The 144,179-nt window shown below is 42.4% G+C and overlaps 2 protein-coding genes across 7 annotated transcripts in view; both read left to right on the top strand.

Moving 5' to 3' along the window:
* Positions 1-53,970: 53,970 nt before the first annotated feature.
* Positions 53,971-117,806, top strand: nkd1 (NKD inhibitor of WNT signaling pathway 1). The gene is made up of 10 exons (XM_061701909.1): positions 53,971-54,126; positions 54,216-54,248; positions 54,392-54,498; positions 99,529-99,580; positions 104,320-104,426; positions 104,880-104,975; positions 108,024-108,168; positions 110,791-110,872; positions 111,073-111,206; positions 114,844-117,806. Exons 1-10 carry the CDS (start codon positions 54,102-54,104, stop codon positions 115,377-115,379), a joined length of 1,317 nt encoding a protein of 438 aa, XP_061557893.1. The 5' UTR covers positions 53,971-54,101; the 3' UTR covers positions 115,380-117,806.
* Positions 117,807-130,880: 13,074 nt separating this feature from the next.
* Positions 130,881-144,179, top strand: part of nod2 (nucleotide-binding oligomerization domain containing 2) — a 34,069-nt gene continuing 20,770 nt past the window's right edge. For 3 of the 6 annotated variants that reach the window (XM_061669009.1, XM_061668982.1, XM_061668991.1), the window contains exons 1-2: positions 140,686-141,541; positions 143,685-143,808. In XM_061669009.1, the coding sequence (XP_061524993.1) occupies positions 141,104-141,541; positions 143,685-143,808 (562 nt within the window). In that variant the 5' untranslated portion in view covers positions 140,686-141,103. Of the gene's footprint in view, positions 130,911-140,312; positions 140,464-140,685; positions 141,542-143,684; positions 143,809-144,179 lie in introns of those variants that run through there. The other 3 variants (XM_061668973.1, XM_061668965.1, XM_061669000.1) reach the window with 3 other exon arrangements.

Below are 144,179 nucleotides of genomic sequence, written 5' to 3'. Positions count from 1 at the left end.
TTGGGACATTGTGTAAAATGTAAATAAAAACTGAACACAATGATTTGCAAGTCTTTTTCATATTTAATTGAATACAACACCAAGACGAGATATTGAATGTTCAAATTGATGAATGTTGTAGTTTTTTTTTGCAAATATTGGCTCATTTTAAATTTGATGCTTGCAACGTGGTCTAAAAATGTTGGGACCGGGGCAACCAAAGACTAGGAAAGGTGAGGAATGCTAAAAAAATACCTGTTTGGAACATTCCACAAGTAAACAGGTTGCCATGATTTGGTACAAAATAAGCATCCCCGAAAGGCTCAGTTGTTCACAAGCAAGGATGGGGCGAGGTTCACCACTTGGTGAACAACTGCGTGAGAAAGTACTCCAATAGTTTAAGAACTTGTCTCAACATACAATTGCAAGGAATTGAGGGATTTCATCATCTACGGTCCATAATATCATCATAAGATTCAGAGAATCAAGAGAAATCTCTGTAAGGCCGAAAAACGACATTGAATGACCATGAGCTTTTATTCCTCAGGTGGCAAGACATTAAAAACCGACATTGTGAAAAGGGTATTGCCACGTGGGCTCAGGAACACTTAAGAAAACCATTGTCAGTTAACACAGTTCGTGGCTCCAGCTACAAAAACAAGTTAAAACTGTACCATGCAAAGCAAAATATATCAACAACACCCAGAAATGCCACCAGCTTCTCTGGGTCCGAACTCATCTCAGATGGACCGACGCAAAAAATGTGCTGTGGTTTGAGGAGTCCACATTTCAAATTGTTTTTGGAAATCATGGATGTTGTGTCCTCCGGGCCTAAAAGGAAAAAGACTATCCGGATTATTATCAGCGCATAATCAAAGTTCAAAATCCAGCACGTGCAATGATATGGGGGTGTGTTAGTGCCCATGGCATGGTTAATTTGCACATCTGTGATGGCACCATTAAAGGTACATACAGGTTTTGGTGCAACACACGCTGCCATCCAAACACTGTCTCTTTCAGGGATGTTCCTGGTTATTTCAATAAGACAATGCCAAGCCACATTCTCTACATGTTACAACAGCGTGGCTTTGTAGTAAAAGTGCAAGTGCTCGATTGGCCAGACCTGTCTCCCATTGAAAATGTGTGGCGCATTATGAAGTGCGAAAATACCACAACAGAGACCCCGGAATGTTTAGCAACTGAAGTTATAGATCAAGGAAGAATGGCAAATAACTACATCTCTACAAAGCTTCAACAATCAACGTCTTCACTTCCCAAACACTTTTTGAGTGTTGTTAAAAGAAAAGGTGATGTAACCCAATGATAAGCATGCACCTGTCCCAGCATTTTTGGAAAGTGTTGCAGGCATCAAATTCAAATTCTGTAAAATTCTGTCTAATGCCCAGATCAGCCTCGATACTGGCCCGAATTAGCTATCATATCCGATTTCCTAGAACATTTCTTGTAGTTTACTAATCCACAACCAACGATTTTTTGATATCTTCCGTGTAGTGTGACAAATCAAAGACAACTCTCCGACAGCACACCTCGACATCGACCAATTGGATTGTGCATTGTGACCGGCACGTTGCCTCCCGTGCTTGCTGTTGTCAACATAATGGGTTGCCGTTGTCAACATTTATTCACACGCATAAACCATTGTTTACCGTCGCTTTAGAGCATCATTCGACAGAATGCCAGCCTGTTCACGGACAACCGTTAGTGCTAGCACTAGCTTGCTAGGCTACGTAACGTTTTGTTGCCTGCTTGCGAGCCGTATCGTATTAAAAGTACGTGAACATACGTCAAGCAATCCTTGAATGAACTTCCCCTCCCGAGCACCGGTGACGACCACCACACATTTTTCCTCATTTTGTTCATTTACCACACACACACAATACATTGGCGCGGCGCATTGTTGTCATCGCCATGGTAATGAGTGTATCCGGTCGTGTTGATCAGTGAGACATTTTCTGGTTCCGCCTGTGTTTGATTTGACAAGATGATGGCGCCTACCAGTGTGGTCGCCTCGGTAACGCGTTCTCTAGTATTGTCATTGTTTTTGTGTTTTTCGTCCGTCTTTGGAGACCTTACACGACTCACTTACACAAGGGGAGACCTGCTAATCATCAAGGAGGCTACTCTGGACCTTCTGTCACCAACTTTTGAATATCCGCTCAGTTTCTTTCCCCGAGTTACTCACCGGAGCGGCGTCCGCGGTTTTCGGCACATGGTGACGGAAGCGGCGCCACAGAGGGAAACGAGCCGGCATTCAGGTGAAACTCCACAAGAGAGGACACAGATTGGTGTTCCCGTCGATCCACCTCGCGAATGTACGCTCCCTACCCAACAAAATGGACGAGCTTCATCTTCTGTTAAAGACCAGTAAAGACTTCGGACGTTCCGCGGCCATGTGCTTCACGGAGACCTGGCTTTGCGACGCTGTACCCGATGGCGCCGTCATGCTTCCTGGCTTCAACATTCATTGAGCGGACCGCGACATGGAATCATCGGGGAAAACAAAGGGCGGCGGGATATGCCTCCATATCAACGAAAAATGGTGTACGGACGTCACGGTGCTCAGCATACACTGCAGCCCGCATTTGGAGTCGCTGTTTTTGAACTGTAAACCATTCTACTCGCCACGTGAGTTTGCATCGTTCATACTGGTTGGAGTCTATATTACGCCTCAAGCTAACACGAACGCCGCATTGCTAGCGCTCGCCGAACAAGTCAACGAAATTGAAAAAAAACACCCGGACTCACCCCTCATTATTCTCGGGGACTTTAACAAAGCTAAACTCAACCACGAACTCCCTAAATACAAGCAGCACATTGACTGCCCTACCAGGGAAAATAATACTTTAGACCACTGCTACACTACGGTAAAAAACGCATACCGTGCTATACCTTGTGCAGCCCTGGGCTCGTCTGACCACTGCTGAATTCACTTAATACCGACGTACAGGCAAGAACTTAAATGTGCGAAGCCTACAGTGAAAACAGTCAAAAAGTGGACCAATGAAGCCAAGATGGAACTTCAACGCTGTTTAGACTGCACAGACTGGAGTGTCTTTGAAAATTCAGCTGGCAGCCTGGATGAATATACGGACACTGTCACATCCTATATCAGTTTCTGTGAAGAGGTTTGTGTACCAACAAAATCATTTTGCACATTCAACAACAACAAGCCGTGGTTCACTGCTAAACTTAAGCAGCTCCGCGAAGCTAAGGAGGACGCATATCAGAGCGGGGACAGGGCCCTGTATAATCGAGCTAGAAACCAGTTTACTAAAGAAATTAACATTGCAAAGAGGATCTATGCAGCAAAGTTGGAAAAACAGTTTAGCGGTAACGATTCTAAATCAGTCTGGCATGCATTCCAATCGCTGACTGATTACAAGCGACGATCCCCCCCAAGCTGAGAACAATAGCACACTAGCCAATGACTTGAATACCTTCTACTGCAGATTTGAAAAGGACAGTTTCACTCCACACACCCACCCGGCCGCACCCGCGACCACAACCACACCTCTGACTTCTGCGTTAACCATCCATGAACAGGATGTGAGACGCATCTTCAAACAACAGAAGATCAACAAAGCGGCAGGACCGGACCATGTGTCCCCATCCTGCCTCAAAGTCTGCGCGGACCAGCTCGCTCCAGTCTTCACTCAGATCTTTGGAAATGATCTTTGGAAATGTTCCATCCTGTTTCAAACGCACCACCATCATTCCAGTCCCCAAGAAACCTGCAATCTCTGGTCTGAATGACTACAGGCGTGTCGCTTTGACATCTGTGGTCATGAAGTCCTTTGAACGTCTCATGCTGGACCACCTCAAGAGTGTCACAGGTCCCCTGCTGGACCCCCTGCAGTTTGCCTACCAAGCGAACAGGTCTGCGGATGATGCAGTCAACATGGGACTGCACTTCATCCTAGAACACCTCGACAGTGCAGGGACCTACGCGAGGATCCTGTTCATGCACTTCAGCTCAGCGTTCAACACCATTATCCCTGAACTCCTTTCAACCAAGCTTCTCCAGCTCAGCGTCTCACCTGCCATCTGCCAGTGGATTTACAGCTTTCTGACGGGCAGGACACAGCAGGTCAGGCTGGGGGAGGCCACCTCATCCACACACAGCATCAGCACTGGGGCGCCCCAAGGTTGTGTCCTCTCTCCGCTGCTCTTCTCTCTCTACACGAACGACTGCACCTCAGCGAACCCGACTGTCGAACTCCTGAAGTTTGCAGATGACACCACTGTCATCGGCCTCATCAAGGACGGTGACCAGTCTGCATATCGACAGGAAGCGGAGCGGCTGGAGCTGTGGTGCGGCCGACACAACCTGGAGCTGAACACGCTCAAGACTGTAGAGATGATCGTGGACTTCAGGAGGCATCCTTCGCCACAGCTGCCCCTCACGTTGTCCAGCTGCCTTTTGTCAACCGTCGAGACCTTCAAGTTCCTGGGAATTACAATCTCTCAGGACCTAAAGTGGGCGACCAACATCAACTCCGTCCTCAAAAAGGCCCAGCAGTGGATGTACTTCCTGCGGCTTCTGAGAAAGCATGGCCTGCCACCGGAGCTGCTGAGACAGTTCTACACAGCGGTCATCGAATCAGTCCTGTGTTGTTCCATCACAGTCTGGTTTGGTGCTGCTACAAAAAAGGACAAACTCCGACTGCAACGGACAATCAAAACTGCTGAAAGGATTGTCGGTACCCCCCTACCCACCATTGAGGACTTGCACGCTGCCAGAACTAAGACAAGAGCGTGCAAAATCCTCTCGGACCCTCCACACCCCGGTCACCAGCTCTTCCAGCTCCTTCCCTCAGGTAGGCGCTACCGATCAATGCAAACTAGAACTAGTAGACATTCCAACAGCTTCTTCCCTCTTGCGATCAACTTCTTAAACACCTAACCTATAATTCCATTACAATAAGCTGGCAATTTTTTGACTTGAGTTCGTTGTCACATTTCTGTGGGGCCAATTATGTATTACTCGTGCACTCACTGTAGTTGTCTCGCCATGCTGCACTATTTGCATATACTGGCCACTCATGCCAGAGTAGCACCTGCTCCATTTGCACGCTGATTGAGGAGTATCTGCAACATTTGCACAACCAACATTGTCCCAGATGATCGCAGTACTTGTCACTTTACACCGCATACACTCCTTGAAGTCTCAGCGCCCTTTGCACAATGGTCATTGCACCGGACTATTGCAATATTAGTCATTCGAACTGCTCTAAGTGCTAGAGGACTCTGCATCTTTTTGCACAATTGTTTTTTGTCAATGTCTTTATGTCTCCAAAGTGTTCTGTAAATTGACTGTCTGTTGTACTAGAGCGGCTCCAACTACCGGAGACAAATTCCTTGTGTGTTTTGGACATACTTGGCAAATAAAGATGATTCTGATGATAAAGCCCAGGGATCGTAAAAAATGGGATCCGGTGGTATCGGAATACATGTGTAGTGTTGCCACCGTCTGCTAGAGATACATCAAGATTTTATGCCAATAGTCTGACATAGTGCAATCGAGAAAGACCAAATTTGTCTTGTAGTCTGATCCAGGCATTAGGATTGGTAGGAATGGGATCAATCTTCTGTGGGAGTGGGAGGAAGCTGGATTTTTTTTTTTTTTAAACACTCACTCGGGTTTGGGAAGGAATGGCATCAATCTCCGTTGGAGTGGGAGCGAGCGGGAGTCAAAATCCACTCCCGTGTCACCCTCTAATTCAAATCACAAACCGCAGAACAGTGTGTCAAATGTGCTAACCACTACTCTACTGTACTGCCCAGTCGCTAGACAACTTCCTGTAAACAGTACCTTGAAGTTCAAAGACGTCAAAAGGCTCCAAAATTTGGAGTGTGCCCCAAAGTTCAAACAACTTTCATTATAGGTCACGTCAGCATCAGCGTCACGTCAGCGCACTTCACTAGACCTCATTTCAGCCAGCATCAGAGGATTAACTATGTTGCTCTTTTGTTTGCCTTTTCAGTTACAGTTACAGGGGGTCTCCATTTACATCACAGTTCTGATCCTAACGATAACTAACATATGCTAACGCAGTTGTAAAGTCAAAATTTCAGTTAATATTTGTATGAAAAACACCCTAAATATAAAACAATTAAATGAAAAACAGTATTCACCGCTGCACAAATTAGTTTGTTTCACGAAACCTTGTATGTCGGGAACGTTGTAAACTGAGCACCCCTGTATTCTAAAAAATCAACACATGCTAAGAAAAATAATATACCACAGCAGTCAGAAGACTCATGCATTTGTTTCACAATTTAAACCACTTCCCAGGTGTCTTTATAACATATCTGTGACATGCCTTCGTCAAACTACCCCAAAGAAGAACTACAGTATAGCACACTTTTCAGTCCATCCATCCATCCATCCATCCCTCCTTACATTAGTGGTTCATTTCCTTTTGTCTGTGTAGATTTTCAGCCATTCAGGCCACGGTAATCTGCAAAAGCTGAATCAAGGCAACTGGACTGTTCTCGTTTGTTGAAGTCATTTCAATTTAAATCCAAAAGGCTTCTTCAGTTCTCAATTTTCGGTGTGGAATCTCGTTATCTATGGCCGTGGGGGGGCAGTAAAAGGGTGTTGTTGTTGTTGCCAGCCGTGGTTATAGTGAAACTTCTGTCCCACATACCAGTCAGTCGTTCACTTGTCTTGTGGCATCTATGGGGAGAGTGGCCCTAATGAGTTGTTTTGCCACAAGACGAGACAACGACTGATTGGTATCCAGGACGGTCATTTCACTAACGAGGGCAACAACGAAAACATCCTGTTTTTGACCACCCCTACTGGACACGCCCACCAAATAGGAGACTTCACACCTAAAATTTAGAACTGAAGAAGCCTTTAAACGTCTTTAAGAAACAAGAATAGTCCAGTTGTCTTGAGTCAACCTTTGCGGATTGATTTCATTTTTAACTAGTGTGATAATTTGGGCTCTGGAACAAATATAATTGATCTCAATGTGAAATTTTGTTAAGTTGAAAACATTTCAATTGAGAGGTAGAGCGCAGTAAATTTTCCTGATTTTGTTAGTTTTGTAAATATGTTTCTCTTTTAAAAGGGAATTATGGTTAAATGATGTGGTTGGGGCACTTGCACAAGTCATGTTATGCCAAGAGTTTGAAGGAAGAATGCAGACTCCGGATAAAGCTATGCGGTCGACCGCATAGTCACATGATTCCCTCCAAAATCCACAGACACACCTTTTATCTGCTACATAGTAAGCAATTTCTTTTTTTAAAATTCATTTTATTATTTGTAAAAATGTTGCCATGCTATAATCTTCTTAATGGACAATGTCCGCATAGCTGTATAATTCCCTCAAAAATAAAATCGCACACCTTTTGTCTAGGCCAAGGTAACTTCTAAATCTGTAAATAATGCTATGCTGTTTTTAGCTAGTGGATAAAGCCATGCGGTCATCCACATAGGTATTTGAATCCCTCAAAACCAACAATATTTCTATGCTACAAGCTAAACAGTGTACTTGTATTATCTGCAAAATAATCCTATGCTATTATAAGGACATTAATAAATAAAGCTATGTGATTGGCCACATAGTCATTTCATTCCCTTAAAAATCAAAACACAAATTTTTCTGCCCTAAGGTAAGCACTGTACTTGTGTTATATGTGAATAAATAAAGCTATGCTGTTGTCAATCTGTGGACCAAAATGCTAATGCTGTGCTTCTATGTGAGGCCTAGTTGCGATCAAACTCAGCCATCTACGCTAACAAGGCTACCTATGTGCTCCTGGTTGTTTGTCTAGGCCAGGGGTCTGCAACCCATGGCTCCTGTTGTGGCTCTCTGTAACTTTGGAAAATGAATGAGTATTTAATTTAAATTTAAATGAGTTCATATGTCTCCGGGTGCTACGGTTTCCTCCCACATTCTAAAAACATGCATCGTAGGCTAATTGGCAACTCTAAATTGCCTGCAGGTGTGAATATGAGTGCAAATGGTTGTCTGTTTGTATGTGCCCTGCAATTGGCTGGCGACCAGTTCAGGGTGTACCCCGCCTCTCGCCCAGAGTCAGCTGGGAGAGGCTCCAGCACGCCCGCAACCCTAATGAGGATAAGCGGTACAGAAAATGGAAGCATGGATGGATGGACAAAAATGTTTCTAGAAAAGAAAATACAGTTTGCTGCTTTGCACAATGTAAATCTAATGAATAAAAACTGTTATAGAAAAAAGGAAACAAATTAGTTGCGATAAAGTGAAATGTTTTATTTTCTCTTTTGCATTCACAATTGCTCTTGAATTAACAAAAATATAGTTTATCATAATACTCAATTATTCGATATTATTAGTAGGCTACTCAAATTCTACAAACCCCAATTCAAATGAAGCTTGGACGTAGTGTAAAATGCAGATACAACAGAATACAATGATTTTCAAATCCCTTTTAACCTATATTCAATTGAATACACTACAAATACAAGATATTTAATGTTCAAACTTATAAACTTTGATATTGACTCATTTTGAGTTTGATGCCTGCAAGATTTTCCCAAAAAGCTGGGACACCAACTGTTGAAGCTTTTTAGGTGTAATTCTTTCCCATTCTTGCTTGATCTACAACTTTAGTTGCTCAACAGTCTGGAGTTACTGTATTTTTCGCTTGTGCCACACATTTTCAACAGGTCTGGACTACTTGCATACTCGCACTATTTTACTACGAAGCCGCTCTGTTGTAACATGTGCAGAATGTGGCTTGGCACTCTTTTGTTGAAATAAGCAAGATAAAAAGATGTTGCTTGGATGCCAGCATATGTTGCTCCAAAAACCTGTATGTACCCTTTCACCCTTAATGGTGCCTTCACAGATGTGAAAGTTACACATGCCATGGGCACTAACAAACCCCCATACCATCACAGATGCTTGCTTTTGAACTTTGCTCTGATAGTAATCCAGAAGGTCCTTTTCCTCTTTGGCCCAGAGGACACAATGTCCAGTATTTCCAAAACCAATTTGAAATGTGGACTTGTCAGACCACAGGACACTTTTCCACTTTGGGTCAGTCCATCTCAGATAAGCTCTGATGCTGGTGGCATTTCTTGGTTTTATTGATATATGGCTTTCGCTTTGCATGGTAGAGTTTTAACTTGCATTTGCAGATGTAACAACCAACTGTTTTAACTGTTTTAAGTTATAATAGTTTTCTCAAGTGTTCCTGAGCCCACATGGCAATATACTTTACACAATGATACCAGTTTTTAATGCAGTGCCACCTGAGGGATGGTTCAAAGGTCATGAGCATTCAATGTTGGTTTTCGGCCTTGCAGAGATTGCTGCAGATGGAGATTGGTCCAGATTCTCTGAATGTTTTGATGATATTATGGACCGCAGATGATGAAATCCCTAAATTCCTCGCAATTATACATTGAGAAACATTGTTCTTAAACTGTTGGACTATTTGCTTGCGCAGTTGTTCACAAAGTGGTGAACCTCACTCCATCTTTCCTTGTGAACAACTGCTCCTTTTATACCCAGTCATGACACTCCGTTGTTTCCAATTAACCTGTTCACCCGTGGAATGTTCCATAAAGGTGTTATTTATTTATTTATGAAGCATTCCTCAACTTTCCTAGTCTTTTGTTACCCCTGTCCCACCTTTTTTGGAACGTGGCACAGGCATCAATTTCAAAATGACAATACAAGAAAAATTTTTTTTATGTTCATCAGTTTGAACATTAAATATCTTGTCTTTGTAATGTATTCAATTGAATTTAGGTTGAAAAGTATTTGCAAATCATTGTATTCTGTTTTCTTATTTACATTTCACACAATGTACCTACTGATAGGAATTGGGGTTTGTATCATATTCATGCATTCATTCATCTACCGTAAGTAAAGTATCCTCACTATTGTCATATATTAATAACACTCTTGCTTTAGGCCCCTGTGGGATTAACCTGCAAAAAAATGCTCCTCAAAATTAGAAAGCTGTTCTTCAAATCAAGTCATTGATTAGCAAAACTGCTCCTCAAACAACAAATGTTTTCCAGCAGTGTCTTAGACTATTAAAAGGTTCCCGACCCCTGGTCTAGGCCTATCCAAGAGATTTCAAAGAAGAATTTACACATAAAAGTGGACTCACTTCTCTACTATATAACTCCAGATCAAACCCAAACATCCAACAACAATGATGTCAAAAAAGGGATCTTTGATCGTGGTCTCAAAAGTGAATCAGTGACAAGTTAGTTTTTTTCAACGTGGCCAAACACATGAGAGAGTCCATGCTTAAGCGGTCAGTGCATTTGATCAGCGTGGTCAAGGCACCGCGCCCCTCAAGAGGATTTACATGAGCAGATGACATGAAAGCAGTGAATCCTCAAGAGGTTGAAGTTCTTCGTTTAAACTTAAGAAGATTTAGATCAAAAGGTTAGAAAGGGAGGGTAGAAAAAAAATACGCTCACAGGACGGGGGGAAAGAAAGAATAAAACACGTAGCCTTCACGGTGCTAAGCTGCACAAATTCACAGGCGCGTAGGACGCAGGACTCGCCGAGATGAAAGGGGGGAAGACTGTCCGTTCATTTGGATTCAAACAGACTGAACAAAGTCAAAAGAATGACTCCATTCTCGCACCTAGAAGTTCTTCCATTGACATTTTTTTTTCACATAGGAACTTAATAATAAATAAAATAAAATAAATGTGTTCCAAGCCAAATGACCTAAAATGGCCAACTTCTTGTGTCTTTTCAGGCGTAGCTTCTTGAGACTTTTTTTGTGCGTCTACTCATGATAGATAGACCTACTGGCTTTGGGGGCAGCAGGCCGCTAACATACTGTACAGTATGGACTGTCACACTTGGTCTAAGACACAGGAGGCTCTGCAGGAGTTTGTTTTTTTAGAAGTATATTTTAACGAGAACACCCTGAACTGGTTGCCAGCCAATCACAGGGCACATACAAACAAACAACCATTTGCACTCACAGTCACACCTACGGGCAATTTAGAGTCTCCAATTAATGCATGTTTTTGGGATGTGGGAGGAAACCGGAGTGCCCGGAGAAAACCCACGCAGGCACGGGCAGAACATGCAAACTCCACACAGGTGGGGCCGGGGATTGAACCCGGGTCCTAAGAACTGTGAGGCTGACGCTCTAACCAGTCGTCCACAGTGCCGCCTTGCACAGAAGCAGTTTTTTATAAGTGCTCTAGAAATAGATTTTAGTTGAGTAATTCTCTCCCCTCCACTTGCCCTTACCCTAACCCTCACCTCAGCATCAGTAGTGGTTTCTGATATGTCCAATTCAGGCAGCTGCCCAGGGTGGCATTCTGTGGCTGCCGCTATTGATCGGCCAGAGTTGCGCAAATGATGGTTGCCGCACATGGCACATACACTTCAAACTGCAGGTTTGAAAATGAAACAAAAAGGGAAATTAACCCCCACCCCCCCCTCGGTCGCACAGGGCGCATCGACTTGGACATTGTTTGGACATTGTTTGGTCTGGAGGAAAATCGCTGCCAGCCCTCTCCCACCCACATTCACATTGATGACGGTCGCACAGGGTGCCATTCGATCCAGGACCACCTTTGCTCTCCATCGTCTCAAACACAAACTTAAACTCACCCTCAAACTCACCCTAACCCTTTTCATGCTCTTTGTTGACATGGCAAAGACATTCCAGTCGGTCCTGGTGCCGCATTGGTGCTCAACATGCTTTTTTTTTTTTTTTTTCCTTCCATCTGGTGGCCGTACAAAGCTCAATCAGTGGCACTTTTGGATCGGCCGGAGAGAGGTTCTGGTGCCAAGCGGGCTGCGAGTCGTTGTTCTTTTCAACCCCTTAAGCCATTTGGCCCGAGGCAGCGGCAAGAACGACACAAAGAAGAAAAGGAGGCCAAGCAGGGACTCTCGACACTTCATCCTCACACCCTCTCTCTCTCTCTCTCTCGATGTTCACTGTGAATCCTTTGGAGCTTTTCATTTACATGTATGCCAACAGGCCTTTTAATGCATTTAAAACTTGGATGGCGTTCAAAGGGAGCTATAATTCCTCCAGAAACGAGCCTTTTGAAGACTTTATCTTGTTCTTTCTCTTCTGGCTAATCTCGTTGCTCCTCGCCGCGCCACGCCAATTTTCCTCACCGCCAATTAAGTTTGACATTAGCATAAAACAGTTTTTTTTCTTCCTTTTTGCAAGAGTGGCGTTGAATGGATAGTGTTCCCTGGCCAATCCTCAGTCTTTGTCTGTTTTCTTCCTGTTACCTAACAGGAATAACAAGGCAGAGGACTTCATTAATAACCCGTCAACACATTTTCTCTTGCAAACGAGCGCTCTCCCCTGGCGCGCCGTCACCGATTCCAGCTATTAATGCGCTGCGTGTCGGCGTCGGCTTTTGTTTTTTTCCCAGACAGAAGGAAGAAGAAGAAGAAATAGTGGCGTAATTGCCATGAGGAGCACTATAGGAATCAATTATCTGTAGGGCGCACGGCAAATTGTTTTTAATGAGCTACAAATGTGCAAATGTGACCCAGAGGAAAAATTGTCTTTTTTCATACAAAAATAAATTGAAAGTACAGTTTATTTACTCAACATTAGACTGGGGGAGGCATCCATTATTATTTGTACATTTTTGGAACAATATTAAACAATGTTAATCGTACATTATAATTGATTAGTGAATGTACAGTTTAAAACGAAATACAAATGAGTAACTTCATTATTTTTTTCTGATGTACGTATCCTCAGCTATTTGCTGAAAAACTCACGTATTGCGTTTTTTGTCCTATTTCTATAACACTAAACAAACTGAATTGTTGTCAAGGAAGTATGTTGAAGTTATACATCTTTGTACACTATGATACTGTATTTGTATGTCAGGACGAGTCTGGATTGTCAGCAGATATCACATCTTTGGTGCATGCGTATTGCTGAGTGGTTATTAATAAGCTAATTTTTCAAAAACAAACCATCTTAAGCCTTTTTCTTTTAATGGTAATGTTGCAAGATTAGTTTTAATCTGTGGTAGGGCTCGATCACTACCTTTATATTTAGTGTGTATCTTAAGTATAGCTTATTTACTCATTTGCAGATGGGGCGGAGGCATCTATTATTAATTGTACTTTTTTGGAACAGTATTAAACAATGTTACCTGTAGATTACAATTGATGCCAAGTAGTGAGTGCAAGTGGAGTTTAAAACTAAATAAAAAGAAGTAGGGCAGCACAGTAAGCTAGTGGTTAACACATTTGCATCGCAGACAAGAGGTTCGAAATTTGAATCACAGCTCAAGCCTCCCTGTATGGTCTCCCTGTTCTCCCTGCGCTTTTGTGGGGTTTCTTTATGTACAATATATGTTGATGTACCTTGGATAACAACATCAACTGGTGACCAGTTCGGCGTGTGCCCCGCCTCTCGGCCGGAGATGGCTGGGGTGGGCTCCAGCGGGCCTGCGACCCTTGTGAGGATAAGCGGTACAGAAAATGGATGGATGGATGGATGAATAATAATAATAAATTAAACGTATATAACTCAAAGACACTTTACACTAATCAGATGACAATAACAGTAAGGTGGTGAGTTGGAAGCCTGGGTGGTGGTGTCAATGACGCTGTCCACGGCGGTGGAATGCAGACAACTCTCGCCGGCTGGCGGGAGTCTGTGTAGAAGTAGAGGGGATGCGGAAGGATACGTCCGGTAGCTGATCTCGCTGCACAGATGTTCACGAGTCACGACCGAAGCCGGGTGTTCAAGTGCTTGCTGAGAGAGAGATGGATAGGTGATAATTTATCTTAAGTTTTTTTTTTGTTTTTTTTGTTTTAATATCCCCACCTTACCTAGTTTACAATACAACAACAAGACATAGTCTTTCTGTGAATGTGTTGAGTGACCGTGAACCTCAGGGTAGAATCATGAATTGAATGTACCAAACCTTTGAACAAAAACTGAGTCTAGTGTTTCAGTTCACTCAAAACAACTGCCGTGCTCATCACCACTCTTTTGGTCAGAATGCTAGTGAAGCCATCTGCCGAGATAAGCCTGACTCATGGTTCAAGATTAAAAAAAAAAAAAAAAAGTTAAGACATGAGGGTCATTGATGGTGCAGTGGTACACTTGCCTGATTTTGGTGCGGGCAGGTTCCAGCGCACCGTGACCCGAACCAGGAATAAGCGGTGTTGAGCATGGACGGATGGAAGTTAAGACATAATAAATGTTGCAGAAACAGATATAAGCTATATTAAAGTTCACATTATTACAAGCATTTATGGAATTAGTTGCTTAAGTTTCATAAAACATCATTTTAAAAACGTAACGTTGCTATTGCTTCTGGGTAAATCTCTGATAGCGAGCTGCCATGTTTTAAACGATGACATCATCGTCATGGCGACTTCCCCGCCAATTACAGTAGCATTGGTTTATAGTACTGTAAATGAAACTTTTTAACCACAAATTAAGATTGAGTACTTATGCTTGTTTGTGCCCTGTGATAGGCTGGGTACCAGTCCTGGGTGTCAGCTGGGATAGGCTTCTTTTAGTGATGAAATGGTGCTGGTCTCACCCCAGAGTCAGTCAGTCGGTGGCAAAGAGAGAGCAAAGAGGATCATTTGCAAACTTAATCACTTCCTTGTAAAGGAACAAAGAAGATTCCTGTCTGGAAGGAAAGTGACAGAACGCCACCCCCCCCCCCCCCCCAACCCTCCACTCCTGGAAGCAAAAGTGAGCGAGCACCCCATTAGCAGCAAGTCGCTCGCACTGATCGTCAGCATTAGAAGGCGCTTTCAACTCCTGCTAGCTGTCAGCAACTCTGGCATCTCTTAGCAGCTTTAGCTTCGACTCAGCGGCTTTGCAAGAGAGGCGGCAGTCAGGGGCTGGTGAAGGAGGGGGTGACCAAATCAGTTTCTTGTGCGGAGGATCTGTTAAAAGGGGGTTTGGGATCAAAGACGGCTTAAGTGGGTCAAAATTACCTTGACCATCTGAGAGCAGTCACGTTTTCAGAGGTGGGGGTGGTGGTGGGGGCGGAGTAATCTGCAATGTAGAGAGCAGATTAACATTTTACAAAGAAGATTCCTACACAAAGATTCCTACTTTTTTTTCCCTTACTTCGCTTGTTCATGCAGATATCGGTGATGGGAGGGCAGTACAAATACTTTGTTACTGTACTTAAATAGATTTTTCTGGTATCTGCACATCCCTTGAGTATTTATTTTTCTGATGATTTTTAACAATTTCCTGGATTTGAAAATGAAATCTGTGCTTTCTACTCCTTACTTTGTCAGAATAGGTCTGTTACTTCTTTCAACCTCTGAAGATGACGACATGGTGCCCAAAAAAAAGACATAAATATAGACAGGTAAAATCAATGCCAAGTGAGATCTTGATTGAAATTTTGTGGGCTAAAATACTGTCGGCAGCAAAATGGAGGACCGTGAACCAGGTCGTATTTTGAGGAGCACGATATTCCACATCCATGGTCTCATTTAAGAATTGTTTGATGTTGTTGGCTACAAGAATGATTCATGGTGAATGCATTGTGTCTTGTGCCAAAAATAAAAAATAAAAAAAACAGTTTCTAGTCTTGGATTTTTTTCAGTTGTTATCATTAGCTAATTTAGTTGCGTTTTTTTTTTGTTATGCAGTTCACAACGTGAGGAAAGTTTTGGGTATTTTATATAACTGACAGTAAAAAAATATTTTTTACTTTTGTACAACATTGCAGGCTGTTTTCTATTTAGCACAGCAGTTGAATCAGTACCTCTACTTTTACACAAGTGTGTTTTTACACAAGTATCTGTACTTCTACCTAGGTACAGAGGCAAAGCTGGCAAAACTGTATTGTACTCGCCGTACAGCACAGTTTTGCCAGCTCTGAGGAAGAAAAAAAATTAAAATATTCTAGTGTGATCACCGTGTCAGATGGACCTTTTGCACTGTTTTGTGGTGAAAGCAGTTATCAACGTAAGTAGCCTTTGTAGCGTGTGGTTGAACAGAGAATTGGGCACCAGCCTGGTCACACACTCCTCCAGAATGGCATTCCATTCCCCAACCAGGAAGTCAGGCAACTTGGTTGTGTTGGTCACTCGAGCACAGGGTTCACCAACCTTTTTGAAACAGAGCTACTGTACTTCTTGGGTTCTTATTATTGTGAAGGACTACAAATTTGATATGCACTTCTGAAGTAACCAAAAATATGCTATTATTAATAATTAATGATATTCATCTATATGAAGACACTGATCATGCTATTGATTTCGCACAATAATGATCAACAATGATTGAACAAGGTAGGAAACAGATAAACATTAATATGCAACACTTTTTGCCGATAAATAAAAGTGTTGACATTTTCTAGTGATCACTTCCACAACAATTCTAGGAAATCACTGTCTCACAGTCAATGTCCCATAAGTGGTGAGCTATGTCTAAAACATGCCCGTGGGCTACTCATGTGGCCCTTGAGAGCTACGTGGTGCTGGCAGGCATCATGTCGGTGACCCTTGCTCTAGCATGACCAAGCCGATTGGTAACGAGCCTGCTCACACACTGCTGTGGGATGTCATGGTAATTTTCATCCTGGAGTTGTCGCAAGTCAGTAAACATGATTATGTCGGTCACTCTCGTACAGGGGTGGGCAAAGTATGGCCTGAGAGTCAAACGGCTCGTGTTGCATTAACTTAGCCACCAGCTCTTCCCTCAGGTAGGCGCTACCGATCAATGCAAACTAGAGCTAGCAGACATTCCAACAGCTTCTTCCCTCTTGCCATCAACTTCTTAAACAGCTAACCAACAATTCCATTGCAACATGCTGCCAATTTGTTTTTGTCTTGAGTTTGTTGTCACATTTCTGTCAGGCGAATTATACATTACTCGTGCACTCACTGTAGTAGTCTTGCCACGCTGCACTATATCTGTTGTTAACCAATACTGGCCACTCATGGCAGAGTAGCATCTGCACCATTTGCACACTGACTGAGGAGTATCTGCAACATTTGCGCAATCAACATTGTCCCAGAGTATCGCGCTACTCGTCACTTTAAACTGCATACACTCCTTGAAGTCTCGGCGCCCTTTGCACAATGGTCATAGGATCGGACTATTGCTATATTAGTCATTCAAACTGATCTACGTGCTAGAGGACATCTTTTTGCACAATTGTCAATATAAATAAATCAATATTTTAAATAAATTTAAAAATTGTACCGGCATTACCAGATAACTAGCAACCCTTTATTGCTCAGTGACTGTTTTTCCTCAATGTCTTTATGTCTCAAAAGTATTCTCTGTCAATTGAGTGGCTCCAACTACCGAAGACAAATTCCTTCATTTTTTGGACATTCTTGGCAAAATAAAGATGATTCTGATTCTGATTCACTAAAATTGGTTAATTAAAATGCATTTATTTGTTTTCATTAAATAATTTAACTTAACAGGTCTTTAATTGTAAATAATAAAAGAACATTAGTAAAATGAACAATTACAAATATGACAAATACTGCAACATTTTAAATGCCCCCGCGACCCGACCCGGATAAGCGGTAGAAAATGGATTATTTTTGTTAGTATTATATATTAAATGAATATTGTTTAATAAATAAATAAACTGTGGCTGACTGGTTACCACATCTGCCTCACAGTTCTGAGGACCCGGGTTAAAATCTGGCCTCGCCTATGTGGAGTTTGCATGTTCAATTACATATTTTAGTATTGATTTTATTATTTGGTGTTGAAATAATAAAATTACAAAGTGAAAATTAATGGTTATTTTAATATACAAATGAACCTTTTTTTTTTTTTTCCTTTCCTCAAGCACGACCAACATGTCCAAGCTGATTGATCACCAGTCCGGTCACACACTGCTGCGAGATTGCATTCACAAGAAAGTTAACATGGCCGCGTCAGTCACTCAACAAGTTTTTAGCTGGACTCCTTGCTGGCCACGTCATTCTTTCTACAAAATTTGCATTGTTCGTTCGTCTTTCACAAACACCACTGTGAGGCAAGAATTGTCCAAAAGTAATCCAGCCTGTTTCAGGAGGGCAAAACAAAATGTCTGTCTGTCGGTGAGGCAGAAATAAACCTTGGCAGATACTAAATGGGAGCTCTTTGTGGGAGCAAGAAGAGTCTGAATGGATTACAGTAATAGGGACTGAGCCCTGTCGCAAATTGCGAAAAAACTCAACTGATGTCCCTCAAAAGGTTTATCTATTACAACCCCAATTCCAATGAAGTTGGGACGTTGTATTAAACATAAATATAACAGAATACAATGATTTGCAAATCATGTTCAAACTATATTTAATTCAATACACTATAAAGACAAGATATTTAATGTTTAAACTGATAACTTTATTCTTTTTAGCAAATAATCATTAATTTTGAATTTTATGGCTGCAACACGTTCCAAAAAAGCTGGGACAGGCTCATGTTTACCACTGTGTTACGTCACCTTTTCTTTTAACAACATTCAATAAACGTTTGGGAACTGAGGACACGACTTGTTGAAGACTAATTGTTGAAGCTTTGTACGTGGAATTCTTTCCCATTCTTGCTTGATGTACAGCTTCAGCTGTTCACCAGTCAGGGGTCTCCGTTGTCGTATTTTACGCTTTATAATGCGCCACACATTTTCAATTGGAGACAGGTCTGGACTGCAGGCAGGCCAGTATAGTACCTGCACTCTTTTACTACGAAGCCACGCTGTTGTAACACGTGCAGAATGTGGTTTGAAAGGCCGAAAACCATGGTTTTCGGCCTTGCCGCTTACATGCAGTGAGTTCTCCAGATTCTCAGAACCTTTTGATGATATTATGGACCGTAGATGATGAAATCCCTCAATTCCTTGCAATTGTACGTTGAGGAACATTGTCCTTCAACTGTTCGACTATTTTCTCACGCACTTGTTCACAAAGAGGTGAACCTCACCCCATCGTTGCTTGTGAATGACTGAGCAATTCAGGGAAGCTCCTTTTATACCCAATCATGGCAGCCACCTGTTCCCAATTAACCTGTTCACCTGTGGGATCTTCCAAACAGATGTTTCATGAGCATTCCTCAACTTTCTCAGTCTTTTTTGCCACCTGTCCCAGCTTTTTTGAACATGTTGCAGCCATAAAATTCTAAGTTAATGATTATTTGCTAAAAAGAATAAAGTTTATCAGTTTGAACATTAAACATCTTGTCTTTGTAGTGTATTCAATTAAATATAGGTTGAACATGATTTGCAAATCCTTGTGTTCTGTTTTTGTTTATGTTTAACACGTCTCAACTTCATTGGAATTGGGGTGTACTATATAATAGATTAAACCATAAACCGTGGCGGCTTGTCAACAGAGGGCGCGAGGGCACCGCCCTATTACGTATAGTCGTTACCATATTACTTTCCTTGAAGACAAAAAAAGAAAAATATTCATAGTAAAATAAAATGAATATCTAAATATAAGTAAACGTACATATTTTTAGATGAGCAGGATAAATAATATAGAGTTAATTATGAGTAAAGTTGTTTCAGTCATCTCTGCTGTCATTTCCGGTGTGGTCTGGTCCAGTTTTTACAAGGTACAAGGTACTTTCATTTTTTAATTCTACAATATGCGTAGCACATACAGAGGATTGAAATTATGGTCCTCAAGGGCCCACGATGCTACAAAAGATGGTATAAATAAGATAAATAAAAATATGCTACATACAGTATAATCCATCCATTTTCTGAGCCGCTTCTCCTCACTCGGGTCGCGGGGGTGCTGGAGCCTATCCCAGCTGTCATCGGGCAGGAGGCGGGGTACACCCTGAACTGGTTGCCAGCCAATCGCAGGGCACATAGGAACAAACAACCATTTGCACTCGCAGTCATGCCTACGGGCAATTTAGAGTCTCCAATTCATGCATGTTTTTGGGATGTGGGAGGAAACCTGAGTGCCCGGAGAAAACCCACGCAGGCACGGGAAGAACATGCAAACTCCACACAGGCGGGGCCGGGGATTGAACTCGGGTCCTCCGAACTGTGAGGCTGACGCTCTAACCAGTCGTCCACCGTGCCGCCATACAGTATAAAAACTATAAATTAAATGTGCAAATATCAAAGATAAGGAAATGTGCAACATAGTCAAAGTCTGAGTACCAAGGAACATAAAGACATTTACAAATTAGCACCGAGTGTGGGGAGGTGTGCACATGTCTGTGCATGCGCATGTGCGTGGGTGTTCAGAGTTCAGGTGGGCAAGAGAGGTAGAGTGTGCAGAGTTGTTGGCTGGTCCTGGCCCGCAGACTCTGCAGTCTCCTCCCTGATGGCAGCAGAGGCTGTGAGATGGATGGATGACATCCCCCACTATGGAGAGGGCTTTACGGGTGAGATGGCTTTACGGGTGAGATGGGTGCTGCAAATGTCCTGGAGGGACAATGATACTCTCAGCTGCCCTCACAATGCGATGGAGAGTCTTGCGGCAGGATGCGGTGCAGGCTCCGTACCACACAGTGATGCAGCTGGTCAGAATGCTCTCTATGGTCCCTCTGTAGAATGAGCACATGATGGGGGGGTCTTGGTAGAGAGTTTGCCCCAATTACCTGTTACCCAGGCCCAGAGGCCCAAATTAATAAACCTTTGTTCTTCTCCGAAAGGGTCACCAATAAAGAAAATTGTTGCAATTTGTTCCGTTTTTTTTTTTTTTTTTTAAATCCAAGAGAGTTCAGTAACGGCGGCACGTGGGCGACTGGTTAGAGCGTCAGCCTCACAGTTCTGAGGAACGGGGTTCAATCCCGCCTGTGTGGAGTTTGCATGTTCTCCCCGTGCCTGCGTGGGTTTTCTCCAGGCACTCCCGTTTCCTCCCACATCCCAAAAACATGCATGGTCGGTTACCAGTTCAGGGTGTAACCCGCCTCCCAGCATCATCGGGCAATGATAGCTGGGATAAGCTCCAGCACGCCCGCAACTCGAGTGAGGAGAAGCGGCTCAGAAAATGGATGGATGGAAGGATGGAGTTCAGTAAGAGTACAGAGTCACAGAATTCTGGGCTGTTTCTCTCACCCTGAAACCGACCTCACACCCGCTCTGCAGATGGAGATGAAAGAGTGCCTTTCCCTTGCAGCCCTCACAACTTATCGATAACAGTAAAGGTGCAGGAGGGGCGAGTCATCCTCGCGTGACTCAATCTCTTCCTTGTTCTGCGGCCTTCGCTCTATCTGGTTCCTGTTGATGGCGCCATCCTGTGATAAACAAGTTACACAAGCACACAGCTACCAGTGGCCAAGATTACTTTCAGGCCACATATAGTTTTAAGCAAGCTACTAAATAAAAAATATATGGACAGCATGAGACTCTTCTCTGCTTGCGCAGGAAGTAGAGACGCTGGTGAGCTTTCTCGGCCAGTGATTAAATGATGCTGGTCCAGGAGATGTCCTCAGTGACGTGTACTCCCAGGAACTTGGTGCCGCGCACCCTCTCCACTGCTGCACCACACTCCTGAAGTCCACAACAATCTCCTTGGTTTTCTCCACATTCAGGGAGAGATTGTTGTCTGTGCATCATCCGGCCAGGCGGCTCACCTCACTCCTGTAGTGTGTCTCATCCCTGTTGCTGATGAGACCCACCACAGTTGTGTAATCTGCAAACTTGATGAAGAGGTTGGAGCTATGTATCGGTGTGCAGTGATAGGGCAGCAGGGTGAAGAGGAGGGGGGTCAACACACAACCTTAAGGAGCCCCCGTGTTTAGGGTGATGGTGCTGGATGTGTTGCTGCCGACCTGTACTACCTGTGGTCTCCCTGTCAGAAATTCCAGCAGCCAGTTGCACATCGAAGTGTTGAGAAAACCCGACTGAACTGTATTAAATGTTGTGTTTTGCAACAATGCTTAGCTATTGTTATAATTTATAATGTACCTGTGGATGAAAAAAACGAAGCTTGTGGCCAAAATTTACGTGAGGGTACGTACCACGCTGGGTACGTTCAAATGAATGGGAGCCAGCGAGCCTCTTTTCAAATATTCATCCATCCATCCATCCATCCATCCATTTTCTGAGCCGCTTATCCTCACAAGGGTCGCGGGAGTACTGGAGCCTATCCCAGCTATCGTCGGGCAGGAGGCGGGGTCCACCCTGAACTTGTTGCCAGCCAATCGCAGGGGACATACAAACAAACAACCAGTTGCACTCACATTCACACCTACGGGCAATTTAGAGTCTTCAATCAACCTACCACGCATGTTTTTGGAATGTGGGAGGAAACCGGAGTGCCCGGAGAAAACCCACGCAGGCACAGGGAGAATATGCAAACTCCACACAGGCGGGGCCGGGGATTGAACCCCGGTCCTCAGAACTCCGAGGCAGACGCTCCAACCAGTCGGGCACCGTGCCGCCTCTTTTCAAATATCCATTATTTTATTCTCACCCATGTCCCAACCCAATAACGAATTCATAAATGTGATAAAAGTGCAATATACTGTATGTGCAGCTTCAAACGCCTATGCAGGCTCACTGTTAAGGGCGTCCATATCTCTTAAACACTCAATGTGTGTTAGAGCCAACATTTTTCAGGATTCTTTCTGTGTCACTTCCCTGAATGATCAGCACCGTCACAGAACGAGTGGAAAAATGTCAAAGTGGTAGTTTTCCGCCTTCAGAAGTAGTATGAAGCTCATTTTATACTGTCTTGAAAAGGTAGCATTTTTCCACCTTCATCCTACATCTCAGTTTTTTTTAAAACAGCACCAACATGGAATGGAGGGACAAAGTTGACAACAATTTTCTGCTTTTGGAAGTAGATCAGAAGCCCCTTTCACACAGACTGTAAAAGCTGTCATCTTTTCACATTCCTCAAAGCTCTTCTGTATAAACAGAGTCAAACTGCCAATTTTACGACTTTTGGAGGTACGATCAGCTGTGTGAATGCACTTGCATTCATATTCCGCTTCACTGGGTTCCGTGTTAACAGACAAAAACAGACATCTCCTGTACTGTGATGTCTTTTAAGATGATAATTTTACTGGATCTCTGTGTGAAAAAGGCTACACTTGACCACATTAGTTGAGGGGAGGTGTGGTTGGTGGGTGGGTGTTTGGGGGTAGTAAGTAGTGGTGTAACGATTCACTCATTATATCGATTTATATTCCTAGTATCAACTGGATCGATCTGAGCTCAGCAGGTTAGCCTTCCGGATGAAAATATATCGATTGAAATAATTTTGAAAAGGTACCATTCAATTGTTTCGATACTAGGAAATAATGCATTGGATTTACGCATGAACAAGTTATTTGGCGTGTACGTGTAGTATTTCCAAGAAACACGCTTGTAATTCCTTTTACTTTGCTTTACACCCAGCAGTTATCACAACACTACTTTCTTCTTCGTCTCTCTTTTTCCTCATATCCTAGTCTTCGCCCCACATCTCGTCACTCCTTTCTGTAGTGCCTCTAGTGGTTGGATGAGACACTACAGTATTTATGTGTGTTGTTTTTATACCCACTTATATCAACGTATAAGACGTTGGTCTGTCTGGTGGATGGCAAATGAGAAGGCGGCGATCGAGGAATTATCAATAAGGATGCATGTGTGTAGCTCGCGACACTCGCCGTGCACGTTGAAGCCTTTCAAGCTTGCTAGCTTAGCTTATCTCGCTAGCCGCTAACATGCCGAAGAGATCAACACATTGCTCAGCAGAGATCAAGTGTGAGTGAAGCGTGTTGTGAATATGATTCATCCATCCATCCATTTTCTGTACTGTTTATCCTCACTATCGTGTGAAAATGTGTAAAGTAGAAATGCTGAGAGTGTTGCTGAATGTGTGACCAAGTGCGGCCGTCGAAGAAATATTTGTAGCTTTAGAAAGAAAGATAGTACAGTATGAGGAGAGGGAACTTAATCGAACAAAAGAAGAGAACGAGTGACAACGTCAACAACTGGATGCTGTTTCTATTGCTCCCGTTTGTCCTACAAAGAGCAGGTTTGTTCATTTATTTAGCTCTCTGTGCATTAATACCATTCCTAAAAGATGTTACCCGGGAAACCACACAGTGCATGGTTTCTAGCCATTTGTATGTAACTGTTTAGACCAGGGCGGAACGGTGGTTAGAGCGTCAGCCTCACAGTTCTGAGGAGCGGGGTTCAATCCCCGGCCCCGCCTGTGTGAAGTTTGCATGTTCTCCCCGTGCCTGCGTGGGTTTTCTCCGGGCACTCCGGTTTCCTCCCACATCCCAAAAACATGCATGAATTGGAGACTCTAAATTGCCCGTAGGTGTGCATGTTAGTGCGAATGGTTGTTTGTTTGTATGTGCCCTGCGATTGGCTGGCAACCAGTTCAGGGTGTACCCCGCCTCCTGCCCGATGATAGCTGGGATAGGCTCCAGCACACCCGCGACCCTAGTGAGGAGAAGCGGCTCAGAAAATGGATGGATGGATGTTTAGACCAGGGATTCTCAAACTTTGGGTCTAGCTCGGGACTCCTTATAGAGGAGACATTTTCCCAAAGACCCCATCATAATTCTAAGAACAATTTAAACACCTCTTTTCAAGGGAAAAAACAAGCCGAACAAGTAATATCATAGCTGAAATAATATATATATATTTTTAATATAATTCTTTTTTATATTGAATGACCATAATTAATCTTAGCTAATTCCCTTACAAGAAACAGCAGGTATCGAAGAAATATATCCTGCACTATCCAGTAAGCTGGTATTAATGTCACAGTCACACTGGATGAATTTATGGCTAAAAAGTTGCTGTACTGATTTCCAGTCAACGAATCGTTTCTCATTGTATCATTCTAAATGAACCAATAACGCCATTGAATCAAATCGGGAACCACAACTTGTGATACGAATGGAATCTTGCTCAAAATAATCATTACACCCCTAGTAGTAGGGGTTTAATCGTTGTCATAACACTTTGTCATGGAGGTCTTCCGGTTGCTCCTCGCCATTTTCCCAGCAGTCCTTTCAGCTGAGCGGTGGGCTGATCTGTAATAAGGAGCAGATGAGGAGGCCCATACGTGCCTTCACACTGATGTCAGCCCGGCTGAGGAAAACACGTGGTGCGGCTGGAGGGGTAGGGAGATGGGCGACACTGAGCAAGGGACGAGCGCACGTGGCCACAACACAGTGTCCCAGAAAGGGGACCATGTTCTGTACTTCTTCAGTTCTTGAATTCTTGAAAAGGCTAGAATGGCACTCCACCACGGTGTGGCCCAGTGAAGTTTGATCTCTCAATCTCTCAAGTGAGCGTCAGCTCTGTGTTTCAGTAGGTGACGGTGGATCCTTACATGTATGCCCTTCAGATGTTTTCTCCAGGTAAGTTGCCATTCATAAAAAAAACAAAAAGCGTTTGTTAGTAAGTCAATTATTCCGCTATTTAGTTAGTTGGTTGGTCATCCAGTCAGTCAGTTTGTCTGCCAGTCAGTCAGTTTGTTAGTCTGTCAGTAAATTTGTTTGTTAGCCAGTCAATGTCAGTCCATCAGTTTGTTAGTCAGTTAATTTAGTTTTTTTAGTTAGTCATCGAGGTGGTTGGTCTGTCAGTACGGTTGTCAGTCATTTAGTTTTCAGTCAGTCAGTTTGTCAGCCAGTTTGTTAGTGAGTCAGTCAGTCAATTAGTTACACACATAGAGACAGTTGGGCTGTTTTTGTCCCGATTTAGCCTCTTCCCCACAAGGCCAGACTACCTTACGATTTATAAGATTATCCTACAAGATTATCCTTAGCTCTGATGTGTGTTAGAGTTTTTAGCAGTCGCTTTGGTGCATTTCTCAGATCAGAATTTAAATTCTCAAAAGTACTGTACCGCAGTGACCGACTGGTTAGCACATCTGCCTCACAGTTCTGAGGACCCGGGTTCAAATCCGGCTTCGCCTGTGTGGAGTTTGCATGTTCTCCCCCTGCCTGCGTGGGTTTTCCCAGGGTACTCTGGTTTCCTCCCACATCCCAAAAAACATGCATGGTAGGTTAATTGAAAACTCTAAATTGCCCGTAGGTGTGAATGTAAGTGCAAATGGTTGTTTGTTTGTATGTGCCCTGCGATTGGTTGGCGACCAGTCCAGAGTGTATCCCGCCTCTCGCCCAGAGATAGATAGGATAGGCTCCAACACGCTCGCGACCCTAGTCAGGATAAGCGGTATGGAAAATGGATGGACGCGGAAAAGTACTTGTTCAATCTTCACATCATTGTGTCAATAGTGCACATCAGAAAAGCAGTGTCTAATTTCTTTAAACAAGTTGCAAATGCTTTGGTACATCCATGCAAATGATTATTTACAAACCTCTGCTGTTTCCTACATTATCAATTGCTTATGTCATGTTGATCAAAATGTTTAATAGTGTTCTCTGTTGAATAGTCACCCCCCCCAACATTTAGGCCCTGGTTTATCGTATAAGTCTTTACATGCAAAATGGTTGAACAAGTTGTCATAATATGTCAAGCCTACTGTATTTCTTTAGATTTTCATTAGACTTTCCATCAGACTTTTTCCCCAGGTGACTCTTGACTATCAAAGGAAACTGTGGGAAGCATTAGCTCAACCACCGATCAACCAGTTTTCTGAAATAGCTCAATGGTGCGTCTCATGAACCATCATCTGGCGAGTACTGTAGCTGGAACAGGACACAATGTCTGACAATGGAAGGACAAGGAATTGGATGGAGTCAACAGCCAAAGAAAAGAAAAAAAGGAAGAGGAGTTATGCAAGGTGGTAAGGGAGTTGGGAGGCAAAATAGAGAAAGAAGCAGCAGAGGCCGATGACAAATGTTCCTGATGAGATACTGAGCCCCACTTCGAGACCACGTTCTCAATCATGGGGTTAGGTGTTTTTCCCTCTACTTTTTTCTATTTTGTTTTGTTTTTTCTTTGTGCTATGCAGTGCTGTCTTTTTCTTTCCGTATCGCAATGAGCAGAGGTCTGTCAACAAATAAGTACAAACATTAAAAATGTAATTGTGAATCTTGTCCAGTGTCTTGCAATCAATCCCACAGATACACTTAGGTGTAATTTATGATTTAAAATAATTGTCATCAAAACTGCAGCCAGAGTTTTCATCCGAACATCCCTCCAGAGTATATTATTACATTGACAATACTGAGCAATATGACAGTTTTAGCCATACGCAATGACACACAAACTTGTCATTCCAATGGCACTGACATGTCCATTGAAGCAGATATTGAAGGATTTTGAGCAAGAGACTGACATTTGCAGGTAATCCATGGTGTTTTGCTATTTGTACATATTGTTTTGAGAAATGCACTTATTGTTTAGCAAATTTCAAGATTGATTCAAGAAACGTACCCAAGCTACTGAGAAAAACTGGAAGAGTGTATTTGTCCCGATTATAGGATCCGAAACGAGTTGAGGCCGACAATCTTAAATATTTAATGCGTTATTTACTACAAAAACTCTTCATGTGTGTTGGGAAAGCCGACTTCTCCCCGAGTCATGACGGCGTGAATTGTGACGTGAAACGGAATGGAGCCAATCTGAGTAGCGCCCTGACTGATGAATATGGAAACGACCGTGAATGAAAACAAACATGTCTTACTTGATGTCGTTTTTTTCTATGAAAATAGGTTCCCCAGACATCAAGAAGTATTTTCCAAAGCAAGTCTTTTTATTTATCTACATCACTTCCACCTCCGGGTTCATTCCCCGGCCCCGCCTGTGTGGAGTTTGCATGTTCTCCCCGGGCCTGCGTGGGTTTTCTCCGGGCACTCCGGTTTCCTCCCACATCCCAAAAACATGCATTAATTGGAGACTCTAAATTGCCCGTAGGCATGACTGTGAGTGTGAATGGTTGTTTGTTTCTATGTGCCCTGCGATTGGCTGGCAACCAGTTCAGAGTGTACCCCGCCTCCTGCCCGTTGACAGCTGGGATAGGCTCCAGCACGCCCGCGACCCTAGTGAGGAGAAGCGGCTCAGAAAATGGATGGATGGATGGACTTCCACCTCCAGTCCCTTTGGCAACACTCAGCAAAGATCAGCGCATACGGAAGTGTCTGCTTGTCTTCGTTTTTCTGAGATCACGTGTGGTCACGCGCATTGGCGGTTTCTGATATGGGCGTTATGGGGAGCTGTTTCGTATCCGCTTTGTCCATATTTGGCTAAGACCCCCTTTCCCCTGATTAGTTGGCTCAGTGTAGAAGACCCACTTGTGAGGGCACAAGTGTTTATGTTGAACTTGATGTTGAGATCTTCGCTAGTGACGTAGATAAGGTTGAGAAAATCGAATTATTTGATTTCAGGCCTGTTGGCAGAAAAACATCTGGGACTCAGGAATGCATGGACGATTTGAATTCATATTTCACGTTTACTGAGGTACCATAGAGACAATATTACAACCCAAATACTAGAAAAAGTTGGCTTCGCAAAATACGGGACCTTTAAATGTCTGTTGTTGTCGGGTTTTTTTTATCTTTGTGTGGGGTCTGTCACAGATTTAAAAAAAAATATATTTTAAGATATGAAAAATCCTGATGTGTGTACTAGGCCTTAGTCGGCTAGTCAGTTAATTTGTCAATCGGTCATTTGGTCAATCATTCTGTCAATAAATCAGTTTTCAGGTTAATCAGTTAATCTGTTGATCGGTCAGTTCAGTCAGTCAGTTTGTTAGTCAATTAGTAACTTGGTTAGGTAGTCATTCTGTTGGTCTGTCAGTCAGTTTGTCACCAAGATGGTCAGTCAGTCAATAACATGTTAAACATGGTAGTTACTCATTCAGTTGGTTAGTTAGTTAGTCAGTCAGTCAGCCAGGTTGGTCAGTCACCCAGTTATGCTGCGCTCGAGACTAGTAGGAAATATACCTTATGAGAAACAAACAAAAGAATCATAGCTGACAATGACACACCAATTTTTATTCGGAACCAATAAACCATGTTAAATGTTTGTGCTACTGAATGTTATTTGAATTCATTCATTTTCCATACCGCTTATCCTCTCTGAGGTCGCAGGTGTGCTGGAGCCGATCCCAGATATCTTTTGGGCGAGAGGCGGGGTACACCCTGAACTGGTCGCCAGACAATCACAGGGCACATATAAACAAACAACCATTCGCACTCACATTCACACCTACAGGCAATTTAGAGTACTCAATCAACCTACCATGCATGTTTTTGGGATGTGGGAGGAAACCGGAGTACCCGGAGAAAACCCACACAGGCACTGGGAGAACATGCAAACTCCATACAGGCAAGGCTTGATTTGAACCCGGGTCCTCAGAACTGTGAGGCAGACGTGCTAACAGTCATCCACCGTGCCACCACTATTTGAATTATGTATTTTATACTGTATGAAGAGATCATTTCAGATTAATCATACTGTATCTTATTAGATCTGCCTATAACCCAATGTTGTGACCAATGTCTGTAAATGTGTAAACTGTGTGAAAAAAGTTAATATATTGCCGAATGGAATCCCACGTATTAATAGCGTGCCACATGTACTTCCTCCTGTGCCTGATGCAGGATGACATCACCATTGACCTTCCCCAGCCCAACCCCCACCCCGAACTGCCTCCCTTGTCTATGGGAACACGACTTCATTAACGTGGAGATGAATTGTCTTATTATGAAAAGCTCTGGCGGAGTTGGCGCTGGACATCGGGGGGAATCATGCGGTGACCCGGCTTCAGGGGTCAGTACACCCACTGTTTGGAAAACATCTCACGTAACGCATCGCTAGGCTGACTGACTGGCTGGCTGCCCCCTCCTCTGAGTCGAGGGCCCTCTTGCAGCCACGCCAACGCCATGAGCAACTGACTTGATGGGTGTATAACACGCTAATGCCAAACCTCATACTCGTTTAGGGCGGATTTTGATTGAATATATTGTCATTCAACGATCATTTGTCCTCAGATCTGTGTGACATGGAAGACATATATTAATCACACAAAAAAATAGATATTTGGCTTTCAGGGTTAACCTAAATGCACTATCAACTTTACAGATTAACCTCATTTTACTCACTCTAAACCTTTCAACGCTTTGGTGGAGGACTTTGTGCTTGAACGTCCCCGCAAACATCATATGTTGGGTTTCCAAAGCAGGTTCAAGTTCCCAATTCCAATGTAATGCCTATATCTGATTTTATTTTTAGTTTTTTGGTCTAATTCCGTTTATATTATGTGACTTAAGAGACACATCTCATATGGCCAGAGGTGGGTAGAGGAGACAAATATTGTACTCAAGTAAGAGTACTGTTACTTTAGAATAATATCCATCCATCCATCCATTTTCTGAGCCGCTTCTCCTCACCAGGGTCGCGTGCTGGAGCCCATCCCAGCTATCATCGGGCAGGAGGCGGGGTACACCCTGAACTGGTTGCCAGCCAATCGCAGGGCACATACAAACAAACAACCATTCGCACTAACATGCACACCTACGGGCAATTTAGAGTCTCCAATTCATGCATGTTTTTGGGATGTGGGATGAAACCGGAGTGCCCGGAGAAAACCCACGCAGGCACGGGGAGAACATGCAAACTTCACACAGGCGGGGCCGGGGATTGAACCCCGCTCCTCAGAACTGTGAGGCTGACGCTCTAACCAGTCGTCCACCGTGCCGCGTTAGAATAATATGACTCAAGTAAAAGTAAAAAGTAGTCATCCAAATATTTACAAGTAAAGAGTAACTTGTGAGTAACTTCAGATTATTATTTTTTTAATCAGAGCATGAACATCAAATAAAATAAAAAAATAATAATATATGGGAGTCGACACACACCTGCCACCATTTCAACTTTTAACTTCCACAAAACCATCAACACATACATTGAGCCCTACAGAAACATTATTTGCTTTATTCGCTTAAATGACTTCATGAAGAAGCTGTTTGCTGAACAGACTTCATTGTCTGTGCGTGTGCGACACCATGGGGATAGTGCTAATTTTGCCATATCTACTACCAAAACAACAATAGAAACATCTGCAACTTAACGCAAGGTGTTTTCTCAAGTTAGAAGTGGGCTGAAATATCCAAGTTTAGGCAGTCACAGTTTAAGATCTGCATGATAAAGCTGTTGTTTTTTGGTAAAATAAACACAGTTGAGCGGCTGTTCCCCCCCCCCAAAATGAGTCATTTTGATTGGCTCGCGAAGGCTACGTGCGCGGTCATGTGACTGCCTTGTGTCGTCTGATTGGTGAATTGACTCAAACGACATTTGCGATCATGTTAGGTTGGCGCAACGGGCACCCTATGCGGAAGTCGAAGATGGAGTCTAAAATTAGACGCGCACACGCAAGAATGAATAATCATTGTAATCATTGTAACGGAGTAAAAGTATCGATCCTTCTTCACATAAATACTCAAAAGTAAAAAGTACGGTGCATTTAAAGTATTCTGACAAGTACAGTTTATGGAAAATGTTACAAATAAAAAGTAATTATTTGTTTAAATTGCTCACTTAATTACAGCATAAGCCACAGTCACAAGAGGAGGAGGGGGGCGTACTACTTAGAGAATCCTTGACTAGTTTTAAATTTCGGCCGGACACATTTTTAGGTCTCAAAAAAGAGGACGTGTCCGGCTAAAAGAGTACGTCTGGTCACCCGTGTTGAGCTAGCGCTTACTTTATTTCAAGCTAGCTAGCTAAAACATGTTCTTTACACCAAACGATATTTAAAAAATATGTTGACATAACGTTACCTTTACATTTTGACTTCTTTTCCTCCTCCGCTTTTCATCTTTTTGCGGAACTGTGCGCCCAAGGTCTTAGCTGTCGTTTTCATAAACAAAATCACCTGTCCTGTTCTGACTGATCGCTCGTTCGCTGACTTGAGATGCGTGCCCATGTCATGTGACACGACTTGCCAAGTGACAAACATTAGTTTATTTTGTAATTTTATGTTATTTACAAGACAGAATCGTAAAGGGGGCGCCAGTGGGTGTCAAAAATTATTTTTTGATTTTATTTAAATATTTTCCCGAGGTGGAGGGCGCTGGCAGTGTGCCCCTCCAGCAGATGGCGCCCTAGGCGACTGCCTATGTCACCTATGCACTGATGTTTCTATAGGGCCCAATGCATGTGTTGTTTGTTTTTTGGCAGTTAAACATTTAAATGGTGACATGTGTGTCGACTCCCATATATTATTTTTTAAATTTGATGTTCATGCTCTGATTAAAAAAAAATAAAATCAGAAGTTCCTCACAAATTACTCTTTACTTGAGTAGTTTTTTCATTGAGTACTCTTACTCAAGTAAATATTTGGATGAAAAAAAATTGAAAGTATCGTTTCTCTGTGTTAGATAGATATGTGTTAGATATGTGCTTTTAAAAGAGGCAGGGCCAGTGGAGTAGCATGTAATGTCGTCGAGTCTGCATGTGAGAATTTGGGCATGAGCTGAAGCCGGCGGCAGCAGCTCCTGCTTGACTGCTCACTGTGTCTCTGTGTTGTTTTACTGCACTCCCAGTGTTCAATAAATGGCTTAAAAGTAGATAGGCGACTCTGGCTCTCCTTTCCCACATGCAAAAACGATCTCTTAGAAATCTGTAAAGGAGCAGGTACGTGAATGATGAGCCGCAAAGTAACAGGGGAATACTGTATATCAGATTGGTGCATTTAAGCTGCATTGATATTGGCAGATATCCTATACGTATCGGATTTTTATCCACATTTGCAAGAGGCTAAATTCCAATCTGAAGCTATTCGACTCCATGCATTTTCCATCCATCCATCCATCCATTTTCTGAGCCGCTTATCCTCACAAGGGTCGCGGGAGTGCTGGAGCCTATCTCAGCTATCTTCGGGCAGGAGGCGGGGTACACCCTGAACTGGTTGCCAGCCAATCGCAGGCCACACAACCATTCACACTCACATTCACACCTACGGGCAATTTTAGAGTCTTCAATCAACCGAGCATGCATGTTTTTGGGATGTGGAAGGAAACCGGAGTGCCCGGAGAAAACCCACGCAGGCACGGGGAGAACATGCAAACTCCACACAAGCGGTGCCGGGATTTGAACCCCAGTCCTCGGGACTGTGAGGCAGACGCTCTGACCAGTCGTCCACCGTGCCGCTCTCTTTGAACCATGGAGTGTAAATCCAGCCTTCGTGGGGCTGATGCCGCGGTAGAAAAAAAAGATTCCTTTTGATCTTTTTAGGTGACCCCAATTTTCCAGCAGCCCACTAGATTTCTGATGCTGCGGGATCGGTATGTATATGGGTGTAGTCTCACCGTTACATTCAATTTCAAATGATTTACTACTGTATGACGTGACTTGGACTAGTGTTTTCACATGTATTCAGAGGTACATGCAGATGCACCTGATTTTCAAAATCAAACTTCTTTCAGACTTTTATAATAATACAAATAATACAAAGAGAGACTAATAATTCAGTCTCTCTGTGTGGTCCAGTACCAAATGTTTACAGGCTTTAGTTATCAGGCATTGTATATCCAATCCAAACAAATACCAGTAGCACTGCATGGTTCACTACACCTGTCCTGCCCTCTTTCCTGTCCTGTTCTGCTTTGCTACTCATAGCATTCTCTTCCTCACAGGATGTAGCACTGCCTTCCCAGTCCACAGAGAGATAAAACTCCAACTCCTATGTAAAGTTATTGTCATATCCTGTTGTTTTTGCTCTGTTATCGCTTTTCTCTCTGTCTCAAACCTATGTTTAGACAGCATGTCTGATGAATTTCCACCTGAAGACAAATTGCAACAGGTCTATCAAATCTGTTGCACAACAAAACTGTTCAGGTGTGATATGACATATAAATACCACCGTACCGCATAATCGGGCCTTGTTTGAGCATTTTTCGTTTCTTCTGATCAAAGTCAGGCTTTCATACTGCAAATCAGTCTTGGTACTGTGACATACATCTGGTTTGTGGAGGAGACTGAGGATTGTCACATATGGTTATGTGTGTTCTGTTGGTCACCTGGAGTACACAATAAGTGCACGCTTGCTAATTTTTTCCTTGCCATGTGTGGGGTTGCTCCCATTTTATACATTGGTTAAAACTTACTTGTTTAAAACTCACTTTATATTTTCAATTTTTATATTTTATATTTAAGCCTCCCACATTGGCCTTGTGACCAGTAGTGGCAGTGTTGCGGCATGCAGATGTCACAGCTATGTTTCGGGTAAACATGGCCGTCATTCACACTACCCCCCCCCCCACCACCCCCAAAATCCAAAGGGCTGCCAGTCTCCACCAACACACCACTCGTCCAGACGACGGTTTATTTAGCTAAGCTGCAAGATCTGGGACTGCCGTGGAATTCATTACTGCGGGATGTTAACGGGCCACTGGTGTTTAGAATACTTTGAACAGCCTTTGATTTCACGTTCTCCGCAATCCAGTCACAGAGGCACCTCGGTCGGATTGCAGCCGGTGTTGGATCATGTATTTCCACAGCCAGCGTGTTGACGTGGTGTTACAGAAAATCTAATTATTGGCTTGACGTTCAGGTTACATGTAAACACATTAGTTCGACCAAAATGGGAACATATCACATTTCTCGTGAGCGTTGAACTGAGACACCTGGATAAGGCATTGGAAAGAGACTTCCAAGAAGTTGGTAGACTAACATAGTGACTTTGTACGAGACACTTACTAAAACAGATAGCATGCATTGTACACAGCTTTGATACATAGAGAACCCCTTCTATTCTGTGACCCCCCCCCCCCCCCTACAATTGTTTATATTTGCCTATATTGCATAGATTATTTTACATTTGAGACTATCTGAGTCCTGGCATGCACATTTCATGGAAACAGAGTCCCAACCCAGGAACAATGAGTCCCTGAAACTTATCATCACGGAATACAGACGTGTTATTCCGCTATATCACGGTTATTGCTTCGCGGTCCCACTATATTGCAGATTTTTATTATAGCTGTTACTCTTTTTTTATACTGGTTGTACAATATTTCTGTATTATCCACTGCTCTTGCTCTCTCTCAGTATATCATATGTGTTAAGGCCTGTCATGATAGCAAATTTTTTAGGCCAATATATTTCCCCCAAAACTGTTACGACAAACGATACTATCATTGATGTTTTTTTATGCCACTGATATAATTATAAGCATAATAATTCAAGTACATCCTTTTTAAGAACAATTCACTTTTAATTCTATTTCTAAGAATAATGAACATTGACATTGTAATGTAGACCCATAAAATATCTTTGATAAAAAATATAAATAAAACAGACTCAAGCTCTGTACACAAATATTGCACTTCAACAAATATCAAAATTCAGCACAGCGATATAAACAGTCATTAATGCCTTAAGAGGCATTATACTGCCAATCAAGTTTCCGGTTGTTAAAGAAAAAGTGCCAAGTAGCAACATTAATAACATCACAACAAGTAGATCAAAGCAACCTGTTTTGATTCAAGATTTGTACTACTTATTAAAAGTCTGCAGCCTTTCTTTAAATGCTGCTTTGTCAACATGTTCAATAGCTACAGCTCTTACAAAAGTAACGCTATACTGTATATAATGTGAGCGTACGTGTGCCATATTGACATTTGTAATGTCCCATTGTTGGGGGACAGGATGGTTGTCTTTAAAATTGATTTAGTCACCTTGAGGCGTGAGGCTTATGCCACTCAATTTTGTATAGCTGCAGCTACCGGCTCGCCATTAGAAAACTCAGCTTCGTGTACGCAAGCGCCTGCATTTCATTTGGGCACACATACGCACGCACATGCACACAACCAATCAGACGACGGCTCTTTACCATGGTGCTGTACAATGTTAATTAAGATGGCATAAGAGTCCATTTAAAGAGATGATGCGCTGCAGTTAGACACCTTCGGTCTCAGGACCTGGCCTGGTCGGTTGGAGGAGAATCCTCCAGGGCAGTGGTCCATGCTTGAATGTTTGTTTGTCTTTTTGTGCCCTGCAATTGGCTGGCGACCCGTACAACGTGTATATCGCCTCTTGTCCAAAGTCAGCTGAGATATGCTCCACCTAACCTGTGACCCAAATGAGGACAAATATTATAGAAAATGGATGGATGGAGAATGGCATATTGTGTCCTTTAAACTGTTATTTTAATTTTTATTTATATTTTATTACGTGCATGAAGTTTGCATATTGACACTCTGAATAGAACCCCTCAAAAAGCAGTCAGGGTCCTTTTTAAGTTTTAAGTTTTTAAGTGTTCCATTTAAGTGCAACGAGTTCCAGCGTGCAGACAGGAATGCCTCTAGCAACACTGTAAAGACTTAAAATAATTCCACCACAACAACAAAAAAACATTTGTGTGTTGGTTCATAGCCACCCCACAGAATTGTGCCTGTAGCAGCTTGGCAACAACAACAGCAAAAAAATATATATATTTCTGAATAAAGGCACTTCAGCTCTGTGAAGTGCCTCTTAGAAGGAACAAATAAATAATAGAGCACATGTTTCCTTTTACGGCACTCTTTCTGGCACAAGTGGAGAGTCGGCCTTGAAGAATAAGACATTAATAACACAACAAAGATGTTGGCAGCGTCACTTTTCTTCCTCCAGCTGGCTTCACTCGCTCAAAGCAACCCACTGGAGATGATTTTTTACATTGTTCTAGCTACACCAGAAGGAAAATACAGCTATGTATGAAGACTCAGTACATGCATGTGTATATGAACGTGACCGATTTTGTCCCCATAATTCCGGAGCCCCATTCATACTTCTTTTAGAAGCAGTGAAACATCGTTTTTCCTGTGTACATTTCATTTGGATATACAGTGGTACTTTGACTCTGTGTTTAAATCGTTCCTTGACCAAGCTCATAACTCAATTTACGCGTTAGCCAAATCAATTTTCCCCAATGAAACGAACTGAAATGTGTTCCAGCCCCCAAAGAACACATTTGTTTTGCTACATGTTTTTAATAAAGGAAAATAGCACTGTCTTGTAAAATATAAATGTTAAAACATATGGTAATAAAATGTAACAAAAGGGAATGTAAAAAAAATATTAATCAACTGGTCTTATAAAGTGTAATTAAGCCAAAAGTCACACACATTGTGGTACATTCAAGTGGTGCAATTTACCATGTGCCGTGTCATGTCTGCTCCATGCTCCTTATGAGTGTTTTCATTTTGTATTTGTGTGTTTGACTGTTTGTTATGTTCAAATAAAGTCCAAAAGTACATCTGTGGCTTCTTTTTTCACTTCATTCAAGCAGCAGTTTATCTGAATTTTGCTTGTAGTTCAAATGTTCGACCAAGTGATGGCTAGTAACTCAAAAACCTTCTAAGTTGGGGTGCTTGCAAGTCAAGGTCCACTGTATATTATAGGTACATCTCAATTAATTAGAATATGGTAGAGAAATGACTTTATTCTTGTACTCATACATTATATAGATCCGTTAAACCATCCATCCATTGGGATGCTACAGAGTTACAAATCATTTTCATTGTTTCTTGATTGTTTATGTAATATTCTAGTTCGTCGAGATGGTGAATTTTGGGGTTTCATTTGCTGTCAGCTAATATATAATATATATATATATATATATATTATATATATATCTTTAAAACTTGAAATATTTCACTGTGTATATGTAGTGCATCTCTAAAATATGAATTTAACTTTTTGAATTGAACTACCTAATTAAATTAAGATTTTGACACTATTCGGAATTATTGGGAGTGATTCCCAAACTGGGGAGCCAGCTTGGGGGAAAAAAAAAAAAAAAAAAAAAAAAAAAAAAATTTTTTAAATAATGTCCTATTATTTTAGTGCATACCTTCATACTCATGTAAAGTTGTCCAGGTGAGGCAAGACGACCTGGGCCTCAGCTTGGGAGCACATACCTCGGATCAAATGTTTCCAACGTGGATAAATCACTGCTTTTGCAACCTATAACCACGTCTTTGGTGTTCAGTGCAGTTGACTCAGTGATTGCCTTCCACTAGCCACCTTTCTTGTTACAAACAAAATAAGTTTGTCTGTTTCTTAGCAATAATTAAAGTCACTCGTCACTTTTTTATTTTTAAATAGCTGCTAGCAGGATAGAGAGGGTCGGTAAAGACGCAAAATATAGCCACCAAATGGCAAAGTTGGCAACACTGAATGTGCTTTTGTAAACCGGGCATATTGTTTGTGGAAACAGTGCACATCCTCTTGCAATTTTGGATAAATATTTAATTTAATTCAATTGATTTTGGTCGAGTTTGTTTCATTAAATAGTGAATGAATATTTAGGTTCAAATGTTCAAAAAATACGCACATGGTACTTATGGTTAATTGGTGTTAGAATTATTAGGGGCTCCTTGAAAAAAATTCTCCCCCAAAACGTGTCCCTGGACCCAAAAGGTTTGAGAACCCCTGATATAGAATATCAATATTTTCTATTTAATTTTCTAATAAATACAACTAAATGTGGGTACACCAAGAAATCAAAGGATCGTTTTTTTCTTTGGCTTTATGGAGTCTTTTTGTGTGTGATATTTGTCTGAAAGAAGCAGTAGCCTCAACAAGGGGTATTAAGAGAAGTAGACATTAGAAGAATATAGAAGCTATAGATTACATAAGACTCAACATTTGCCGTGTTATTTGTTATATAAGCTATTAACAGTGGTTAACTTCTTTTTACACTTGTGTCACAAGTGAAAATACATTTCGTTTCTGTCTTTAAGGGGTCTTGTATCTTCTCTTCAGACTCTTGGCTGCTTGGCAACAAGTAGCCACTCGGTTTCTCTCAATGCCCAAGCTCCGCCCCTGGTTGTCAAAAGCCAAACTGGGAAATGGCCCTGCTGAGGCGGAGTTGGGGGGAGCAGTGGCTCATCTGCATGAGACAGAATCGCCCCCTCAAAAAGGCTTCAGTGAGGCAATTACAGAGGGTGTCAAGTGTGCTGTAAATTTTTATCTTTGTCAGAGACATTTTATTATAACGCCTGGGAACTGTTCTGAATTGTTAAAAACAACAACAACAACAATCTGTCTACACTGCCACGCTGCATGCGTCAGGCCCCTCTTGGCTGCCCTCAGATACCCACCCACGGCTGGGTGTGAATTTTGCTATGAAGATAATCGTGAGGTTTTTTTTTTTTCTTCTTCTTTTTAACCCCTTGCTCCAGTGAGAGTCTCTTTGAACCTTCTCTGTCCTGGTGGCTGCTCTCATCTCAGGAAACCATTAGTTGATCTCCCTTTCTTTTCTTTCAATAGAGTCAGCTTTTATGGCCGGGCAACCTTTTTAGAGCGCTTCTCCTTGCCCTCACTAATTTCCCCCCCCCATTACCCCTTCGATATCCTCACCCCTGCAACACATGACAGGCCTGTGTAATTAATGAGCATCATAAACCCTCTCTTTTCTATTAGCTTGCCATTAGTAAACCTGGCAAGCCTGTCATTTTCGACAAAAACACACAGCTCCTTCATTTGATCCCCACATCAAAGGGGGAACCCCACTGTTTTGGGCTGAATACACTAATTGTGTCCTCGTCCTGGATGCCCCCCCACCCCACACCCACCCTCTGCTTCAAAAAGCCAGCCAGTGCTGACGGCAAATAGGAGCCAAGTATTGATTCTGTCAGCCTACATTTGCAGAGCTTGCAGTAGCGTTTGCCATCATTACCAAGCAGCAGTGGTGGAAAGTAACAATACTTTGTCACTGTACTTACAAAAAAAATATACTTTACTTTCCTTGCAATAGACTGGGCACCAGTTCAGGGTGTACCCCACCTCTCACCCAAATTCAGCTGGGATAGGCTCCAGCCCACCCATGACCGTAGCACACCCTTAGCGGTATGGAGAATGGATCGATGGATGGATATATACATACATATAGTTACATAGTGACAAGTATTGTAGCATGTGACCATCATGAACAAAATTTAAAGATGTGTGTGTGTATGTATATATATATATATATATATATATATATATATATTTATATATATATATATATATATATATATATACACAGACACACACAGTCCCTTCCAAAAGTATTGGAATGGCAAGGTCAATTACTTTGTTTCTGTTGTATACTGAAGACATTTGGGTTTCAGATCAAAAGATAAATATGAGACAAAAGTTCAGAATTCCAGCTATTATTTCATGGTATTTACATCTAGTTAGATGTTAGAAACAACTCAGGACAGAGCACCTATTGTTTGACGCCACCAACCTTTCAAGTGAGCAAAAGTATTGTAACAGACATTATTAAATTAACTTAAAGTGAATAACATTTCATATTTGGTGGAATAACCCTTGCTTGCAATAACTGCATCAAGCCTGCGACCCATTGACTTCACCAGACTGTTGCATTCTTCATTTGAAATGCTTTTTCAGGCCTTTACTGCACCCTCTTTCAGTTCTTGTTTGTTTCTGGGGGTTTCTCCCTTCAGTCTCCTCTTCAGGAGGTAAAATGCATGCTCTATTGGGTTAAGGTTCGGCAATTGACTTGGCCAGTCTAAGACCTTCCACTTTTCCCACCTGATGAAGTCCTTTGTTGTGTTGGCAATGTGTTCTGGGTCATTGTCTTGTTGCATGATGAAGCTTCTCCCGATTAGTTTGGAGGCATTTTTCTGTAAATTGCCAGACAAAATGGTTTTGTAGACTTCAGAATTCATTATGCTGCTACCATCATGAGTTACATCATTAATAAAGACTAGTGACCTCGTTCCAGAAGCAGCCATGCAAGCCCAAGCCATGACATTACCTCCATCATGCTTCACAGATGAGCTTGTGCGTTTTGGATCAAAAGCAGATAATTTCTTTCTCCATACTTTGGCCATTCCATCACTTTGGTAGAGGTTAATCTTGGGCTCATCAGTCCATAAAACCTTGTTCCAAAATCTTTGTGGCTCATCTCTGTACTTCTTTGCAAAATCCAATCTGGCCTTCCGATTCTTTTTGCTGATGAGTGGTTTGCATCTTGTGGAATGGCCTGTGTCTTTCTTTTCTCAGTCTTATTTGAACAGTGGATTGTAATACCTTCACCCCTGCTCTGTGGAGGTTGGCAAACCATACACACACACACACACACACACCACATATGTATATATATATATATATATATATATATATATATATATATGTATATATATTGTATATCCAATCCATCCATCCCTCCATTTTCTGTACCGCTTATCCTCACAATGGTCGCGGGCCTGCCGGAGCCTATCCCAGCTATCTTCGGGCGAGAGGTGGGGGACACCCTGAACTGGTCGCCAGCCAATCGCAGGGCACATATAAACAAACAACCATTCAGACTCACATTCACATCTACGGGCAATTTAGAGTCTTCAAATAACCTACAATGCATGTTTTTGGGATGTGGGAGTAAACCGGAGTACTCGGAGAAAACTCACGCAGACACGGGGAGAACATGCAAACTTCACACAGGCGGGACTGGGATTTGAACCCCAGTCGTCAGAACTGTGAGGTATATGTGCTAACCAGTCGTCCAAAATGCCACCATATATAATAGCCTGAATCCAAATATAATCATTTTATAATCTCTCTGCACAATGATACTTGCTTCATGAGGTGCCCTCTGCTCTCTGAGTCATAGCGTAGTGGTGGGTTGCCAGGTTTACGGCGTTCACCACTTCACCCAAAAATATACTTTCCTTTAAAAAACAAGTCACACTTGAAAATTGCTTACATTGCATTTGTTGTAATGTTAATTGAGAAGCGCTTTACAAATGAATCTACAGTTTGTCAGCGTTGCCATTTTAAGAGGTAATAGTTTAAAAAAAATTACAGTATATTTCTTTCCAATTGTGTGGTGCCCCCTGAAACAACGGCGCCCTCGTAATTCTGCCTATTGGGCAAGCCGGCCTTGATGAAAGTAGAGACAATGCTAGCAACCTCTTAAACAACAACATGCGTCATGTAACCTATTTTTTTCTTCTTCTTCGCAGTATGAGCCCTACGTAAATTAATAAAAGAGGGCAAAAACAATTTTGTGCATTTTTTTCCCCACAGAGCCAATTGATCAAAACAGGTATTGAATATAAAAAACTCTAAAAATTTTTTTGACTTTTGTACTTAAGTACATTTCAGAGTCTATACTTTACTTTTACAAACAGTAAATAAGTGTTGAATCAGTACTGATACTTTTACCCGTGTTTTTTAACATAATTATCTGTATTACTACTTAAGTACAGAGTATGAGTACCTTTTCCACTTCTGCCAACCAAAGTGTTTCATTTCACACATTGGCACCAACCGTGCCTGGTTGGGTGTTTTATTCCCTAGATTAAAACTAAATCCAGTGAGATGTAAAAATTAAGACCATTTCACGCCCAGCTTTACAAAGTGGCGATATTAACGCTACGATTCGGCTGCTAATCCCATCCATAAGGTTTTTTTTTTTGTCTACTTTTTGATGTTTGCATCAATTAAAAGCCTCTCACCACCTTCGCTGTCCTTTGCTGCGGCTTAATGATTTCTCTGCTAAACACGACAAAACAAATTAAGGCCAGAACGAGCTTTAAGAGGCTTACTGTAACTCTTTGAACTGCAAATGACGCTCCTGAATATTTGCTGGATGAATAGAATACATAAAAATACAGCCAAAGCCCTAATGTTAAACACAATGCTGTACATTGCAATTTGTCATTTTTCGTAAATTTCTTTCCCATTGGGAATAATATTTTTTGTGCACTCTAACAATGTTAAGTGTTTAAAGAGGCAGCACAGTGACCTAGTGGTTATCACATCCGCCTCAGTTTGAAGTCAGGGGTTTGAATGTCATCTCAGGCCTTCTTGTGTGAAGTTGGGATATTCCGTGACATAGAGCAGCCTCAACAGGAGAGTAAAAATATGAGAGGAGAACCTTGAAAAATGGCAGCATTGATTAGTGGTGTGCATGTCTGCCTCACAGTTAGGCTTCAGGTCACCAGTGACCCTAATTAGGATCACCCCTATAAAACTGGATGGATGGATGGATGGAAGTAATGGAAATAAAACAGAATTCCGGAGTCAAACGGTACATGTAATTTTTATTTACTTTAACAAATGAACATTAACAAGAATAACACAAAAAAAACCAATCTACTTTAATTTGATAACAATTAATGATATGTCAGTCAATCATTTTATTCAGTTTTTATTTGTTTGACACAATGTCCCAACTTGTTTGGAATTGGGGTTTGCCTCTGCTTAAAACATAACGATAGCCCATTTAAATAGGGGTTATGCGCAACCAACTTCCATATTCAGCAAAACAGGTCCTTGCGCTTTAAACTTTCAAGCTTCGTGCGACTTTAGAGTCCCATTTGTGTACTCTGCATTCGCCAAATGCAGGAATCCGCACATCATTAAGAAGAAGAAGAAGAAGAATCACCTTTTATTGTCAAGTGCTATTAAGACCCCAATGGCAACTGTTTTGAATTGTGAAAAAAACATGTAATATCAATCTATCTATAACAGGTCTTCTTTAATACAGTTTATCATCGTACCTACTTGCATTTGTCTCAATTTTGCAATGTTTATAACATCTAAAATAAAATGCTAAAAATATACTGACGTGGGAATAACCCTAAATCTGCGCTGTTGTCACCACTTCCTGGCATTCTGAATGGACCACGCACGACAGGCGGGCGTCTCCCGCCTGTGCGGACGCTCCCCCTTGACACGCCGCATGCTGAGTCGCCACAATGGGGCCCAGAGTCAGGAGCCGACACTGTACTCCAGTGCCGATTGTCTTGTGTCCTTTACAACATCTTTTGTTCCCGTGGATAAAAGCGTCACGTTGGAGCTTTTTAAGCGCCCGGCAGCTGCTCTTCACATCCTCCCCCCAGCCCCACTTCCTCCCCCATCTATCAGCCTTCTACGTTGTTATACAGACAAACCATTAGGCTGGTTTTATTCCACGGCTCCGATTTTGTACTTTTTTTTTTTTTTTTTTGACTTTCCATGAACTGATCCTTTCCTTCTCAGAGTTTTAGCCTTCCCATCACTTTGAAAGAGTCATTGTTGGTCAGTCCATAAAACTTTGTCCTAGAATTTTATATTATATAAATCTATAGAGGCGGCACGGTGGCCGACTGGTTAGAGCGTCAGCCTCACAGTTCTGAGGACCTGGGTTCAATCCCCGGCCCCGCCTGTGTGGAGTTTGCATGTTCTCCCCGTGCCTGCGTGGGTTTTCTCAGGGCACTCCTGTTTCCTCCCACATCCCCCAAAAAAACATGCATTAATTGGAGACTCTAAATTGCCCGTAGGTGTGACTGTGAGTGCGAATGGTTGTCTGTTTGTATGTGCCCTGCGATTGGCTGGCAACCAGTTCAGGGTGTACCCCGCCTCCTGCCCGATGACAGCTGGGATAGGCTCTAGCACGCCCGCGACCCGAGTGAGGAGAAGCGGCTCAGAAAATGGATGGATGGATGGATAAATCTATAGATATACGTAGCTAGACATACAGAAGATCATTTGTTGGTTTGAGCTCTAACTAGTAGATGTAGTCTTCTCGGGCAAAATCCAAATCTAAAACAGAACCCAGAGATTCAGTGTTATTTATTGTTTGAATAATATTCCATATTCTCTCAGCTTCACAAGTGCCTATTTTTCACCCATCCACAGCTCTGTTTTGTGGTTGGTTCCACCTGTAACTAGTATAAATCTCGTTTTCACATGCAAAACCCAAATCTGAAACTGAGCATAGACATGCAGCGCTATTTATTTTTTGAATAATTTCACACCTTTTCTCAGCTTCATAATTTCTTGTTTTTCACCTACATGCAACTCTATGTTCTTTATGTTGGTTACACCTCTAACTAGTATGAATGTAGTCTGCACAGGCAAAACCCCGATTCATGACGTGTCGACCCAAAAGCAAACAGTGTCCATCGATAATGGAGATTAATTGTAATGAGAGTCTTTGGGCTTCAAAGAAGAATATAGGGGGCTGCAAAGCCGCCCCTCCATTTCGCCCTTTCAAAGGACAGGAAATGCGTGACATGGACAAGCCTACTTTCCCACAATATTCGGCCCCGTTACTGGAATAACATCTCATCTGTATGTCTTGTTCAAAGCCTGGTTCTTCTTGGTACAAAATGTGATGATACAGTCAAGATGGGGGAAAATACAGAGTGGCACACCCCAGGGGTGCAACATGTGGCCTATAGTCATTTATCATCTAAATACTGTATACTGTATCTTCTATCTTTTAAACATCTTGAATGTAGTTGGTTGGTATCTCTGTGAGAAGACCAAACTGTTTGGGTACATTGGGTTTGGCATCATATGCGCTTGTTGTTGCTGTTGTTGTTGTCAAACAAAATGCTGCCCTTTGAGTGGTCGACACAGTCAGTCAGTACTGGTGTAGTGTTACGTAGCGGCAATATTAATAATTGATTTAACTTTGAAATTTTGGTGGCCCTAATATTTTTGGGTCCAATTTAGCTGTTTTTAAACCTAGTTACCCTTCTTAGAATTTGGGATGTCATGAGCTGTGCCTTGCACTCTGTTGTTGGAGCTTGGGTGACGCTTTGTGCTCCCCTCACGCTCTCTCTCGCTCTCTCTAAGCAGCTCGGGCCGCGCACCTGTCATCAATCAGCCCTCATCATCACCTGCATAAAAGCCTGCCAGATCCCAGAAACTCTTGCCAGAGTATTAGCGTCTCTCCTCCGGTACAACGGCTCTCCACTTGCACGTAAGATACGCCGGCTCCCGATTCTCTTCTGACCTCTGTGTTCTTCCTTCTCCTCAGTGATCCCTCTGTGCTGACCTCCTCCACCACGCCGCCAAGCCATCCACCTGCTGACGCCACCGCCTGCCGCACGTTCCCCGCCTCAACGACTTGCCAATACGCCCCAAGGATCCGTCCCAAATATCTGCTTCAATAAACCTGTCACCACAATCCTTTTCAGCCTCCGCTTGCTTCTGGGTCCCGTTAACATCATATCGTGACACGGGAATGGGCAACTGGCGGCCTCAATCAATTTTAGGAAATGTTTTTTTTTAATTATATATATATTTTTAAACGTGGCCAGCATGCACACTCAGAATGCCCCCCAGATAATTATATATATATATATATATATCCATCCATTTTCTGAGCCGCTTCTCCTCACAATGGTCGCGGGCGTGCTGGAGCCTATCCCAGTTGTCATCGAGCAGGAGGTGGGGTACACCCTGAACTGGTTGCCAGCCAATCGCAGGGCACATACAAACAAACAACCATTCGCACTCACAGTCACACCTACGGGCAATTTAGAGTCTCCAATTAATGCATGTTTTTGGGATGTGGGAGGAAACCGGAGTGCCCAGAGAAAACCCACGCAGGCGCGGGAAGAACATGCAAACTCCACACAGGTGGGACCGGGGATTGAACCCGGGTCCTCAGAACTGTGAGGCTGACGCTCTAACCATCCATCCATCCATTTTCTGAGCCGCTTCTTCTTACCAGGGTCGCGGGCATGCTGGAGCCTATCCCAGCTGTCATCGGGCAGGAGGCGGGGTACACCCTGAACTGGTCGCCAGCCAATCGCAGGGCACATAGAAACAAACAACCATTCGCACTCACAGTCATGCCTACGGGCAATTTAGAGTCTCCAATTAATGCATATTTTTGGGATGTGGGAGGAAACCGGAGTGCCCGGAGGAAACCCACGCAGGCACGGGGAGAACATGCAAACTCCACACAGGTGGGGCCGGGGATTGAACCCGGGTCCTCAGAACTGTGAGGCTGACGCTCTAACCAGTCGGCCACCGTGCCGCCACGCTCTAACCAGTTGGTTTAAAAAAAAAAAAAAAAACATATATATATATATAAAAATTTTTTTTTTTTTTCAGGTAGATAGCAGACATCATTTACTTTAGCGCCAGATCACCTTCAGAGAAGAAGAGTGGTGACGCCTTGATGAAAATCAGCAGGAAGAGAGAGTAATGACGTAATGGTGAAAAGCTGGATTGAGAGAAAACTCAACCAAGAAAATCGTTGTCCCACATGGCCCCCTAGTAGTGCTGAAAAACAATTGTGGCCCCTGCCATCATTTAAGTTGCCCATCCCTTTTATAACTGCAGATACAATATTTAAGCCTCAGATAACACTTAAAACATAAGGAAAGATGGTTTTATCCTGAACAATTCGTTTTACAAGTGGACATTTATTATGTTTTATACAGCTAGGCTTGGCTAGCTTGTTTAGAATGACCAAGCTACCACATTTCCTACTGAAAAGAGCCTTTTAGCCTCTGCTTAAAACATAACGATAGCTCATTTAAATAGGGGTTATGCGCAACCAACTTCCATATTCAGCAAAACAGGTCCAAGCACTTCCTTCCGGTTCAGGTAACTGGCAAAACATGATGACAGGAGACAGGAACAAAGCATCCATCCATCCATTTTCTGAGCCGCTTATCCTCACAAGGGTCACGGGAGTGCTGGAGCCTATCCCAGCTATCATCGGGCAGGAGTCGGGGTACACCCTGAACTGGTTGCCAGCCAATCGCAGGGCACATACAAACAAAAAACCATTCGCACTCACAGTCACACCTTCAGACAATTTAGAGTCGTCAATTAAACTACCATGCACGTTTTTGGGATGTGGGAGGAAACTGGAGTGCCCGGAGAAAAGCCACGCAGGCACGGGGAGAACATGCAAACTCCACACAGTCCTCAGAACTGTGAGGCAGACGCTCTAACCAGTCGTCCATATAATAAAGCACCTGTAGAAATATTAAAAGTCTACAATGTGTTTTGTTTTAGACAAGATGTCTACCAAAGTTACCAAAAAAGACCATATCCAATGGTTTGTTTACACATATCATTCATTCATTCATCTTCCGTACTGCTTATCCTCACTAAGGTCACGGGGGTGCTGGAGCCAATCCCAGCTGACTCTGGGCGAAAGGCGGGGTACACCCTGAACTGGTCGCCAGCCAATCGCAGGGCACATATAAAAAAACAACCATTCACACCTACGGGGAATTTAGAGATTTCAGTTAACCTACCATGTATGTTTTGGGGATGTGGGAGGAAACTGGAGTACCCAGAGAAAACTCACGTAGACACAGGGAGAACATCCAAACTCTACACAGGTGAGGCCAGATTTGAACCCGGGTCCTCAGAACTGCGAGGCAGATGTGCTAACCAGTCGCCCACCGTGCCGCCACATATATCATATATTTAAAAATAAATGATATACTATACACTCCCGAACAAGTTCAATGAACGAAAGTTCATTAACTAGTTCATATTTTGTGCGAAAGTGAACTGAACTTAGTTCATTTCTGCCTGATGAACGTAATTGAGACTGCGCTCATTCTGGCATCAAAGAACGTTTTTCGAACGAAAGTTCATTTTAATTCAAGAGTCCCAGTTAGGGACTTCGAAGACAAACCCCGTCTGAACACACTACATATCAGCCTTCATATGTCGGCAGATGAACGCGGTATTTGAAAATTGATTACTAGTATAATTATTATTTGTACTAGAATGCTTTAGTTAAAACTGTACGATTACACTGTCATGATATGGTATTTATTTTGTTTTGTAATACAGGAATAGATCAAATAAAATATTTATAGTCGGCCAGAGCTGCGAGGAATACAAAGTTATAAATGTCCTTTCACCATCATTCCCGTCATATTGTGTTGCATGTTTTTGTTTGCACATTCAGGACAAAAGTCTTGTTTTTGTTATAATTTAATTCAAGCAAGTAGTTTTTCCTGATGTTTTTGAGATTGTAAAAGCTACAGCTGGCAACTAGTGTGGACTGAATGGGTGGTAACTATGGAAAAATAAAATGCCAATATTTTTTGGGTAACAGCCCGTCAGCAACATTGAGAAAAAGCAAAACAAAAAACCTATGAACTAGTAATTCATTTTGGCAATGGTGAATTTAGTTCAAAATTTGGAATTATAAACTATGAACTGAGCTCGTTCATTTTTGGAACGGTGAACTGAACTTTGAAGTAGTTTGCATAGAAAATGAACTTTCCCAACACTGACTGTACATCTATTTAACATTTATCCAAAGATGGCAGCGATAAAGAAAACAAGATTTTAGGAAGTTCAAGTTCAAACCAGGCGGCACGGTGCCGACTGGTTAGAGCGTCAGCCTCACAGTTCTGAGGTGCGGGGTTCAATCCCTGTCCCCGCCTGTGTGGAGTTTGCATGTTCTCCCCGTGCCTGCGTGGGTTTTCTCCGGGCACTCCGGTTTCCTCCCACATCCCCAAAACATACACGAATTGGAGACTCTAAATTGCCCGTAGGCGTGACTGTGAGTGCGAATGGTTGTTTGTTTCTATGTGCCCTGCGATTGGCTGGCAACCAGTTCAGGGTGTACCCCGCCTCCTGCCCGATGACAGCTGGGATAGGCTCCAGCATGCCCGCGACCCCAGTGAGGAGAAGCGGCTCAGAAAATGGATGGATGGATGGAAGTTCAAACCATAATGTCATCAGCCCGTAGTTACCGTAGTTATTGCAGCACACACAGCTAACCTGTTTTCTGGGTTTGGTCATGTGATGTTCCACATAAACTGGATTAGATTTTGTTTTACCGGCGCACAATTATGACATAGGCTAGGCTAGCTGATTCAGCACAATCTAGCGAAGCCTCGTCTAACTGTAGAGACAATACATTAGCCTAAAAATTTACTCATTTACATTTGAAAAAGTATTTTTACAAGTGGACAATATGTTTTGTTAACTTCTTCTTTAGAACAATATATTAGGCCTAAATAAGACTTACTAAACATAAAGAAAGCCCATTCCAATTTCAAAGCTTAGTTCTACCAGTAGACAATTATGATGTCCAAGCGAAGGCTTGGTTATCTCATTTAAACTATAGAGATGATACTTGAGGCAATTTTAGGACTTAAGACTCTAGTTTAGTTATAAGATGTTGATTTTTGGAATGGAAAACACTTGTTTATCGACACTTATTCCTCTATAAATAAAGTTGAGTTGCGTTGAATCTTTCATTGACGTTTAACAGTTGATCTATTATTTCAAAGCGATACGAAACAAGCCCCCCAATTCATGTTTCATTTACGATCTAACTCGTGGGATCCATCAGGCATGACAGGAAACACTGCTTAAACGTCAAAAATGGATGAAGAAGAACATTATGTGACACAGCGAGCTAACTTGCTCTCTTTGTATTCAGTAAAATAAATAAGAGCACCTGCTTTTTGGAGGGCAATGTGACAGAAATGGAACACAAAGCATCAATGTCAGATTTTTTTGTCACGAGACGTCCATCCATCCATCCGTCATGTTGCGGCTCTGCCGCCTCCACGGCGTCTGTCTTTCATTATATATTTGACGACTTCAAAAGAACCTTGCGCCTCCTTTCATCTGGTGCCTCAGCCCCCTCGAAAAAAAAAAACACTGTAGACTTTCCCAAAAGAGCTTTTCATGTCTCCGAGCAGATGTACATTGACCACAGGGCCACCCGCGACACCCCTCTCATCCCCTGGGAGGCTGGCCTTTAATGCTGATATGCTTTATTAGTAACCACTCAAATTTATTTTTTTCCTTGTGGGGATTTTAAAATTGAAATTTAGATTACATTAAATAGCCATCCATCCATTTTCTACACTGCTTATCCAGTTCAGGCCCACAGAGAGCTGGAGCCTCTGACTGACTTGGGGCAAAACTACACCGTGGATTGGCCGCCAGTCATTCTAATGCACATTTCTCGACAGATGACCATTTACACTAACATTACACCATCACCATGTGGCAACTGAACCCATGGTGCCTGCATCAAAATCCGGTGGCTGTACCACTATCTCATCACTGACAATCAAATTAAATTAAAATTATCCATCCATTCTTTTTCGATAAAGATTGAGCTGGAGCCTATTGTAGCTGACCTTTGGCAAGAGGCGGCGCTGGCCAATCACAACCCTCACACTCACATCAGGTCAGCCCCAAGAACCTCATGAGTAGTCTGCGGGCCTGTTCTAGAAAAAAGCTCAGTTAGTCAGTGTTATTGGTTTGTAAAAATGTAACATTGTGATTTCTTCGAAATGCTATAATTTAAAAAAGTAAACACTTGCAGCGTTAAAGATGTTGCAAGAAGATATTTATCAGTTTCCTACCTTGTTAAATCCATCCATCCATTTTCTGAGCCGCTTCTCCTCACAAGGGTCGCGGGCGTGCTGGAGCCTATCCTAGCTGTCATCGGGCAGGAGGCGGGGTACACCCTGAACTGGTTGCCAGCCAATCGCAGGGCACATAGAAACAAACAACCATTCGCACTCACAGTCATGCCTACGGGCAATTTAGAGTCTCCAATTAATGCATGTTTTTGGGATGTGGGAGGAAACCGGAGTGCCCGGAGAAAACCCACGCAGTCACGGGGAGAACATGCAAACTCCACACAGGCGGGGACGGGGATTGAACCCGTGGGATTGGCCACCGTGCCGCTCCTTGTTAAATCATTATTGATAATTATTGTGACAAATCAATAACATGATCAGTGTCTTCACTTTGATGAATAATATTATTTATTCAAATTAACTTACAACTCAAGGTAATTTAGGCAAATGTGTTAATTAAAAAATTAGTATGAAACTGGCAGCCCTTTGCAAGCAATATACCCAAGAAGTAGCTCTCAGTTTCAAAAAGGTTACAGAGCCCTGATTTAGAGTCTTCAATGAAGATAATATGCATGGTTTTGGAATGTGGGAGGAAGCCTAAGTAACTGCAGAAAGAACATGCAACTACCAAGAGAACATGCAAACTCCAAACAGGAAGGCTGGAGCTAAGATTCAAACATGGGCGTGTTCGACATGTCGTCACCAAATAGTCACATGGTTTCTTGGTTGGCAGAAAGCCTGTTTAATTCAACGGCAGACCAAGAATTATCGAGTTATTCACACTTATTCTCGTTAATTAATAAATGGCAGTGTCATGTTGCGCTATAGGCTGTACATACAGATTTGATACGAATGATTCAACGACGTTTTGCAGCATCCCAAAGAAACCTAAAGCTTCTTTAAAGCCAGCCATTATGTGACACAAGTGGAACCAACACTTACCGACCATGTTTGCTTTTGGCACTTCATATAATGGTAAGATACTTTATATTAATTTGTTTTGCAATATACCTGTAGGCGGCATGGTGGATGACTAGTTAGCATGTCTGCCTCACAGTTCTGAGGACCGGGTTTCAAATCCAGGCCTCGCTTGAGTCGAGTTTACATGTTCTCCCCGTGCCTGCGTGGGTTTTCTCCGGGCACTGCGCTTTCCTCCCACATCCCAAAAACATGTAGGGTAGGTTGAATGAAGACTCTAAATTTCCCAAAGGTGTGAATGGTTGTTTGTTTATATGTCCCCTGCGATTGGCTGGCGACCAATTCAGGGAGTACCCCGCCTCTCGCCCGAAGATAGCTGGGATAGGCTCCAGCACGCCCACGACCCTAGTGAGGATAAGCGGTTCGGAAAATGAATGAATGAATGTACCTGTAATATTACGATAGGTATTACATTGTTCATATTTAATGATGTTTGGCATAAAAACAATGCCGAAAGATGTATCCCACATTGGCAAACTTCCATCTTACTTTTAAATACTTGATGCCCGTGTTACATTTTGTGATATTTACTTTTTAAGTAGGCCTGCTATCTTATAAAAAAAAAATATATGAATCAATATGATATGATATGGAGGGACAGTGGACGACTGGTTAGAGCGTCTGCCTCACAGTTCTGAGGACCCCGGTTCAATCCCCGGCCCCGCCTGTGTGGAGTTTGCATGTTCTCCCTTTTCTCTGGGCACTCCGGTTTCCTCCCACATCCAAAAAACATGCGTGGTAGGTTGATTGAAGACTCTGAATTTCCCGTAGGTGTGAATGTGAGAGCGAATGGTTGTTTGTTTATATGTGCCCTGTGATTGGCTGGCAACCAGTTCAGGGTGTACCCCGCCTCCTGCCCAATGATAGCAGGGATAGGCTCCAGCACTCCCGCGACCCTAGTGAGGAGAACCGGCTCAGAAAATGGATGGATGGTTGGATACGCTACCAGATACTGTATGCAAATACATGTTCTGTATGGATACGTTTCACCATCTGAACATTTTCCAATCAACAACTGCATGATCAACACTTACAGGTCAGTGTATGCGTCACGAGACTTACAGACTTTAATTAAATCTCATTAAATGTTTTGTCAAGGCTGAAATTAAATGTTGTCAATCAAATATGACCCCTCAGTCAACCCTGCTAGATAGATGTGGGACATATTTGTCCATATAACTCTGTATTTAAGGCAAATCCTGGATGCTGCTGTTGTACATAAGTTTTTCTGCTTTTTTTTGCTTGGCATCAACTGGCGCAAACTTGAATAATGCGATAAAAAGCCACAAAAATGACATTTCTCTGTCAATATTATATGGGAACGGCTGGCGCTCTTGCCACTCAACGTAATATGCATGCGCAAAAATTACGTCACGATGACGTTTCGCAAATGCTCCCATAGTTCCTCAGAACTGTGAGGCCGACGCGCTAACTACTATAGCACCGCACTGCCTAAATGAAATGAAATGAAATTTGTAGATCGAAAGAAAATAGGACTAGTTAATTCTCTTAATATAAGCCTAAACTACGGTATATTATGTACGTTGTATGATTGATTAGATTCCAAATTTACTTCAATTTCATTTAAGTTTGAATTACGGTATTATTACCATCATTCAAAAGTAAAAATGAATAGGCTTATACAGACGTTGGAGCATGTAGCTAGGCTTCTTAGCTTAGCTGGCTAAACTTACTAGCGCTAGGTATAGGAACTAAACCTCATGTAAGAAATTATTTGATGGATGATACAAGTACATTGCTTACCTTGCCTACCTATCCATCTACTGTATATGTCATTCCGTCCTTCTGTCCAACTATCTATCTATCTATCTATCTATCTATCTATCTATCTATCTATCTATCTATCTATCTATCTATCTATCTATCTATCTATCTATCTATCTATCTATCTATCTATCTATCCTCGCGCCTGCTAAAGCGGAAGTAGTTTTGTTATGAAAGCCGCTATCTCCCTTCGCTTTCTTCCGTGTATTTTATTGTGAAAGCGCTTAAGCGGACGTGGACTGCTGTGGTGCTGCTACTCCAAAAGAGTAGCGAGCTGTCTGATTCTTCAGATGCTTGTTTGCTCGCCTGAGCAGCGGACGTGTGTGAGTGTGCCACCGTCGTTCTCCCTGCTCCTCTCCGCGAATTCTTTTCGGATATCTCCCGCTCTCTTGGCGGTTCATTTTTTTGGACGATATTACTCGTCTGATGGTGTGCACCGATGCCGAGAGATGGGGAAACTACACTCGAAACATGGTGAGGCTTGTTTCGTTGCGACTATCACAGTTGTCGTACTTGAGGGTTCATTGTCTTCTTTCTTTCTTTCGGTCCCCATCCACTTCAAGCCGCAATTTGTAAAGCGAGGGAGAGCCCGGAAGGTAAGCCGCATTGTTTTAGGGAACATTTGGGGCACTTTGTGAGGAGAGTGGGGCTTGCTTCTGTGAACATGTGCACGGACAACCCCCCTCCCCACTTCCCCCTTATATAAAATACACAATAATAATGCTGCCTTTTGTTTCAGGCGACAGCTTTGTAGTCAATGCCTGTTTGGCTCGGAAAGGACTGGACGACTGGCTGGTGAAGAGGCAGGACTGTCATCTAAAGACCAAGTGCGCATTGACCACCCGGGTGAGTCAACCGAGGGTCGCTTAACCCCCACCCCCTTTTCATTCCCTGTCTGCCTTTTGTTGTGCATGAGCGCTTCTTTTCGGGTACTTCTTTTTTTCAACAAAAAGTTTTTTTTTGGACCCCTCTCTGAACATAACATGAGGGTTGCATATGGTCCACAAGCCATAGGTTGGTTACTGTTCTAAAGACAAGATCTGCATCCAAAATGTTGCCATTGGGTCCTAATTTGCAATATATATATATTTGTAAGTGAATAAATACACCCGTTTCCATGACACTTTGTGTACGTGCGAGGCACGGGGGAAAGGAAAAAAAATCCATCGATTTTAGACTGCCATTTGGTATAAAACTGCATTCATCAACGTTTTCTGTAATTTCTCACTGAATAAAGCCTGGATACTGATGACAGCATTGAGGCGTATGGGAATGTGTACGTGTCTATAAAGGGGGAATATTTAAAAATCTCACTGTATTGTTTATATCTGGAAAAGCAATTAAAACTTGATGTAAAAACTCAAAATTTGGAGATACACGGTTTTTAACCACACTGCATCGTACTGAGTCCCCCCCCCCCCCCTAAATATTTTAAACCTTTCATGTATTAAATAAGAGCATCAAAATACTAGAAACGGCTCTCAGTATCATGCGGCGCAAGTTCCAACCAGAAAAAATACTTATATAATAGTTAATAATACATTTTAAAACAGGCCAATAAGTGCATGAAAACACCATTTCATGAATTAAAAAATAATCTTGGGCTGCAACAAACAATTCTTTTAGTAATTGCTTAATCTGCAAATTTTTTTTTTGATGAATCAGATTAAAAACTTTTTAAAATGTCCATCCCTTTTATTAAAAAAGAGGACATTGTTTCAAATTGACAGTGCAGAAAATGCACAAACAGAAATTGATTATGATTCAGTTACTGGTTTAATCCGTAATATATCAGAAAATGAGCAAAAATGTTGATAATTGTAAAGATGTTTGCAAAGTATTATTTTGATGAAACATAAATAATGAGTCTGCTTTATTAATAATAAGTATAGCTATTTATATTTACTACCTTATGATAAATATTAATATTTACTGGTGAGAGGCTGAAATTCCGAGGAGTTTGACAATTTAAAGTTGAACAAGGTCTCTAAACGATTAATCGATTATCAAAAATGTTTATCAATTAATGTGATAATCGATTAGTTGTGGATAAAAGTAATAATGATAATAATAAATGAAGGCACAGTGATTGACATGTTAGCACATCTGCGTCACAGTTCTGAGGACCAGGGTTCAAATCCAGCCTCCCTGTGTGGAGTTTTCATGTTCTCCCCGTGCCTGCGTGGGTTTTCACTGTGTACTCCGGTTTCATCCCACATTCCAGCAACATGCATTGTAGGTTAATTGCGTGCCATAATCCCGTAATAAACACCCCTCTCTGACAGCATCAGTCGCAAAGTGACCAATGTTATCCCTGTCAAAAAATACAACATATTGGAAACAGCTCTTATGTTGGATTTTATTTGTGTTTGTTTGGCATTGACAATGTGAATTTCAACACTTGTTTGGTCTCTCCGGGAGAAACAAATGTTGGTTTTCAGGCCAGTTGATGTTTTTTCAAAAGGCGACAATAGATCAAGCCAGAGTTCAAAGCATTATGGGGTGACAGTCTGGTGACATGTGATGATGGTAAAAGCCAGGGAATGTTGGTCAGGCTTGACGTTTTTGTCTTTCTGCATTGTCATAGACACACAGAGTTGTTGTTGTCAAGTGAGGGGAAATCCTTTGGAACTGCTTCAGAGGAGCTTTAAGCCTCTTTGGTTGGCAGTGTTGTCCTCAAATGGTGAAAATTGGTGGTCGTCGTGAAGGAAAAGGAAAATAGAGTTCATCCACCACCCACACTTGTCTATCTCCTGAATGCAGCTTCCAAGAACAGCTTTATTTTGCCCATAAGGAGGAATCCAAACCTTCTGAGACATGTCACGGTGTGTAAAGGTCACAATAGTCGCCTTATAAAGCAAATGCTATAAAAAGTAGCCCTTGCGATAGGAGTGTATACTGAAAAGACAAACCATCCGGTGAGTCTAAAGTCTTCTGAAGTTTTTTGTCACAGTTGTCTTTAAACACTGGATCGTTACAGGGCTGTTGACACTGCAGTTAAGAACACTGGATTGTTTGTCCAGGAATTAAGAATTTAGATACACGTGGGCCCTCGGTTTATGATGGTACTGACATATTGGGTTTTAAGGTTAACGAATTACTGTAAGTTGATGGAAGGTCACAAGAAGGCGTGCTCAATTACCGCTGCGCTTCAGGAACCGAGGACCCCCTGTATATTGTCCAATAGTGAGAACCAGAAAGTTAAAGTTCCAAAATACTGCAAGTGAAATGTACTTATAATTAGATTTTACGCCGATTTTATCGGTGTGATCGGTATCGGCCGATAATTAGCATTTTATGCTGATCGAATAGGTGAGTATGTTGGACAGTATTATAGAATGAGTAAAAAAAAAAAAAAAATCTGTGTATAGGTAAATTTGCAAGTAGAAAACCGCAAATAGGGAGAGGAACACTATATAAGAAGGAACAACACATGAAATGATCATTATCATCATCATAGTGTTCTCTATTTTTTGTGACAACTTAATGTGACTCACTAGCAGCCATGTGGTAGCGGAGGAGAGCATGCTGTAACAACGCGAGAGATTGTGTGATTTCTGAAGATGAAAAACATGCCGGCGCCCCTTGCACAGTCTTTTTCAACGGCGGCTGGTCGCTTCGTTCTTTCCTTTTTTCCTTCGCTAGCTTTGCTAGCAGCAGTAACTTACAGAGAGCCAGTTGCTACCCGCGCAGCTACGTCAACACCAGCTCGTCTCGCCATGGAGAATCCGAGTCAATGCGAGTTGCCGTTGAAGAGGAAAAAAGCTGATTCTTCCACCTCACCTGAGGATTTGCTTGATTTGACAGAGATACAGACGAGCGTCCTCTTTTCAATCGACAAGAAATTGTCAATTGCACTTGACTTGCTTTGCCAGGAGATCACCGAACTCAGAAAGAGCTTGGAATTCACGCAACAAGTAAACGAGCGAAGATTATACTGCGCTTCGATCAAACATGATGTCAACGTCAGCATAACTACAAACTCTTAGACTGGAATATAAACTCATGAAAGAAACTACGTTGGACATTCAATCAAGAAGCATGCGTGACAACCTCATTTTCTCAGGCATTCCAGACAATGCTCCGGAAGACCCCGAGGTGCAGATTAAAAGGTTTATGATGTCCGCGCTCAAGATACAGCAAGATACAGTCGACAAGATTACTTTTCACCGTGCCCACCGTTTGGGAGGCCCTGGTCCAGGGCCTCCCAAATCGACCACGTCCCATCATTGCAAAGTTTGAACACTTTCAGCAAAAAGTGTTTGTAAAATCCAAAGGTCGGGCTCTTAAAGGGACTTAGTTTGGAATGAACGACCAGTTCCCCAAGGGGATTAATGAGAGGCGTAGAGTTTTGTACCCGTTGACAAAGGCAAACGAGCGTGGTTAGTTGTCGACAAGCTATATGTTGACGGCCAACTGTTTCGTGATGCCAACGTCACGCCCTGGCTCTTCTCGATAAGTACTACTTTTGATCTGTTGCCGTTATGAATTGTCAAAAATGTATTTCATTTGGTTTCATTCTTTCCTATCTCTCTGCTTTCTTGCTGTGCTTGCTTCCACACACACTAAATGCACAAGTCGCTCAAAACTCTTTTTGCGCACAACAAACCACCACTACACACCATATTATCCCCTTGTCACTGTTTATTTCCAATGCTCAGTGTTTGCTCGTTACCCTTCTCTGTACCCTGGCTTTGCAGTACTCAATTATAGCATCTCTATCACCCTCTCTAAATAACATACGTCAAGACAATACCAAAAAATCTCCCGAAAACTGTCAAAAAGACAACAACAAAGAATGCATAGTACCAAATCTATTTAAAATTATGATACACACACTCATTATATGTCACACTTAAATTAACATTTGTGTCTTGGAATGTCAATGGCATTTAATCACAGGCAAAGAGAATTAAGGTTATGGATTATACCACTAAATTTAAAACAGACCTTCTCCTATTACAAGAAACGCACCTTACTTAAGTCCGAAGAAAAATGCCTCATTGACTCTAATTTCACTCAGGTTATCTCAGCCTTTTATAACTGTTGACAAAGAGGAGTCTCAATACTAGTCCATAAAAGACTACTTTTTACAATAAATAGTACAGTAGTAGATCCAGAAGGCCGATATATAATTATACAGGCTACAATATTTAACAAGCTTTATACAATTGTCAATGTATAGGCTCCAAATAAAGATGATCCAGCCTTTTTTCCACATGCTCTTTTCTCACTTGTTAAACCACTTCTACAATTATTATGGGAGGTGATTTTAACCTTACGCTAAATCCCCTAATAGATCGCTCAAATCTAAAAAATGGTAATCAGCCACAATGCTCCAATATACGAGAGCAGTATATGGATGACATTGGTCTCATTGCCATATGGAGGCTGAAAAACCCTACAAAAAGAGAATACACAGTTCATCGCTCTTTCTCAAGAATAGATTTTTCTTTCAAACAATTCGGCAGCTCAAAGAATTACTCCCAAAATGCATCCAATCATCATCAGCGACCACGCACCGATTTCTCTCAAAACTAAAAAGTTAATCAAATTTGGGACCCCCGCCAACATGGCGCTTCAACACGTCCCTATTGAAGGACCCAGATTCTGCTTCTTCGTGAGGAAGGAATGGGATGAGTTTCTGAAATTCAACAACTCCCCAACCATATCCCCATCTCTGTTGTGGGAAACCTGTCAAGCTATTGTGAGAGGTCGCATCATATATTCTTCGTATAAAAAAAAAAAAAAGAACAAAAAATGGAATCGAGGAAAAAATTTAACACCTCACAGAAGAATATGCAATTAATCTGATAGACACGCTTAGAAACCAACTTCAAAAGGCAAAACATCAGTTAGATATTATCTTATCAAAAAGAACAGATTTTCTACAACAACAGTTAAGATACACTAACTTTGAGTACAATAATAAATCGGGAAAATTCCTTGCGAACCAACTTAAGCACAATAAAGAAAAATCATTAATTAGAGCCATTCAATATTCAAACGGCAACTGTACACAGTCACCGTTAGAAATGAAATTTTTATAGCAGTTTATACGCATCTTCGAACAACCAAGATCAAAAAGAAATGTAATCTTTTATTAAGGATCTAAACATCTCTCAATTAAATACACAAATTAAAGACAGCCTTGATTTTAAGCATCACAGAATTACAGAACTCATTAGAAAATATGCCTCCGAGACGGGCGCCTGGTCCGGACGGAATCCCTGTTGAATTCATTAAACATTTTTGGCCAATACTAGCGCCTCTATTTTTCAGAACAGTCAATGAGATAAAGGATAAAGGTAGAATTAGTAGCCATATGAACACAGCTTCAATTAAGTTATTACTAAAGCCAGGTAAAGACCCCACTCTCCCGGCGAATTATCGGCCCTTATCACTGATTAATGTAGATATCAAGATTATCTCAAAAGCCCTCACAGCGAGACTTGAAAAGGTACTTCCGTCGATAATCCACTATGACCAGACAGGCTTCATTAAAGGTAGAAGTTCCACAAATGTCAGACGTCTGTTGAATTTAATAAGCATGTCACAGTGTAAAAATCTAAACGCAATCATCATGTCACTTCACGCAGAGAAAGCTTTCGATAAAGTCAACTGGGCTTTCCTGTTTGCAGTACTTAGCAAATTTGGCTTTGGAGATTCATTTATACATTGGATAGCAACATTATACAATTCGCCGAAAGCGACAGTCACCACAAATAGGATCACTTCACAAAATTTTACAATACAAAGAGGAACCAGACAAGGATGTCCACTCTCACCAATGCTAGTTGCAATATTTATCGAACCTCTAGCTACGTCAGAACGCTAATATTAAAGGTATCTGCTCACTAGTGACAGAACACAAAATCAATCTATATGCTGATGATATTCTTTTTTTACTTACAGGAACCCAAGTATTCTCTTCAGGCAGTCTTAAATCTCATTGAAACATTTTCACAAATATCAGACTACTCTATTAACTGGACAAAATCAACAATACTCCCAATAACAGCAAGCTCATGGACTCCTGCAGATCAAATCCCAGAGTACCCTATGCCTATAGGAAACATTAAGTACTTTGGTTAGCTCTGTGAGTTTTGACAAAATATTGATACCTATCTAAATTACACACCACTTCTGGAAAAAATCTCATCTGATTTAAGACGCTGGATTAACTTGCCTATATCATTACTGGGAAGAATAGCTGCAATAAAAATGAAAACCTTACCTCAAATAAATTCTTTATTTTCAATGATTCCATTTAAGACAACATTTAAATGGTTTCAAACCTTAGATTCTGCTGTAAAACATTTTTATTCAAAAAATAAGAAAAATAGAATCAGTCTATCTACTCTTCAGAAAAGTAAACAGGAGGGAGGCCTAAATGCTCCCAATTTTAAACACTATTATTTAGCTAACCAATTACAATACCTCATCAAATGGTTGCACCACAGTGAGGAGTGTGATTCTTGGCTGGAATTGGAACAGATTGCAACAACATCAAATTACCAAAACATCATCGCGGGCCCTGCGGGTTGGGGGGGGTGGCGTCTGGCTCTCCTGGGGATGTAGGGGCGGGTGGCGGGGCGTGTGGGGTGGTGGGTGGGGTGGTGTGGTTGGCTGGGGGGTGGCATTGGGTCCCTGCGGCACCCGCTGGGTGGCCGTTTGTCGGGGTGCCTCGGTGGGGCCGGCGGACCACCCTGGGTCCCGGTGTGGGACGTATCCCGTCCGCCGGGCTGCTCTCGGGTGGCCCCCTGGGCCTGATCTCGCCTCTCGATTGATTAGGTTGGGTCCTCAACCGCCGCGATGCGGCCACAGCAATTACAGGACACTTCTGTCAGTCTGTGTGCATGTAAAACGGTTTCAATTCACTTGCATGTATCCGCAGTTACACACCCCTTACTGCAACAAATAAGTCATGAATATGCAAATCGCTTGTGTATCCCCTCACTTATACTCTCGTCCTGTACACTTTATAATTTATTTATAATTTTCATAATTAATGCCACCACACTTCAGTTGTACAGCCGGGTTCACGACCCTGGTCCTGGATGCTTCTTCTCCTGTCCTTGTCCTGTTCTATCTTCTCCTGTCCTTCCCTCACAGGGTGTAGCACTACAGCCCCATGCAACACTCATGTCTAATGTTTCATTTTTGTAGATAATGTAATGATTTACTTCACTCATCCTATTTACAATTAGTGCTTTGTCTTTTGTCTTTGTTTCTTTCTCCCTTCTAGAAACTTTGTTCTGTTCGACTGATCAAGTCTGATTCTCAATAAACCTCAATTATAATACCACAACGGAAGCTTAAAAACTCCACTGGGCCACAGTAAAACTGTTTCCGCATAAAAGGGATACAGATTTTCCATTTTGCTTGTCCTAGCAGCCGAACAGGACAAAAAAAAACAAAAAACAAAAAAAAGCCATGTGGTAGGTGGCGGTGGTGCGACAGTGATTGAGCGGTGTTGGCAGGTGGGTCTTGACATATGACATTGGGGTCATGTGGTATCCTGTGTGCACCCTGTTGTGCTGCACCCCTCCCTATAGATATCACATTCTGTGTTATGCGCATCCTCGGATAGACATTGAACATCGCACGACAGCACCCACTTTAAAATCTTTTGTGACATCTTGTGCCACTTTTCAAGCATTCATCGTTTATATTCCTGCAAAAAAAAAAAAGTAAAATACTGGCAAAGTCACCCTTCTCTTTAAAATCCTCCTTTAGACCCCCCCACCTGGTGCGCCCTTCTGTTCTCGCAGACTCCATCTGTTTGGTGCGTTTACCCAGTGGCCTTGTGTTGCCGGATGAAACAAGACGCCGTTTGAAATGGGGTCCTCACGGGGAGGTGTCCCCATTGACAGTCAAGGCTTCAGTTGTGTAGTACAAGTGTAGACTCCCGCCTCTCTTTTTTTGTTTTAAAGCTGTTTCCATCAATTGGTGCAATTTGGCATGGTTAACTTAAGAATGGTAAATGCTGAGTTCCATTCCTACGATGGCATCTTTTGAGGTACCGTATTTTCACGACCATAAGGTGCACCATATTAAAAGGCGGAGGCTCAGTTACGGGGTCCATTTCTGTATTTAACACATACATAAGGCGCACTGTATTATTGGGCACAGGCATGGTAAAACATAACGCTAGCTTGAAACATACGATAGCATGCATGCACGCTAAAACATACGCTAGCGTATGTTTTTAAAAAGGCAGCGGGAGCAAAACTGAGTTCGGTTGTACTTTATTGAAGTATTTAACAATGTACTCACGTTATTTTTTGATCAATCCTCATCCACAAATCCATAAAAGTCCTCATCTTCTGTATCCGAAATGAACAGCTGGGCAAGTTCTCCATTAAACATGCCGGGTTCCCTCTCATCATTGTTGGAGTCGGTCTTTTTGCCGGGGGACTGTTCAGCAATGATGCCGGCTTTCGCGAAAGCTCGGACAACAGTCAAAGCAGATACCTTAGCCCAGGCACCCACAATCCATTCACATATGGTGGCGTAACTCGCCCGGCGCCTCGTCTTCTTGACTTAGCGAAGCTCGTTTTCCTGTGCCATTTTCGGGGGTCCTTAGCCAAACCGATGTTGTTTTGCACAATGCAAATACCGGCGCTATATACCTACTGGTGGCATGCCTTTAGCGTCCTCTTTCACACGCACCGTTCCCCCTTTAACGTCCGCATGCTGTCCTCAGTCACGTCAGCCTTTCCTCTATATAAGCAGCGTGTCAGCAGGAAATGTCAGTCAAGCGGAGCGCTCATCAAAGTCACACAACATTTACAGATTTGGAGCACTCATCAAAGTCACACAACATTTACAGATTTTGGAATTCGGTGCACACATAAAGCGTGCCGGATTATAAGGCGCCTCGTCCATTTTGGAGAAAATGTAAGTCTTTTAAGTGCGCCTTATGGCCGTGAAAATATGGTACTTTCATAAGCGTGTCGTGAGCCATGATGTCCACTAGCCAGAGGCTGAGCTGCACTGTGTTTGTGTACGGCAAAGATGTGTAGCTAGAGTGCGAGGCAGTGACATGTCCTGACCCTTAATTGACACAGTATATTCCTTGTGGAAATCGGAGGTTCCGTACCAAAAAATACAAATACTGTACATGCACTGTTATGCCACAGATGCTGTATCATTTAAGTGGGCCCCTTGCTCTTCGCAGGGGTTAAGGATCAAGCCCTGATGCGAATAGCAACAATTTCCAAATAATAACCCCCTCCAAAAAATGTTTTTATCATCACCTATATTGAAACTTTGAACACTAAATGTAACCCAAACTATGGTCCCAAAACACTGGAATATCACTTCAATCTAATTTTACATTACCCTTAAAAATAAATGGCTCTGGGATATGAGTTTGAAAAAAAAAAATCCACAGGAAATACACACTGGCATGTTTATCACCACTTCGTAACCTGTAAAAATACACGTTACTACTTTTCTATAGGCCATTAGGCTTTTGACTTAGTGATACATAGAGCCCCTCCTTTTTAAACACATACAGCATATCAGAGACATCTCTTAATATTTAATTGGGAACTTACTCTACCTTACATTGAGCAACCAGCCATTACTCATCAGCTGTTAACCTACACCACTTCCAATAGGGATTTGGACCTTTCTCTGTATCATCTTGAGCAGTGGTTCTCAACTGTTGTCACCCTTGGACCCGCACTTTCCTGTTGTTGCACCCACTTTCATAGAAGTTAAGAACAATAAATATTTGTTTTGTTTAAAATGTTTTTTAAATGCCATTTCAAATGAGTTTGCTGTACTGCCAAAAGTATATTGCTAGCCATGACATCTGCCAGCCACAGGCTGAGCTGCACTGTATTTGTTCACAAAGTAAACTAGCAGGTAGACCACAAGGAAGTAACATTTCTTGTCACTTTCCTACCATGTTCCGTGTGGGAGCTTGGTACGCCTCTATACTGTACAAAAAAAAAATATGAATACAATTTCATGCAATTCTTTTACTAGCTGTCTGCGACCCACCCAAAATGAGTCCATGACCTAGTTTTGGGTCCTGACCCATGAATTGAGAATCACAGATCTTGAGAAGGGTGCCCGACTGGCTAGCACATCTGCCTCACAGTTCTGAGGCCCCGGGTTCAAATCTGGCCTCGCCTATGTGGAGTTTGGATGTTCTCCCCGTACCTACGTGGGTTTTCTCCGGGTAAACCAGTTTCCTCCCACATTCCAAAAAATGCATAAAATGCATCGTAGGTTAATTGACGATTATAAATTGCCCATAGTTGTGATGGTGAGTGTGAATGGTTGTTTGTTTATATGTGCTCTGCGATTGGCTGGCGACCAGTTCAGGATTTACCCCCCCTCTTGCCCAGAGTCGGCTGGGATAGGTTCCAGCGCACCCGCGACCCTAGTGACGGTAACCGGTATGGAAAATGGATGCATGGATGATCTTGAGAAGTTAACCCCACAAGGGGTTAACTTCTCAACCCCCCCCCCCCTTGCCTGTTTGTCAGTCCTCTACAAGAACCTGCCATCTCGCTGCTGTTCGCTGTCAAATGGGTCGCCAACATTGACTACTCCTCCGTAAACATGGGGCCTTGGAAGAAGGGTGCTTGAACGGCATTTTGAGACACTTGAGAAAGAGCCCAAAAATCTACAGATGGGCGAGTACTTGAGCTTTTCCGCCTGTAGGTGAGTTCGCAAGTGGTGATTTGTGAATCGGCGGAGGTTTACAGTTTACCCTACCTCAAAAAAATTAATCCAAACTATCAGTGCGTAGAACTCTTTTACATGAGCACATAATTTAAATTGTACCCTTCCGTTAACTGCCCTCTTTTGTTTATCAGGAACAGAACCAATTGATCCAGGAACAATTTGACCTGAGCCATTCTTAATGCCAATAAATGTTGAAAATCTAAAATCTCATTATTAAGACCAGCAGAAGATGTTTCACACTGAAAAAGTACTTTTATAAACTTTTTTTTAATGTTAGACAATTTGACTGGGAACAAAATACCATGTCTTACTTGAAATTTAAATAAAAAATTAGATTTAGGTGTTAAATCAGAAATGGGAATTTGGACCTGCAGTGTAAATTAAACTTTAAGTAGAAAGAGGGTATCAAAAGACTGTTTTGGATAAAATTTAAAAAAGATATGTGATGATGAAGACTACTGGCCTGGCATGCCTAGTAGAGGATTTTTACTTTAGAAGGCAGTATGAACAGGGATCGTTTTGACAGTGTTTTCAGCTGTACATGAAACGTAAAATAAATAAAAAAATTAAAAAACAACTATTGGGAATTTTCCCATGTTGGTTTTACATTTGCAGTTAGTCCTGTGTGCAATCTGATTGAAGGCATGAAAGAATTCTCCTCCAAAGCGAGTCACCGCAAAACTTGTCCCGCGTCACCGCCTGTTCATTCTCGTTATATTACTATTGAGGTAAAAGGATTTTAGGGAGCATGTGGGCCCTTTTCAGATGCATTCCCTCAGCCTCTAAGCGTGATAAAAGACAGGTTGTGCTCGGCTGTTGTCTTTTTGAACGTCACAAAGCGAGGGCCTTTGTCTTAATGCTGAAAGCACCTTTCACATGCAGACTCCTCTTCCGCTCCCTTTTTAGCACTTTTTAACCCCCCTTCCACCACCACCACCACCGGTAGGCCCTCTTGTGTGACGTATAGCCCACTCCCAGTATGCTCTACCTCCCTCTGCGATCCCATGGGACGAGGGTCTGTTGTTGGTCTTTGAAGTGGCTGCAAAGAGGGGAGGGCGGAGTTCGGAGGCACATTCTAAAGGGAAGAAAAGCTTCAAGCTTACAGGGAGAGGTTGTGGACGGGGGTAGCACCTGGCCGTAGAGGGGGCCATGTGATTTTTTTTTTTTTTTTTTTCCCTCCCTTTTTTATTTTTATTTTTATTTATTTTTTTAAGTGCTCCCGTGAGAGGATGGGGTAGAAGTGATGATGCCGGGGCGACATGCTGGTCGCTTTAATGCCACATTTGGCATTGCATGGTGTGGAAATAAATGTTTTACTGCAACTATGGATGAGAAAAGTCCCTGAAATTATTGATTTTGAAAGATAGCACGTCTGCCTCACAGCTCACTTCTGAGGTTCAGGATTCGAATCTCAGTTTCTCCCCTATGCTTGCATGGGTTTTCTCTGCGCATGTGAGGTTCGTTAAAGACTCTAGCTGTAGTCTAAATTGTCCATAGGTGTGAACGTGAGCGTGAATGCTTGTTTATCTATATGTGCCCTTCGATTGGCTGGCAACCAGTCCATATTGTTTCCTGCTTCACTCTCCAAATGTCAGCTGGAATGGATTCTAAACATGCATGTTAGGTTCATTGAAGATTCGAAACTGTCCATAGATGTAAATGTGAGTGTGTATTTGATCTTCTGTGCCCTGTGATTGGCTGGCTACCAGTGAAGGGTTGACCCTGCCTCTTGCCCAGTCAGCTGGGATAGGCTCCAGCTCACCCGTGCACCCTATTAAGGACAAGTGCTATAGAAAAGATGGAGTTGTGCATTCATGTCAGCAAACTCCCATAATTCCTAAAATAGTGGACCTCCCCTCAATAGAAGCCATGACCCAATTAATCGCCAGATGCGCCTGATCCACGCAAACAAATATAAGCCTCTTTTTTCATTAGGAAAAAAGTGAATATTAACTGTGATAATCTTTATCCAAGATATCATTCACACGCGAACATTAAGTAGTTAACCATTGAGCCCATTTGAACTCTGTTGCTAATGAAAACTGCAGTACCGAAAGTGCAAATGCCTCTTGGGTGAATTACCGGGCAGAGCCTTCTCCTCTCAGTATTAAAGATGATCTAATGGCAATTAGCGTTCCGGTAGACTCTGACGATGTTGCCGCTCCACAATGTTGTGTATGTCCATGTCTATTGATGAGGGAACTATGTAACTTATTTGGTCTTCACAGTCTGCCTCGTTTCTTACAATTTTGCTGCATATCGATCCATGAGACCAAGCCATGTTGCAAATAGCAGAAAAATACAATTGAGACCCCCCGTATATTTTTTTAAATAATTGCCTATATAAATATATATATATCCGTAAACTATAATTTCAAAACAGTTTTTACCTTCAAACTCATCTTACATTACCCTGCCTTAAATATAAATTGCTTACAGATTGATTTTCTAAAAAGAAAATTCGCCAGAACCCTACGTTAAATGCACATGCATGTGGCGAAGACTCTCTCTCAAAACCCATGCTCAACTTTTCCCAACATGCAAAGTTTTTCACTCAGTTGAGATGTATCACTTAAACATACTTCATTGATACCAATTCCTGCAGTGGGAGGAAAAAAGTATGTTAACCCTTTGTAATTTCTTAAATTTCTACATAAATTGGTCATAAAATGTAGTCTGACCTTTACGGCTGGAAAAAAAGTTGACTAATTTGGTTAAGTCGACCACAAAAATGTGTTTACCCCGAAATTGTTGCATTGAAACTTTGCCGGATTTCGAAAGGCTGGATTGCTACGTGAGGAGAACAGCACAACTTCAGCGGTAACAGTGTCTCGAGATGAAAATGACATTGAGAGCGACACCGACAGAGAGAATGAAATGGTGTGTGACGGAGATGTTCTGAGGCTCTTCAGCTCTGACACTGAAGAAGACGACTTCAGTGGTTTCAGTGAACAGGAGGAGGATGAATAAAAACACAGACTTTTCTGTTATGTTTGAGCTGTTTTACTTCCGTGTTACAGGCACTGTTTGGAAACAATTAAGGTATGTAAATAAACATTGACAAAACCTTTCTGTGTAAATATCTACTTTCACAACGTATATATCCGTGCCGTATAGTCTGGTGTGGCTGATATATGTAAAAAAAAAAAAAAAATATATATATATATATATATATATATATATATATATATATATATATATATATATATATATATATATATTTTTTTTTAACAAATTTAGTGGGCGGGGCTTGTATTGCGATGCGCTCTATACTCCGGAAAATACGGTAGTACATTACCTCTGATACATCACTTCAGAAAACGAAGCTATAATTTCAAAGTATATTAATATAATAAATCTTTATAAAATAACCTTTATTAGTCGCCATGGTAACGTATCCGGTCGCATTTGAGTTGACAAGATAAAGCCCAATGATCGTAAAAAAATGGGATGCGGTGGGGTCTGAATACAAGATTTTATTGTAGTTTGACATAGTGCAATCGTGAAGGAGCAAATTTGTCTTGTAGTCTGATCCGGGCATTACGTCTCGTCTGTCTCAGACGTGTTGTCTGTCCCACACCGCCAACATGTTTTTTTTTAAAAAAAAATTAAATATAAATAACTTCATTGGCCATCACATATTAACTACGTCAAAAGACATGTGACAAGGCTAAAAAATAAACTAGCTTTTGGATTAAAAAATACTGTGCACGATGGCTACGCGGAGTAAATGTATTTTGCGGAGCCGATCTAACGGCGATCAGCCCAATCAGATTGGTGTCTACAATAAATACTTTAAACAAATATTAAAACCAAAAATGTTTAATAATAGAAGAATAATTATGTTGTGAAATTGAACAGTATGCAGATTATTATTATTTTTTTCATCCTATTACATAGATCATTTTACACTTGAAACTATATGAGTCCCACAATGCATATTTCTGGAAACAAGAAGTCCCAGCCCTGGAACAATGAGTCCCTGCAACCTATTATCGCAGAATACAGATACAGTAATCGTCCACAATATCGCGGTTCTTGAGTTTTATTACAGTTCTTACTACACGGGGATAACTAAACGGATTGAGTGGAAGTGTTAAAGTGATGTGATGTGAAAGTGTTTAAAATTACTTTTTAAGAAAACAAAAGCATTCTGACCAAGCTTCTCCAGAGCGCGTATCCTTTACCTACAAAAATGTATCCTGTATTAATAATATTGTATAGCCTACAATATTAGGTTAATGCTGCAAATGCACAAATTATTGTATTTGAAAATGTTTACTTTGAAGTGAGTATAGTGATAGTAACTTAGTTAACTTTAGCAAACATAAGTGTTAATAAACAGTTATCAAATAAAAAAAATATTTTGCTATACTTATGAATGCAAAATCGAATTCCATCCGATTATTCAAGATCAAGATTCATCTGGTAATTCAAGATTCAGGATTATTTGTCATTGTACAAGACATAATGCAATCAAATTCAGTGCACTCAAGAACTGGATTTAAATCAAATAAAATCACTTCAACTCCAATTCCTCACACCACATTTATACCATACATTCAGTACCATCATATGCAGGAAAGTATAGAAGTCCATTCCTCATGAATGAGAATAAAATTCATTTAAGTAGGAAAAAAATATGTTGAGGGGGTGTGATTACTCGATGGAATCTTCAATATATATATATATATATATATATATATATATATATTCGATTCTAAAAAGATTTTATAGTGACATCCCTACTGATCGTCATTTAAATCACAAGAATAAACAAAGTGTGTTAAAACTAAAACCACACAAACAAGTATATGGTTTCATATTTCTATTGACAAAAACATGTAAACATCCACAGGACGGTGGAAAAAGTCAGTGAACCCTTGGATTACCGTAATTTCTCGTGTATAATTTGCATTCCCTCCCAACAAATGTAAAAAATCAATGGTGCGCATTATACATATGTATAGGAGAAAATTAAAAAACATTTCCCATTTTATAAATGTATGCCGCCATCTACACTTTCATTCCAATATGACAGGGGTACGTATGACTGCATAAGATGTACAGTTGTGCTCATAGGTTTACATACCCTGGCAGAATTTGTGAAAAATGAACAACAACCATCATTAATTTCTTTATGGTTATGTCTTGTTTGATGATAATGCTTTTCTGAAATGCTTGACAGTTTAATTTGAATCCCATTAAAATAAAACTAAATGTGTTTCGCCTGGCCCTTCATGTTTTCTTTAAAGAATTGTGCCCATCTTACAAATTCTTCCTGGGTAATCAAACATATGAGCACAACTGTGATTTCTCATTTACTCAAAAGTAGGGCTGTGAATTTCAAAATAAGAACAAGTAAATAAAAAGTATTACGTGTTCAAATAAAGTGCTTATTTTCAAAATAATTATTTGAAAAAACTAAAAAAAAAAATACAGATTATACTTTGTTTTGATCATACGGGTAGAAGCAAAATCATGCATTGTAAAAATGCCATGGGTAGAAGGGTTTTCCGAATTTTGAGGTCAACTTTGGGGGTGCGTATTGTACATGGGTGCGCATTCTACATGAGAAATTACGGTAAATAACTGGTTATCCCTTAACCAAATGTTTCCTCTAGTTGCAGATCAGACACAATCAACCATCAGAATTAATTGTGAAAAGAAAGAAAAGCACGCCCACATCGTGATGCTCCCTCCACTATGCTTCAAAGTTGGGATAAGGTTTTGATGTTGGTGTGTTGTGCCATTTTTTTTTCTCCACACATGACAGCAACGGCTTCCTCCTTGGGGTTCTCCCAGGAACTCCATTCTTGTTTAATGTTTGACGTATGGTAGATTTGTCAACAGAGATGTTAGCAGGTGCCAATGATTTTTGTAAGTCTTCAGGTGACACGCTAGGATTCCTTTTCTACCTCATTGAGCATTCTGCACTGTTCTCTTGCAGTCATCTTTACAGGATGGCCACTCCTTGGAAGAGAAGCAACAGTGCTAAACCTTTTCCATTTATAGACAGTTTGTCTAACCATGGACTGATGAACATCAAAACTTTTAGAGATACCTTTGTAACCTTCAACCCGATTGAGATGCTGTGGCATGACCTCAAGAGAGCTACTCACATTAGACGTCCCAGGAATCTAGCTGAACTGCAACAGTTTTATCAAGAGGAATAGTCCAAAATTCAACCTAATTGTTGTGCATGTCTGATCTGCAACTGCAGGATAAGTTATTGCTGCCAAAGGGGGGTCAACCAGTAAAAAAAAAAAAAATCCAAGGTTTCACTTACTTTTTCCTCCCTGTCCTGTGAAATTTTATCCATCCATCCATTTTCTGAGCCGCTTCTCCTCACGGGGGTGCTGGAGCCTATCCCAGCTGTCATCGGGCAGGAGGCGGGGTACACCCTGAACTGGTTGCCAGCCAATCGCAGGGCACATACAAACAAACACCCATTCACACTCACAGTCACACCTACGGGCAATTTTTAGATTCTCCAATTAATGCATGTTTTTGGGATGTGGGAGGAAACCGGAGTGCCCGGAGAAAACCCACGCAGGCACGGGGAGAACATGCAAACTGCACACAGGCGGGGCCGGGGATTGAACCCAGGTCCTCAGAACTGTGAGGCTGACGCTCTAACCAGTCGTCCACCATGCCGCCGTGAGATTTTCAACAAAAATATTAAAACATACAATAGTGTGTGTGTAGTATTAGTTTAAGCAGATTCTTTTTGTATACCCTTGTGATTTAGATGAAGATTATAGCACATTTTATGACAATTTTTTTTTTTTTTGCAGAAATTTAAAACATTTCCAAAGGGTTCATATACGTTTTCCTCCCACTGTATTTAGACAGGGTTTGTGGCATCTTAGGGCATTTCAGAAGTTTTTCAGTGAATAGCTGGAGATCTGTTTTATGTAAAAACGAAAAATGTGAATAGTAAACTGCGACTATGCAGGGCATTACTGCAGTAGTCTAAGGGTCAATTCCAATTCTACCCCTCAGCCCTTCCCCTTTGTCTTACCCCTTCCCCAGAGCCCTTCGTTTAAAGGGCCAAGGGGTAAATGGCCCTAGGAATTGGGACATCACATAGTCACCTCTCACCCCTGCTGGCTGTATCGTAGGCAGACGCGACAATTGTTTACATTTGCAAGATGCTGTCTTGTGTCAAATCAATGTTACTATTCTTATAAAAAAAAAAAAAAAAATTGTATTTAAATGTTTCTGTTTGTGCAGTTCCTAAAGGTGACTGGCATTTTAAAATTGTTTATAATGAATGTTTCCTACCACATGACAGGGTGCATACATTTCTGTTTTTCATCTTTAGCTAATCAAAAAATAAATTTTTATAGAAGGAACATTTTGACAAACTTTATGGTCTAACGTCGGCCAATAAGTAACACCAACAACAACATCACAAAACACACAACCAAGCATTTGTAAACACACACAAAAAAGAAAATATCTCAAACAGAATACAATAGAAAATAACTTTGTCACTGTCACAGGAATATCCGTTGTCATTCTTGCACTGGGCTTGTCGTTCTGGAGTGTTGTGTGCTGTTGTAGAAGACTGTTGCCTTGTCGCGTCCCTGTAGAGGTTATTTATTACGTTGACCTCTTTTTTGTTTCATAAACCTGTTGTCAGACAAGGATATGCACAGGGAATCCCAGCAAACGGCATCATGGTGATGAACTACTGCATTACATGAATGATGAGGCTACATCTTAATTATATGGAAAGCGAACATGACCTTATACAAACAAGCGACATTAGCGACGCTACATAGATTCTAAATGTCACCTGACTGTCTACCAATTCTTTCTGATCATTCATAAAATGCTGTACAAGTGTGTTTACTGTGAATTTGTCACCGTAGTCTGAAGGTAGACTAGCGATACGCGAGATAATCATAACAAGCTGTTTAACCAACAATCCAAAACATGAATGACATTTACGGTGATTAAAAGCATGACTGTCATTAGTATGACTATCAATAATTGCTCACATTTATGTACTTCCTTGTCCGTTCCGTCGTCTTGTAAGCAATCGCTTTGGAGTCCCATACACCTCGCTTTCCCTGACCACACTTGGTTTCAAGGGCTATACACTCATTCTCCTAGGAAATGGGATACACCTTCGGTCTCGTGTACGTGCAAAACCAAGGGCTAAGAGAAAGGGGAAGGGCTAAGGGGTAGAACTGGGATTGGCCCTAAATGTCATAATACAGGCAGAAAACCGAGTCTATAATATAACGTCATTCCTCTATGCGTATGCCATGTGTTAATAATACTGCAAGTGCATACGAGTGTGTGTCCGGTCTGGAGACGGATATCCGGATGCACACCAGAGATCAAAGTCGTCTTCGTGTAATGTGCACGGAATCTCCAGGGATTAGCAGCTAGGATTATGCTTTGTCCCCCGTCTCCCTTCCCCCAAATATGCACTTGGAAAAGTGGACAGCACTTTAACAAAGTTGTGTACTTTACGGTTACAGACTAGCCCCCCAACCAGTTGCGGGTGCATTGGTTTGGGTGGGGGGTTCGCAAACCGGAGCTGAGTGGCGTTCCTGCAGTGGTGTCGCTGCTGAGTTCCTCTGAGCCAAATGTGTGCATGCTCGGTGCGTGTTTTAATCACCCATTTAAAAGCTTGCACTCAAGTGGATGTTTAAGTGTTCAAACACTGAATAATTCTCCCTTGTTTGTTTATCGCGTTCACTTCCATAACCCCCCCTGCCTCCCCTTGTGTATTATGCTGTGGCCCGTAGTGTAAATGCTGAATAATTTCACTTGAGCACTGTAAAATGGCTCTCAAGTAGGACAAGATCAGTAACTGCATAACTCTCCAACACTTGAGCCATTTTCCTGTGTGCCTCGTTGCGTTCTACTGATTTTGTATTGTATCTAAAACAGCCATTTCCAACCTTCTTTAAGCGACGCAACCCCTTCAACACCAATACATAGCTGGTGCACTACCTCCTCCCCCAACACAGACTCAAAAAACTCAGCGACACACCCCACAGATAATAAAAATTTGCCATTCATTTCATGATTTTATTATTTTTTTAATGGTATATCGGCAGAGAATGACAGAAACACCTGCAAAAGGCTACTGAGAGAAGACACATCCATCCACAACCGTGTGGGTGAGATGTGCTTAAAAGTAGACTTTACACCGATCTGATCGGCGTTATCTGTATCGGCCAATAATTAGCATTTTATGCTGATCAGCTTTCATGTCATAAGTCGCCGATCCGATCAATGACGTCATCAATCGGCTCTGCACAAGACATTTAACTCCGGGTCTTCGGCGTGTATGAATCCAAAAGCTAGTTTATTTTTAGCCTTGTCACGTGTCTTGTTGCGCAGTACTGTAACCATCTGACGCCAATAAAGTTTTTTTCATTCTTGTCGGTGAAAAAACTCGTCGTCGGTGTGGGACTATTTTGCGGTGTCTCAGACAAACAACACGTACGTTATTTGCAGTCTGTGCACAACCGAAGTACGTCGTGGGGAACGTAATCTAAATGCTTCAACACAAATTTGATCGAGCACCCGAAGAGTGTATACAAGGAACACGCCTTGTTCAAGCAACGCAGCGTGGAGGGGGGGGGGGGTCAAACCGACTCAAACTCTGGACAACATCCGTCCATATAGCCGGGACAGTGAGAAAGTTAGAGTAAGCATGTCATTAACAGTATTTATTAAAGTAATTTAATTGCAATAAAGTCATTTAATTACAGTAAGTTAGCACCAATTATTTCTGTCAGTTGTAATGTTGATTTGACCTAAACTTATGTCAGTGGCCAATCCTTGAATGCCCCCTAGAGGTCATTGGTGTTTTAACTTGTCTAAAATGCTAGAGAATAATTTGAGCTGGGACGACAGGCTCCAGCAGGCTCGCAACCCTTGTGAGGATAAGCTGTACAGAAAATGGATGGATACAGTATAAGTAAATGAACAAGTCATGTAAACAAACACATTGCTCCATCTTGTGATCGGTTTTTAAAACCTGCTGATCGGTGATCGGCCCCAAAAATCCTGATCGTATAAAGCCTACTTAAAAAACATTTAAACAAAGTCAAGGGTTGGACTTTGTATTATTCAAAATTGTGATGCCAATATTTTCCCTTTTACTGCAGACGAATATCTGCTCCAAATATCAGTTATCAGTAGGGCTGCGCGACACTGGAGAAAAATGACATTGTGATTTTCTTTAACACTGCAATGTGTTCTATATAGAAAATATAGGATAACGTACATGTAATGTGAAAACCAGCACACATTTCTCTTTTTCCCACTATAGGGAAAACTATGCTCAGTAGAGCATAAAATTATACAAAGGCATTTGTATGAAGTCTACCTGTATTTAAATGCCCTGTAGTATTGAGCAATACTCCGGCCAGACATGAAGTTAAAATCATTTCTTTTCAGTTATACTGTACTGTCATTAGAAAATTCCTAACATTTGTTTTTAATCAATTGGTTTTTCTACACATTCATTAGTATTTCTATATTTTAGTGCATTTGTTTAAGTAAAACATTATACAAAAAAAAATAATTATACAAAGGCATTTGTATGAAGTCTACCTGTATTTAAATGTCCTGTAGTATTGAGCAATACTCCGGCCACACATGAAGTTAAAATCATTTCTTTTCAGTTATACTGTACTGTCATTAGAAAATTCCTAACATTTGTTTTTAATCAATCGGTTTTTCTACACATTCATTAGTATTTCTATATTTTAGTGCATTTGTTTAAGTAAAACATTATACAAAGGCATTTGTATGAAGTCTACCTGTATTTAAATGCCCTGTAGTATTGAGCAATACTCCGGCCACACATGAAGTTAAAATCATTTCTTTTCAGTTATACTGTACTGTCATTAGAAAATTCCTAACATTTGTTTTTAATCAATCGGTTTTTCTACACATTCATTAGTATTTCTATATTTTAGTGCATTTGTTTAAGTAAAACATTATACAAAGGCATTTGTATGAAGTCTACCTGTATTTAAATGCCCTGTAGTATTGAGCAATACTCCGGCCACACATGAAGTTAAAATCATTTCTTTTCAGTTATACTGTACTGTCATTAGAAAATTCCTAACATTTGTTTTTAATCAATCGGTTTTTCTACACATTCATTAGTATTTCTATATTTTAGTGCATTTGTTTAAGTAAAACACGTTGTTGTTTACACTTGAAGTTTGTCTCTTCAGTGATGCCGTGGCTCTCCCCCCTGGCCCACTGTATAATCTGTTGTGACATGCATTAATTCGCCACATTCTGAAGAGAGATACTGTACAGTAAATGCAGGCGTGTAATTGTTTTCAGTGTCCTCATTAATAGTTATACAATATATATATATATATATATATATAAAACACTCTGGGCTGCTCTGTGTATGTTGCTTGATGGGTTATAATTTACTGTAACATCGGTGCTAATCTTATTAGCATGGCAAACCAAATCCCTCTGCTGGTTACTTATTCATATTACATTATTCATATTACTTATTCACATTACATTATTATTAATTGACGGCATAATAATAAACAAACATTGCGCAGGACCATGCAATGTGACTATTGCAAAAACGTACATTGCAATGACGATGCTCAAACGATATATTGTGCAGCCCTAGTTATCGGCCTCCTTTTAAAATACTAATAATCAGTATCGTATCGGCTCTGAAAAAAAACAAAAAAATCAGTCTATCACTAGTCAACACGGATAACAAATTGGGATTTAAAGGGCGAGTCACGCACTGCCTTCAACATCCCGACACAGTTGCCGCACCCCAAAAAATATATTAAAGAAATAAAAAAATCAGACAAACTTTAATTGCCAATTCAACTGATTGAACCATGTACTGTACCCACTTCAACATTTTTACAGCGTTGGTACACCCCTGCTTCCCTGCACCCATGCACAAAACAGTCTTTGAATTTTGAATTCATGCACCTCCCTCAACACCCTGTCACCCGCACATAACTTCAAAATAATCTGAAAAGTGTTTTTTGTGAACGTTTTAAGTTACGTACCGCATGAGACATTCCAACAGGCTTCACCCCCCCCCCCCAAATAAAAATGGCAGAAAAGCTTTTATTGTAAATGTATTTTATTTTACTGCCACACACCTTCTTCAACATCCCGACAGAGTTTGTGCGCCCACCCTCCGCACACACCAGCACAGAAAAGTAGCACAGTTGATGAATCCCTACTCTTAAAGGGACGTGGGAGGCTCCGTGCATGCACTCTGAAGGTTCTGTAAACACAGCTTCAGTATTTATCCTCTTTGTGTGAGAGAGCACCGGTGATCAAGCGAAGGTAAACAGAGCATTGTGATGGCGCTTCCAGAGGGTCTCCTCGTCTCTTCCTGTGCCACCATGTTTGAATTGTGTGCTGTAGGGGAATGTTTTGGAGGTGAGAAAAGACAAACAGACCATCCTCTACTGGAGTGTTTATGCTCCACGGGTGCCCAGAGAGGACCGTGACCCTATGGGCGACTACAAAGACCTTTGAATTCATCCCCTCCTACTCAAGTTGTCTTTACCAGTGATGAAGGGTTGCATTCAAAGGATATTGACCCCATGTTCCTATAGTAGACGTCATGTTCTACTTTGTACAGCAAACTTGTCGAGAAGGAATCAACAACTCATACATTCCACACATTAAACTGATTTCCCAATGATCCTTAATCCCCAACATCTTGAGTATCAGGAACAATTGATGGATGCATCGTGGTTACCTTCAACTTGTTTTGAGGTGTTTTAGATAGCTCGTGGAATTGTTCAAATTCCTCATCCTCAGTCATTTAGTGTTTGTTGTCCCTCGAGTGGATCTGTGGTGGACTGTTTTCAGCCGGGTGAGCACATGGACGTACTGGGCCCAAAATTGAGCCCGGGAATTTAGATGGAGAGGCCCCCAGTGCACACAACCGAATACCGAGTTTTTGTTTTGTTTACCCTGCTTTGCAACAAAGCCCCGAATACCAACCAGTAAGCAGTGACTGTGATTTTAGGTCTCATCATTTTTGCTGTATACACTGTATGCATGATAGAATTGCCTACCCAGTACGGCTTCCTTTCTCACAGCATCTACTGGTCTGGTTATTGCTGCTTCCTGTTCTATTCTCCTCCTTCTTCCCCAATAAGACCACCACATCTTCCGCCTCCTCCTCCTCAAAGACCAGCACCACCTCCTCACTGCCACCATGGGGTCACCCAGTCCCTCAATAAGCCCTATGCTCGTGACCTTCATCCCTGCTGCTGCTGCTGCTGCTAATAATAATAATAACAACAGTTATGATCTCAATACACAAAGGCCGTTTAGGGTTTGTCTGCTGCTGAACAACAATAGTTGATCACACCGCGCACAGCACAACAGAAAGGGTCCGACCAAGTCAAGAATCATAAACACATGGTACAGGCTGCAGGCTATAATCTCTAGCGGTACTCCAGTCGGCGGCCGGGACAATCAGGTTGCCTTGTGTCAGCTTTGTTGACATAAGGCTAACCTATAAATCGTCTTACATTTGTTGAGTAGTAATCTGTAATTTATGTTTTGTTAAAAGATAGCTGTGTGTATTGGAAACTATATAGGAATTATCCTACTCAGAAGGTCTGCCTGGAATGGACCGGCCGTTCTGGAGTTTTCCCGAAATTTCCAATTGCCACCCCGCCCCCGTTTGTTCGGGTCGGCAGTAGCACCGTTTCTGATGCGGAGAATGTCGGTGCTGTTTGACTGTCGCCACTTGTTATTTTAGTGCCTTAATCGGCAGCACTCTTGCAACAGCTGCGTAAATGTCGGAGATGGTGGACTGCCTACAGTGGTGCTCTATGACTGGACGGTTGACGGGGGGACCTGAGCTGAGTGTCTGCAAAGTGGCCTGGAGGAGTTGAGGAGTGATGTGGAGCTAGATGGTACTGGATAATGGAGACATTCTGGATGTATCTGTATGTATTCGACAACAGACACTCAGGGTTTGAAATACTCAAAATTTTGTACAGCATTTATTGCTATACAAAATTATTTTCATGTAGCAATTGCTAAGATTTGTGGAGCAATAATTTTAATAAAAGTTTCACTAAGTACTAAATCACTGTCTAATTTGTTGCTTTTTTAACCTAAAATTTAAAACACTTTACTCCATATATAGAGGCAAATTTTGACCTTTTGAAAAAGCCTGTTGTAGCAACCCTGCATATTGTTCCTAAGTCTGTGGTTTCCGATTGTCAGGGGGGTCCGTGAAGGTAACAGGAGGCATGTGCGGGAAGCAAGGGAGATGGACGTTGGGGAAAGGACAGTTGGGTACCACGCTATTTAATGTTCTTTCCCCTTGTCCTCCCTTGGTGATAACACGATGCCATGGAGGCGATGATTAGTGACTTATAATGCGTTGTCACTGGACGCAAAGAGAGCTTTCACCTATGAGGCTTGGTAGCCAGGGGGTGTAATAAAATAGCATGCACCAAGCATTCACTGGCAGTAGTACCCGGAAACAGAGAGGTTGGACGACTGTTCTATGTGGACGTGCAGTTTTTTCAGTTTTGACATCGTGTTTATTTTATTGAATTCATCTAAGAAATTTGTACTCAGTGTTGCGGCCAGAATGACTCAGCATTCAAGTGATTCCCATAACAAAATACTGATTCTCCCTAATACCATCCAACATCCCTAATACCATCCAACATTGACTGTGGCCTGACTTTATTCATCCAAAAAGAAAGGCAACACGCTCCAACCAACATATTACACTTTACGATACTGTCTTAACACATGTCAGAATACGGCCGGCGTGTGTGAATCATGTATATCGTAAAAGCGTGGTTATTTATCTCTATGGTGTAAGTAACCAAACTTGCCGTTACATGAAAATGGTCAAAGATGGTAAAAGGTTTGGGGAACGCTCGGTGCCTTTATATAAAAAAATCATTTTATATTGTGCATTATTTATTTATGAACGTGTATTTATTTATTTCAATGATAGCCTGTTGGGATGCATCATCTAATTTACAAGAGGGTCCTTTCAACACTTACAGATAATCACTTATATCAAAAATAATATCCATCCATCCATTTTCTGAACCAAGGTAACACAAAATCATAACGCACACACAGACCTACACACACAATGCGGCCCTAACCTTAGCCTCCCACCAGCCAGCCAAATTTTATTTAATTTTAATGTTAAATTTGTACATCAACATGTACTTGAGCGGTGTAAATAAATGTTTTTCTGCGTGAAGAAAATTTGTTGATTTTGCCTTATTGTACTCTTCAGAGGCTTCCTGATTGGTTAATTTATGTTAAAATAAAAAACATTCTCTGCGGGGGCCCGGGGGATCACCTATGAGGCTTGGTAGCCAGCCATTGGTAGCCAATGTTTTTTTTTTTTTTTTTTGGCCACCTTTTTCATGCCTTTTGTGTTTGCATTTCTGTAGTATACATGTACTGGACAGCTTTTTTGTACATTATTTTGCGACATGATGGTGTTATTAAGAGGTGGATTTGGTCACTGAAGGCCCAGGTTCGAAACTCACTGCCCACCACTGATTTAATCTATGTTAATTTTACTCTTGAATCATGATTCTGTATCAAGTACAAACACATTCTGTATTTGAAATAAAGAAAATAACTCCTATTCATGTCAGGGTGGTCTTCCCAAGTCACATTTTTACACGGTAGTCTATAGTTATCTTTAAAGCTAGCATGTAATTGCCTCTGGTTTTACACAATATACTACAGACTTCCAACTCAACCCCCATAGGTTTAGATACTTTCTCTGTGAAGTCATCGTTAAGATTAATCTTAATATTATAAAATATATTTAATATTATCTTAATATATATAAAAGCAGCAATGAATGGGCCCTTGCACCCCATTTTTCATGGCATGGGTCCTTCAGAGTTTTTCATGTCCTGTAATGATAGAGATAACCACACATGGATTTCATGTCGATCTGTTAAAAATGGTGTCTGAGGCTGCATTTTTTTTTTTACTTTCCAGAGGCCGCTACTGAGCAACTTTAAAAGGTTTGTCTTCGGGACCCTGAAGAAATGTGCGTGTAATTTAATGACATGTTGCATCTTTCAGTCATATGCAGTGCTCCAAGTTCATTATAGACAAGCCATTAATTCCAGGCTGGCTCTGAATAGAAATGCGCCTCTCGCAAATGGGTGCATTCGCATAAAGTAGTTCCAGTGTCTATTTCTGACGCCAGCGTTTGCTTGCCTATCTTGGGCTCTCTTTGTAATTAGATATTTTAGGTGCGCCGTTAAAAGGTCAGATGTGAGGGATGTTTATAGAGGTGGCGGCTGGCAGGAAGTCTTACACTCAACATGAATGTGGACGCTGTGGGGGGGGGGGACTTTTGCCAAGTTGGCGCTGATTTGTTGAATATGAACACTTAAGAGGTTTACAAGGTGTGTGAAATGTGAGTTAAGATAAGACGAGCGAGTAGTAAATTGCGGTTATCATTTAACACATTTTATCGCATCAGATCACATGCTGCCTCAATGGATCCTATTACTGTTATGTATTTACAGTGGAACAGTCGAAAACAGTCCATTCTGACACACTATTAGCTATTTCCTCAGTTTAGGTTTTGAGGTTATGAACTTAAGTTTGTGCAGCAGCGTAATAGTGTTCCAATACTGCGGTACGTAATGTTTTTTGTTAGATTGTTTTACATTTATGGGCTACAAGTCTTTTTTACATAATTATTTACTGTAATTATGACTTGCGTTAGCATAGTTTAGTGATAGATGAAGCGTTCTGATGTACGAATTTGGGTTACCTTGCCGCCCTGTATGACCAGAACTCCGTTGGAAACGGAGGAGCACTTGTACAGTCAATGTTTAAGGGAACATGTTAACAGTCAATTGATAATTTGATTAACATCGGAAACGCGGACTGAACTTCAATGAATGACGGATACTAGTTGTTTCACATGAACTCTAAACGTAGCTGACTTTACGGTGTACATTTTGTTCTTTTGCAATTATTGTTGACATAGTCTTGTACTGAGCAGCAAGCACAGAGAAAATTGTGCAGTTTTTTGAGGTCGCAATAAATTCCCTTTCTGGTTCTGTGATCATCTTCACATTTTTTATCACTGAAAAACTCAAAAACACTGTGTTGATTTTATCCTGTCGATGTTTACAGGGCTGAAGTCTCTGAAGATGCTGTATGAGACGTATTTCTTTCGAAAATTCAGCCTGAATTAGAAACTGTACAACTTCTGGGGTTTCACTGATATGCACTGTATATATGTGCTGCTGTCACCACCTGGTGTTGACACTTGTGGAGTTATCGTTTACATTTGGGCATCTGCGCAATATCAGCTTCAGACAGTAAAAAAAAAAAAAAAAAAAAAAAAAATCGTATACAGCCATTATATTGGAATTGGGCACTTGGACGTACTGTATAAATACATCCTAAGATGACAAAATTTCCTTGATAAGTAATTAACAGGATGATGTTTGGTTTTTGATGCACACTGAACTCCATAAAGTAAACAGTATTACATCCATCCATCAGTTCTCAACACCACTTATCCTGTTCAGGGTCACGGGGTGCTGGAGCCTATCCCAGCTGCCTTCGGGCGAAAGGCGGACTACACCCTGAACCACAACCATTCGCACTCACACACTCACCCACGCACGCAAGCACACACACACCATCACTGAGTGGGAACTGAACCCACGCTGCCTGCACCGAAGTAAGGTACCACTACACCATCAGTGACTTAGTATTACATGAATAATACAAATATTAAATGTTACATAGCGTTTCGTTGGCCTTAGCTGATATTTGCTCCCCACACTGATTTAAATAAGGATAACCGCCACATTTTTACATTAGCTGCTGTCTGCAATTATTTTGCTTACTTACTGATGGACACATCTCTCATGTAGCATATTTAGACCATTTTTAACTGTTTATGATTTCGCTGTAGTTTAGTTTTACAATTTCTTTTGCTTTTGTTGTTTTGGCAACCATTTTGTGTATTTTGATGGCATCAAGCTGGCATTGACGGGTTATACTGTATCTGATCTGTGCGTTTACTTTGCAGTAGCATTGGGATATATCAGACACGTAGCAGACTTTTATTCACATATGGAAGAGGCCTGATTCAGATCTGAAGAGATTCAATACCAGGAGCGTAGGTCTTTATAGATGTAGGTCATGCCAAATGTGCACAATCAAGCAAAGTCTTAATGATCAGTTAATTATTATTCCCATTCGTTGTGCATAGTTAAACCGTGACACTCAAGTAAAAAAAATATGAGTTTTAAAGAGGAGCCGTCTTTCTTGTGATGAATAAGTAAGCGTTTAAAGAGAAAATCCTTTGACGTTGACACTGACAAGTCAACCAACTATTTCCTTTCATCTGTCTGGTGTGCTGAAAGGTTGAAGTACCTGTCACTTCCCCGGTGCCGTTAAGGCAAAACGTTCTCATTGTGGCACTCGACTCCGGCGTCAGACATCTGACTAATTGTGAGGACCCTCCAGACTCGTCTAAGCGAGCTCAGCGACACTTAACATCAGGGAGGCAGGCTGGCTGCCACAGAGTTGTCTGGGCTGTTATAATCCGTCCTGCTTTCCATTAGTGAGTGTGACACGTGTAAGTGTGGCGTCTCGCAACAGGATGGTTCCAGAGATGACTCACTTCCTTTCGAGGACACGTGACGAAATCCTAGCGCATCCAAAGAAGCTTGTGGAAATACGACGTGTCGTTTCGCCCTCCCAGTTTTTTTCTTTTCTTTTCATCATTCTTTTGGAAGTTGGTTTAATTGTGAATATTCAGAGGGCTGCGATTTTGTAATTTGTCACTTTTGGCAGGCGTGGGGGCACCTGTAGTTTAGGGCCAAGTGACAGTCTGTCGCTTTGCTCTTCCAAACTCCTGGCGTTCTGTGTCATGCAGAATCACAGTTTGCTGCATCAACGAGTTGTCTTTGAGGGGAAAAAAAACGTTTGCTGGAGAATATTTATTAAAAAAAAATATATTTTTTAAATCTACATTTTTCACTACCGGTAGTTGCATCACACACTAGTGTTTTCCTTGGAGAGGCTAATAGTTCTGGCCCATTTATATTTCTGCTCGAACAGGCTGGCTTGGAGAGAGAGAGTTGAGTTGAGTTGCAGTCAAGACAATTCGGAAGTCACCATCGATAGCAAAGTTTGATGCAGGATGATCAGTGTTTATGTTGGATAGTTTAATGCAATGGAGGTATATATCGGAATTTACCACTTGGCAGCTACCAGCAGAAGGCACTTATCATCATAGCCCATTAAGGTTTCTGCCTGAGCACATTGCTTTTGAGAGAAAGCAATATATGACGCGGGATGATCAACGTCATTATGTTATGGTTTGCTATGTCTTGATACAATCGAAGCATTTCAGAAAGAAGTCACCACTGGGTAGGAACTAGCAGAGGGGCTTTCTTTATTCTGGCCAATTAAATTTGCTGCCTGAACGGGCTGCCTTTGAAAGAAAACAAAGTTTCATGCAAAATGGTCAACAGGGTTATGTTGTGTAGTTTTCTACTCCTTCATGCCGTCAAGGCATATTGAAAGTTGATAGTAACCACCAGAGGGGGGCTTACAATTCAGATCCAATTAGTTTTCTGCCTAAAAGCGCTGCCTACAGTATGTCACATACAAACATAAAAAAAAAAAAAATCATATTTTTGAATAGGAAATCAGATGGCTCAAATAACTGTAAATGCCTTTCAATAAAGAGGTGGGAAATGCTCCCAGTCAGTCAAGCGGAGCGCTCATCACACAACAACATTTATAGATTTTGGAACTCGGTGCACACATAAGGCGCGCCGCATTATAAAGCGTCCCGTTCATTTTGGAGACAATTTAAGACTTTTAAGTGCGCCTTATGGTCGTGAAAATACGGTATTTAAATGTATTTAATAATTGACAAATAATTCAAATAATTTTAAAAATGCCGCTCCAGTAGTCACAGTAACATCAATATAGTGAATTCTGTTGAGTTCACCAATCTCTTTACTGTTTATGCAGATAATATTTTTAATGCCTATGAAAGATGCTTCTGTTACTCTGTCTTGTGCATGAAGGCAGGGTAGTGGTTCATCTAAATATGTTGCAGGCGGAATCATGCGGTTTGACTCATGATCTTGACTTATTGTATCACCCCCTGCTCCACCATCCTGCCGTTATAGCGCTTTGGTAATCTGATAAATGTTAATCTGATAAATGTTAATTGCAGCGCTTGTATGTTTTTCAAGCGTTAATGTGGCACCTACCTTGAGCCAACAGGTGGGGTTCATAAATAACTCCCAGGGGCTAACTGACTTGTAAAAGAACTAGAATACAAGTTTATCTTTGCAAGTGTAAAAGTTTTCTTAATGGTTCATTCAAGTGTTGGCCAACTTCACACACGAAACACAAAAAAGGGGGAGCGGGGAGGCGAGTGGGTGGGAGATTACTCCAGAACAGCATGTTTGCCAGGCGCTGAAATAAGCGCCATAAAGCTCCGCTAATAATTCACTCAGAGACCTCAAGTTAGTGAGCATCAAAGGACTGGTTGCTTTTTCTTTGGCTTTTTGTGGGCTTTTTGGCAACAGTTATTCCAAAAGATGGATCATTATCAAACACAACATCAGGTGATATGTTAGAATTCTTACAAGACTTATCAGAAAGAATCAAAGGATAAACTTGCCTTGTCATTGCCAGGTTTCATCCTGGCAATGAAAGCGAACTCTCGGCGATCAGGCGGCGGGTTGTCCGCCAATTCGGCGAGCACAGAGTTTCTCCAGCCTGCTCCTCCTCCTCCACGTGCAGTTCAGCAGAAAAATTATTTGAAGTTTTGGTTTTCAATGTGTTTTAATCCTCCTATTCCGAGCTTTGCGTAACGCTGCATTCATCCAGTAATAGCAGCTCGTGAATGTAAAAGATAACCAAACGATGTGACAATACAGACGTCTGTCAAACAATCAGCGTTTGTCAGCACAGCCGATCCACCCCCTTAAGAGTTCCTGGTTGTCAAGAGTTCCTGGTAGAAGACTGAGGCACAGGAGGGACTAAATAATCCTTGAGGTACCTTCTGTACCCTGGTAGTTTTTGTTTCAGTAGAAACACTGTGAACTCAAACTACCAGGTTAGATAGGGAAGTTCCTGTCAAGGTTTCTATGGCAAATATTGATTTGATATACGAGTAAATTAAGGTACAAGCTTGGTCACAGAAAAAATTTAACTTGTATAAACTGATCAATATTGTGTCGATATTTTCAGGGGTTTACTGTACATATATGAACGTGTCCACAACATAAACCTACGCAAACATGCTGAACCCCATGTCTGACTTCAAACGTCTCCTCTGTGTGTGGGTCTGCGTGGAGAATCTTGTCAACCGACCTGTGTCAATATGGTAACCCTTCTGGCATGTGCAGCCAGCCACAGTGCAGTTTCCTCCGAGCTGCCTGCCTGCCAACGGACGCCGACTCCGTGGCTATAATTTGCTTCCTGTGGGTGTGCCGTGACGGAGGGGATGTCAAGCGTGGGACCGCAAAATCTGCCTGAGAGAAGGTGTCTGTCTCGGATGGCCAAACGCCACTCGGCGATCTTCTTTGGGCTCACTTCGAGGATCATTAATGTATTGAGCATGCCGTGTTTAATTGATGTGGTGGTCTTCCTTGAGGAAAAGTGGACAATGCAAGGTGCCTGGTTGCCAGACAGGGGAGCATAGCTTTTGCGGGTTTTGATTACTGTTTGGTCTCAAAGTTAATGTTACTTTACCTACGATGTTTGAGCATTGTTCCCATTCATGTTATGGAAAGTTGACTTTTGAATTGTTTGTTTTACAAATAGTATCTGAAGTTCCTGCCCACCCATCAAATGTGAAATTAAACAACCCAGTGATTCTTTTGTCAGGTGCCTATTTCCAAAAATGTGCCTGAGAATGAAATGTTTTGAATTTTGCCGGATTGTGACATAACAGGCTGGCTAATTTTTATAATCCCGCTCCCACACTCAAGTCTCTAATGACTGGGCATCTGGGTTTTGTGAAGATCCCCCGATTTCTAACGAGGCCGGAATTTGGAAGCACTTCATGGCAAAGCCAAAAGCTAAGCAGCGCTGCAGTGTTAACACATGTTTGCGTTAGTTACCAATTTCAGCAACATTATCTTCTGATAAGCAGCACAAAAAAATTTTCAGTGAAGTTGTTGACGTGGAATGTGTCCTCCACTTTACTCTTTATGCATACACGCGTTTTTTCATACTCAGGACTAGCAGTAGTTCTTGTCTCCGCTCTGGCTCATTGTGGTAACGCAAGCCACATTTGGCAGTGGCCCCACAATAGAGGAAATTGGGAACTGTTGTAAACTGTGAAAGAAAATGCATTATAATAAATTAATAATTTTTTGATAACCAGATATCTCTCTGAGCTTCTGGTTTTTTAAACAAGGTTATCCATCCAGCCATCCACGCATCCATTTTCCATACCGCGAATCCTCACTAGGGTCGTGGGTATGCTGGCACCAATCTCAGCTGACTCTGGGTGAGAGGTGGGGTACACCTTGAACTGGTTGCTAGCCAATTGCAGGCAATATATAGACAAACAGTTATTCACATTCACACCTATGGACAATTTAGTCTTCAATTAACCTACCATGGTAGTTCAATTACATTTTATTTCCAGTATATAGTGCCAAATTACAATAGAAGTTGTCTCAGGGCACTTTACACATGGAGTAGGTATAGAACCACACTCATTGTGCAGTGTACCCCTGCTATACTGTAGTTCATCATGCATGCCCTCGCAATTGCGCAAACGAGTTCAGCTTCGAAACATCGTATCCACCTTACAGCAAGGACCTCCTGTATAAGGAATTGGGGAAAACCAAGGGTCTAATTGGCTTATTTGGGACAAAACAATTTGATTGTGAGCATTTTAATTAAGATGTCAGTCGAGACCCTTTGAATTTTTGGGTTGTCCTTGCACAGCAGTCATGCAGGATGTAGTGCTTTCTTTTGCCCTTCAACAAAGAATGACAGGCAGCAGCGGCAATAAAATAGGTGAGGTTTGTGTAAAACCGAAACATCCACCTGGCAAATCATGTTGTCATGAAAATTTACTCTACTTCAAAGACCTTCTTATCAAATGCATACAAAAAAAATTGTCTTCTTCTTGGCTCTGCCTTTCTACCTGTCTTTGCTTTTTATCAACTTTGACACGTACCTAGTATCCAGTTCAACGCACAGTAATAAGTGTCAATAAGAGATTTATCTTTCGGACTGTGGAGCAACATGGAGACATTTATTTGCCATAACGATCAGTCTTCCCTCCCTCCGTGCACAGCTTGTGTCAGCTTTGCTTTGCAATGTGTTTATCCGAGATCGTTATTTCATGTGTGGAAAATGGATCCCCTTTGATGGCCAAGTCGAACTGCTCTAGCTCATATCAACAACCCTCTATCTTGGCTTCATCTCAGGAGCACTCCGGGGGTGGGAAAGCAAAAGACCCTGCAGTGTTTAATGATGGTGGTTTGTTTTTGTTTTCACAATGTAAATTGGGATGATGGGTGCTGTTTCGTGTTCTTGGCCTTTTGAAAGCACCTCAACTTACACCCGAGGATGGCAGAAGGGGAGAGGTATTTCCTCTCTGGAAATTTCTTATTTGCCCCCCCCCCCCCCCGGTGTAATACTACACTTTGACACTATTTAGCAGTTTTTGTATTGCTATTTTACTTCAGTACTGCGGCTGGAGAAGAGCTTTGTCCACAATCACAATGGCACACTGGTGTTTTCTTCATTACAGATTCATATACAATGAACCCCTGCAGTTCAGTATTCATTAAATCAATTATTCAAGTTTTTTTTATGTGGAACCTGTCCTCGCTGAAAAACTCACCTATTTGCCTCCCGGCATATTTTTGTGCTCTTCCTGGAAAGCCCTAAGATGCCACAAGATGTCGCCAATGCCCTTGCTAATAGGTAAGTAGTAATTGGTGTCAAGGACATATGTTGAAGTGATACGATTGAGAGACTAAGATCTTTTTATGTCCAGGATGAGCTAAGTTTAGCCCGTCTTATTAGTGAAAGTTAGAGAGGATTTTGCACGCTCTTGTTTTAATTCTGGCAGCATACAAGTCTTCAAGGGTGGGTAGGGGGGACAATCTTTTCAGCAGGTTTTGATTGTCCGTTGGAGTTTGTCCTTTTTTGTAGCAGCACAAAACCAGACTGTGATGGAAGAACACAGGACCGATTCGATGACCGCTGTGTAGAACTGCCTCAGCAGCTCCTGTGGAAGGCCGTGCTTTCCCAGAAGTCGCAGGAAGTACATCCTCTGCTGGGCCTTTTTGAGGACTGAGTTGATGTTGATCGCCCACTTCAGGTCCTGAGAGACTGTAATTCCCAGGAACTTGAATGTCTCGACAGTTGACAAAAGGCAGCTGGACAGCATAAGGGGCAGCTATGGTGAAGGATGCCTCCTGAAGTCCACGATCATCTCTACAGTCTTGAGCGTGTTGAGCTCCAGGTTGTGTCGGCCGCACCACAGCTCCAGCCGTTCCACTTCCTGTCGGTATGCAGACTCATCGCCGTCTTTGATGAGGCTGATGACAGTGGTGTCATCTGCAAATGTCAGGTTTGACAGCCGGGTGCTTTGAGGCGCAGTCGTTCGTGTAGAGAGAAAAGAGCAGCGGAGAGAGGACACAACCTTGGGGTGCTAGGATGAAGTGGAGTCCCATGTTGACTGCATCATCCGCAGACTTGTTCGCTCGGTAGGCAAACTGCAGGGGGTCCAGCAGGGGACCTGTGACGCTCTTGAGGTGGTCCAGCCCGAGACGTTCAAAGGACTTCATGACCACAGATGTCAAGGCGACAGGCCTGTAGTCGTTTAGACCCGGGATTATAGGTTTCTAGGGAACTGGAATGATGGTGGAGCGTTTGAAACAGGATGGTACTTCACACAGTTCCAGAGATCTATTGAAGATCTTTATGAAGACTGGAGCGAACTTGTCCGCGCAGACTTTGAGGCAGGATGTGGACACATGGTCTGAGTCTGCCGCTTTGTTAATCTTTTATTGTTTGAAGATGCATCTCACATCCTGTTCGTGGATGGTTAATGCAGAAGTCAGAGGTGTGATTGTGGCTGGGTGGGTGTGGGGTGTGAAAGTCCATCCATCCATTTTCCAAGCCGCTTATCGTCACAAGGATCGCGGGCGTCCTGGAGCCTATCCCAGCTATCTTTGGGCAGGAGGCGGAGTACACCCTGAACTGGTTGCCAGCCAATCGCAGGGCATACATAAGCGAGTAGTGCGATAATCTGGGACAATGTTGATTGTGCAAATGTTGCAGATACTCCTCAGTCAGTGTGCAAATGGAGCAGATGCTACTCTGGCATGAGTGGGCAGTATTGGTCAACAACAGATATGCAAATAGTGCAGCGTGGCGAGACTACTACAGTGAGTGCACGAGTAATATATAATTGGCCCCACAGTAATGTGACAACACACTCAAGCAGATGCTCTAACCAGTCGTCCACCGTGCCGCCAGGTGTGAAAGTGTCCTTTTCAAATCTGCAGTAGAAGGTATTCAAGTCGCTAGTGTGCTATTGTTCTCAGCTTGGGGGGATCGTCGCTTGTAATTGGTCAGCGATTGCAATGCATGCCAGACTGATTTAGACTCGTTAGCGCTAAACTGTTTTTCCTACTTTGCTGCATAGTTTCTCTTTGCAATGTTAATTTCTTTAGTCAGCTGGTTATTACACAGGGCCCTGTCCCCGCTCTGATATGCGCCTTCCTTAGCTTGGCAAAGTTGCTTAAGTTTGGCAGTGAACCACGGCTTGTTGTTATTGAATGTGCGAAATGACTTTGTTGGTACACACACATCCTCACAGAAACTAATATAGGATGTGACAGTGTCCGTATATTAATCCAGGCTACCAGCTACATTTTCAAAGACACTCCAGTCTGTGCAGTCTAAACAGCTTTGAAGTTTTGTCTTTGCTTCATTGGTCCACTTTTTGACTGTTTTCACTGTAGGCTTCGCGCATTTAAGTTCTTGCCTGTATGTGGGTATTAAGTGAATTAAGCAGTGATCAGACGAGCCCAGTGCTGCACGAGGTTTGGCACCGTATGTGTTATTTAGCGTAGTATAGCAGTGGTCTAAAATGTTATTTTCCCTGGTAGGACAGTCGATGTGCTGCTTGTATTTAGGGAGTTCGTGTAGAGTTTAGCTTTGTTAAAGTCCCCGAGAAGAATAAGGGGTGAGTCTGGGTGTTTTTTTTTTTCAATTTCGTGTACTTGTTCTGCGAGCATTAGCGGTTCGTGTTAGCTTGAGGTGCAATGTAGACCCCAGCGACTCTAAATGCGGGCTGCAGTGTGTGCTGAGCTCCGTGACGTCCGTACACCATTTTTCGTTGATATAGAAGCATATCCCGCCGCCTTTTGTTTTTCGCGATGATTCTGTCCGGTGAAGATGGAAACCGGGAAGCATGACGGTACCATCGGGTACAGCCTCACAAAGCCAAGTCACCGTAAAGCACATGGCGGCGGAACGTCCGAAGTCTTTACTGGTCTTTATTAGAAGATGTAGCTCGTCCATTTTGTTGGGTAGGGAGCGTAGATTCACGAGCTGGATCGACGGAAAAGCCAATTTGTATCCTCTCTTGCGGAGCTTCACTTGGATGCCGGCTCGCTTCCCTCTGTGGCGTCGTCTTCGCCTCCATGCGCCAAAGACAAAGCTCAAACTAACAAATGACGGACGTTATTGCTTGACAAATAGTTTTTTTGTGGGTTGTGAAGATGGAATACCTGTGGGCTTCTGAAATCATCTTTAAGCAATTACCCCTTGAGTCTTAAGGGCAAAACCTATCTGGTTATCATTCTATGTGAACCAGTAAGCAGCCTGCTAACAGGCAAATACTTTTTGAGCAGTTCAGCGTCGGCTGTGGGCTGCGCTCTGCTGAAAGACTATCTATCGTTGCGGTTCGCCACAATATTTTGGCACAGTGACAGAAAAATACCGCACTCCCGAAGGTGTTTCCTTGCGCCGGGTGAGGAGCCGAGCAGGAAGCACACACTCACAACCTTAATGAGATTTTTTTCCGGGTGTTGAAGGAGCGCCAGTAGCCGCCGTTGCCGCATTTCCAGAGTCCTGCCTCGACCGGGGGCCTGCCGCTTAATCAGGGGGAGCTGTCGTTGGCCGCATAAATTGTCAGCTTGTGTGGCGGCTTTCGAGACAGAAAGCGCATAGACCAAAGAGGCCTTGTGGGACTTTCCCACAATCACATACAAGTACATATTAGGTATATTTTAACGTAGCCTATTGCTTTCAAACACAGGGAAAAAAAATTATAGTCAGTCCACGTCTGCAGTGCCAAAGTCTGTATGGTGCCAGAGGCCACTTTCTGGTCGCCAAGTCTTTTAAATTTCTCTAACTACTCCTCTCTAAAAGAAAAAAAACCCATCATAATTAAGTACCATGAGATGCTAAATATGCAGTATCACAAGTGAACCAAACAGGAGGATGTTTTAACCCATACACTTGCAGGGATCTTGTTTGATGTGCGTACCGCGTCTGAGGGGCACAAAAATGATCAGGGACGTAAAGCATGGTGAATCTGTGTCTCCCGTTGCACAGCATTGCTTACCTACGTATGCGTGTGTGTTGTTAAAGTGCTTCAGCGAATAATTATCCACTAAAAGTATAAGTCGTCTGTTGATGCTAGCCAATCAGAGGAAGGGCGAGTTATTGTTGCATAAATACAATAGACACAACTCGATAAATTGTCATTGTTGTTATAACACCTCTGACTCTGTAGATGCAAACAACTGGGACATTTTAGGGAAAGTTAACTATTTATTACGGTCGCTAGTGTGTTAAGGAGCTTAATAGCCCGCTCTGGCTCGCTCGATTGTGGCGACATAATTTAAAACGGAGGTCCATGTCTGGACCTAGAAGCAGTCCCAAACGGTACCACACCTGAACCAAAAAAGAGAGGTTATGATTCACTACATATGCAGTACTTCTATTTTAAGCGCTGCAACATATTACAGGCTTTACGGTATTGATGAACTGTACTGACCAATCACATGTGAGTTTTGCCACCCTTTCAGCTAATGAAATCTGCATCACAAGGAGTAATCGCTGAAATCACTGACTGCGTGGAGACCAGAAACAAGGAGAGAGAGCGCGTGTCAATTGAGTGAAAGACGGAGAAAGATCAGAAAATGATTGACAAAGGAAGACAACATTTGGAAAATATATTATTCTAAAACAAATTCTATCGTGGCAGGCCTAAACATATATTGAGAGAGAGCAAGAGCAATGGATAATACAAAAATATTGTACAAACAGTATAAAAGCGCTACAAATAAATAAATAAATAAAATTCTGCAATATCGAAGGAAGAACCATAGTGTAGCGGAGGATTACTGTATCTGTATAACTTGATAAGTTGCAGGGACTCATTGTTCCAGGGCTGGGACTCATTGTTTCGTTAACATTTGTATCCCTGGACTCACATAGTCTCAAGTGTAAAATGATCTATGCACTTGGACCCCCAACTTGAGCGTGGTTAAAACGTTATTCGGAGGCCAACTAAATTACCATTTTGAGGGCTTTCTTTTACTCAAAAACTCACCAAATTGTGCAGGCATTGTCACCTTGGTGAAAATCTAGTCGGGATGCTGCTCCAAAAATTGTCTCAATAGGCCTATGGGCATAGGCATATTTTCAAAATGTAGCCATAAAAGCCAATTTCCCTTTGGGATAATTTTTTTTTGTAGGCATTCCTGTCATGAATGGACCTTAGCTCACGGGCTAGTGAGCATAATAAACGGTTAACTTTCCCTGAAGTGTGTCTGTTGTCTGAATCTGTGCTGCACATGGAGCCAACACCGGCAAGAGTGTATCGGGCCGCCATTGTTTCATGAGATCATTAGCGGCTAATGACACAGACATCCAACTCCGTCGATTCACTGTGTGAGCCGAGCGCCGGCTCACCACAACATTGAAAACTTATCGAATCCGGAAAACCTATCGTGTCCATTTTATTTATTGAACGATAAATCGATATAGTAATTATCGTGACAGGCCTAAGTATACATCTATTTGATGAGACTGTGTAATACAATCAATATCATACCTATTGTAGACAGTATTTTTACATGAAATTTTTTTTTTACTTTTTTGCCACGTTAAAGAAAGTCGCAAATAGGTTTTTCTCTGAATAATGGGATAGGTCCTCTTAAAAAAAAAAATCTGTGAATAATAGGTGAATTCTCTTTTGCCAAATATTGAATATGCAGTGGTCCATTTTACTGCACAAATGGGCGACGGTAAATTGCGAATAATTGATGTTTTTGTGCAATTGGCTGGCAACCAGTTCGGGTGTACCCAGCCTCCTGCCCGATGATAGCTGGGATAGGCTCCAGCACGCCCGCGACCCGAGTGAGGAGAAGCGGCTCAGAAAATGGATGGATGTTGTTTTTGTCATTACGTGCGGCCAAGCATGGCAGCAAACTTTGATGACCAAAATTTGCATACATGTTCATCCTAGTTAAGTGGTATGCTTGGTCATGAGTGAGTCTGTGACCCTCAAAAATTGTGCTTGGTCGTGTCTGCAGAATATTTTGAAAATGTAGCCCCCGTAGCCAGTTTCACTTACCAGCATGAAATGGTAGGCTTGTCTGTCATAAGTAGACACACAAAAAAAGTCGACAAAGTCATGCCGAAAGAGACACAGAAAATCGACCATTTTGGTTTGAAGCGGCCATTTGGCTATTTCCAGGGGTTGTCCAAAGATTAACTTTTTGTCCAATTGCTACTAAATTTTAACTACATGTACAGGATAGACTGAAATGCTAAATTTAGAATAATTTATTTTATTTTTTTTGGTCAATGGCCGTGGCCAGTGAAAGGCAGCAAAATATCGCAGTGAAAATTTTGGTGGAAGTGTCCCATTGAATGTTGTGAAAATTCAGCTCCCAAAGCCATTGTCACTTGGATACATGAAATTTACTATGAAAAAAGTCTCAATACCCAGTTTCTGAAAAGACAGGACGTCTGGCATTTTGGTTTGAAGCAGCCATTTTGGGGGTCAATATGGCTATTTCTAGGGGATATTCAAAGATTAACTTCCTGTCCAGTCGCTCCAGCATGAAGTCTGCCATTTTAGGGTAAATTACCAGGTGAAGATGAACTTATGCTAAATATTTTGTGTTATTGCTACCAAATTGAACCACGTACTGTATACACGACAGATGGGTAACACTAATTGTGAAAATTCAGCATTTTCATCATTATGTATGGGCGGAGCATGGCAGCAAAGTTTGATGACTTGCCATAAAACAAAGAACCCTAATAGCTTATTCATAGCTGCTTTAATTGTTCCATCCATTCATCCATTGTCTTCCGCTTATCCGAGGTCAGGTCGCGGGGGCAGCAGCCTCAGCAGGGAAGCCCAGACTTCCCTCTCCCCAGGCACTTCCTCTAGCTCTTCCGAGGGGATCCCAAGGCGTTCCCAAGCAAGCCGAGAGACGTAGTCTCTCCAGCGTGTCTTGGGTCGTCCCCGAGGTCTCCTCCCAGTGGGATGTGCCCGGAACACCTCACCAGGGAGGCATCCAGGAGGCATTCTAAACAGATGCCCGAGCCACCTCATCTGGCTCCTCTCAATGCGGAGGAGCAGCGGCTCTACTCTGAGCCCCTCCCGGATAACCGAGAGGGTGCAGAGTTGTTGGATTATGGTCAGAATCTTCCACCAAGCGCCTACAGGAACACCATGCTTCCAAAAGTCACCATACACATTACTATGACACCACCTTAGTTAGATATTTTCTTACAGTTTCACTTCCTGTGAATGAAATGGCCACATGCCCCAATACTTTTGTCCGAGCAGTGTATGTGTATATTCATGCCTTTTTGAATCAATTGGTAAGAGATTAGAACACTTTCCAGTCAGTTAGTTGTCTTCTTTTAGCCATTCACATTTAAGGACTCAGGGGTTGTGCATGAGAAGAAACTGATGTTTGTGTGTAAAAGTAGCAAAAGGCCTGGGATATTTCCCCTTTTAACGCTGACCAGAACAATTCCAGCGGTCACCCCCAGCATACTTAATAAAATGGTTTCCATCCATCACCACAGACAACAACCAATTAGCACATTCCTGTTTCTCCTATTTCTCATGTTGTTGGCTTACCCTGCAATCATTTTGCACTATTCATTATAAAAAAAAAGAGAAACAAACACCCAAGGGAGCTCGATCTTAGTGTTTGTATGTGTTGGAGGAATTAGTGGAATGTTGATCGTGGAGTCATTTTGTCTTTGGTGCAAGACAAAAATGTCGTCAAAAAAAATAGAAAAAAAACACCCAAGGGAGCTCAATCTTAGTGTGTGTGTGTGTGTGTGTGTGTGTGTGTGTGTGTGTTTTGAAGGAATTAATGGAATGTTGACCATGGATTTTTGTCTTTGGTGTAAGACAAAAATGTCATGAAAGCCAATTAGTTATTTGATAAAGTAGTGAAGTTTAAAAGTACAAAGGAAAACAAGCACTCAGGTGGTGATGGAGTGCTTAACGAGGTGCTTTTCTGAAATGTATTCCATAAGTAAGGACTGCCTGGGACAAAATATAACATCGTTTTTACTTGTGATTCAGTTTCAATACACAAGAATATCGTCATTATAGCTGATGTTAAACTACTCTGAGAATTTTTACATCTCACTGCCTATTTGACCAATTAAAACACCATTTTTTACGACATACTGCATAACTTTTTGTTATATTTTAAATGTGCATATCTTCTTTATCAGCTGCAGTTTACCTAAATCTATGAAGTATTTTAAAAAACGTTTAATGGCATCTATTCGCTGATTTGGGGCCTTTTCACTCACGCAAGAGTGCAAATTTGCAAGAGGGCACCTTGGACTCCCACCCACACTTATGTGGATGGTAGCCCTTGTGGTATAATTTTCAATCAATCATCCATCCATTTTCCATACCGCTTATCCTCACTATAGGGTCGCGGGCGTGCTGGAGCCTATCTCAGCTGACTCAGCATGAGAGCCGGGGTACACCCTGAACTGGTCGCCGGCAAATCGCAGGGCACATATAGACAAACAATCATTCACACTCACATGCACACCTATGGGCAATTTAGAGTCGCCAATTAACCTACCATGCATGTTATTGGAACGTGGGAGGACACAGGAGAAACCCCACACAGGCGCGGGGAGAACATGCAAACTCCACAAAGGTGAGGCCGAATTTGAACCTCAGAACTGTGAGGCAGATGTGCTAACCAGTCGTTGCTCTTCAATCAATCAAACTTTATTTATTGAGCACTTTTCACACAATATATGCATCACAAAGTGCTTTACATGGTAAAAATCAATCCCCTCCTGCCTCTCATCGACACAGGTACAAACATGCGCACGCGCGCACACACACAAACACAGTTAAAAAATTAAATAAATAATAACGCAGTGACCTACAGCTTGGCACAGAGTAACATTTTGATGGGGCCAAAAGAGAGTTGTTGTTGAAATTCAAATGTTTTTTTGTTTTGTTTTTAAGTATTAGAGGAGGCTGGCATAGATTGCCACTCTGGTACGCAAAGTAATACCACTTGTATGGTGCAAGACAAGAAACATGCATTTTTGTGTGTCAAGTCTTGGCATTAACCATATAAACAAGCAGACAAAAAAATGGCGTCCGTTTCCACCAAGCAGTACAGTTTTGTTTGGTATGGTTCTGTATTTTATTTACCATTCAGTTGTGAAAATGTTTAAAGGGTACCAGGATAACCTATCTGTACTCTTACTTTCTGTCATACTTCTGTTGTTATAGCATAAAAAACATTAGTTGATAACCCAGTGTTTGGTATGGTACCAACAACATCAGACATTTTGTTGTTTTTCATCTTCAGAGAGGGCTGGAATAGATTGCCACTCTGGTACGCAAAGTACTACAACTTGTATGGTCCAAGACAAGAAAAATGCATTTTCTTGTGTCCTGGCTTTTACAAGTCTTGGTTGGTATTAAACATATAAACATGTCGACAAAAAATGGCGTCAGTTTCCACCAAGCAGTACAGTTTTGTTTGGTGTTTACCATTCAATTGTGAAAATTTTTAAAGGGTACCAGGATAACTGTTAGATATATTACGCTTTCTGCCATGCTTCTTTTGTTATAGCACGAAAAACATGATTCCAATGTCTACCATACCCCAAAAACATAAACCTAAACATTTGGTATGATATCAAAAACATGGGCCAATACCCCAGCATTGTTTATGGTATCAAAACATTGGTTAACACCCAAATGTTTGGAATGGTATTGACAACATTTAGTAGAAACAGTACCTTAATGTTTTATACAGTGTCAACAAAATGAGTTGATATTGGTATTGGTTGTATACCTACATCACTAACATTGGTCCGTATCTTAACACTTGGTATGGTATCAGAAACATTATTTGATCCGCCAACATTTGGTTGATTTGCTTCATCAGCTATTTACGAATCATACACATCCTATGATGGAAACCAGTCTGAGTGTTTACATTCCAAACCATACTGCTGTACTGTACCTCTTCATGGGAACATGGTCTCTAATTTCATGCGAGTAGATGCATGCTTGTAAAGGATCTTGTCAGCCAGTGAGTGGTGTCTTTTCGGACAGAGGACAACCATGTGGATATCTGAACCGTAACATTACGTCGTAAAACAGGGGGATCATATGCCCCTTCAATCTCATTAAACCAACAGAGTGAGCACCACTGAAATAGTTATGTTTGCCACTGATGTCTACACCAGTAGTTGTCAAACTGGGATCTCTGAAAATGTATACCCTGTACGAGGTCTCTGGACCCAAAAAGTTTGAAAACCCCTGATGTACTTTTTGGTGTCCCTGGACCCGAAAACTTTGACAATCCCTGGTGTAGGCAGTAGCTTCGGGCTGACTGCCAGTCTAGTGTTGTGCGTTTCTGGCACTGCAATTATCTTCCTGGGCTGATGTAAAACCTTGTTTGTGTATGGACGTCAGATTGCCCGTGGTTAGATGTCGGCATGCCACGCTGTGGATTTGCACTGTTTGTTTTTATGTGCTAGAATGAGAGCCTCACTGACATACTGCATGACTCTTGTGTTTTTGTTTTGTTTTTTTCCTCTCTCCTCCAGGACTCAATAAATGAAGCTGAACGGATAGGTGATGAGCACTACCGCTTAGAAGGTAAGCCATCAACAAACATATACTATACTGTTTTTTAACCGAATGTCAATGTTTAAGATGAACAAAATGCCATGTATTGTGCTGACATCCCCATTTTTGCTAAGGTTTTACATCACCCAGGTCCACCCCCATCTCTCTAAATCCCAACAATGTGCTGATGAGGTCCCCATTACTTTTACCCCCTCCCCCAATGCAAAGATTCCCTGCTAGTGTGACATTATCCTCGGATTTGGAACCCTCTCCTTCCCTTTTCAAAGTCAAGGCTTTTTTATACTCGTGCGGACGGCGACCGCGCTGACGTCACTGGGGCTGTCCCTCGCGTAGTTTGCCTTTACACTCGAGCGCAACCCACGCGCGCTGTTTTGAAAGTGTCCTGCAGTTCTCCTCCAAATCAGGGGTGTCGCTACGGCTGGTATTGGATAGGACACCACAGGGTGGAGTTTCCTCTGCATTTTTTCTGGGCCATTTCCAGTAGCCGTTTTTACTTTCCTTTCAGTAACAAGGAACAAAGCAACAACAATGGCAACATCTGCTAATTTTTGCCAGCTTTTTTAATTTTACGGCTTCCAATGTATGATCAGAGTTGAAATGCCGGCGTGTGTAAGGGGCCGCGACCAGAATACGTAAAAAAGTTTCAATTGTAGCAATCCCAGACACTGGCCCAAACATGTATCTACAGGTAAGTAACTGAACATGAAAAGCCACCATGGCCGTGTGAATGCAAATGTAATGCCTCTGATTGGCCAATTTGCCTGGAAGACTGTACAAAAAAGGGTTTAACTGTCCTTTCCCTCGCTCTGCCAGTCACTTCCAGACTAATTATTCACAGACAGTCACAGAGCAAGAATCATGTTGAATGTGTTGAATAAAAAAAAAAATATGGCGGCACGGTGGACGACTGGTTAGAGCGTCAGCCTCACAGTTCTGAGGACCCGGGTTCAATCCCCGGCCCCGCCTGTGTGGAGTTTGCATGTTCTCCCCGTACCTGCGTGGGTTTTCTCCAGGCACTCCGGTTTCTTCCCACATCCCAAAAATTGCCCGTAGGTGTGCATGTGAGTGCGAATGGTTGTTTGGTTGTATGTGCCCTGCGATTGGCTGGCAACCAGTTTAGGGTGTACCCCGGCTCCTGCCCGATGATAGCTGGGATAGGCTTCAGCATTCCCGCGACCCTAGTGAGGAGAAGCGGCTCAGAAAATTGATGGATGGATATATATATATATATTTTCTTTTTATTTAATTTTTTTGGGGGGGCGGGGTGGGGGGGCGTTATTCATAGATCATTTTACACGTGAGACTATGTAAGTCCCAGAATGCATGTCTTGAAACAATGAGTCCCAGCCTTGGAACAATCAGTCCCTGGAACTTATCATCACGGAGAACAGATACAGTAATCCTTTGCTATATGACTGTTTTTTGCTTCGCGGTCCTGCTATATTGCATATATTTGTACAATATATTTGTGTTATCCGTTGCCCTTGCTCTCTCTCAGTGTATTATGTTTTAGCCTGCCATGATAGCATTTTAGGAATGCTTAACAATTTTTTTAGGATGATATATTTTGCCCAAAATGTCACGATAAATGATACTATTGTTTTTTTTTTTTTTTTTTTTTATGCCACTCATACAATGATATTATAGAGCATAATAATTCAGGTACATCCTTTTTAAGAACAATTAACTTTCATTTCTGAAGAAGATAAATAAAATGTCTTAGATTAATAAAAAATATTTTAAAAATCAGACTCGGGCTCTGTTTGCAAAAATTGCACGTAAACAAATATTAAACATTTGGCACAGAGCTATAGGTATATTATTTCAGGTATAGGTATATTAAATCATTAACACACTAAAAAGGCCCCAAAACCGCCAAATTTGAATGAATAGATAACACCATGTATGTACTCCAAAGCACGTGGGCTTTGTCACTGTTTTTAAATCAAATGTCATACATTTTAAGATAACTGTTATTTTCCATCCATCCATCCATTTTCTGCACTGCTTATCCTCACTAGGGTCGCGGGAGTGCTGCAGCCTATACCAGCTGACTGTGGGCAAGGGGCGGGTTACACCCTGAACTGGCTGCTAGCCAATGGCAGGGCACACATAGACAAACAACCATTCACACCTCCAGGCAATTTAAAGTCTTCAATCAACCTACCATGCATCCTTTTAGGATGTGGGAGGAAACCAGAGAAAACCAACGCAGGCACGGGGAGAACATGCAAACTCCACACAGGCAAGGCCAAATTTGAACCCGGGTCCTCAGCACTGTGATGATCCCTGGGTATTCAATAGAATGGTATTAAGACACCTGGAAACTGTTTTTATTGTCCTAAAAATGCATAAACGGTCTCGTTTAAATCCAGTTGAGATGTAACCCGAGAAGATAGATGCTTTGTTGTTTGCATGCACACTGGCTAGCAATTACACTCGGCCGCTAAGAAAAAGATATAAAAAATGAGCAGAATTAACTCCCTTGCTCGCCAGATGAAGAAAATGTGACTTCTCCTGCCCACACAGCCAGAGTCATCCTCCTCATCCCCATGCATTTTAGCCTTGGAAGCGGGACAGGAGGCAGCAGATATGTGTAATACAGTAGCCAAGCTGGATGAGTGTGGCAGCGTTCCCAACCTGCGAGCGTCGGATTGCCCTCACCATGCCCCTCACAGCCAACCCTGCGGCGGCTTCCTGGCGTATGCACTTTAAAGGGGTGGGGGGGATTCAGTGGTCCCACATTACTGTTTCTCCTCCCGGCGTTTCATTAGCTATCTCGTCGCCATATTGAGCCTGCCATTGAACAGATTTGCCCCTCATGCGTACGATCAAACAGCGGGAGTCCCGCCTCTCTCAAGCTCCAGAAAAAAAAAAAAAGTTCCCCGGGATGTCTCCTTTCATTTCCGGCCTCCTCCCGACGCGACGGGGATGATCAGACAGCTCGGCTTTGATCCGCTTTCGGATGGCGCGGGAAGAAAGTGAGCCCTCGTGTTGTGTCTGCTTCCACGGCTGGCGCGCAAACAAACGGTGTTTCTGATTTGACTCTGCTTAATTAATTAGTGATTCTGTTTTTATTCCACGGGCTGGACTGATCCGCTTCCAGAAGGTCTTAGAATGAGGACTTCAAAGTGGGATGGGAGGAGAGGCTAAAAAGAGAGGGAGAAAGGGATGTGGACTGCAGAAGTGACAAAAGTACTCACACTCTGTAGAAGTACAGATACTTGTGTAAGAAAATAAACTATTTAAAATAGAAGTACTGATTTAACTCCTGTACTCACTCTTTTTTTCTCCCCCTGTAATGTTTTTTGTTTAAAAAGTAATTTTCACTAGTGATATACCGATTATCAGCCAGGTCAATTATGTGGGGGGGGTCGATATTTGGCATTTTGGCACATATTTATTTATTTATTATATAGTCTGTCGGTCTATAAGCATCTATATCTATAAGCATTGAATTTAAAACTGGGTTATTTTGATTGCGGCTGCGGTTGTGACTGATTGCAACAAAGCAACTAACTACAATACATGAGGTTATATATAATACAATAATATCATAAATGTTCTATATGAGTAACACTCAGTTCCAATTGTACAAAGATATTGATATTAAAACATTTCTGAGTCTTGCTTCAATAGTCAACGCCCTATCGGGCTAAACTGTCAATATTTCACACACAACCTAAAGTCATGGTTTCTTAAAAAACGCAGTGCAACCTAAATCAACCGTAAATGTCACAGTTAAATAAGGTACATAATTAATGAACTGCTTGTAACATAAAAACACCAAAACGAGAATTAACGCAATAAGGATGTTAATTTTTGCAAAAGGTCAACATTGCGTAGCACAATGCATTCTGGGAAACACATGGCTTGAGGTCTAAATCCGATGCAAAGTGGCACACAGGATTGCTTAATTTAGCCATTTACCATCTAAAAGTATCCCGAACACACAGCTGCCAAATGTTACGGAACGTCTGTATTTTGTTACAGAAATCACTGTACATTGACTCGTTACGGCCGTCACACCGATTTTTCCGGGTATTGGGGGGGGGAATACAGCGTCCTGACATTACCGGCACGTCCACTTTGAACAGCGGCTTTTTTACACTCCCCAGCTGCCAAGTTGCAGAGGCAAAAGTTTTCTTTACGTCCGATGTCAATCGCCTCCATGGTAGCGAATAAGCTACATATAAATATAAAAATAATACATGTTCACAAAGGACATCGCGTCTGAACCAGAAATTAATTAGTATGTCACTGCACACGTCACTTCAGAAAGTTAAAATTATATTATTGTTATTAATATATATCTGGAATATAATGTATTTATGTTAGTCTTTTCAATCAAGGTTCCACTGTAATTTTATAAAGGTCTCTGTTTTCTACTGTTATGTTGCTGCTGGTACTTAATGTTCAAATTAACAAATTGGACACATGCATTTTAAAGCAAAAAAAATAAAAATAATACAAACGCTTCAATTGATGTCCAATTAATGCAAGGATGTCTTATTATTTATAGTATATTTGAACTTAAGAGGGCTGGTAATGATGCCAGGAGTCCTTTCGCCCATGGTTTTAGTACTTTTCAACTATATAAAAACCATATTACACCTACCAGTGTGTCACTTTTCTTGTAATTGCAGCTGCTTCGCTAGGATTCAGGCACTTAGAAGCGGCAACCTATCATCAGGTTTTGCCGCACCCACCATTTGACGCTGACTCTTGTCATGTGTCTGTGTCTGCAGTGGCTCTGCCCCCGGAGAAGACAGACAGCTGCTGCTTGGAGGACAAGATGATGCAGGAACGGGACGGCCAATCCCCCGTGAGGACGCACAAGCAGCTCCAATTTGAAGTGAGTTTGCCACTTTGTCCAAACTAAACGGGACCTCGATTTAACTTCCACTAGGAGGAAACTAGGCTAGAGAGAGAGAGAGAGAGAGAGAGAGAGAGAGACACACACACACATACACAAACACTCTGACACACATGCACACACTGAGACACACATTTTGACACACACACACACACACACTCTGACACACATGCACACACTGACACACACATTTTGACACACATACATTGATGCGGCTTGGACACGGACACACACGCACACAGACCAATGCTCTGACACATACACATTCATTCTCTGTCACACTCTGACACACGTACTATGACATAAACACACGCACTGACACTGAAACACACACACACACACACACTGTGCCATACACATGCACACTGAAACAGACAAAAATTGGCACTCACACTGACACACACACATATTGATGTGCCTGTGCTGTTTCAGGAGCTGGAGTGCGCTGTGTCCATGGAGGAGGATAACCGACAGGAGTGGACGTTCACCCTCTACGACTTTGACAACAACGGGAAAGTCACCAGAGAGGTAATTGTCTTCAACCCGAAGGGTGGGCTTTGGGCAGGTGGGGGGGGGGATTTAGACTCTGGCGCTGCAAGTCTTTGATCAATGAATGAACAAGTAAATCAGACAAACATCTGCCAAAACATCTCCACCCCACATAAACATCTGGAATGTTCTTTTATTAATTAAACCGCAGACCTTAAGTCATCTTATTTCACTAATAAAACATCAAAGAATGAACACATTCCTCCACCAAGGTCGGAGGGATGAAGACTCGCAACAAACAACAGCAAACGTCACCAAGGCTCTCCTGTATTCTTGGTATAAAAACATGCAGCGGCAGTGATTGTAGAGTATAATACTTAGCATCCAAAGCATAGGAATGGGCTAAACCAGGGGTGTCAAACTAATATTTGTCCCAGGCCGCATTGTAGTTATGATTTCCCTCAGAGGGCCGTTAGAACAGTGAAATGTTTAATCACCAAATCATATTATTACCATTACACAACAAATTGAGGGATAACTGGTTTTGAAATCAGAAGACAAGGATAATAGTTTGTTCAAGTATTGTTTAACTTACTGTAGAAGAAGGGTTTGGTAACAGAAAAATGCAATATCTCAACATTATTGTTTATTATTATGAAAATTTGGAATTTGGGTACAGATTTTAGCAGAAATCACAGAAGTTGACAAGTATGATTTGCTTTTGCGGGCCACATAAAATGATGTGGCGGGCCCCATCTGGCCCGGGCCATGAGTTTGACACCTATGGGCTAAACTAACATTAGCATGTGTGTTCTTGTCATTTCTAGCTGTGTCGCCTCAAATGACGCTGCAATTTTAATCCGAGTGGAGCTTAATTGCGTCAAGAAAACTGGAAGCCTGCATCCGAGTGGAGACTGTGGAGTATAATTCTAAAGCAACCAAAGATATAAGGAACAGAGACTAAGTTTATCGTGTGTTTATATTTGGACATTTCTAGCCATGGAGTCTCAAATGTTCCTATGATGCGGCAATTCTATCTGAGAGGAGACTGAGGGCAGCAAGAAAACACATTAGGACAAAACCTGCCAGCAAGCAACAACTGAGGACAACAAAGCTCTCCTGTTTTATCTTGGTATTGTATATAAAGGGACATATTTCTGCCCAAGAGGAGATTGAAGTTAGCAATAAAATGGACCCCGGACCAAAGTAGAGACCGTGGAGTATGATACTGCATCATCCAAAACTAAGCTCCACCAGGCTATGCTAACGTTGTATGTACAGTGGGTACGTTAAGTTTTCAGACCCCTTTAATTTTTCACTCTTTGTTAGAGTGATTGCAGCCTCCACCAGTCGGGGCTTTATGGCAAAGTGGCCCGACGGAAGCCTCTCCTCAGTGCAAGACACATGAAAGCCCGCATGGGGTTTTCTAAAAAACAAGGAAGGACTCCAAGATGGTGAGAAATAAGATTCTCTGGTCTGTTGAGACCAAGATAGAAATTGTTGGCCTTATTTCTAAGTGGCATGTGGAGAAAATCAGGCACTGCTCATCACCTGTCCATTACAGTCCCAACAGTGAAGCATGGTGATGGCAGCATCATGCTGTGGGGGTGTTTTTCAGCTGCAGGGACAGGGAGATTGGTTGCAATCGAAGAATAGATGAATGTGGCCAAGTACAGGGATATCCTGGACGAAAACCTTCTCCAGGGTGCTCAGAACTTCAGACTGGGCCGAAGGTTCACCTTCAAAAAAGACCCTAAGCACACAGCTAAAATACCGAAGGAGTGGCTTCAGGACAACTCCGTGACTGTTTTTGAATGGCCCAGCCAGAGCTCTGACTTAAACCCTATTGAGCATCTCTGGAAAGACTAAATGATTTTAGCAAGTGGCTGCAATATAACAAGGACTGAAAAGATTAAGGGGGTCTGAATACTTTCCGTACCCACTGTATATTTATCATCACTCAGTTCTTGTGTTGCCACAAATGTTACAACGTGGCCATTGTTCAAAACATTTACCTGATTGAGCAAAACCAATGTGCTATTTGGATTCAGCACATAAAAACTGTCCTAGATCAGCTAAAAAGAATGTTGGAGAATAAATTTGTTGTTGATCAGTGTAATTGACGACACAAGGCTCTCCTGTATTTTTGTTATTGTATGTAAGGAGAAATATTTATCCGATTGGAGATTAAGGGCAACAAGAACACAGGCCTTTGCAGCAAAGTGGAGGCTGTGTAGTAGAAGTCTGCAGCATTTTCACATAAGAGTCAACCGTGGAGCCACTACATCCAAACGAAAAGTCTAATGTCAGGAACCGTCCGTCTCCAGACGGGGATCCTGTGCTTAGTGCACTGAGCGATCCAAGAGAACACCCGAAAAGTGTTGGGTTGTATGTATGTGGAGCTGTTGCCGGTGGCTGCTTGACTGACGAGACGGCAGACACTTTCTTCTCTTGCTCCTTTTCATGCCGTCACGCCACAGACGTTTTTCTACTGTGTGTCGGTGCTTGAAACTGAAGTGTGCACCCACCCTTTCCTGCATATTTACCTTTTTTGTTGTAAAGGGAGGGATAATCTGCTCAATTCTCAGCAGTTTACAGCATTTATCGTGGTGGATACGGTCGACCCAATTAGGTGAAAATACAGAGAGACCATATAAACAAAAAAAAATTCTTTACCCCTTTCACATGCTTTAAACACATTTGGACGTATTACAACACATTTTAAAACACGTAGTAAACATATTTTAACACACACCAAAAAAATACAAGCATAAAATGTATAAAAATATACAGTATTTGGCATTATAGTGTCTGTCCCTGTAAGAAGCGTGGCCTCGTGAGGTGGTGTGTGAGTGTCTGGGTGTGTGCTGTGGCTGACAAAAAAGTGCATCGGCGACAGTGGCTCTCCTTTCCCATGTTTGAGGGCATTGCAATAAGTAAGTGTACTGTAAAAACCCATAGTAAAAAATTGGAAAACCGCTTTAAAAAAATGCAATATAGCCGGGGTACGAACGATGACCCATGATAACACTGTCTAAAAAGACCATTTATTACAGTCATCCTTTTTGTGTGACCGTTTCCTTCCAGGACATTACCAGCCTCCTCCACACCATCTACGAGGTAGTGGATGCCTCTGTCAATCATTCGCCCAGTAACAGTAAGACCTTGCGGGTTAAACTGTCGGTGGCTCCAGACTCCAGCCAGCGGTGGAGGAGTTGCACGCAGGGCACAGGTACACCTCCAGTTTGTGTATAGAAATAATTTTTTAAATGAGTGAAAATTGTCAAAACTTGGATTAAAAAAACTGAAAATAGTCGAAATGAGTGATTTGATAAAAAGAGTAAAAAATTCTCATGAAAATTTTTCAAAATTTGTAAACAAACAAAGGTTTTTTTGTTTTTTTTTTGTTTTTTATAAATGTGAAAATTGTCCAAAACGAGGAAACACTGTCAAGAAAATGCGGGAAATTTGTCAATGTATAAACTGTCAAATATTTCTATGACAGATAATCGTCAAAATTAAGGATTATTCAACAGAAATGGGTGGAAATTGTCCCAGAAAATTAGAACAAGTGCCATATTTTCTTAAGTACTATACACTCTCAAATATATCAAACATGCACCCCTAAAATCCCATCTCGAAGCTGGATTTTCCTTGTACCCATATATAATACTGACCACCTGCCAATCACCCCTCCCAAAATTGCTGGTATCCATGCTCAAAAAATGAAGTATTATCCACATAGAATGTTTTATTTTATTAGGTTTGTCAACAAAATTGATAGTGAGAAAAGGTCGCGGCGGTAGAAGTCCGCTAGGGTGTGGAGCCTACAGTGTTGGATGACTCGAGTCATTGGTGTATAGTCCACTGGGCGTTATTTCCCCGACAGGTTATTTGCTGCGTGTCTGGAGAGGCTTGCAGCTGCAAGAGCTAGCCGCAGGAGCTAGCCGCAAGAGCTAGCTTCTGTAGCGTCGCAGAGTAGCAATCAGAGAGAGGGTAAATTTCCTGAGCAAAACGTTTAAAGGTCGCCAACTGGAGACCGCATTGTGAGGGAAAGTAGGCGGAATATATCAGCTAAACAGGAAAAGGTATGCTATATGGTGGTGGTAATAAGACCGCCGTGATTCTCGGTAAGCAGAGAAAATTCTTATATATAAATATATATTTATACTGATCATCCTTGAGATGGTTCTACACCTTCGTTGGAGTCCAGCTGTATTTGATTATACTGATTGGACTTGATTAGGAAAGCTACACCCTTGTCTATATAAGACCTTACAGCTCACAGTGCATGTCAGAGCAAATGAGAATCATGAGGTCAAAGGAATTTGCCTGTAGAGCTCAGAGACAGAACTCTGGCAAGGCACAGAACTGGCCAAGGTTTAAAAAAAAAAAAAAAAAAAAATCTGTTGCACCTAAGGTTCCTAAGAGCACAGTGGCCTCCATAATCCTTAAATGGAAGACGTTTGGGATGACCAGAACCCTTATGAGATCTGGCCATCCAGCCAAACTGCGCAATCGGGGGAGAAGAGCCTTGGTGAGAGGGGTAAAGAAGAACCCAAAGATCACTGTGCCTGAGCTCCAGAGATGCAGTCGGAAGATGGGAGAAAGTTCTAGAAAGTCAACCATCACTGCAGCCCTCCACCAGTTGGGGCTTTATAGCAGAGTGGCCCGACGAAGACACATGAAAGCCTGGATGGAGTTTGCTAAAACCACCTGAAGGACTCCAAGATGGTGAGAAATAAGATTCTCTGGTCTGATGAGACCAAGATAGAACTTTTTGGCCTTAATTCTAAACGGTACGTGTGGAGAAAACCAGGCTCTGCTCATCACCTGTCAAATACAGTCCCAGCATTGAAGCGTGGTGGTGGCAGCAGCATGCTGTAGGGGTGTTTTTCATCTGCAGGAACAGGACGACTGGTTGCAATCGAAGGAAAGATGAATGCGGCCAACTACAGCGATAACTTGGACAAAAACCTTCTCCAGGTTGCTCAGAACCTCAGACTGGGCCGAAGGTTCACCTTCCAACAAGACAATGACCCTAAGCACACAGCTAAAATACCAAAGGAGTGGCTTCAGAACAACTCCGTGACTGTTCTTGAATGCCACAGCCAGAGCCCTGACTTAAACTCAATTGAGCATCTCCGGAAAGACCGAACAATGGCTGCCCACCAATGTTCACCATCCAACCTGACAAAACTGGAGAGGATCTGCAAGGAGGAATGGCAGATGATCCCCAAATCCAGGTGTGAAAAACTTGCATCATTCCCAAAAAGACTCATGGCTGTATTGGCTCAAAAGGGTGCTTGTATTGTCAAAAAAAATTGTGTAAAAAAAAAAAAAAAAAAAGCCACAAGGTGCCATTTCTCAAAAAGTAGTGAAACATTGTACGTTATAATTCTTGAAAATAAGTAAAAAAGCTGTCAAAAATATCTGTCAATGTTCACCTCTCTCTACCACGACTCATGAGGGGAAGAAGTTGCACAAAAATACGTATCCCTGTATTTTTACCAACCGCCGTCCTGTTGTTATAGTTATAAATACACCTCGAGAGATTCTGACATCGCCCATTCGCCTTTATGCTAATTTCAGCCTGCGTCAGATCTCTATTATTAAACTATTTCTCAAGTCTCTTCGAACTATTTTTTCCCCTATTTAATTTAGAAGATGCTGGGAGTTGAAACGAGAATAAATGAAGCATTGTTTTTTTTCTTCTTCTTGTTCTTCCTCCTCTGTAGATCTTCAAAGTAAAAACCCAAAACAAAGGTTGCTTTCTTCTTGTGTGTGTGTGTGTGTGTGCGCATGCGTGTTGTTCTCACTGATAATAGCCTTCTGTTTTCCCCCACACACACAGATGCGTCCCACCCCAGGGAGAGAAATGACAAGTGCACCGATGACCCCAAGAGTACTGACAAGAAAGGTCGAGCACTCATAAGGTAAATCTGTACTTTTTACTTAATTGTACGTTTTTTGCATCAAAATCACCAAAATCATCGCTTGGCGCATTTGTTTCCGAGACCTGTGATTTTCCCCATCTGCTCTGACAATGGCCGCCTGATGACAAGGGAGCGCTTGTTTCGCCTGTGACGAAACTCTCGCTAAATGAGAGGTGCTGCTTTTTTTTTCCCCCTCCCAGGCGCCACCACAGCGACCAGCACAGCCATGCCCAGCCGGGCTGCCAGCGCCACTGCGTGGACGAGAACCTGGAGCGACGGAACCACTACTTGGACTTGGCCGGTATAGAGAATTACACATCCCGCTTTGGAGCCGGTGAGTGGACCCCCAAGTATGCTATGGCGTTACTAATACAAACGTCTAAGCTATTGCAAACAAGTTTTTAAAGGAGACAATTTATGCATTTTGTCCAATTTAAAACTCCCAGGTACTGTTTCTGTGGCATAATTTTGTTCAAATGCCCCAGGGATCAAGGATTACAGTAAAAGGGACCAAGCCCTGTTGGAACTTGTGAAAACCCTCTAAAAAGGTTTATAATTGCTGATATAATAGTTTAAACCGTAAATATACCACAAACTATGATCTCATGTTAATACCATTTCAAACTCATTTTACAACATTAGCAGTGTGTGTGGAGATTTAAAAGCAAGTGCCCTTAAAGACAAAAAAAAAATTTTTTATTGTCTTAAGAAGACAATAAAGAATCATGGAAGCGGCACTCTATGTATGTGGCAAACACAAATACCACCACCACATCGAGTATGTGCCGCTCATCAGACGCTAACATTGTGAGCTAATGCTAATTTCTGATAAAACTCAATGCAGCTGTGCTTTCCCTTTAGCTTTGATATGATTGAGGGGTATCGCACCAGTGGGGAAAGTGGGTGTTTCGACATAGTGTTTCTGACAGTGTTGTCCGGCTGTTGCTTGAAATGGCACTGGATCTTCTCCCGCCAAGCTGTCAACTCATGAGAGAAACTCAGTATGGGGTGGTTATCATGTAAATTAGCCCCACTATGTATGTTTCTTTTTTGTATGTTTTTATTTGTAATATCCTTGAGTAAACAACCAAAATTCTCTCTCTCAGATGGTCTTAACTTTTATAGCAGGCTCCCTTTGGTCAGAATTAGTGATGGAGATGGAGTCTTACATTTGATGGAAGCTGCTTTTAAAAGGTCTTAAATAGCTTAAGAAAAATAACGACCTCCACAAACTGTTTTTAAACCTGCTAATATAACTTCAGCTACCTTAAAGAGTGTGAAATGAGCTTTCATTGCAAGGTGTCTGTAGATCTTAAAAAGTCCCTAATTTAGATTTTTCAAAATCATTTTGTCCTTAAAAATGACACATAATCCCTGAATCCGCCATTCAAAGGCCTTAATAATGTCTCATCAATTAACTTCATGGTGCATCATCCACTTTTAATTTTTTATAACCACATGACTTAAATATCAACTCTTGACAATGAAAACACAAATAACCAGATTCGCATGTAGTAGCTAAGCCAAGTTGATTTCAAATGACTTCGGTGGAGATCGCAACAGCATTAGTAAAATAAAGAAACTTTGTTTAAACCCTCTAAGATATCTTCAGCGATACTTGAGAAAATGTATATTTTATATATATTTATGTATTACATTAAGAGAGCAGATCAGAAAAGTTAAAAAAAACACCAACAACAACTAAACACAAAAAACACCACACCTAATTTTTTTTAATTTGGTTCACCCCACTGGTACATAATGGTGGGGTGTGTAGCGTATATCGGCATTTGGATAAAACTTAATTTATTTAAGAAATATTTAAGAAATAAATTCGTCGAAGCAGCAACGCCTGCATTGGTTCCAGTTGAGCGTGATTTGACGCCTAACTTTATAAATCAAGCTATTTTTGTGTCGTAAAGGGCACCACTGACCTTTTTAGACGTTTAACGTAGGAAAAACGACAAGCAACCTTTTATCAGTCTCATAATCTAAAGGTTGCTACATTTTATGAAATACGAGTCCTAGATGACAGAGGTTTCCTTATTAAACTCACAACACAACAAGGAGTGGCATTTTATAGAATATTTAATGACATCTACAAGAGATCTATAGGGAAACACACAAAGGTGTCTAACTTCAGAAAGAAATTTACTAATAATTGGGAAAGAAAGAAAAATAGGCACACGAAAAGGGAACTAGAACACCGTGTGTTGCTGGACTAAAGTTGAAAACGTGAGCGCTTAATGCGTTCAGTCCGAACGAGAGAGAGAGTTAGAGCAAAGTTGGGAGTTTGTGTGAAGCTCGTAATTTCCCCAAAATTATTAGGCACTAATATTGTACATTCTAGCAACGCTTGTTGTGCTGTACTAACGACCGTAGATCAGTTGGTCTGTGGGGATGGTCTTTCTCCGGACATTTCAAGAGGAAAACAAAGCAGGTCTAGTTGAAGAAATATGTGGAGAAAAATAAAACAAAAGAGGCGGAAGAAGAAAAATGGTTGTTGTTCGTCATGCTTCGTTGGGAGGATATGACCGTCTCTCGCCCTGCCGGTTTTCGGGCTTCACAAGCAAGTTCAGAGAACTCACGTTTGGCTGGGAGCGTGTCTGGTACCTCAGCAGCGACTGTTCTGGATGCTTAGCAGCGGTGATCCACGGAGGCTAGGAAGCTGGATCTCCATCCCCATGGCTCGGGTTTGCCAAGCCATGTGTTAGAACAAAAGGAGAGGGAGGGGTGGGATGCCCGAGCAAGCAAGAGGAAAAACCAGGAGAGGAGAGCCTAGGAGAGGCGGGAGTCAGGGGTTAAATACCCCGGAGGCATGTCCAAGAGGACGGAGGAAACTGGAGGAAGACCACACCCATCAGCTTGAACCTAGTCTATAATTATTCCATAAAAGTCGTGTAAAAATCATATCTTAATATAAAATACTCCCTACTTTGTACTCTTACTTATAGATCAAGCATATAGAATGATTGTTTAAACTTTAGTCTTGGCAAATCAACTGCTTATGGTTCAATCACATTTCATGCTGTTTGGGCTTCAAATCAAGACAAACAGTTCTCCAAATATTGCAGCTGCACCTGTAAGGTTGAGTCACTGCCACAGACATCGAGGCATACATTTGGAATATTTCTGCAGAGTTTGTGAAATATCAAAATGGACATTTTATCTTCAGTTAAAAACAACCCTGAATGGAAGTCTGTGGATTGCAGTACTCTCAAATGCCAGTGGGTGGCGCCTTGCGTGTATGTTTGAATATTAAGCAAATAGTTCATTGCTGTATTTGCATTTTGTTGTCGATCTGTCCCAGCTTGGTCTTCTCGGAGAGAGGATCCCCAACCTTTTGACTGCTGTCAGTTCAAACGAAGAAAAGGACTCTTTCATGACTGTAAACCAAGATTTCGATGGGACCTTCTAATTCATTTAGGGTCCCCTTGACATACAACAAACGTCCTCTTAGTGGCTGTTTAACAGCATGGCTGCTTGGAAGAATGCATCTTATCAGTTTGTGGGGGAGGTTTTGTCAACTGGGTCAGCGTCACTCCAGGTGTTAGTGGGGCTAGTCAGTGTTTCGTCCCCTTCCCCCACACCCTTCAAAGGCTTTAAAAACACCAGGTTGCATTTATTCTTTCCTTGGAAAAACTAAATTGTGTTCCATCTTCAATCACTATCCATTTTTAATGAATTATAAATTATTTTCTACAGCTGATCAAAATCTTAGTTTAGTAGTGGATTTAAAAAGGGCTTAAAATCTCCGTGTTTATAATTCAGTAGAGTCGCAGCAATTTAAGAACAATAAAAAAACAATTTTTTTTTAAAACCAGCCAGCTAACTTCCGCTCCATGTTAAAGAAAAATGTATTGACTTTTGTTATTAGGGTGATAGAGGGAAAAAAAAAAAAAAAAAAAAAAGAAAAGGACAAAAAAGATGCCACACCTCCAATAACCAGCATGCTTATTTTTGTTTCACAGCAACTACAGAGCAGATCAAGGCAGAACCCCAGACCCGGTCTTCCAACCAGACCCGCTCTCGATCCCACGAGCCAGAAAACAGCCACTCCCATCATCCCCCGCCCCACCACCACCGCCGCTTGCAGGCCGTCACAGACGCCAGCCCTCCCGAGGGCCACCACCCTGGCCGGACGCGAGGCCAAGACTCCGGGAAGGCCGCCGTCCGCTCCCCCAAGACCCACAGCCGCACTCCCCCCACTCAGCTCAGCGGTCGGGTGATGCGGAGCAGGGGTTTCCCTACTCCCCCGGTGCTCCCCAGCCAGACGCCCCCTCACCAGTCGGCCGCCCCTTACCGCAAGCACAAGCAGCGCTCCAAGGACCACCAGGGATTTCGGGCACTCGGCACCCTGGTGGCTCCCAGGGTGGAGAAGGAGCAGGTGAAGGAGCTGCCCGGGGTTCTGCTCTACGAGGGCCGGCTGGCGCAGGTCGTCCAGCGGCACGAGCATCACCACCACCATGAACACCACCACCACTACCACCACTTCTACCAGTCCTGAATGCCCGACCCGCTTTGGGTTCCTCGACACGGGTACTGTGTGTGGCCAGCACCACTAGCAACACTTCGGGACTGTTGTAAAACTATCTTGAAATAGGAAGTGGGGCTGGACCCATGTAGTTAGGTTGGGCTTAGAGTAACAACACCACCACCTCCACAAACAACACCATCACTTCTTACAGTCCTGATCTCCCATCCTACTTTGGGACCCTCTGGGAGCTTCCTCGACACAGTTAGTGGCGGTGGGCCCAGGTAGTGGGGTATCACTAGCGGACCACTACAAACACCACCACCTGTACTTTTAATTGTACCAGTCTCACTCTCTCATCCTGTCTTACGACCCTTCGGGTAGTCACCACCATTTCTACCAGTCCTGAATGCCCGCCCACTTGGGACCCTTTGAGGTCTTCCTTGACACAGGAAGTGGGGGCGGCCATCACCGCTTGGGAGACTTCTAACAGCGCAGAATAGCAGCCCCACTTTGAGACCCCTTTGGGAGCTGCTTCTACATAGGAAGTGGGGTGTGGACCAAATTTGCGGGGGTGGCACGAGAACACCACCGCAAACACCACTAACACTTCTATCTCTTCTAGCAGCCTTGAACAGGTGCATCACTTTGGGAGCCATCTGGTGCTTCCAGAAGACAGGAAGTGGAGGGGACCCACTGGAGTTCTACCACCACAGCCCCTTCCGCCATTTCTACTAGTCCTGAACGACAACCCCTCTTGGGGACCTTTTGGGAGCTTCTAAAAAACAGGAAGAGCGAGTGGACCCACTAAAGGACCACTGCCAGTAGTTCTACGAGTCCTGAATGGCCACCCTGCTCTGGGACCCTTTGGGGAGCAGCTTCAAAACAGGAAGTGGGGACCCAAGTCATGGGGGAGACACAGGAAGTTAGGGGGGGATCAGAAGACATGTAATAGAAAATAAATGACTGTTATGACCAGATTACAGTATTTAGGACCACAGTACTGAGAATGATCATGGCTGGGACCACAGAAATCCCCACATCGAGCAATCCAGTACCCTTTTTACATGACTGCGGCACCAATGCTGGTTCAGTAATGGGGCCAACCCTGAAGAGCCTTTCCAGACCACTAAGCCAAAAGCAGGACTGTGATGTAAAAATGAACATATATGAAGGAAGCAGTGTGCACAAGTTGCAACACTGGTGTCTGTTGAAAACCCTTCTGTGGCCGCGCAAGTATTTAAACTGGAAAATGAAGAATCCGATTTGAGTATCCCTTAATGTTGGAAGGAAAATGTTGAAAAAAAAATCCCAAATCTGCTGCTACCTCTAATTTAATCCCAATCTTCACTTTTTTTCATTTATTTTTTTCAATCTGCAGTAGCGCTCCTTATGACTAACTTTGACTGTATATAAGGTAGGTGTGTGTGTGTGATATGTATATATAATATGTGTATATATATATATATTATATATATATATATATATATATATATATATATGTGTGTGTGAGTGTGTGTGAGTGTGTATATTATATGTATTGCTATGAATTTTATAAGCTTTATTGATAATGTGACATCTTTGCATCGGCGCTGTAAAGCTCCGTTTTTGCTTCCACTTTTTATGACTGTGCAAAGCCTCCTTTTGTATTACGGTGACATCCTCTCCCTCTCTTGGTCTCTGCCTGGTTCGGTCTCACACGCCCATCTCTACACTTTTATCCTACATGATCACTCTTTTTTTCTTCCTGTTTTTGGAACAACCATATGACTTAAAATCGCAACTCCCAGCTGTGCTCAACAAATAAACAGAGTATCATTCAGTAGATAATTGCTCGATTTCAAAGGACAAAAGTAACAAAAAGATAAACGACAGGTTACACCGTAAAGAGAAGGTGGAAAAATATTTTGAAAAATAAAGATGCCTGAATAAATGAACCCAGCCCAGTTTGCGGTTCGTTATTCACAAATTCCCCTAGTTTTTCCTGTGGAACCTATCCTCAGCTATTCACTTAAAAATTCTCCTATTTGCTGTTCTCGGTGTATTTTTCTGCTTTTTTTTAACACCCTAAAATACCACAAGATGGTGGCCAAGCCTTAGCTTACAGGAAAGTAGTAATTGGTGTCATGTAAGTATGTTAAAGAGATAACTCGACTGTTCCAAGATCTTTGTATGCTGGGGAGGATCTGTGAGTAAAAGGTGAGTGTGTGTGTGTGTGTGTTAAAAAAATAAATAAAGAAAAAACTTAATTTGCCCTTCATTGTTGTTAATTGTTCTTAAATAAAATAAAATCACATGGGAATTGTTAAAATATTGGGATTTTTTTGCTTTGTTTTTTTAATGGACGATCGAGAAAAATTGATTGAAAAAGTATGAAAAACATTTACACCTAACCTATAAGCAACAACATTGTAGTAGTATTCATTTGAAAATAAAAGAAGCAAATGTTTGAAATAATTTTAAGGCAAAAGTGTTATCTTAAAAAATGACATGTATAATATATAGTTTATACATATTTCCAAAAGCAATTATTAAAAAAAAAAATTAAAAGTAGTAGTAATAGTAGAGATGGGATTTTGACTGACTTTTTTTTTTTTTTTTGTAATTATTTTTAAATATTTTAATGGGACGGTAACCTCAATGTTTAGAGGTCATGTTTTAATGCTCGTGTAACAATTGTTAGAATAAGACATTTAATTATACATACATGTTGCCTGGATGTCTCCCACAGCTGATGTCATGTTATACTTCTTCCGTTGCTCTACTAGGCTACGTTCACACTGCAGAGCATGATGCCCAGTTCGGATTTTTTTTTTTTGTTAAATCCGATCGTTTTATGCAGTCGTTCACATTCCGAAGACAAATGCGAATAATGTTGTGGACAGAACACGTCTATGATGTGATGCGCACAAAACATGACGTCACCGTGTTGACGGAGGTAAACATGGCCCACATAGCTGGGCTAGGCTCCAGCACGCCTGCAACCCTAGTGAGGATAAGCAGTACGGACAATGAATGATTGAATATGAAAAGAGGCTTGGGTCGGAGCTGAAAAAAATCTGATTTGTACTGTTCACATTAACATGAGAAAATCAGATTCATGTCACATTGGGCAAAACCTGCAGTGTGCATAGCCCTAGTTAATAAAGGCATCCATGCTGTTTCATCAAGATGATATAATAATAATCAAACATTCCTTTGAAGCTGCCGTCTCAATGTTGACATGACTCGCACGTGTCAGTCCCGTGAGGTGTTCAAAGACAATGGTTGTGATCAATTACAGGTAAGCTCAGACACAATCACAGATCTGCAGACCCCAGTTCCCTGTGGACATTTTTATTGCATGGTTAGAAAATTATTTTCATTGCATCCCTCTGTGTCAGCCCCTCCCCCAACACTATGGACTATTTCAGCATGTGGTGTCCGCCAACAACAGTGTGTTTGTGTTGTTGCTCTCCCAGCTGTCTCCATTCCTCTGCTGTCTCCATTCCCCAGGCCGGGGGATCTCACTCTCCAGCCTGACTGAATGCCTGCCTGGAGCCCACCCTGGGTGCCCGTCTGCTCACCTGCCTGTCCCACAATGCAACAGGCAGGCGCTTTAAACGCGCACACGTCGACGCATCCACGCAACATAAATGTGGCCACACACAACATTGCAGAGCGACCGCATTTGTCAGCCTCCTGGAGCGTTAATCGCAGTAAAGTATCCACATAAGTTTAGATCATGTTTAATACTGCGCCGGGAACTCGTTTATGCTCCATGACACACACTTTTGTTTACATGCTTTTTTCAATCTTTAATTGTAAATGCGTTAAGCTACATACCTCCTTCAACATTCCAAAAGAATTAGCCCACCCCCTCTTCCCTGCAAAAAAAGTCCAAGCTTTTATCATTCTAGTGCACACCTTTTAAGTACCATACCTCCTTCCACGCCACAACAGTTGGCATGCTACATATCCACTGCACACACCCTCAAAAAACCATGGAAAGCTTTTATTCCAACCTCTCCCAAACTTTTTAAGCCACAGACCCCTTCAACAACCGACAGAGTTGACACACCCCGTCACCCACAAACACCCTCAGAAAAAATTCTGAAGATTTTATTACAAATATCATGACAGAGTTGGGGCCTCGCTTTCACGCCCAGCCTCAATAACAACAAAACTTTCATCGAGTCTGTCGGACACACGTACATCAAAATCCGAACAGGTATGGTGGATCCCCTTTCCCCTGCAAACACCCAAAAAGTATGAAATGCTTTTTTAAATTCTTTTTTGGGTGCAAATTTTCCTCAACTTTCAAGCCATGCATCTCCTTCAAAATCCTGACATTGCTGATCCCAGCTCTGCCTGTGCCACCCGAACACCCTTTTGTGAAAATGCAAGATCATGGCATACCAATTCAAATCATACCACTGTACCCCAATGGGAGACGTGTGGCTTAGGAGTTTCCCTAAAAATGTCTCACTGGAATAGCGGGTCCGTCCGGCACCAGTCAGTGTCATCCTGTGGACGTTTTGCCTGATATTTATCACTTCTTGACACGTTAGCCTGCCATCAGCGTGCATTTTGGGGGTGAGCAGGAATGCTGCGCACCGCGTTCCTCTCACAGCTGCATGCCGTCCTAACACCACCATCCTAGAAAAAGAGGGATGGGTCGTTACAGCTGGGCCCCATACGTTGACTTCCTCAACTCCTTTTTTTTTTTTTTTTTTTTCATGGCCACATACATTGTTGTCGCTTAGAAATGGTCACGCCTCAGTCTACAGTAATTGGTCGCCACTAGTGAGGCCTTCTCTTTGAGGAATTTAGGGTGAAACGATTGGCCACGCCCGAAACCAGACAGCAACTTATTTTAGAAAAGCACATCCTCACTTCATTACACTACAGCGCATTCTTACACACTTCCATACACACAGAACAGCCTTTCACAAACACATCCTTTAACATCCGAAAAAGCTGCAGCACACCCCTTGCCCTGCACAAATACCCTCAGAAATGTCAGACACACCACCTTTGCCATCCTGAGAGAATTCGCGGTGCACCCCCTCTTCCTAGTACAACCCCAATTCCAATGAAGTTGGGACGTTAAAAACACAATACAATGATTTGCAAATCATGTTCAACCTATATTTAATTGAATACACTACAAAGACAAGATATTTAATGTTCAAACTGATCCACTTTATTGTTTTTAGCAAATAATCATTAACTCAGAATTTTATGGCTGCAACACGTTCCCAAAAAGCTGGGACAGGTGGCAAAAAAGACTGAGAAAGTTGAGGAATGCTCATCAAACACCTGTTTGGAACATCCCACAGGTGAACAGGCTAATTGGGAACAGGTGGGTGCCATGATTGGGCATAAAAGTAGTTTCCCTGAATTGCTCAGTCATTCGCAAGCAGAGATGGGGCGAGGTTCACCTCTTTGTGAACAAGCGCGTGAGAAAATAGTTGAACAGTTTAAGGACAATGTTCCTCAGCGTACAATTGCAAGGAATTTAGGGATTTCATCATCTGCGGTCCATAATATCATCAAAAGGTTCAGAGAATCTAGAGAAATCACTGCATGTAAGCGGCAAGGCCGAAAACCAACATTGAATGCCTGTGACCTTCAATCCCTCAGGCGGCACTGCATCAAAAACTGACATCAATGTGTAAAGGATATCACCACTTGGGCTCAGGAACACTTCAGAAAACCAATGTCAGTAAATACAGTTCGGCGCTACATCCGGAAGTACAACTTGAAACTTTACTATGCAAAGCAAAAGCCATTTATCAACAACACCCAGAAACGCCGTCGGCTTCTCTGGGCCCGAGCTCCTCTAAGATGGACTGATGCAAAGTGGAAAAGTCTTCTGTGGTCCGACGAGTCCACATTTCAAATTGTTTTTGGAAATTGTGGACATCGTGTCCTCTGGGCCAAAGAGGAAAAGAACCATCCGGACTGTTATGGACGCAAAGTTCAAAAGCCAACATCTGTGATGGTATGGGGCTCTGTTAGTGCCAACGGCATGGGGTAACTTACACATCTGTGAAGGCACCATTAATGCTGAAAGGTACATACAGGTTTTGGAGAAACATATGCTGCCATTCAAGCAACGTCTTTTTCATGGACGCCCGTGCTTATTTCAGCTAGCCAATGCCAAACTACATTCTGCACGTGCTACAACAGCGTGGCTTCGTAGTAAAAGAGTGCGAGTACTAGACTGGCCTGCCTGCAGTCCAGACCTGTCTCCCATTGAAAATGTATGGCGCATTGTGAAGTGTAAAATATGACAATGGAGACCCCGGACTGTTGAACAGCTGAAGCTGTACATCAAGCAAGATTTATTTATTTTTTTCCTGAAAAACCCGATATATACAATTTGGTACATACAGTGCACGGATATTCCACAATGGGGCAGCAATTTGCTCACTAGAGGGATTTCCAGTGATGCTACAAGATCGGCATTACTACAAACTGAGCCACAGGTTGTTTTTGAAGAACTTTGTCAAGTCTGAAAAAGTTAAAGTAATAAAAACGTTTAAAAAAAAATTTGTGACACATCAATAAGAACAGTTACTGGTTTGATGCAATGTGAAAGTACTTATTTCATAATATATGTTTCAGTAAAACCATGTTGAAGAGGATTATGGCTGGGAATTCAAGTGACATGGAGCAGCTCGGGGAAGATGATGATGATGAGGAGGAGCAGGAGGAATGGACTCCTAGTGCAAGGATTGGGGGAAGCCCAGATAAGAGCGATGAGGGGAAGGGGAAATCCCAGATAGTAGTGATGATGATGAAGACTCAGACATCCCAGAAGAGGACACAATAAAACCAAAGGACAAAACCCCAAAGCAGTCGGCAAGAAGCAATATGAAATGGAAGGCGTATCGGTGGAAAAGAAAACAGTTCGAACCTCCATCTGTTGAGTTTGTGGAATGTATTGAGGAAGACTCAGAAGAGAGGCCTGACTGGACACCATGTAAGTATTTCAAAGGTTTTGGGACTGAGGAAATTGATGAGAAAAAACTGACAACAAAGGGAAGAGGTTCTCTGGATTTCAGAGTAAACCAGGAAGACAACATCATCGTGAGATGGTATGACAACAAAGTTGGCGTTGAACCACTGGGCAATGTGAAGGGTTGGGATCGGAAAGCCAAAACCTACATAATGGTTCCCAGACCAGCCATCGTTGACACATACAGTACAGCAGGTTCATGGGAGGCGTTGACCTACTTGATATGCATGGATCTGCTACAGAAGAGGCCTGGAGTAACTGCAGTTCAGGCAGAAACCCCTGCGAAGGTTTCAGGCTTCTGTTGGCACCGTCCTCACAAGCTCAGGAAAGGTCAAAATGTGTGGCAGACCACTGTCCTCTCCAGAAGCAACACCAACCCCTCCCCGGAAGGGGAAAACCACACAAGTGCCCCCTGGCCTTGATCATTTCCCAACATGGGAAACCCGACAAGAGATGCAAGCACTGCGTAGGCCACTTTGCCCATGTGTACTGTTTTCAAGCCTACCTCGATGCAAAATAAAAAGGTTGTGAACCGCAAAATAAGTAAAAATAACTGAAATGTTATGTCTTCCAGACTTCCGCCCTGCCAGTACCATTGGTGGATTTTCTCATTGCTGCATTGTAGTTGCACTTCTTATGTTTGGAATTACCAATTTGTTGGATTTGTTTGTCTTTTATTATGTTTTTGTTTGTTCAAGAAAAAAAGAATCTTCGAGCATTGTTACTCCATGTATCATATATGATACAAATGCAAACTCATATATGGAAATTGATATTTGAGGAAAAAAAAAAAGTTTCTTCAGAAGCACCAGTACAGGCTCCAGTTTCAAAGAATTGGAATTTTCTGTGAATTATTTAATGGTTTGGGCTTTACAGGGTTAAGCATGCCGACGGAGTTGGCACACCCCCTCACCCACGTGCACACCCTAACATAAGGCAAAGTTGGTGCACCCTCTCTCACCTTAAATAAAGTCAAAACTTTTATTGCTGCCTTTATTGCAATAATTTTAATCAACGCATCACTTCAACCCTAAAAAGAGGTCATTACAAATAGCATGTTTCTGCAACAAAAGGCATTTTGTTTAATCATGCAAATATGACCAAAACACGTGACAAAAAAACAACAACAACAACACTGACACACCCCAGGGGTGTGCAGTTTGTGAGTCCCTGCGTTAAAGTATCTGTTGAGGGTTGGTATAGCTTATTTCTATGTCTTTTGGTCATCATAGGTTGATTTTATTTATTTATTTTTTAGCAAATCTGACATTTTCAGTCTGGTGTCCGCTTTCCTACATGCTAATCAGCTTTTTTTCTCCCACCTTTTTAACATGCATTGATAGACAGGGTTGTATGTGGCCATATCAGTTCAACATTCAGCAACTCATTCGAAGGACGTAAGCCTGACTCTTCCCCATCCTAATGTTTTGTAGCCATGCCTTTTGTGTAGCATCTTTAGCTCATGTAGCTGACTCCTTGCTTTATTTATAGGAGAGCATATATGTGCTGAGGGGTGGGTGAGTGGGTTTGGGGGGAGCACACACCTGTTTTTTTACAGTATGAACCTGTTATTAATAATCTCACCCAGGTTGTTTCCTGCTCACGGTGTACACCGGGGGTCACGCGCGGGCATCAGGCAGCGCCCCCCCCCCCCCCCCCCCCCCCCAAGGTCCACGTGAGTTGTTCTAAAATTATTAACCACTCACTTTTTTGCGCTCCATCTGAAGCACCCTGATGCCACAAGATGCTGCCTAAGATCGGTCTAAATAGGAATTGGTCTCAAGGAAGTATGATGAAGTGATACATATTGACTGAGAGATTCACAGCTATTTAAGGGAGGAGCTAAATTTAGCCTTTATTGTTAGTAGACGCTACTCCGAATGCATGTACACGAGCCAAAGCGTTTTTATGAAATCACCATTTCTTTTTAAGAATAACGTTGTGAGATGAGTTTGGGGATAACAGTTTGTAGTTGAAACTATTACTATAGGCAATTATTCCCATTTTTATTTTGTTATTTACGGTAGGGCTCGGTCCCTATTGTATTCGGATTATCGCCAAAGTTCAACAGGTTCTTGCTATGCATGCGCGACACCCCTCTACTGCCTTCTAGAGTCTTAAGTCTAACACTTTTGCGCCAAGAAAAGGGGGACAATGAGTCTCATTGTAGCAAACTTCCCTCTCCTCGCATTTAGTTTCAGGCACAAGTTTTTGCTGTGTACACATCTACAAGAATAAGGAAGGAGGAGGACCCTTTAATTGTCGCCCTAGAGGGGAAATTTACTTTATAAGTAAAGTGAGATGTGAGTTTTAGTGAGATGTGCTACATGCATCATCACATATGATGTCAAAGTCCAGTGGCGGACCGGATGCCTTGCTCAAGGACTGTCACGACCTCCATATTTGGGGTCCTTCCTGGCCACAATCCAAATCACTGTAGGGACAGTGAACCCAGACCATATCAGAGCATGGCCTCATGGTAATTGCCAAAGTCTGCTTTGTTGCCATCTTGTGGCATCTTGGTACCAAGGAGCGATTCTGAATTGAGGGGAGGGCCTTGAATTCTACAGGCCAAGGCCCTGTCTAACAGAGAAGTGGTGCTTTGCCGCCATCTTGTTGCATCTATAAGCAATTCTAAACCTTTTTAAAGGGTGAGTCCATTTCTCGTGGATTTTTGTTATTCGTGGCAGGGCTCACAAATTACTGTCGCAGATCTCTGCATGTGGCGCATGCAGCGGACAAATCAGCAAACACAAATACCACCCCCACTGCGCTGACAACTTCACCGAGGAATCAATGTGCACACACACACATCGCAAGCTAACGCGCATCCGTGGATGCCAACAACAAATCACAATGCAGCTCTGCTTACCCCTGCCTTTGACGTGATAGTGTTTCAGACAGTGCAGTCTTAAAAGTGTCTCTGGACCTTGGCCCAGCCTGGCTGCCAAGTCACGGGAGGGTAAATGTGGGAGGTGCTATTATGTAAATCAACCATGTTGTTATGTTAGATTATGGTCCAAATTCTGCATGGCTCGCTCACAGGCACATTTTGGACAGCTCACAGTATGTTTTTTTTTTTTTAAATATATAAGCCATCACTCGGATGTTTTCGCTTTGTGTTGTGAGCCAAATTTTGAGATATGAGCGAGCTTCAGATATGCCGCCGCTCAAGTGAAGTAAGAAAAATATTCCCAGTCACCAATGCACTTTCAGCCATTTCTAAACTGCAAGGGCGTCTAGGCGGCTGGAACGGACGGATTAATGGCATTTCAATGAGGAAACCTGGTTTGATTTTCAAGTTAATTGCATTACGAGCTTGGTCACAGAAGAAATTAAAGTCGTAAGTCACGATACCGCGCTACTTGGGTGTTTATTTTCACACTGCACCCAGTCAGCAAACATACGTCACCCCGGCGAGGGCACGTCGGCCGGCAGTCGCTAACGTCTGACAAGCATCGGCCGAAAAGGGTTTCCTCGCTTCATCACACGTCTCATCAAAGTCGGCTTTGCGTCGGTTCAGCGGCCTCGCTCGGCGGGCCGATCCCGTGTTGCGCGAGTGGCAATTTACCGGCTTTAGCGCAGCGGCTGCAGTTTTTTCACACTTTATTCTGTTTTAACCTGACTTTAACTTACACAATGACGTGAGATATTGAAGTGACTTGTTTACTCGTTTTTTTTTTTTTTTTGCCCTTGTGCAGGCTGCCAGAGGAGGACATGGGTGCTGATTTTGCTGTTATTGATGTTCATGAATTGTTATTCATTGTGTTTTTTTTACTGGAGATCTGTATAACAGTGTGTCAAGCTGAATTGTCTTCATTACAAACACGAAATTAGGCGGTTACTAGCGGGTTAGGCGCCCTCCTACGGAAAGCCCAATACTCCAAACCTCATGAATAGTTCGCATGCAATAATATTGTACACATCAAACAGTTCAAGGTTTCATTGCAATGCTTCAGGATAGACAATATTTTTGTCATTCTTATTCTCTGCCAGTATACACAAATCATTAGATCTGCCAACCCTTGAGCAACCAACATCAAACTGACCATGCGAAAAACATAGAGAACGCAAATCCAATCCATCAACTTTCAGAGACTGACCTTGTGATACTCATTGCAAAGCAATTTCATATTGTAAACTGAAGCCTTTGAATTGAACTGGTAAATCATTATAAAATGGTATTCGGGGTAGAAATGCGGTCTCACCTGTAGAAGGACCTGCGATTATAATAGCTTCAAGCATGTTAGGCAACATCTATATACTTAAAGCTTTCTAGCGCAAAAAAACTTTTCTTGCACGTTTTTATGCGTTCCAGCACATTTTTCCACGTTTTGCAATAAGCCTCCACTTAAGGCCTCTTTATACTCCCGCATTGCATCACATGACTGACGAATTGGCCCGTGCGTCGCTTGACGCGCACACAGCAAAAATTGTTGCTGCGCGTCGAATGCCGCGGAGATCATCTCTCGTGATTGGTCCATTTTAGTCACATGCTGTGATGATGTAATCAGCGTTCCTCCCGGTTCCACATAGCACCTACGCCGCCGCCTTCGATCGATTTTGCAGCATATTTAAACGTATCATCTGGTCATCGAGGTCACTTTGTTGTAGCAGACACTGTTCCGCGGTCGCTATTGTTGTTGCTTTGTTCCTTGTTACTGAAAGAAAAGTAAAAACGGCTACCGGAAATGGCCACAAAACGCAGAGGAAATTCCACCCTGTGGCGTCCTCGCCAATACCAGCTGTAGCGACACCCCCGAGTTGGAGGGAGAACTGCAGCACACTTTCAAAAGCGCGTATAAAGGCAAACTGCGTGCGGGATAGCCGTAGTGACGCGAGCGCGGTCGCCGTCCGCGCGAGTATAAAGAAGCCTTTATAGTTCATGTTTCTACATGTCCTTGGTCGCATGTAATAGTAAGAATTACTTGTCATTATATGTCTTATTAGTTTGGTATTTAAAGAGGGCGTTGAAACCTTGGAGTCGTGCAGGAACGTGCAAACCGTGCCGGAGCGTACGGGGGCATACCACGCACGGACGTGCGGGAACGTGCAAGCGTGTTCGTGGGCGCGCTGGTGGGCGTGAAGGAGGGCGGTTCTTTGAAAACGGACACACAAACTTTGCAAAAGTTTTACAAAAGTCAGCATTCTTTTTCACATTGGATAGTAAAATGTACGGAAATTACCTGTCGTTGTTCTGTGGGGTGATATAGTAGTAGGATTTCCAACGCACCTTGGGCAAGTGAATGGAGCACTAAACCGATCAGAGCTGATGCTCCAGTTTTAATTGTGCAGGCGTCGTGTGTTGATAATTTTCGATGATATGACGACGTACTGCAAATGACGAAACGCCGTCCAAGCAACATCAGGGCGATGGAACTTTTGATGACGCGCCGGCATGAGTGCAACGTATGTTTACTGAATAGGCAGGTATCGCCAGACTCCCAACTATTTGTATACAAGCCATTTAAAAGTCAATTTCCCATGATATGTCCACTTTCAGTGTGGTTAATGTGAAAATCCCCAGTGTATTTAAACGGTCTAAAGCTGTCTTGGTTCCAAATGTGTGAGCACAGCTGCTCAGCACTTGCTGCTTTCATGTAGCAGCTTTAGCGGCTTATCTCCGGCCGGGGCCACCACAGAGCGTCCGGCTCCGGGCCATCAGATTGGCCTCCCCTGCCTCCACAAAGTTGGTGAAATATGGAGATTGTTGATGCAAGACCAAACCATTTCACAGCTCTTTTTTTTTTTTATTTTTTTTATTTTTTTTTTTAAAGCCATGATACATTTGTTAGCCGTTAAAGTGCAAAGAAATGAGATAGGCTGCACAACTTCCACTTTAGTCCCAGATTTCTGTGCATTTTTTGGCATAATGTTAGCGACGGGAGACTATTAAGAGCGCTTAAATTGCTGACATTTTCCAATTTCACAGGCCTAGCTTGAGCCCTGCTCAATGTCAAGTGCATACAAATGGCCCAAATAAAGAAACACAATGCCATTACATTGTTGAAATGAAAGATAGACAGTGCAAGTCCAGTGGTATGTGTGTGGGGGTAATAATCTTTGGGCACCCTTTTCAGTCAAACAGTTGCGCATTAAAACTGTTAATTCTTCCACAGGCAGTGTTTCAAAGGTGCAATGGGTACTGTTGAAACTGCGAGCAAGATTTGAACGTAGCCTCAATTCACGACTCCCTCCCCCTCCTGTGGCCGAATTTGCGCCCCTCGCAGGCGTGCACGCATAAGTCACCAGTTGGCTTTCCCGTGGTCACCTTGTAGAAGTAACTTTGCCATTTGGGGAGCAGAGGAGGAGGTACGCTATGCACTGTATAATAGTCACATGATTTGTACACAGCCGGCACGGAGGACGACCGTTTAGAGCGTCAGCCTCACAGTTCTGAGGACCGGGTTCAATCCCCGGCCCCGCCTGTGTGGTGTTTGCATGTTCTCCCAGTGCCCGCGTGGGTTTTCTCCGGGACTCCGGTTTCCTCCCACATCTCAAAAACATGTGCGGTAGCTTAATTGAAGACTCTAAATTGCCCGTAGGTGTGAATGTGAGTGCGAATGGTTGTTTGTTCCTATGTGCCCTGCGATTGGCTGGCGACCAATTCAGGGTGTACCCAGCCTTTCGCCCGAAGATAGCTGGAAGCTTTTTTTCACATTTGAACAGTTGTTCAAAAGAAAAAAACAATACAGAATTAATGTCGCAAACTAGTTAGTTAGCTAATCAGTCAGTGGGGTCGTTTGTCAGGTAGTAAGTTACTTAGCTAGTTAGCTAGCAAATTAGTGATTCAGTTAATTGGTTACTTGTCGCGTCAGCCAGTCAGGTCGTTCGCTAGCTAGTAAGTTATTTAGCTAGTGGTTCAGTCATTTAGTTAGCTAGCTAGTCAATCAGTTGGCAAGGTAGTTTGTTTGCTAGCTATTAAGCCATCTTGTTAATCACTAGTTAACAAGTTCAGTTACCTAGCTAGCAAGTCAGTCATTTGGTGTGGTAGTTGGTTAGCTAGCTCATATGTTCATTAACTAGTTAGCAAGTGAGTCAGTCAGTTATTTAGTAAGTTAGTTAGTTTAAGGAATTCGGCGAGGCCCAGGAATTGCCCAGCCGGCCTCGCAAGGAAAAAGTCCTTGAAGGAATTCCTTTTTCCTGGTTCTTCTACTGTTTGGTGGTGATCTTGTGTCCAAATAAGAACCGTGATACACTAAACTTGTCTTTTGAGTATTTAATATAACGCAATCAAGAATACAAATTTGCAAGGCTATGGTTGAGTTAGAAGCATACAGCGCGCGCTGATCTCTCTTCCTTCTCTCGTGGGATCCGGAAGCCGAGTGGCACCACTTTTCAGATAACAGTCCGTTCCTTCAGTGGCTCCTCATCAAAGCGGTTCTCGCCTGCTCTCAGCCTGAACGTTATCAGTACGTCTGCGGAGGATGTGTGTACCCGTGTGTGTGTGTGTGTGTGTGTGGGGGGGGTGTATTCATACTATAGTGTGGTCTGTTTTAACCAAAAGTTAGTGTGTGTGTCCTAGTGTCCTGTAAGCAGCAACGTAGAAATATATCTAACACCAGTCATTCATTCACTTAGCTCGATATCTTGCTATCTAGTCAGTTATCAGGATAGTTAGCTAGATAGTCATTTGGTGAGGTAGCCATCTATTAAGTCATTTACTAGCTAGTTAGTTAATTAGTCTGTCAGTCAGTTACCTAGGGTGAGGTGTTTGGAAGTAGATGGTTAGCAAGTGAGTCATTCAGTCGGTCCGTTATTCAGTTAGATAGGTAGCTAGCTAGTCAGTTAACGAGTGAGTTAGTCAGTCAGATACCTAGCTAGCTAGCTAGTCAATTAACGAGTGAGTTAGTCAGTCAGATACCTAGCTAGCTAGCTAGTCAATCATTTGGTGAGGTAGTTTGTTAATTAGCTTGAAAGTTATCGAGATAAATTGAGTCATTCAGTTAGATTGTTTTTAACTAGCGAGGTGGTCAATTAGTTAACGAGTTAGTCAGTTAACTAGCTAGTCAGCTATCCACTTAGTTGCCGAGCTAGTCCCTCAGTTGGTAAGGTAGTTAGTCAGCAGTGCTGCTGTTCACTTAAAATTGTGTCCATGTAAATGAGAGTATGTCTCACTCGTTTCAGCTTTGAAGTGTGAATTGAGCTCAGCGGGGTGCAAAATTCACTCCAAAAAAGCACACAGTCAAGATGCTAAAGTCTTTGCAGCGCAGGAGCAATGCTAATGTACATCTGTTCCACTCAATCTATGGCCTTTGAACACTTTTTTTTTCCACGCCGGATAATAAGCGGAGCCTCCTTCTTCCTCCCGACTTCAAAGCCGATGTGCCACGGATAATGCAAATGATGGCAATACGCTGCTTACTCAAGAGCAGGAAACCAAAGCGTGGCGTAGGGAAGAGGAATTAATGCTAATTGGCATCGGCCTGCCTTTTATGTGTGCCGAGAGGGGGCAAGAAATAAAAACACTTAAGATTGTTGTTGGGTGTGTTCAATTAGGGAACAAGAGTGAATGGGGTTAAAACAAATGGTCCTTTGTGTACTCAACTGCAGAGCAGGTGAGTTGCCATTTTCTTTCTTTTTTTTTTCTTAAATACATATTTTTGTAATATTAAAGGAGACATTATGCATTTTATTTTCACAATTTGATTTCCCAGGTGTCTTAAAAACATGTACGGGATGCTTTCATATGCAGCAATACCCCAAGGTTCAAGAATTCCAGATATTTCTTCCCATGGTGAAATTGGCTCATTTTTGGGCAGATCTGTCTCATCCAGGTTGCCAGCCTCCATTCCGCCCACATATTGCTTGGCCAACGGTGAGCCCAGCTTTCGTTAGATTGACAACAAGTGGGCAGTTTGTTTGTCTCCTCTTACACATAGCTCAATGTGTGGCTTGTTTCTACGAGTAGAAGCAGATACCAGTGTGCAAAACAAGCAAGCGCCCACGATAATGAAATTATTTTTGTGGCGGATAGGACAAAGGTGGGACACAGTCATGCTGGGGGATCGGGGTTGGGGGGGTTATATTTGTGTAGATATAATTCCTGCATACCGAAATAAATAAAGAAGGAACAGAAAAGATTGAATGTATATTCACAAGCCTAAGTCATTTGTCTGGGCTTATTTCTGAAGGTTGTAACATCTGTTGTTTACCTTATAAGGAGTGGAATTTTCTGGCACCTTCCACCCTACCCCCTACTCAGAGAAAAGATAGTACCCCTTTGTTTAGGCAGATACATTGTTGCAGCACTCGTGAAACTGTCTCCAACTCGTTGCTACTTTTTGCCAATAAACGACAGACAACTCCATTTGGTCTCCTGGAAGTAAATTGGCTTTTCCTCACGTAAAAGAACTCACAATTGGTTGGTATAAATATTTTTGGCTAATATTTCCCCCCCAACTTTAACAGGGGGCATGGGTGGGGAGGTGCTGATGGAAAAGTCCATCCATTCATTTTCAGAACCACTGATCCTCACGCGGGTCGCAGGCGTGCTGGAGCCCATCCCAGCTAACTTCGGGCAGGAGGCGGGGTACACCCTGAACTGTTTGCCAGCCAATCGCAGGGCACACATAAACAAACAACCATTCACAGTCACATTCACACCTATGGGCAATTTAGTGTCTTCAGTTAACCTTCCATGCATGTTTTTGGGATGTGGGAGGAAACCATAGTACCCCGAGAAAACCCAAGCACAAAACATGCAAACTCCACACAGGTGAGGCTGGATTTGAACCCGGCTCCTCAGAACTGTGAGGCAGGAGGCAGATGTGCTAACCAGTCGTCCACCATTCCACCTAATGGAAAAGTATTATATATATCCATCCACCCATCCATTTTTTACCACTTATCCGAGGTCGGGTCGCGGGGGCAGTAGCTTTAGCATGGACGCCCAGACTTCCCTCTCCCCAGCCGCTTCATCCAGCTCTTCCAGGGGGATCCCGAGGGACATGGTTGAACGCCTTCTCCAAGTCCACAAAACACATGGAGACTGGTTGGGCGAACTCCCATGCACCCTCGAGGACTCTGCCGAGGGTGTAGAGCTTGTCCACTGTTCCACGGCCAGGACGAAAACCAGACTGTTACTCCTGAATCTGAGATTCGACTTCCCGACGGACCCTCCTCTCCAGCACCACTGAATAGACTTTACCAGGGAGGATGAGGAGTGTGATCCCCCCCTGTAGTTGGAACACACCCCTTCTTAAAAAGGGGGACCACCACCCGAGTCTGTCAATCCAGCGGCACTGTCCCCGATGTCCACGCGATGTTGCAGAGGCGTGTCAACCAGGACACCCCCACAACATCCAGAGCCTTTAGGAATGCCGGGCGAATATCATCCACCCCCGGGGCCTTGCCACCGAGCAGCTTTTCAACCACTTCGGTGACCTCAACCCCAGAGATAGGAGAGCCCACCTCAGAGAACCCAGACTCTGCTTCCTCATGGGAAGGCGTGTCGGTGGAATTGAGGTCTTCGAAGTATTCTCCCCACCGGCTCACAACGTCCCGAGTGAGGTCAGCAGTGCCCCATCCCCACTATATACAGTGTTGATGGTAGACTGTTTCCCCCTCCTGAGACGCCGGATGGTGGACCAGAATTTCTTCGAAGCCTTCCGGAAGTCCTTCTCCATGGCCTCACCGAACTCCTCCCATACCCGTGTTTTTGCTTCGGCGACCACCAGAGCTGCATTCCGCTTGGCCAGCTGGTACCCATCAGCTGCCTCAGGAGTCCCACAGGCCTTAGGAGTCCCACAGGCCAAAAATGGCGCGATAGGACTCCTTCTTCAGCTTGATGGCACCAACGGGTTCGGGGATTTCCTCCACGACAGGCACCGGCCACCTTACGGCCACAGCTCTGGTTGGCCGCCTCAGCAATGCAGGTGCGGAATATGGTCCACTCGGACTCGATGTCCCCCGCCTCCCCCGGAACATGAGCAAAGTCGGAGGTGGGAGTTGAAACTCCTTCTGACGGGATGCTGCCAGACGTTCCCAGCAGACCCTCACAATACGTTTGGGCCTGCCACTTCGAACCGACAGTCAATTATCGAACTGCGAACCTAGGGTGTCCTGGTGCCAAGTGCACATGTGGACACCCTTATGCTTGAGCATGGTGTTCGTTATGGACAATGATGAGCACAGAAGTCCAATAACAGAACACCGCTCGGGTTCTGATCGGGGGGGGGGGGGGGCGTTCCTCCCAATCACGCCCTTCCAGGTCTCACTGTCATTGCCCACGTGAGCATTGAAGTCCCCCAGCAGAACGATGGAGTCCCCAGCAGGAGCTCTCCAGCACCCCCTCCAAGGACTCCAAAAAGGGTGGGTTCTCTGAACTGCTGAAACCTAGATCCATCTGTTTCTTTCTCCATAGGGGTTTTTGCAGCCGTGCTTTGGTTATCAAGGACCTGTTTGCAATGGGTCACCCTACCAGGGGCATGAAGCCCCAGACAACTTAGCTCCTAGGATCATTGGGACACACAAACCCTCCACCACGATAAGGCGACGGCTTCCGGGAGGGGTATTATATATATATATATCTATATATATTTTACTGTGCAATGCAGTGTGGAATAAATGTATAGACATAAAAAAATATAGTATTGCACAAGGTAAGGAGTTGTACGCCAGACTGAACAGTGCTACATTAAAGTGCTCACCAACTCTACTTATCATTCTTTGTGCAGTTTCAGATTTCGAACTAAGTTTGACGTTGTTGCCCCTCCATCCATATTCTTTGACCCGCATGTTTTGCACACTGTATTTCGGTTTTTGTTTACCACCTCTTAACTTGAACCTTTTTCTTATTTTTTTAACTGCTGCATTCATGATGAATTCTTCTTCGTTGTTTGCTTTCCAATTTGATTGGATGCTGCAGAATCAAAACAATGTGATCTGTGAACGGATGCTGTGCCTGCAACTTACACAAATGCGCACAGAGAGCGACAGTGTGAGAGAGAGGAGTGTTTGTTTTGCTTTGTGTTGTGGTGAATGTAGCAGGTCTTAAGTCAAAGGGCTCAAGTCCAAATGAAGTCATGAGTCATTGCTGTTCAAGTCCAAGTCGAGTTGCAAGCCTTGTAACATTTTGTCAAGTCGAGTCATCAAATTCATGATGCGAGTCTGACTCGAGTATAAGTCATGTGACCCGAGGCCACACCTCTGGTATAGACACATTGTTGTGAACCCCAGAAAATTCTGCAAAAGCCACCACTAACTAATGTAAGCATAAACCACACACAATACACACACACACACTTAAAACGAGGAGCCAAAGAAATTAAATTGCATTATCACCGCAGCATTTCATCACCAAGCCATCAAACTACACTTACAATAAATGTAGCGGTGTGGTGGATGACACAGCCAAACACAAATACACCCCAGCCCTACGTCGACAACTGAGCTAAACATTCTTATCACATTATTATCAGAAGTCAAAGTCAAAGTGCTTCTTTTACTCTGGAACTTCTCCCAGCCGAGCTAATCAAATCACTGACTGAGAAACGGTGGCTAAGTGCAGAATGGCTCACTCGCAGAGACATTTGGGAGAGTAGGCAGATAACTAAAGCTTTACTTTGTTGTTTAATTTCAACACTTGATGGGTGGCAAGCCACCAGAGAGCCAAATATTTGTATACAAACAATAAATAAAAAGTCAATGTTCTATAAAATTTCACCTTTGTACCCCAAGCATCAACAATTAGAGCAATTAGCTTTTGTTTACCATGACGAGTGGTGATGAGGTGATGAAATGAGGTGAGGGCGACTGCGAGCCCAGTTTTATGAAAAAAAGATGTGTATTTTCACTGGCGGAGACAGCACTTCCTCACCAAGTCGCTGAATTAGACTTTCGCCATTACTGTAGCGGATCCGCTGATGGTGCTTCAGTGTACCTGCTTGAAAATGGTGGATCTTCACCCAGCCGTGGACAGAGAGACTTGGGTCGGGGTGGTGCGTAAATTAGACACACTGTTATGTCACAATCCAGCAAAATCCATAACAGCTCGTAACAGACACATTTCTAGCTAGAAAAAGATTTACTTAGTTGTATGATTTCACACTTAACGGGTGGGCTGTGGCACTCCAGAGACCCAACTACAGTATTTTCAGACAAAAGCCAAGAGTGGTATGGTTTCCCTTTGTCTCTGCATCATGTCTGACAGGTGTCCTCGAAGGGTGACTACTAGATAGATTTCCACCATTAATGTGACCCATAACCTCTACAATTTTGAAAAAAAGAGGAAATCTTTTCAAGAGAATCTGTAAACATAAATAACTGAGAATTAACTAGTGGTTGTACAAGTGTGTACCCCCTCTTATAACTATATATAACGAAAAAAATGGACTGTTTTAAAATGGCCAGCAATGAGTCTTGATATCAGTCAAACTCACGGTTGTACGTAAACATGCCGGCGTTCTGTCGAATCAAGAGCTAAAGCTTCTGTAAACATTGGTTTGTGGACATGAATAAATGCTGACAACGGCAAGCACGGGGGCAACGCGCCCACTCACAATACGCAACCCTATTGGTCGACGTCGAGGTGCGCTGTCGGAGAGTTGTCGTTGATATGTCAGACTACACTGAAGCTATCCCAAAAATATGCTAGACTTTTCATTTTGCCGTCATAGGGCCATTGTAGGACCAAATCATTAATCGTGGAATATGCCACACTACAAGAGGTTTTGTCGTTCCCGAAAAAAATATGTCGGGTCTGATCTGGGAAATCGGCTGCGATAGCTAATCGGGCCAATATCGGGGCTAAAATCCTGTAGTCTGATCTAGGCATTACGCAGTTCCTCTCCAAATTTGAGAACAATAAGTCAAATCTATAGTCATCTGCAGGCTACTACATTTATTTATATATTTATTCAAAAAGACAAAATGTTCTAATGTCTTGGCATTTAGGCAATTACATATTTCTTCACGCAAGTTCCCTTGCTTTAGAGAACGTCCGCTCACATGCCTTTTATGGACCTTTTATTCACCATGTGCTATAATGTAATATTGAACTTGTTACTATATCACATTGTACAGTTTGTATATGTATTTGCTTCTATTTTGCTTTGTTTTACTCTGCTGTCTGTCGCCAGGTTGGCATTGCAAATACCTAACCTGGATAAGGTTCTATAAATAAGTTTTTAAATACAGCTTGGGCTCAGATTTCCACTCCTTAGCGGAACCAAGTCGGCCAGCGTCGGACCTCGCCGCCGGGGGGTCGACAGATCTTGGCCCGAGCCCATGGCAAGGTCTGCCGCCACGAGGTCCGCCGCCACCTCGAAGTTTTGCTTATCAATGTATTTTAATCCTCTGATTTTGAGCCTTGCTTAACACTGCATCCAGTAATGGCGGCTCTGCGAATGAAAAAGTAAACGGCTACCACCAATCAGCGTTCGGCAGCAACGCCGGCCCCCTCAAAGAGTTCCTGGTAGCTCTAGGAAGACCCTACCCACTAGGAGGAACGAAATAATCCAGGGGGAACCTTCCATACCCTGGTAGTTTCTTTCAGTGGGGATACAGGGGGGATTTTAGCCAGGACACTCGGCCAGGTGTCCCGGTACTCCATCCTGCTGTCTCGCCCGGCATGCTTTTCCTCCGCAGATTTTTAATGCACCACATACATTTGCACTTACTTTGGGGAGCTGGTTGGCCTGGGTGGGGGTGTCGGTTATGGGTCATTATTGCCCTGTGAGCGTCTCGCCTCACCCCCACCAGTTTATCCAATTTTAATGCACTACACCCCCACAATCATGGTACAGGGATAATGGTTGCCAGTCGGGACCTAGTAACCATAGTAATAGGGTGGGTGGTGGGTTTTCACATTTCTCTTGGCTTGGGATAGGCTCCAGCATGCCCGCAACCCTACTGAGGATAAGCGCTCCAGAAAAGGGAGCGGTGGCAAAACCCCTACTGGGGAAAAGAACCCTGCAAATGTTCAAGAGCTTGAACAAATGCCAAAGGAAGAGTGGCAGAAAATACCACCTGAGAAGTACAAAAAGCTTATACTGTAGATCACTGGTGTCAAACTAAATTTTTATCATGGGCCACATTGTTGGTACAATTTCCCTGTGAAACCATGTAAATGTTTCATGTCCTCATCAAATTATTACATACAGTCCAGTATAGACAACCAATGGATGGATAACTTGCTTTCAAAACAAAAATCAAGGATAATAGTTTTTTTCAACTGTTGTTCAAGTTACTGATCAAAGTGGTTTGGTCACAAAAGAAAGCTTGTAATATCTCAATGTCATTATTTATTACATACAGTATGGTGAGTTGAAATTTTGGTACTAATTTTAGCAAGAATCATGGAAATGATGATTTTGCTTTTGCGGGCCACATAAAATGATGTGGCGGGCCAGATCTGGCCCCCTGGGCCTTGAGTTTGAATCATTTGTTATACATGGACACAAGAAACGCTTAGAGGCTGTCATTGCTGCCAAAATATTGCCAACCAATATGGCAAAAATAATATTGAAAAAAAAAATATATATTGCCAACCAAATATTGAGAGGTGCCAATATTGCTGCACATGCTGCTTTGAAATTACAATATCTAAGTTGGGGGAAAAAACAATTTTATTGTTTTTATTTACTTAGGATCTCCAATTAAAATATCCTGATGATTTAAGTTTGGTGCATCTATCTATGTCTGAAGATATTATACAGGTTATGCAAAAAATGAAGGGATGCCAATAATGGTGAGCAGGACTGTATGTGAGTGGGGAAAAAACTATGTTGTGAGTATGACAGCATTTTGGGAGCAAGTGTGTGAGCGTTTCACTGCAATATATGAGCGGAACAAATTCAGTTGTGTGTGTGTGTGAGAGCTTTCCAGTAGTGCATGTGAGCCCCCGCCCCCTAAAAAATAAAAAAAATCCATTGAGTGTATGAGAGCACTTCCGTATTATACATGAGAGGTAATCTGAATGTTGTTGCTAATGGCCCCTCATATCACGACCGCCTCCCCCTTTTTTGACTCGCTCTCTTTTTCGGCAAAACATCAAAGCTGGAGTCTGCGACGCTTTGATGTGGCGGCGTGCTGTCGGAGGCACAAAGCAAACGCGGAGGGATGTTGAGCTGCAAGGTGCCCCTGTAGCACAGGGGCCACACTTGAAAGCGGGGCCGGTGCAGTGGTGAATGTCCTACAAGTCTCAGGCCTCAACGTCGTGAAGGTCAGGGGGGAAGCTGGACCAGACGTTGAAGGCAGAGATCAGAGTGATACTTTGTTGACTGCAGTAGTAGTGTAGTAAATTTGTCGTGATATCACGCGAGACACGGGAGACTTCAGCTCAGTAAGCAGCGAAAGTCGTGTGTTTTATGGTGATTTCACAACAGATGAGAAGCATATAACAGGAAAATTGATGATAACCAAAGAACAGGAAATCAAGTTATGATGGTAAAATGTGTGATAACCATTGAACAGGAACTGGAACTTTCTTAAAGCAAATAAATTTGATTATAATCATAGAACAATAAATGGAACATATGATTGCTAAAATGTGTGTTACTTTATTTTTGTTTGACATGGGTTAACTTAATTGTTTACTTTAGTGACTGATAAAAATTTTACTATAACATTGTAGTTTGTATTTTAATACTTATAAAATACTTTATAGTATTGCTATACATATAGATGCAACATGACATTCATTCTCACTGAGCTGTCAGGGACAAATCTGGCATTATTGACCAGTAATGCAATAGCTTCACCAAGTGGCCGGAGAAAAGAATTGCACTTAACCTAACTTCTGTATAGTACAGTATTTAACAGCACACTTAAAAATAACTGGAATCCGTACCTGGGGCAATAGCTGATCTGGCTTTTTTTTTCTTTTTCTTTTTTTTTTTAAGTTGGGTAACGTGGGCTACACCTGAACATTTCTTTAAATTAACGTTTTATAGTCACCTATAATTAACTGTTTAAAAAATAGGTTATATAACAACAACATATTTAAATATATAAATGCCATTAAACTATTTGACAATTATTTGTAGTACTGTTGTGTGTGTGTGTGTTTTGTACTTCAATATTCAGAACGTACATAGGCACCTGCCAACTGACGGCCTATGTCAGGGGAAGGCAACTTTAATGATGGAGGAGGGGGGGCGCACAGGTTTTCATCAGCGCTATCCTAACCAGATGTATGAGAAAAATCTATTTTAAATATGGACAAACTACATGCATCTTTTTCATTATTGAATCAATGTACATCATAGTGTCTTATTATATTTCATGCTCAAATGCATGTATAAAATATCCACGCTTCAACAAAAAAGGGTATGCAGCAAACAAAAAATAGCCCCACGCTGTGATATTTTGTCTTCCAGTGCAAAGGGGGCTCTTACATAAAAATGACCATTCAAAGATGGCACAAAACCACTGAACAGCAAACCAACATTAAGAGCAAGAACTCCTTTTGTGCATGTTTTCACAAAAATCAATAAATTCAAAAATGTAATATTGACCTGCATGTCATTAAAAATCCCCAAATTATTAGGCATACTCACTTTGCAGTATTGGGCAGTTCGCTTTGCTTTGTTGAAGGAGCCGTGGTGCGCCTCCGCTGTCCTGCCGCTTGTCCAAACCACCATATGCATTTGCAACTTTTAACGGTGTGAAATATGCCCATGCTTTTGGGGGACACACGTTTTAGGAGCTCCTCGTGCACTTTAAATGAACTTGCACCGGATCTTCTGAATAAAAAAAAAATCTCAATTGATTTGAGTGCTTGGCAGCTTCAGTATACTTCTCACCAGGGGTGGCATCAGCTGATGGCAAGAGGCCACCGCCCCCCCTATGAAATTGTTGGCCACCCTACTCGCCAGTCAGTCACATGGGTCCTAGTGTCAGTTATATTAAACGGCGGAAAAGTCGCCCCCTCAACCCCCCCGTCGACGATAGATTCAGCGGAAGAAAATCTCAATCTAATTATTTTTTCATAACATTGATATGAATATGGCGGGACAGCGGACGACTGGTTAGTACATCTGCCTCACATTTCTGAGGTCCCGGGTTCAAATCCGGCCTCGCCTGTGTGGATTTTGCATGTTCTCCCCGTGCCTGCGTGGTTTTTCTCCGGGTACTCCGGTATCCTCCCACATTCCAAAAACATGCAAGGTAAGTTAATTAAAGACTTAAGTTGTCCGTAGGTGTGAATGTGAGTGCAAATGGTTGTTTGTCTGTATGTGCCCTATGATTGGCTGAAGACCAGTTCAGGGTGTACCCCGCCTCCCGCCTGAAGTCGGCTGAGGTAGGCGCCAGCACACCCATGACCCAAACGAGGATAAGCGGTTCAGAAAATGGATGGATGGTGGATGATGATATGAATATTATCCCTGTATTTGTGTCACTCCACCCCCATTACACTGTTGTAAAAGTACTTCCTGAAGTATTTCCTGAATGTAGAGGACCGTTTGCTCAGAGAGGATCCAGAAAGAGGAAGTAGATTGCATGATTGTGTGTGTGTGTCACTTGTGAGACAGTATCTCTGTTTGTGTTATTGCGTGCGTGTCTGTGTGCGCGCATATATTCACACACGCCCTTGCTTGAGTTTTGGTGCGACTGAGTCATGTGTCATGCATCAGGACTTTGTAACAGTTGCTCTTTGGAACGAGGAAGAAGATTTTGACAACAAGCCTGAGGGTTTTAGAAGACGAAGCCGCGGTGTGAGCATCAAGCTCAGACATTCCACCATGACACCGTGCCGAGTACTTGGCGATATCTACTGGACTGCACCGTATATTTCCGGAAGGTGATCATGGCCCAGGATCTGGTCCTGAAGCAACGCAGCGAGATCCTCTACTGTCTCTGCGCCAACGGCTCGACTGAGCCGCTGGAGAGGGTCCTGGATGTCCTCCTGGCCCGTGGGGAGCTTTCGTGGGAGGATTACCACAATGTGCGAGTGCAGGGGAGACCGCTTCACGCCAACGCCAGGCATCTGCTGGACCTGGTCTATACCAAAGGGGAAGCCGCGTGCCAGGCCTTCGCCGAGGCTTTGCAGCAGACCCGACCTGAAGCTCGGGGGCCTGAAGTGCCGGGGCCTGTCACCAGGGTGCTTCTGACCCGAAGGCCCAGCCTGGTGGGAGAGCTCCGAGGCTGCGTGGATGGAGCTCTGGAAGCTCTGCTGGAATCAGGATGCTTCACCCAGGAGGACTGTAGAGACGTACGCTTGCCTGTACACACTCCCTCGCAGCAGGTAGCACACCTCTCACACTGTTAAACGCATAGTCGTCTACATTAGTCCCGGCACACACACACAGACAATCGGCCTGTTTTTGTGTCTATTCTGTCCCTTCCCGACCAAGCACGTGAAACTCCAGACAATCTTGTTTCCTAAGATTATCCTGTAAAATAGTCGTTAGGTCTGATGTGTGTTAAGATTGGATTCGTCCTGATTTTAGGGTCCCAAATAGGTCGAGCCAACAATCTTAAAGCTATAGTCCACGATTTTTGGTGCCCCCTCCTCCTGGAATTCAGAATTACAACAAAGCGGCCCATCGCTTCGATATGCCTCTCCCCAGTCTCCCAACCCCTCACAGGTGAATATACACCAACATAATGTATAATAGTTGTTGAAACCTGTGAGGTAAATAAAAGGGGCGAGAGAAACTGTCAATAGTTCAATATAAATATCTACATATACATTCTCTAATCACTTCGGTGTTACAGTTCCTGTTAATATAGAGAGACACACATAAATTTGGGGTTCCCCCTAAACCATTCAAATGTACAAAAATAAACATTGTGTTTTACAACAATGCTTAACTATATTTACAATGTACCTGTGGATAAAAAAGCAAAGTCTGTGGCCAAAATGTACGCAGACGGTATATGTACGTACGTTTGTGCCTCTCACCAGACGTTCAACCCACTTCTTCAAACTATTAATCTCTCTTTATATGGTTTAATAAATATGATTGAGTACAACATACTATTTGTACAGCTTCAAATGTGCACACATCTATCCAATTGCTTAATGTGCGGCAAGGGCGGGGTGGTCGCTTCGTAGACGTGGTCGCTTCGTAGACTTCTTTTCCCATCTCGATCACGTTTTTTGTGTCACGTCTCCTGACCTCAACTGTGTCACCTGCGATCGATGTCCATAGGGAGCGTAAGGAGGTCGCGGAAGCCAGCGGGGAGAAACTCTCCACCTCATGACAGGTGGTGAAACGGCAGCACCATTACGACGCTCAAACCTATAATCAAGTGGATAAAAGTTCTTGCAAACCGTATCGGCGGGTCACTAGCAAGTTAAATTACACACACATTAAAAGAAAAGATCAACAAAAGCAATAAAAACAGACCTGCTGCGTCGTGACTACGTGAACACCCACACAGTTGGTGGCAGGCAACGGTTCCTTGAAAAGAGGTAGATGTTTGCGCCAATTTGTATTGTTTTTTTCATTTACACAGCAATTATTGTATGATTATTTTATGCTAAAGAAACGCAAAATATTTACAGTGAGCTTTTTATAACCACGCTTTGCCCATTTTGCTCGGCAGAATGTCTCCTTTTCGTGCCATAATTTTCAGTTACGTCATTTGCGGTGCACCACTAACTGGGCTAGCGTGGAAATGTATATGGTAGACACTAAAAAAAAATATATTTTAAAATCACATATTTAAAAATTCAGCAAGATGTTAGAGGACCTGACAAGTTTAATCAGCATTGCGTCATCTACTCTAGTAGTCATGGCCTTACTTATGACCAAAACTCTTCATGTGTGTGGGGAACGCCGACTTCTCAGGAGTCATGATGCCGAGAATGGTGACGTGAAACAGAATGTAGCCAATCAAAGAAGCACCCAAGATGGACGAACACGAAAGTGACCCTAAATAAAGACAAAAATGTCTTACCTGAAGTTTTTTTTAATGCATAAAAGTGGAGTCCACGGATGACAGGAAGTATTTTCCAAAGCAAGTAGTTATTTGGTAACATCGCCATTTTACAAGGCTCTCGAATCCAGCGACAGGAACAGTCGGGGAAACATCGGCAGGTACCCGGAAGTGTTTCTTCATCTTCGGTTTTGTGAGATCACGTGTGATCACGCGAGACTTCGAGATTGGCGGTACAACATAATCTTTGTGTGTGTGGTTTGCTGTGTTGAAATTTTCAGAGCACACCACACACATGACGACCAAAACTGTTGAATGCCTGTTTTTTAAATCTTTGTTTGTGGTCTGTAGCAGATGAAAAATCTCTGTGTGTACCAAGCCTTTGTCAATTTACAAATGGGAATATACACTAGTTCTAGTCTCATCTCATGACTGTGTGTGTGTGTGTCACAGCAAGTTGAATTTCACTTTACTGTGTACTAATCAATATTTTGTCTTATCAGGCCAGACGCTTGCTGGATCACGTGAGCTCGAAAGGCGAGTCCGCGGCTAATGTGGTGCTATGCTACATTGAGCAAAAGCAACAGTCTGGGTATAACCTGACAACAGAGAAGACCACACCCAAAGGTTTCTTATAATTTTATATATATCAGTATTCTGTCATTCATGTTAGTCAGACATGAGTCAGTGTACAGTGACTCACTTTTCAATTCATCTGAGAGACCGTTTAGTTACTTCCATATGTGCTGCTGTTTTGGCTAACAGAATAGTTCAAATGAGCTGAACATGTTATGCACCCAATTTACTATTAAACCATATTCAAATTTGTTAACACAATCGGTTCAGACTCCACACTTTAATTAATCGGAGAGATTGGTTACATACTGTACTTTCATACGTGCTGCCGTTTTGGTTAACGACAATAGTTCAAATGGGCTCAGCAGTCCATCCATCCATCCATTTTCTACTGCTTATCCGAGGTCGGGTCGCGGGGGCAG

The sequence above is a fragment of the Phycodurus eques genome, chromosome 2, assembly GCF_024500275.1.
Source record: "Phycodurus eques isolate BA_2022a chromosome 2, UOR_Pequ_1.1, whole genome shotgun sequence".
Lineage (NCBI taxonomy): Eukaryota > Metazoa > Chordata > Actinopteri > Syngnathiformes > Syngnathidae > Phycodurus > Phycodurus eques.
This window is presented reverse-complemented; position numbering and strand designations above follow the sequence as displayed.

What these genes read in the sequence shown, in the direction of transcription:
- nkd1 (XM_061701909.1), top strand. Translation starts at nt 54,102, where the DNA reads ATGGGGAAACTACACTCGAAACATG. An exon ending in AGCGAGGGAGAGCCCGGAAG is followed by an intron (nt 54,249 to 54,391) that starts GTAAGCCGCATT and finishes CTTTTGTTTCAG; the next exon opens with GCGACAGCTTTGTAGTCAAT. An exon ending in CACATCCCGCTTTGGAGCCG is followed by an intron (nt 111,207 to 114,843) that starts GTGAGTGGACCC and finishes TTTGTTTCACAG; the next exon opens with CAACTACAGAGCAGATCAAG.